This window comes from Corvus kubaryi, unplaced genomic scaffold (genome assembly GCF_017639235.1).
Source record: "Corvus kubaryi isolate FWS band 111438036 unplaced genomic scaffold, C.kubaryi_AGA036_p1.0 37397, whole genome shotgun sequence".
Classification (NCBI taxonomy): Eukaryota; Metazoa; Chordata; class Aves; order Passeriformes; family Corvidae; genus Corvus; species Corvus kubaryi.
Genome location: NW_024581136.1, coordinates 16,932,571 through 17,067,994, shown reverse-complemented (window position 1 = coordinate 17,067,994; position 135,424 = coordinate 16,932,571). Strand labels below are relative to the sequence as shown.

The 135,424-nt window shown below is 46.6% G+C and overlaps 1 protein-coding gene across 5 annotated transcripts; it reads right to left on the bottom strand.

The window, feature by feature from the left end:
• Window positions 1-14,396: 14,396 nt before the first annotated feature.
• PLD1 (phospholipase D1) lies at window positions 14,397-89,178 on the bottom strand. 5 transcript variants are annotated; one of them, XM_042041816.1, is made up of 29 exons: window positions 88,971-89,178; window positions 87,614-87,692; window positions 78,189-78,402; window positions 58,544-58,729; window positions 58,083-58,210; window positions 57,640-57,785; window positions 56,656-56,764; window positions 55,173-55,238; window positions 49,445-49,503; window positions 48,847-48,939; window positions 46,290-46,442; window positions 45,439-45,588; window positions 44,577-44,660; window positions 42,801-42,882; window positions 40,674-40,784; window positions 39,190-39,441; window positions 38,170-38,386; window positions 37,128-37,241; window positions 34,979-35,107; window positions 34,551-34,669; window positions 34,264-34,377; window positions 28,677-28,787; window positions 27,936-28,024; window positions 24,747-24,860; window positions 23,623-23,672; window positions 22,548-22,682; window positions 20,633-20,786; window positions 19,892-20,006; window positions 14,397-19,331 (listed from the first exon to the last, which is right to left on the bottom strand). In XM_042041816.1, exons 4-29 carry the CDS (start codon window positions 58,695-58,697, stop codon window positions 19,107-19,109), a joined length of 3,273 nt encoding a protein of 1,090 aa, XP_041897750.1. In that variant the 5' UTR covers window positions 58,698-58,729; window positions 78,189-78,402; window positions 87,614-87,692; window positions 88,971-89,178; the 3' UTR covers window positions 14,397-19,106. The 5 variants fall into 5 exon arrangements, with proteins under 5 accessions (XP_041897750.1, XP_041897749.1, XP_041897751.1 ...); XM_042041815.1 differs by lacking the exons at window positions 78,189-78,402; window positions 87,614-87,692; window positions 88,971-89,178 and adding an exon at window positions 76,015-76,151; XM_042041817.1 differs by lacking the exons at window positions 78,189-78,402; window positions 87,614-87,692; window positions 88,971-89,178 and adding an exon at window positions 76,015-76,151 and having other exon boundaries at window positions 39,235-39,441.
• Window positions 89,179-135,424: the final 46,246 nt, after the last annotated feature.

The following is a 135,424-nucleotide window of genomic DNA, read 5'->3' as shown; positions in this document are numbered from 1 at the left end:
CACCGCGGTGGCGGCGCCCGACCCGCCGCCAGGGGGCGGTGCCGCGCGGGGGCGGGCAGAGCCCCCTCAGGGGCGGGCGGGGGCTGCGAGGGGCGAGGGAGGGGACGGGGACACAGCCTGTGGTGGCCGCGGGACCCTCGGAGGGACCGAGCATCGGGACCCTCGGGGGTGCACGCCCAGTGCCCCACAAACGGGCTTATTCAGCACGCAGATCCCCCCGAGAGAGCGCGGGCAGGGATGTTCGGATCCAAGCTGGACCTGGGCAGAAAGGCACAGGGATCCAGGCCGCCTGGGTTCCCCCATCCCAGGACCCCAGGACAGTGGTGCCTGTCAGGTCCGGTGGGAAAAGCCGCCCAGTTTCAGGTGCTGAACCCAAATTCGGCCAGGCAGGAGTGTGGGAAGCGCCAAGGCCAGAGGAGCAGCCATCCGCCTGCTTTGTGCTCCTCGGGATGCTCAGTGAGATTTGGCTCTTCTGCAGCTGGATCCAGATGTCACACCTGGATTTGCTGACCTGTTGTCGACCTGTTCGCTCGGCACTCGGGAGCCATCCCAGCCCTACCAATTCCCATGCTGATCCGGAGTAGGAATCAGAGATTGATGCTGTGTTTGGAATTGGCCAAACCCCCTCCCAAGCCAGCAATAGCTAGGTAGAGTCAGCTTTTAGTTTTCCTTATTTCCCTTTTTCGGATGTGGTTCCTGCCAAACCAGGTGCCGTATATAAATATATATGTATAAAAAAATCTGTTGCCTTTGAGAGAACCGTATGGAAGCCGTACTTACAACATCAACTTGTGTCAGGAGCTTACAATATGCAGATCTGGGAAGCGGAAACCCTACACATGAGTCAACTGGCAGGCGGATGGGATTTTCTTACACTTTCTGATTGGAGATGTGCTCCAAAAAGTAATAATAAATGGTATTACAAACAGCCATGCAGTTGTGGGGAGGCTGCGTGCTGCTGCTGGTGCGGGAGGTGCAGCCTCACCAGGCAGGACTGCGGAACACGGACGGAGCAAAGGCCAGAAGGAGCTGCTGAAGCCTCCCCAGAACAGCAGGATTGGTGCTGCCAGTGCCTCTGCCCTCGGCTCGCTGGGCAGCCCGCAGCGGGGGAATGCATCCCTGGCTTATCACTTACTAGTCCTGATTGCAGCAGGGCTGACAGGGGCTGGGAACGGCAGCGCCGGCGTTTCAGCTTGCAGGGCTGTGAGGGCGCAGCAGAATGTGATTTTTTTGGTAATGAACTGCCCGAGTGGCAGGTAGCGGAAGTCGCGCGGGGCTGCACATCACCCGCAGTGACGGCAGCCTGCCTGGATTTAACCCTTTTTCCCAAGCTACAAATCATCACTCCTTAATATCGTGCACAGTCAATAGCCCTCACTCACATATAAAAAGGTAGATTTGATCAAAATGCTAAACTCAAGAAACTCCCGAATCTTTTGTGGTGTTTTTCTAGACCAGATGTTGTCTGTGTCTGTTCCAGCCCAGGGATTGCCATGTTGCGCTTGTAGTTGGGGAGCTGGAAGCAAAACTGCCTGGAAACTGGTAACAAACCAATGCGAGACTTCCTCGTGCTGTCATTGTTCTCAGGGAGAGAAGGGAGGAACAAACAGGATGAGAGAGGACGCTGGCTTGTTCTAATGTGCTTTCCATCCAAGAACACACAGGATTATTTGTGAAAAACATAAGGATTAATATATGCATATATATATATGTATGTCTAATCCCGCAAATAGACAGATTGCCCTGATCCTCAGCACGAGTGCCAAGTCCCAAGCTATGCTGCAATTTAATTATGATCTATCCACTGCCTATCGAGATGGGAAAAATGTAGAGAACCCTCCTGTTATCACTGAAATAAGAAATGTATAAAGTGATAGAGGGAAGTGACAGGAAAATCCCAGAGAGGGCTGCTGTTTCCAGGCTGCCTGGGGCAAAATAGGAGCCTTGGAGGGGAGATGTGCACCCAGTGACCTCCAGAGATGCCATGGCTGCTACGTGGGCTGTACTGGTGCCCAGCCAAGCTGCAGGAAAAGCTTGAGCTGAGCAGTCATTTTTTGCAGGAAGCTTTTTCCATAAAAAAATTAAGTTTCCAATATGTTACTCTTTTAGTTATTTATTTACCAATCTATCTGTGTCTCTCCATACACTGTTTTTTTCTGCCAGGAGCATCTAAACAAAACTCGCAGCTACAGTCACCGTGACTCAAAACAAAGTACTCAGTTGAACTGGTTCAAAAATATTTTGCTGTGAGTCATTTGGCATGAAATTGAGTTTCCACCTGGCAGGTCCCCTCTGGGCATGGCAGCTGGACCCTGCTGCTCCAGCCAGCACTGGCACAGCTATGGGCGAGATGCAGCATGGGCAGGGCACCACCAAGCCAAATGAAGGAATTGAGTTACCACATCCCATCTTTCATTACAGAATAACCACAGAAGAAGCACACAGCCCTTCCCACTCAGTCCCTTCATCCCTCCTCAGCTCCATTTCCGTTTCCACTGCCACAGACACTGGGATCATTCTGTGACAGGTCATTGTTTTTTCTATTTCATCTCCATTTGTAAAGTGGGGAAATGTGAAAATGCCATATTTCCTACAGGCCTTGGTGAGCAATGAGCACCTTAATGACCCAAAGCTCTGCTATGAGCAGTGGGGGACCCTGAGATCACTATTTTTGATTTACTCACTGAAGGCCATCAGCCCTCATATAAGCTATCCAGGTCACTTGACCTCTGCCTAAAACTAAATTTAATTATCTAGCAGTGCCACCACTGTTAATTATGTTGTGAGGGGGTGTATGTGGAATGAGTAAATCTAAGTGACACACAGGCCCTTGCCCAATTAGCAACAGCTTCAGGTGCTTTGGGCTCTGGATCATTCTTCAAAAGATGATCAAGAAAAGGAATGAAGCAAACAAAGAAACATGTTTGCGCCCCAACATATGATTTATTCCACAATAATTCTGTGACCATGTGGCCCCAGTTTTTCTGGTTTCCTAAGTCCAGACTGGTTTACCCCACTGTTAGCCCATGTAAGGCAGTACTTGAAGGACTCTGCCCAAACTGAACTGAGAATGTTGAAAAATTTATACTCTGTAAATTGCATAATAATTGGGGTTTAGATTAACATACAGCTGTGTTAAAAGAGACTCAGAAATGACTGGCTACATGTGTCCTAACCTGCATCTATTGATCTCAAATGCACTTTAACTGATTCATTATCACTTACTGATTGCTTGTCCTCCTGCTGATGTGGGTTCCTCTCCAGAGAGAGAAGTGTTTTTCCATTGCATCCTTGGAGCAGAGCTGGACTACGTATGTGAACCCTGCTGCCAGGATTTTTCCTATAGCTGTATACAAGAGAAAAATCCACTGTAAATAGTTCATCACTTCCTTACTTAAGCATTGTGTAAGTACAAACCTCTGTAATCACTGCAACAGGGGAGTAAATGGAAAATCAGCAAGGGCTCTTTGGAAAACCCTTCCCCTACAGATTCATACAAGGGAACAGGGTGGTGCACTCAAGCAGCAAAGTCCTGGAGGACCACGGTGAAAGAGACAGTGGATGGTTCACTTCCAGGAGGTTAACTCACCCACAGCTCCCCTCCAAGCTGCTGTTCTTCCCCAAAATATTTGACACCAAGGACCAGCACAAGGTTTACTTTATGCCTATTCTACTGCCGTTGCATGTCTTCTCTTGAGGGCTGCCACCATGGGCCAAAGCCACCAAGGACACACCAGCCTAGAAGCCACTCCCAGCGAGGTGTTAAAAGCAGTAGGAGTGCTTGCTGTGCCCTTGCCTGGTTTATGTAGCTCAGACTCACTCTCTGCCTGGCCTGAGCTAAAGGAGGCTTCTCCCGGATAGCAAGCAACCACACCCTTTGAAGCACCTCTGTGTTATTTACCAGAATGCTAAAATTTAAATGTAAAGTTGCAAGTTTTAGATAAAGCAGAGCTATATGTAATAATGGGTGTGCCTCCTCAGCAGATGCAGCAGGCTCTGATGTTTCTCCCCTCAGCCTGGCTATAGCATCAGGGGTCTAAAATGTCCTCTTGGCAATACATTTTCATGTTGATATTTGGGAACACTCCACACTAGTGATGCAGGACTCGGTTTTGTCATTTAACCTCTTTCCTTCGTGCCTCCTCTACAAAGAAAAAAAAAATTAAAGGGCAATCGTGCTCTTCAGGAGAGTGTCAGGTCTTTTATAATCATTTAAAATATGCCAACTGTGACTGGTTAGAAACCAATCAAAACCCCATTTTTGCACTGCTTGCAGAAAACCTAACATGGCCTTGCCCCCAGCAAACTACGTGCCCACAGTCCCACTAAGGAATACTAATTTCTCCTTTCTTTGCTGAGATCTCAGGGATAATATTAGTATGTGTAAGATCCAGAATGCGTCAGCTGCCAGAAAAGGGACGTTCCCCAGAACCCACCTGGCACAGCAGGGAAGTCCTTTGGGAGCCCCTGCCCATAAATACTGGATTTACAGCCTCATCCATGGGGTGGAACAGCTGCTCCGTTTGTCAAGTACCTTTTATCAAAATTATTTATCATCCCAATACATTTTTTATGTGGATCAGTCTGGAGCTGAGCTACCCTAAGCCAACCAGTATATATATTCTCTCTTTCCCTTTTCTCTCCTGGATTGCCTTGCATCCCAAAGACAGCCCCAGGTCTGGGAAACACCTGACCCGAAGCCACCCCCATCTGGCATGAAGCACAGATCAGTAGAACAAGAGAAACTGGCTTCTATCTTTTGTCAAATGCAAATTGCTGAGAGTTAATTAAGACACATTTCAGGAACAGTGAGGTTTTTTTTTTTTTAAAATTATAATCTATCCTGAGGTGTGGGTAGGGTTCAACATCTCTCCTCGGGAAAGGGGTTACAAAACTGGAACTGCAGTTGGCAAAGGTGCTGGCAACAAAGGTCCCACAGGGCTTTGGTGGCAGCCGAGCATACAGGGTGCTCCAAGACCTGTGAGACCAGAGGCAATCCAAGCCCAAAACCTCCTTGGCATTTATATTTTTCCAGATTTCCCTTTATTTTTAATGATTGGTGTCTTCACCATGGCTTCTGAAATGTGTTGTTCTGCAAAGAAGGTAGGGCCACAAAGGCACGATGCTTCTGCCTTGTTGGAAGCATGTTGAATACTTGCCATTTTCCCCTGCAAAAGGCGTAAGTCTTTTATACACACACACACACACACAAAAAAAAAAGAATAAAAGAAATGTTAAACTACAGAACAGACTTTACAAGTGTTTTCAGGCTTCCCACTCATCATCAAGGCCCAAAGCAGAAGCGAGTCAGAAAACAACTGGAGGTACTTAAAGCAACTCAAAGTAATCGTTTGAGTAGTGCTTGAAGTGTGAGGGTTTGAGTAGGAAGACAGGGATTGAGCCAACTGCTGTTGCCTTTCTGGGGAGGCTTTGCTCAGAGGTGTTTACTTCCTCATGCCTTCATGGAGATGTGGCAGTCTATGAAAGCACTCCTCCTGGAATTAGATGAAAATGGTTTAAAAAAAAAAGAAAAAAAGAAGGAGGAGGGGGATATTCTAGGTCCTGTCATAGCAAGGAAAAGCTTAAAAAAGCTTACCCAAATATTCACCAAAGGTAAGACATGCTGTACACTTAGGAAACGGATGGACAATATCAAGGCATGGGTTTTCTGACTAGCTGAAAGAGAAAATCATTACCAGAGCACCCAAAAATACCACTTCACCATCTCAGAGAGGAGGTGCTTGCGTCTGGGTTTATATATGGAAGGCCTTCTGCTGCAGGGATGTGGATGGAGGCTGGCTTCAGGCCCAGGAGGTCCTGCAGAGTTTACATACACTGATTTATACATCTTTACCCAGGGGAGGCAAACCCAGGAAGAAGGGACAAGGGTCCTCCTGGCTGTGCAACATCTCACTGGTCAGTAGAAACCTGGGAATGAAGGTGCATCCAGGATGGGAAAAGCATGGTCACACTTGGTTCAGCACAAGGATATATAGATCAAAAGAAAACGGGTACATTTAAACAAGCTGATGACTTTAGTGTTAACATGTGATTTCTGAATAACTACCAAAACACCAGGCAGGAAACTGTGTGGTTTTGCAAATATCTGATGAAGGCATTCTGCACGTTCAGTGGAGTGACTCCACCTTCAGTTAAGAAAGCAGAAAAGGGTGGGCTGATCCTCTGAGCAGGGGGAAACCCCGCCCACATCTGAGCCTGCAGTGTGGGCTCTCACGAGTAGGTTACTACAAGGGAGCTGTCAGGACACTCAGGAGAACCTTGGTAAGAAAATTATGTCAACCCCAAATGACAAAGACATGACTGAGACCCAGTTCCTCTGTGTACCAGTGCGGAGTTGGAGGGATAAGCCAGAAAACTTCCTTTGAAATTCTGTCCCCTACAGGCTCAAAGCGCCAGAGTATTAGAGAGACTTTAAAAAGTGTCATTATATATTTAATTAATTCAGAAATTTGTGTTTCTCAGTTTGTGGCTCCTAGGACAATCAGTACTGCAGCCTGCACAGAGGTTGCCAAGACCTTTGGCACCCCCAAGAGTTACAAGACCCTCAAAAGCACATGGAGATGACTGGGAAGAGACACACCACAGATGACAGCAATTGGAGACTGACTTCTTTGTCCATCGCTGCTGTCTGACGCTGTCAGAGTGGTGCTCCAGCCATGCCCAATGCAGGGCTCTGGAAACTGAAACATCTACAAATACCAAACATGATGTTTGTCCATGCGCTGTTCTGATACTGGTGCTTTTCTAACCCTGCCTCTGCTGAGGAGTCAGCTGAAAGGCTTGGGGCAGTGGCAAAGGCAGAAAGTGTTTTTGTGCCCTTGAATACTGGAAGAGCTCCAATCTGTCCTGACAGTAAGAAGCCTCCTCCCTGGTGCCTCTCAGGGGGGCTGTAAAAATGAGCCCGTGCTTCAGCCCACTTTCAAGTCCTACTTGACCAAAGCTGATTGTGGTGAGTCGTGTCCTGTTGGTCCCCTTCCACCACATGCTTGGACAGAGGTGATAAAGCCATTCTGGTACCATATCATTTCACCAAAATGCACAGAGGGAAGGTACTGACAGCCCCACGAGGGACCTCTCTGCAAAATTTCTCTGAAGTATTTAGTTGCTAAAGAAGGTTTCAGTGCTTGACGCAATCTTTTAAGAAGCAAGTTAGCCATAACCTAACAGAAAATCCACCATCCTCCACACAGGCAGGTGGTGGGCTTAGCCCTTTGTGAGCTCTCAGAAGCACCAGATGATATGCACAGCAAAGTCTGAGTCTTACACTTGGCTGTAGCTGACACATGCTGTTCACTGAAAGAGAATTAGCCTTTTCGTCTGCAAAACTGAGCATTAAGAGCTAGTCCAGCTGCTAGCAAATGGCAATTAGGCTGCTAAAAGCCCAGGTTGCTTGTGAAAAATAGGACTTGAGCTCCTGCAACACGCAGGCCCTTTTTCAGCCTGGTTTTTCATTACTTTTCAGTCTCTAACTTGATCTAGTGTTAGAGCTGAGATGCAGTTGGCTTAGGATTAGCCATTAAAATAATGAAAAAACCTGTAAGACAACTGTAAGACAACAATTTCTTCCAGGCATGCAAAGCAGTTGTGTTTTCCCTTACAGAATTGCCTGTGTTTTGTTTCAGGTCCTGGCTGTGTAGATAAAGGAATGTGAGAACATAACGAGCACATCAGCCTTACACTGAGTTCAGATAAAGCACAGCAAAACCACCAACGCAGCAGCTATTTAGTCAGAAAGAAAGAAACATATGGGGTCAAAGTGACATTATCTCACGTGGCACTGAAGGGAAACGTCCCTTCAGTTTGTCACAAGATGCTGGGCACCTGCTAAACCCCCCCTGGATGAGTGGATGTGCCATATCAGAAAACTAGAAAAAATTGTGTGCCAGTAAATCCTCTGCTAAATTCTCTTTGCAGAGGTTAATATAAACGAAAGTTACGATGAACAAAAGGGGAGTGCACAAGCCCGCTTGGCAAGGGTGGGTCTTCCAAACGACATGTCTGAAGTGTTTCTGTGGAGACATTTTCCTTGACTTTTGTCCCAACGCTCACAACATTCAGCACTTTTGCACGTCTTGGAACCACGTGTGACTGACTTCTAGCTCTTATTTTAAAAGAAGCAACTGGAAGTCATAGCCTTAGGAAAGCAATAGAGTATGATCTCTGAGAGGGTTAAAGAAACTGAAGTTAAGTTCAGGTGACCTGAGGGTGGAGGTGATGTGATTGGTGAGGTCCCAGGTCAAAGAGACCATCCATCCAGCGTGAGGAGGGCTCTCCAACCCCTCAGCTCCACTCCAGCCTTGCTGTAGCCTTGCCAGAAGTAAAATATTGGAAATGTGGGTGACAGCTTAGATTACACATTGTTAGAAACAGCCAGGATAATCTGCCGCCAGCTCCCTAAAAGGAAATCTTTAACTAACAAATATGCTCCAGTCTTTTGAGCTGGCAGATAATGATGGAACAGTGGATAAAACATAGCTGGATACCAGGGAAGTGGTGCTGTGCAGGGGGGTGTGTCACCAGGCCAGAGGAAACAGCGTGGGGCAGGAGAGCTGCTCCTGGAGCAGCTTGGCCAGGAAAGAGGAAGAGGAAGGTGGAGGGTCAGGTTTTTGGGCGATGCAATGTGCCACGCTGCAGCCCTGGCACCACGGCTGTGCCAGTGCCCTGCTCTCAGGGACAGCCAGCAAAGCTTGATGGGCTTTGTAGTCCTCATTGGGGGCTTCATCATGGCCATACGTCATCTTCATGTCCCTCCCGTGACACTACAGCACATGGTTTTGCTAGACAGATCCAAGAGTGGGTCAAAGAAAAGCATCAGCTTCCCTGTTTATAGAAAAACTCTGCATGTGACATCCCTGCCCTTCTCAAGGGCAAACAGCATCTCCATGAGTTCCAGTCAGCTCTGTCCCATATAAGACTGCGAGATTTCCAGGCCAGGGAAATGCTGAGGTTTTAGGTCCCTTGGCATCCCAGGACCCCATGGTGCTGCAATGCAAATGTATCGTTGTGCTGCTGCTGCTGCCATCACCACCAGTGACACAGGACAAGCAATACTGGGTCTGTTCTGAGGGTAGAAACCTTGTGCACATGGATTTTGTTCCAGCTGAGAAGGTCTCTGTTTGGAACAGCATGTCCCAGCTCATGGAGACTTCTCCTGCTGAGACATTTTGAATAAATTCTGCATAAACCTTTCTGGTATGGTAAAAATAATAATAATGAAGTGGCAAGACACAGAAAATGTACACACAGTGGAAACCAAATTTGGAATGATTTAGGTGATTCAGGCTTTTTTGGGGGCAATAAGCAGCTCGTGCAGCTCACCACATGCTCGCACAACCCAAGAGCTTGAAGCCAGCTTGAATGAATGATTCATGATTCCGCACACGCTCCGGCTCCTCTGCCACTCCAGCCTGTACCCAGCTGGATCTCAGGAGAAATTCCTAGAGTGTGTAATTGTGTATAATGTGATCATCCTGCAGCAGGAAATAGGTTTGTAAGCATTCTTAGCCAGTACAATCGATGTCGTACAGATATGGTCTGCAAGGAAGCAAAGTGGAGATACATATTGCAGCGAGTCTCTGGAGAGCCAACGCAGCCTTGTGGGAAGGACATGTTAGGCAGGGAATGTATTTAAGCCCAAACAGTCACGGTACACGTAGTACTTCATTTTAAAATGTCTCAGCGTGACCGTGCTCAGAGCGAGGGGGGAGATGCTGACCTGCGAGCACCCAGCAGCAAGGCCAGATGTGCGGGACACCCCTTCGAGAGAGGCAGGACCGGGCTGGAGGGGGTGGAGCAGGGAGCCTGGCGGTGTTATGTGCTGTAGCTGCAACCTCGTCCTGCGGCTCGGCTGTGGCCGCAGGGACCTGCAGGGACCCGGCGGAGCGGGGTGAGGGCTCGCAGGCTCTGCGCAAAGCGGGCACCTCCGCCCCAGGGGAGCGCAGGCTGGGCCCGCAGCACCCTCTAGAGGAACGCGGCCACTCAGCCCTCGGCTTCAAGGGAGCGTTTGTATCCGCTGGAAAGCATCTCTCCCGCAATGCTTATTTTCCTTAGGTGAATTTAATCTCATCGCTGTGCACCAGCGCAATATCGGGCCCCAGCACTGCTGAGCCTGAGCAGCACCAGGCTTCCAGGTGGTCATCTCCAGGGGATGGAGATGAGCAGTGCTGCAGGCAAGGACAGAAATGGAGAGGGCGAGGTGGATCAGAGGCTCCCCAGCAAACCGGGAAGCAGCACCCAGGGGAAATCCTCCAAGCTCCTACCTTGCAGGGCTCCAGGTGTGTCCCCAGCTGCAGTTGGCATTGTCTTGGTGGCAGGTTTAACCCAAACTGGAAGTGCAGGTGTGGAGATGAACATGTCACTCACAACTTGTGGTTCCCATAATATGCAGCTCAGTTTATCCAGGAGCCCTGAGCTGTAGGCACGGCATCCCTCAGCCATGGGCTCTGCAACCCCACACGCACCTGGGCAGAGCAGCTGTGTCAGGCCAAGAAGAGTGAGGTGGATTGTTACCTAAGAGTGACCTGTCAGTGAAAATTGTGGATTGGGTGGATTGTTACCTAGAAGTGACCTTGGGGCCCCTGTAACATGGCCCCAACACGGCTTAAATTCCTACATGTGATTAAATGCCCAGGTTACATCTGCATTACTCTTTCCAGACAGGATGTGTCGGCCAACACACAGTCCTCAAAGATATGTGGGGATCACCTGGGATTCCCTGTGCAGGAGACATGAGACACCCGTGGAAAAACATCCTATAAATGCTGTGCTAGTCTGTGGCCACAGCTGTGGCTTGTGGCTACAGCTGTCTTTGTTTCTGGAGTTTCCCAGTTCCGTACTGGTCAAAAATGGGGCTTCTCTGTATAAAGAAAAACATTATCTTAAATTACTTCCATATACAGTACCTAGTTCATATTTCTGCAGTTACAGTGCTTTTATATTTTATTTCACAAACCATGTACCAATTTCAAGAGGAAGCATGTCTGAAATGTGAAAACCTAAAATATAAAAAAAAAACCACCAAAAAACCCAAAGTCTCAAACACATCTTTCAAGTTGAAATTAAAAAATGCTAGGCAAGCAGCCTGAGTCCTCTCCTGAAGGACCCATTTTCTGTTTCTGTCTTGGATGTACAGTGTGCAGGTTCCAGCCTATGAGTCTGCTGGGCTTGGCCAGGTCCTTTAATGAGCATTTTGTCTGATAAAGAATGGAATACAGAAGATAACCCAGGGAAGAGAGCAGAAATGCTTTTCTGCCTGTTTTGTGAAAGGAACAAGGGTGAATCAGATAAATGCCAAAGCAGGACACCAGAAGCAGGACAGAGCCACAAGATGGGACAGAGGTATGGAGCACCTCTGCTATAAGGCTGAGAGAATTGGGATTGTTCAGCCTGGGGAGGAGAAGGCTCCGAGTGACCTAATTATGGCCTTTCAGTACCTGAAGGGAGCCTGCAAGAAAGTTGGAGAAAGGGACCTGGAGTGACAAGGGGGAATCACTTCTAAGCCAAAGAGAGTAGGTTTAGTCTGAATATTAGGGAAAAATTCTTCCCTATGAGGGTGGGCAGGCCCTGGCACAGGGTGTCCAGAGAAGCTGTGGCTGCCCCTGGATCCCTCAAAGTGTCCAAGGCCAGGCTGGACTGGGCTTTGAGCAACCTGGGATAGTGGAAGGTGTCCCTGCCTAGGGCGGGGGGCAGAACGAGATGAGCTTTAAGGTTCCTTCCAGTCCAAACCATTTTGTGATTCTACTATTGGTATCTCACTGGGTGACAGCCCAACCTGCCTGTCCCTTCTCTCCCAGGTGGCCTCAGCTCTCCTATTCCAGGAAGGATCTGGAGCAAGAGAGCAGCTGTCCGTCTGGAGACACTGGAGCATCCTCGTGATGTGTCTGCTTTAAGCTGTGCTTGGCCCTGGTGGATTCTCCAGCTGGAGAGGTGGGTCCAGCTCTTACCTGAACTTCCCTTGTGCCCACACCACCTTCAGTGGCCCTCAGCTTCCCAATGGGTGACCTCCAGCTCACCTGCCCCAGCAGGACTCCCAATTAAACACCCAACCCTTGGCCCAGGGCAGGTTTCCCAGTCCGGATATTCCGTACCCACAGGCCACCTGCTGGGCACTGAGCAGCACACTGGCAGCACCCTGCTGCCACTGCGCACCAGAATCTCCAGGGAATAGACACACCTGTGAAGCCTCATTAACACCATCTCCCTGTCCCCCTTTCCTTTGTCTTCAAATGGGAATTCACAGAATATTTAATTATTGAGATCAGGCTGAATATGGAGAGATTACTCATCACGGATTCTAGGGATAAACAGTTTCCTTTCAAGAGTAATTTCTTTTTAAACAACTCCCCCTCCCCTTTTCTCCAAATTAATTTCCATCCCAGCCATGAGCCTCTGTAGAAAATCTTGCCATAATCATTTTGAGCTAAATATTCTGTCTAATCAATCAAAGCAGTGGAACCAATTTTGAAGCTGTCACTTTTAATTTTTCCAATAAGAAAAAAATCAAGCATTTCACTCACAGTGCTGTTGTGATTCAAGCTCTTCAAACCTTCGCTCCACTGCATCAGCGCTTCAGAGCTGTACTTGAAAATGTGAAGAGCCGGCACAATTGCAGAGAAACTAAAATAAGCTGATTTTTTAGCCGTGAGAAGAAACCTGTTTCTTCATGTACCCTTAGACCTGGCTCACAAAACCTTTTCTTTCTTCCTTCCTTCCTTTCTTCCCTGTTTTCCTCCTCAGCACAAAAAATAACTACAGCGTATTAGGGATTTCATGCATGCAAAGGGCTGGCACTCATTAAAGTTGATGTGTTATTGAGAGCTCGGTGCATAACTGCCAACAAAGGACCAGAGAGCAGATGTACTGGGTGCTGGGGTGGATGAGAGGATTCCTCCTGCCTCTGGCACAGGATTCCTGCGGACACATCCATGATGGAGGAGCTGACCTGTGGGAGGAGGCAAGAACAGCCTCGGCACAAAAAATGGCTGGAGAAATCCATGCTGGAAAGAACAGGTTGTTAAACACACTGGCAAGGGCACTTTGTGTTCAGGGTAGGCGTGGGCTGTGTTGCTGCTCAGTGAGGAGCCATCAAATTGAGGCTTTGCAAGTCCTCCAGCGAGCAAACAGGAACATTCTGGTCGGGGGAACGTCAGGGGGAGTTTTGCCATCGCCTTCCTGCCTCCCCACGCAGTCAGTGCCAGCCATAGCCCTAAGCTGGCATTCACTTCTGCTTTTAGGGTTGGATGTGAAGGAAGTCAGGCCCTGTAAGAGCACTGTAGGAGAGGAAAAACAGCAAAAGCAGCAACAGTGCCCTCAAGGTGGGCCCCTACTTGAATCCAAAACAGAACCTGCCAGCTACTAAGAAGAAATGAATTCTATCCCCACTGAAACCAGGACAACCATGTAGAAAAGGGAAAGGATCCTTCCTACAAACTGATACCTGAATTCCCTAGGTTCAGGACCACTTCCAGTTTCACGCTAATTCCACACCAAGATAGCCTCAACTGTGATCCCACAGCTCTCCTGCTGCTCGCACAGAAACCAAGCAATGCTGGCAAGACACTGGCAGCCTCAGCTGTGGCTGCCCTGTGTGACCCCACAGCCACCCTGCTGCCATCCAGCACCCTGGGCTCATCACCATGCACCCAGCAGTGACTGTCAGGTCCCACGTCACTCCTGCTCGTCACTATCTCCTCTTCAGGAGCCCCTAAGTGGGATTCAGGAGGCACATAATCAGCAGAGATGCTGGAGTGGCAGCAGAAGCTGAGGGTGTCACTCAGCAGCTGCCTGATGTCTCTTACCAACCCCCTGCCTCACCCTCTGGCTCTGTTGTCTTGGTTTATTGTGTCTGTCGAGGACACAGATTGGGTTTGGAAGTTCTGAACACGCGGAGAGCCCTCTGGCATCTGAGGAAGGAGATGAAACCTAAGAAACGGAGAAGTTAATATGTTTTCAGTTTGCAAGAGAGCTTGGAAATGCCACTGATGCTTTATTAATCTCTTCTGCCCCTGGAGGACAACAGGCAGCTGCTTCTTCCTCTCTCTCTGCTGAATTTCCTTTACTGGAAGTTAAAGGAGACAGGGGCAAGTTAATTCTGTTTTGGGGACAGAGTGTTTTTGTCTACGCCTTTCGTAATGCTTTTGGATTATTGAAACTCCTTTAAAACACGACTTTTTAATGTATTTATGAAGTCCAATTTTCTTTCTCTGCTGTTTCACCCCAGCAATTTCTCTCTCCCAGGAAAACCCAAATGACTCAAGTCTAGCCATTTTTATTGCAGCTCCATCACGTCTCGGCTGCTGATGCTGAGCAAGGACAGAACTCAACCCAAGGCAGGATGAGGCCCCCAGAACAAGGAGAAATTACACCAAAGCCAAATATGCTGACATGATGATCGGTTGTATTTTCAGTCCATTAATACACATTCATTTACCAGATACAAATGGAGTGGAAAGGAAAGCAATTGTTAGCAGGAACAAGGATACAAAATTCAATTCCAGCAGCCTTCACAGAAGGGATATTCAGTGTCACAGCAGCACTGTTGGAAGGGAGGGACGCACGGAGACCTGCGCTCACACCCCAAGTGGAAGCTCTCCTTTTGTGGATTAGTTTAGCTAGAGACACAATTTAAAAAAAAAAAACATTCCCAAAACTGTGACTTTTTGACACTTTTTCTCATTTCCCTAGTGTCAGAACTAGGGAAAGTTGGAATTATTTACATAGAGGAGATTTTATGAAAAGATACTGGAAGGTTAAAAATAGAATAATCACAAATACTGGAAAATACAACAGGAAAGCAGGCAAGGAAAGGAAAATAGGGGAAAAAAAAGTGCCACCCCAAGAGGATCACTGCATTCAGTGGTCAATGTATGGTTATTGGGGCAGCTCCACTTTGATACACTGAGATTCACATGCTGGCCTTGATTCATTGCCATGAAGTCACACTCCAGGTTTTAGAGCAGGATGCTGCAAAGCTCCTGGTTTCAGCAGGATCTCAGCAGTGCAGTAGCGATTGCTTGTTTGAAACCATTTGCAGAATGAGTGCCACAAGCTGTGACAGTTCTCCTGGGGCACCCAAGGGGTGCCAAACTCTGCTCCTATCCTGGTCTGGAGAGCGCTAGTTTTCTTCCCCTTGGCCACCACAGCAGTGCACCGTGAAAGGCTCTGCTGCTGGTGAGCGGGGTCAGCTCAGACCAGCATGGATTTGGGGCTCCACATTCAGCAGGAGAGGGAAAAGGCATTATCCTCCAGTACTCTCATCCTTGTATGGGAGTGTCCCCACAAATGCAGCTCTGTGCCCAGATACAACCCCGGACTATCCTTGCTACAAGTGCTCAAGGCTTGTTACACTGAAATAGCAACAGCAAACCACATCTGCACTTGATTGTACAGGGATGCTCCCTCGGAAGGAATAAAGATACTGTAAATTGTTCATGGAAGAGTCCCAGCTAGGCAACACGTGCACCGAGGTTCTCCCAGGGACAGCACCAGGATTGTAAAATCATGTTGTGAAACTTGATCAAAAGAAAGGAAAATGGAGTGTTTGGGGTTTAATGCAGCAAAGCTTGCACCAAGTCAGGGGGACAAACTGAGACCAAGAGAGCAGAAACTGAGCCGAGCACTTCGCCTCTTCCATGGAGCACTGGAGTGGTTCTCCTATAAATTGTTTTTTAGTACAGTTCTTGCAGACGATGACATTTTATCCCTCATTTTTTAAATCATGCATTAACTTTACCGTGAAACATTTATCCAGTCCAACATCTATACAACAAAACACATATTTTAAAATATCAGACTATTAAAATTTAAGGAAGGAGTGTGAGTTCTCAAAGTGGCATGTGTTAAGGAATAAATTAAAGGGAAAAGAAGTGTTCTACTTGAGTTGAATTACAAAATAAAGTATGAGCCTGGGAGAAGTTCTCATTTCCTGTAATTCTAACAAATAAATGCCACAAGAAACAGTTGATGTTTCTGGGGTTGCCAGTGCTTGAATCCACATCACCTGTTCCAGCTCTGGGTGTCGTGGGTGACCCTCTCCAGTTTGAAGCCCAAGCTGGTACGACAGACTAAGCAGCAGTGATTGTTCAGATGCAGAAATCAACTCTCTCAAGGTGTTCAACCTCACAGGCTTCTTAATGTAAGAAACAAACCTGTAGCTGACAGGACCCAAGGAGCCAGCTCTAAACAGCACAAGCCATGGTGTGAATGAGTGGGGCCTTCACCAGGAGTGGCTCCAGCCTGTTGTCTGTTTGGGGTGAGCAGTGCTGCTTCCATAGGGAACTTGGTGGCCCCACAAGCCCCTGGGGATGCTGGGATCTCCTCACTGTGCCGAGGCTGCCGTGCACACCCTGCTTACATTTGAATGTTACTAAATTCCTGGTATCAGGAGTTTAGCACCAACACAGGGAAGGGATGATCAGCACGGTGCCTCTGTTCCCACAGAGGGGAACCTCCTCCCAGACAGAGAGCCAGCACCAGGCCTGTCTGCTTCCTCAATAATGAAAGACCTTCCTAATTAGCACCTTTTCATACCGAATCAGTCAATTACATCTCCCTCCATGGCTCTGCTGTGTCACCGGGGACCAGCAGCTATCACACAACAGTGAGCATTGCAGAACCTGTGTGGTTTTTCCCCAAAGCAGCCTGGCAGAGGGGGAGCTAAAACCCTAACTCCCTCCTGTTGGGGAGTTAGGAAGCCCCAACAATCAGCTACCTACCATTTTAAAAGACAATGTAAGGATAATTTAATAATTATAAAAACTTTTACTAATATGAGGATGGGGAGAATAAGAGCACTTAGAAGGTGACAGGAGTGTTTCACTTCAAGGTTCAGTGTATATAGGTGGTGGGGTTGAACACTTTCTGACTCTCAACACTGATCTGTGTGACTGACAAGGATTCTCTGGCAGGCTGTAATTGTTTAAAGTCAGCTTCAGTCAAACTAAAACAGCTAAAAGCATCAGGAGAGAAAAGCTCTGAACCTGCACTGATATGAAATCACAGGACACCTTTGATCTTTCTCGATTGTAAATGGTCAGGGCACACATGGCTTTGGCTCTGTGGGGGGTGACCCCGGGTCAATTTTTTAAGAGAAAAACATCAAGGGAACATATTTATGTGCTTACAGCATGCCAGGTAAAAGCATCAACCCCCCAGACTCAACCACATAAAATGCTGTACATGCACTTCCCAAAGGTGAACCAGACCACAGATGCACCAGCCAGAAAGGAGTGTAAAAGGCAACTGCACCTACAGAACACAAATGTAAAACTAGGAAGTGGAAGCTGTAGGAACGGGCTGAGATTTGGAAGAACATCTGGGGTTTGTTCCCTACTTGGGTGATGCAGCAGGTGCAGAATTAGCTGGTGCCTATTTACAGGTCTGAACACAGAAGGCAATCAGCAAAAATGTCAGGCCAGCTACATTTTGGGAAAGCTAGGTGACCAGTGGGATTCTTTTCCAGTTAAAAAACTGTTGGAAGAGCCAGAAAAGGGAAAAATAAACTCTTCTGTGAACTAAAATAAATACCAGTTCACTGGACCTTTTGACCAAGGAGTGTTGGGCACAGGTATAACCCAGCTAGGGAAGGGATCCCTGGGTGCAGGGGCAGCAGAAGAGCTCAGCCTCCCACTCCTCCAGATCCAACTCTCCTTAGGTGTTTTCTAATGCTGTTCTCCCAGCACCTGACACAGCACTGCAGACTGCCAGGAACACCTCAGGCTGGAGCTGGACATGAAAATTGGGAGACCTGGCTGATTGCAGGATGGAGCACGGGGTAAGACCCAGGCTGGTGCTCACCACACGAGCTCCTAGCCCAGGAACAGTAGGTGTTTTTCCCAGGATGCTGGACTGAACTGCTGCTTCTCTGTACAGAGAGATGCAAATGAGCTCTGGAAACCATCTAACAGCAATGGAAAACAGGAATGTGCATGCTGAGTTCTACCTCTGCTTGGGAAGACAGGTCCTGCAGGACTGAACTCAAGGTTGTGGCTGGTTCAGTAACAAAGTGGAGCAGAGACAGGGCTTTGTTACCTGCTCCCCTTTCCCCTTGCATTCACCCCATCTACAAACCCACGCATCAGCTCAGTCTGAGCATGGTGTCAGCTTCATGGCCTTCCCCTTCTTTTAAATAGAGGGAAAGGGATGGAAGTGAAAATCTACCCAAACCCCCAAGATAAATGCACAAGCAGAGTGCAGAGCTTGGTTCAGCTCATGCTGGTTTTTGAGTTTCTGTCCTGTTACATGCAGTGCCTTGGTTTCCTCTGGCTCTGGACACCTCAGGCTTGAGTTGGAACCTTGATCCTCCCCTGAGGAAAACAGTCACACTCAGTGGGACCAAACTGACGTGCTGTGTGTGTCTGCAAAGGCCAGCAAACTCCAGTGATCTCCAGCACCTCCAGCTCCACTGAGACTGCCCTCTGCCAAGCCTGAGGGCTGCTGATTGCTCCAGCTGCAATAGATAGAGGATTTTTTTTCCCCCAAAGGGATGAAGAGACCAAAATGCTGATTCTGATACAGGATTGCTAGTCTGTTTCCCTTTAAGAAGTGAAACACTCGGAAAGCTGCAGGACAGCCCAAGGCAGCAGCAAACAGCACTTCCCAACAGCGCAAGGGCTGCACGACGTGCTCTGACGGCGCGTGGAAGGGGTGAGATGGGGACCTCCAGCGAGCCAAGGGGCAGATACCCAAAGCCTGAGAAGCAGCACACGCAGCCCACGACTCCTGTGCAGCCACAGCACGATCACAGTACGAACGCAACCACAGGATACAGCTGGCAGTGGTGACAACATCGACTGGGAGTCAGTTCCTGTCCTAGGAAGTAGCCTGCATCCTTTAGATGCTCAGAACATGCCTGAAGAAGTAACTCCTCCAGAGGTTAAACTTCTCATCTGCCATCATTTCCAAGTCTTTCTGCTCCTCTCCTCTGCTAGTGTCGATTTGCTTCAAGTTCCTCCACCAAAATCCTTAAGAAAGGCACATTAGCTTGGTGGAGAAGCTTTTTGTCTCCTTTCACTTTCCAAAATCCCATATTTTTCATTAACGTCTCTCCTGAGAACAAGACTTTAAAAGGTAAAGCAGTCTGCATTTTCTTAAGTCCAAACCTCCATGGGTACCATGGACTCCTTTGTTCCGACGGAGGGAAGCAAATACTCTTCCTCCAGAAAACGAAAGGGGAATTGTACTAAAAACCCACGAATCTTTTTTAATTCTTCTGCTGCTTTCACAGGATCATCATTTGCTAATTTGGGCTTGTTGATGAAATCACGCAGTTGGGTTAAATTATTCACCTCGTCACTGGGAAGGCATCGAAACACCTGAACAAAACAGAAAGAAGAAATCGCCTATGAGTGCAGGGAAATGCTGCAATGCAGAGTTCCTGAGAAAGACCAAAGCATCCAGTACGAATTCCCCAGGATGGGAGTGACTGAATTAACAGCCTGGAGAACATGGAGGGAAGAGGTATGTGCCTACCCTCAATGAGGCTGGAGCAGGCAGAGGGGAAGATCCAGGGCCTTTTCAGATCACTGAAAAAGCTCATTAAAAGACAGAAGTAAAATTTGCTTCTACTCCAGTTACACCGTGGCTAATTACAAGTAGTAACTACACCATGGCCATTCACTGGAGCTGATGCAAACACAAGGAGAAATCCGATCTGCTGCCTTCATGGGTGCTATCACACCCCTGGGAATGCACCAGCTCCAGTTTCTTGTTCACAGCTCTTGCATCTGACACTATACATTCCTTCAAAACATCCCTAAAGGTCCAACCCCAGGAACTGGACCTGCTGCCTCTGCCCTTCCTGTGCTGGTTTTCCCATTGGCATCTGCTGCCTCTGCACGGGATGGAGGGAGGGGGAAGTTGCTGTGCTCCTCACCTTATCAAAGATGGTGGCATTGCGAGCTGCTGTGGCAATCCACACCTCCTTGAAGAATTTGTCACAGACAGGATCCTGGTGTTCCGGACTGAGATCGGAGCCGCCAAGGACAACCCTGAGAAGACAAAGGATGGATGCTCACAGAGCCTGAAGCACTGGGCACTCCCCCCTTGATAAATGCCTGGACACAAGAGGTTTCCTTGGGACGTGCCAAACCCTGTGTGTTCCCAGCACCCTCCCACTCCTGTCCCCTGTGATAATCTGTCAGCTCTAATGCTGCTTTTCTTCTGTGCAGTAACCGTCCAGATGGGAAATAGGGTGGGGGGAAAAAAAAGGAGAAAGAAAAAGGTCTTAAACTAAAAATGGCCGTGTTGTGGGCCAGATGGCTGCTCCCAGCAAAGAAGCTTCTTTTAAAAAGTGACAGTGCCACCCAAGATTAAGAGGGTGTGCAAATGGGATCTCGAGGAGAAATACCACTTGTTTATGAGCTCTGCTAGCGAAATCCTGGAGCAAAATCATTTGTAAAATCAAGCTATCAAGCTGTGGACAGGAGCAGTGAAACAAACAGCAGCAAAACCCTGCGCTCAGTCCAGCCCAGGCAGAGCTAAACCTGGGCAGGCAGTGGCAGCCCCATCGGTTTGAAAGGCTGTGGGGGCAGGTTAAGCCTGAGCGAGCCCTGCCTGCATCCCTGCTCAGTGCCCACATCCCTCCCTGCCGTGCTCGGCCAGCCCCACGCCCCACCTGAAGCAGCGCAGCCGCAGGGACTGGGCGAAGCGGCCGGCGCTGTACTCCTGGCCGTCCATGACGGAGGGCACGGTGTCGGTGTCCTGCACGATGACGGCCATCTCGCTGTCCCGCTTTCCCAGCATGCTGCGGTCGTTGATGTTGGCAGAGCCTGGGCAGGGCAGGACGAGGCACAGGCAATGTCCCACTGCTGCTCCCGGTGCTCCTGCACACCCTCCATCACCACCCAACACCCCCAGGGCCCTCAGCACCCCTCAGCTCCACGGCTTCGACAGGTGAAAGCCCACCCAGGGGGGTTCCTTATGGAAACACAGACCCTGAGACAATTTGGGGGAAGGGGAAAAAAACTCAACTAATTTTTGCAGGCTTCAACAGTTTGGAAGAAGATTAAATCACAGCCAAGCCCAGGCCAACATTTTCAAAATTTATTCTTTCTGCAACTTCCCAGATGCTTCTGCTGAAGGAGCCACAGCTTTCAAAGGTCCGAACCGCATTTGGTTTGGATACCCAGTTACCCGAGGCACGATGGGCTCTGTGGGTAAATCACAGAATGGTTTGGCTTGGAAAAGACTTTCAAGCTCCTGTCGTTTTAACCTCCCTGCCATTTAACCTCCTAACCATGGTCAGGTTGCTGTGCCATTCAGGGGGATCTGCTCAAGACCAGCTGAGGCTTTATCCCCCCAAACAGGTTTCTCTGTCCTGCACAGACATCAGAAAACAGGGGACGGGAGGACACCCTTTGCTTGCAGCTGTTGGCTCCAAGGGAACAGCAAGATGCAGGGAAGGATAGGCATAATGAGGTCATTAACCCACAGAAATTACCAAAACAAACAAAAAAATCTCCAGACACCATTGAGGCCATTGAGCCTTCCCAGGAACTGGATTAACTCCAGAGGAGCCAACACCTCCAGAGGAAAAACCAGCTAAATCCCTCTGTCCTTTCACCCCTTCCTCCTACACAGTAGCTCCATGAGCACCTAATTTCCATGCACTCGCTCTTATCTTCCCATCCCCTCACCAGGCAGCAGAGATGCACAGGCTATATAAAAATCTATCCTCAAGCTTAAAGGCACAGAAAATAGAAACTAAGAGCTGCCTCAGGCCCCCAGACCATCCCAGCTGGAGCAACACAGCTCCTGCTGTGATATCAAACCACCTCTGAGCCACTCTGTGCACTGGAGACGGGATCTGGCCTCTGAGAGTGTGACAGACAAGCAAACCTCACCACAGGTCATCTGAGACCACTGCTTTGAAGGGAGGGAGCATTTTGAGTCTTGTAAAATCTAGTATGAAGATATTCATTGGCAAAGTTGTCATTGCTGAGATAACAGCTCAAAAAGGGCTTCTTTAAAGAAACAGGCTGAAATTCTGCTGCAGCGTAGAGCTCTGAGCCTGAACTCCTGTCTTGGCTTCATGTTCTCATAATAAATATGGTAAGAGAAGAGGATGAAATGATATCTATTACTCCCTGTAGCATATTGTCCCATTCTTAGGAAATGGAGCTGATACATGACACATGTTGTCCAAACCTTCCAAATTTTACAGCACATTCTGTTCTTTCAGGAACAGATGACAAGTCTCACAAGTCTTCCTGCTAGAGCAGAGTTTGATACAAGACAGATGGACAATATTCCCTGCACTGGGATTCTCTTCACGGTTACACACAGATTTAAAACCATTTTAGAAAAACAAATTAAATGACAGCCCTCTGAATCCTTTCCTCCCCCTTGATGAATTTATGAGTTTGGTTTTGGGGTTTTTTTCTTTTAAACAGCAAAATATTTCTCAGGAAAGAAATGACAACACAGAAAAGCCCGTGGCACTCTGCAGCCTGCACTGTGTGTGGGGATGGGAAGGGACTGATGCAGGTACAACCCAGTGCCCCAAACCCCTCCTGAGAGCCCCCACTCACCAATTATAACCGTGTTGTCATCAGCAATGAGCAGTTTGCTGTGCACATAGATGAGCTCCGTCACCAGTTTTCCTTCCAGCTCTGCATATGTCCGAAGTCCACAGAATGATATGTAGTTTATCCACTTATCTCCAACTGAAAATTAAAAAGACAAGAAAACTGATGGGATGAGGGAGGTGGAAGAGAAAAGGAAAAGGCCTTGTTTACATGAAGACCTCCTATAAATAACAGTTCACTTTTGACTTTGAAAAAAATTATAAATAAGCAGATAATGAAAATAATCTTTTTAAAAAATAGACTTGAAAATTTGCTTGTGAGCTCACTGTGCTGCTCTGATCTGCTGCCTGCTCAGAGACTCCCACTTCAGTGAGAAATTACCCCACTCTCCTGGGCACAGCACACAAGGATCCAAACATCTTACAATAAGTGGACTATGAGACTTTTTCTGCAGATTTTGCAGAAAGGAGGCTGGAAGCAGGTGTTTTGTCCATGGTCAGTATGGCAAATGTGTCCTAATGTACTTGTGTGCAGTTCAGATTTACAGCAGGACGTAGAACAAATGAGGCATTCTGCATGGTCCTAGCGTTTGTGATATGTGGGTTTTCACGGTGCTCCGATTCCCAGCAGAGCAAATTCCAGCAGGATTCCTCACGGCAAGGAAGCAACTCAGAAACAGCCTCCTGCTTAGGCAGGTTCTTCCTCTCCACATCTGACAACTGCCAGAAACAAACCCTGGGTGGGATCCATGGGGCAGGCTGAGGGCTCATGGCTCCCAGAAGCCTGACCCCGCTCAGGACATTTTCCAAGTAACACAATCCTGAGCAGCTGCAACCGTGCCGTGCTCCTCCCTGGGGTGTTCCCCTCCTCTGGCTCAGGGCTGCAGCCAGGTGTGAAGTCTGACAAGGGGCCACGGCTCGTGTGACCCAGCAGACCTTGCCATGGCAGGATGGTCAGGGAGGAGGTCACTCACAGCCCCATGAGCCCGCAGCACGTGTTGCATTACGTGTTATAGATGCATCCATCAAACAGCAGCATCCAAAGTAAACAACACAGAGGAGAGGAATAAAGCTCTTACCCTCTGCCTTCAGCTGGCCCAGGATGGAGTTTTCCCCTCGGCACATGGTCCTGGAAAGAAGGCAGGCAGCTATCAGCACCCCCATGGCTCAAGACAGCAGCATGTGCTGGAGCAGAACTGGGCGGGGTAAATCACAAACACAGATGCCTCTCAAATTGCAGGAGAAACAGGGTGCTTCCAGAGCACACTTTTATCCCAAATGACTGCTCTTTTTGCAAAGGAGTTCGTACCAACCCACAGAGGAGCTGGGGAGCACTTTTGCCTTCTAGAGCAAACATGTGACAAGAAGGGCTGCTACCCTCTGTGCCTTGGGCCTGGATGTGAAATCACATTAACAAAAACGTCAACATATGCAGAAGGCCAGGTCAGGGAGTTTGTGTGATTATGGCTGGGCTGGAAGAGCCACAGCTGGCATTCCACTGAGAACCAACCAACCCATGGGCAATTTCTCAAGACCTATGGTTGCCCTCGCAGGAGGAAGCTCTGGCAGAAGGGTCAGGGGTACATGCTACTTTCCACCTGCTTGTGTCCCCTGCCCCACTCATCCTCCTGGATGTGCAACAGGACCCCTGCAGGCCAGCAGAAAGGGAGATTTCACTCTGAGGGTTGCAGCAGTCTCTGCACACTGACTGTGCCCTGGCCATACCATAACACAGCAGCTTTCCAGTAAAACCATCTTGGGCCATTTTGCCTTCCTCTACATTTCCCAGCACAAGGGCTACCCAGCACTGCTGCATCTCCTATGAGACCTGCTGGGCTGCAAGTGCCCCCCCAAACATCCATCCTGGAGCAGGGGAATCACACTGGGGAAGATGCCATTGCCTTCATGGGGCCAATGAAGGCAGAGCTAGGCCAAATGTCAGCCAAAAAGGCAGATTTGGAGATAAATCAGCAAGTCTGGTTTGATCAGTTCAATGGAAAACAAATCACAGAATGGTGTGGGTTGGAAGGGACCCTAAAGCTCATCTATTCTCCAGCCCCCTGCCATGGGCAGGGACACCTTCCCCAAGACCAGGTTGCCCAAAGCTGTGTCCACGCTGGTCACACTGACGGCAGGTGGGGCTTGGGGACCCCCTGCAGCAGTGGAGGTGTCCAGGGGGTCTCTGACAGCCTGCCTGGGGTACCTGTAGTTGAAGTGCATGATGGCCTGCAGCGCATTCCCCCCGCCCGTCGAGATGTCCCCTTCAAAGCCCGGCAGCAGCGGGATCACCACGTACACCCGGAAACGCTTGTTCTCCCTGAAACGAGAGTTTGGGGGAGTATCAGCCTGGGAATGCCACGTCAGCCTGGAAAAGTTACAGCTTCCCACAAGGTGAACTCCCCTCCTTTCACTTCCCCTGAGCTGACCAACTTGGTTCCCATCCAAGGCCACTACAGGAATTTCAAGGGAGCAAAGCGTGAAGTGCATTTCCAGTTTCAGGAAATCATCACCGGCCATCAGTAATTCTGTGAGTGCTCCTTCAGGAGGAGAGGGGATAATTTACTCTCAGCAGACAACAAAAGAAGCTAAAGGAAAAGAAACACATTTTTACCAAAATTCAGGGGCCAGCTAAGGATTTTTCATATTGTGTTTGCCACTGTAGAAGTTTGTTTGAGCACCCCAATAGCCCACACTGATACTGGTGCAGACTGGTGTGTATGACTGCCTGGCAGAGCACAGCAAAGCTTACAGAGCTGTGACAGGCAGAAACCCAAAATCTAAACCAACGTTCCCACTGCCTCCTGGCTTTCAGAAGTCAGAAACATCAGAAAATGTGGAAAAAGCTCAGAGCACAAGCAAAACATTGATCATTCAGGGAAGGCAAATATGTCCTTGATACATCACAGTTCCAGAGTTCTCCAAACTAATCCATACCCTAATTGTGAACACATTCAGAACAAAAGCTACAATCGTGGCACTGCTAGGGGTTTTTCTCAAAGCCCCCCTTTGTGTTTCCTCTGCTGACAAGTGCCAGGTGCATCTGCTCTGAGAACACCTTCCAGGTGCCCTGGGTGTTGGGAATTCCCTGCTCTGTGCCCCAGAGGAGAAGGAAGAGAAGGACGAGGATAATGCTCCATGGAAGGATGCTGCCACTAGATGGCAAACACAGTTTAGTCAGCACAGAACCATTTCAGAAACACTCTGAGGACGAGCCGGTCTTCAGTTTTTGTTAGAAGTACTCCTTCCTCGGGTAAGCCATGCCTGTGAATTTCGGGGTGAGGGAATTGTGAAGCACTGGGGTCCCATCTGAGCTAGGAGGGAGACCGTGAGGACCTGTGTGTCTTTCATTTCAACCAGTGCTTCCTTCCAGCTGTGCTGGGCACTGCAGACTGGCTCTGGTTTGCCAGCAGAGCTCAGAAACAGTTAATGAGGCCTTACCCAGACACAAGAGACTGTAAAACTGAGTCTGTTTGTAGCATGGGAAAGGTCTACCAACAAAAGCATTCCCCAAAAAGCAGCTTGTTTGTGTAAGGACAGTGTTTATTAAATTGCTTAGAGAGCCACCCATGAAAAAAAGAGGAAACCAAGAAAAGAACATTATTAATAACATCAGTAGAAAATATTTAGTCTAGAAGAGTGAGAAGTATACAAGCTCACTAAAGACCTTAACTTACAATTAAATGCTGTTCTCCCTGGGCAGTTTGGAAAATTAGCATTATGATACAAACCAATTAGGTCTGAATTTACTTTTAATCTTAGGTAATGCAGAATTTGAACCTTATACTTGATTAGGAATTGCCAGCATGAAGCCAGCACAAGACTGGCATACAACTGGAGTACTGCAGAAGTGAGCATCACATCTGGAAATGGGTCACTAAGAGTCTGTGTGACCCCTTCTGTGACAGACTTTTAGTATCTGGACAGAATGACACCCCTTACATAAACTTTATATAATGGGAAAACCTTAACAACCTACCTGGAGAATTTGCTGTGCCAGGGCCTCAGCACCCTCACAGTACAGAATTTCTTCCCAATATCCAATCTACTCCACCTTTTTTCACTTCAAAGCAATTTCCCCTTGTCCTATCACACATGCCCTTTTCCAAAGTCCCTCTCCAGCTCTCCTCTAGCCCCTTTAGGCACTGGAAGGTACCCTTAAGATGCTGTGTCCAGCTGCCTGTGAGCTTCGAGGCTGCAATACAAACACAGCAACAGCATTTCCAGCAGCACTGGCATGGCTCCTCATTCACCACAGTGAGAAAATCCATCCCATCTTTTCATCCTTAGCTGATTTCAATTATTTGGGCTATTCACTGCAGCTCACACAGATCACAGGCAACTCCACCCCGTTGTTAACGGCACAGCAGATAACACCCAGGCTCTCCCTGTTTCAGTAGTGCTCCTCTTTCCACAGTGCTCTGAACAAAGCCTAGCCCAGGGCAGCTCCTGTGGCCTTGCAGACACTTCCTGCACTCTGGTGGCTGTCTCAGGTTGGGTGCCTTTATCCAAGTGTGAACTTCCAAGCTCAAGTGCCAAAAAGAGCAAAATTCCTGCAACCTTGGAGAGAGGACCTCTGGAAAAGCAGGCCCTGCAGAGTTCTGGACAACTACAATATGGAAAAAATAATCCATGCAAGAAAACATCTCTGTGCATGGCAAAAAAACCCATGAGAGATGAAAGGGAAAAGTTCAGAAAGCTTTCTGTATGTCAGCCCAGCAAGAGCAGGGTACAGTTTTATACTATGAAATGTATGTCTCAAAGAGACTCCAGGGAACAACCTTAAGCAAGACTGCCCAGGATCAAAGTGAAGACCAGCCACTACCTGTGGCATTAATGTTAACACAGGGCTAGGTGTGCTGAAGGAGTGTCTAAAACATGGTTAGATTCCATCCACCCAGGAACAAACAACGGTCCCCTTGCAAAGACTGGAGGTGGTGAACACCCTGCAGATGTACCAGAAAAAGTTGTTCAAACAATAGCAGAACCCTCAAAATGTATTTGCTTCCCCTATTTGAAGCCTCTCCTCTCTAGATGATTTAAATAAACCACAAATCCCAGTTCACTCTTCCCACCCATGAGCTTGCCTGACCACCCAGCTCAAGGCAAGCTGGCAATGGAGCAAAGGTGTCACTGAACCAGAGCACAAAGGACTTGCCTTCAAACAAGCTCCATAGTTAAAAATACATTTACATTGGGGTAAGTCCAGAAAATCACTTTCTGGATGCAAAGAAACCACTCAGGAGTCTCACTGCTGCACATGCAGATGCTCGACCCCCTCGGTTCTGCGTTGGCACAGCTCCTGTCCAGCTGTGCTCACTGAGGGGTTATTTTTTGCACCACACCATGGAAATGCACCTGGAGGACTTCCACTGCCTCATTAAGAACAGGTTACCTGTGAGCTTTAAGAATCCTCTGAGCAATTGCATCACCGATCTTGTTCCAGACAACTTTGTCATCAGCACAGCTAATAAAAAACTGGTTCTGCAGGAAAAGCAAGCAAAGCTACTGTCAGACACTGCCAGCAACCAACCAAAAATGTTTGCATGCTTTATTTCAGACCAAGAGCAACTAAAGATAGCTGGGCTTGTGTGCGCCACTGGAGTGGAGGCTTTTGTAAATTATGATTAAATGATGTGTGTGTCTGTGCCTGCTTAGGGAATGAATTAGTTCTCATTAATCACACTCTTTAGAAAGTTCATGTAAAGAGCAACCTAACAGGAGGCTTAAAAAAAAAAAAAAAAAAAAGAGGAGAAAACGCATCTCCGTTCAGCAAGCACTGAGTGTCACTCTGACACAAGAGACTCCTGCAGCTGAAGGCTGTGTGGATGAAGAGCTCTCTGTGAGTGGCATGCACAGGGGACACTGCAAAGCCACAGAAGGGACAGGGAGACTATTGCACAGGCCATGAAAGCTGCTGGCAATTTTCCGAAGAGCCTTATAAAGGAGAGGTCTGCTTTTTCCACCTCATGGTCAGAATGCTGTCAGGGTACACAGCCATCAGTCTGGCCCAAAGACCACTGAAGGTAGTGGATCTGTCTAAATGCATAAAAACTTAGGACCAAACCTCAAGAAGTAATGGGCAAGCCATGCCCAGAGCATCAGGACCCTCCTGCCTTCCCTCCCCACCACTCACCTCTATGTAGATGTAGTGCTTGCTGTTCTCTATCACACTGATGTAGGCTTTGTGGATGGACTCCTCGTGGTATTTAATGCCAGCAGACCAGTCAGCAGCAGAACGGATCACCTGGAAAGCAAGAGAGGGACACTGTCAGCTCTGTCCATCCAGGACAGCACCACAGCACCTGAATTCTCCCAGAGCCAACACTCTTCCCTGGCACAGTCAGGCTTTCACTAAATAAGGTATAAGTGGAACATTTTTACTGCATTTGTAATCATGAGAAAGGACATTCAGAAACAGTAGAATTGCTTAGCAATGTTTTGATTAAAAAACATAAGAGCCCTGTCCCATTGCTGCATTATTGCCCTCTCCCACCTGAGCAGCTCCAGATGCTTGTTCTTGCTTAAGGTCTCACGATAAACTGCTTTTAAAACAACGTAAATTTCCAAGCTTTAGGGGTGCACATCCCATCAGTGATCTCCTGCCCAGCACTTTAAAGCTGGTCTCCAGCTGGGGCAGGGTGTTTTTCCCCCAGAGAGGCTGTACAGAATCATACAGTCAGTCTGATAATGCAGGCCATGCCTTTGTCCTCAGCACTCAAGGTCATTTGTTTCTTTTGCCAAATTCTTGCACAAGCCATCCCATTTGTGATGATATGACTTTTAAAATTCATAGTTCAGCTGCCCACATCTACCTCTTAGTTTTTACTGGAAATCTACTTTTAAAGTAGATTCCTGCAAGATCCCCAGGGCACGTCTTGCCCCTCCATCTTGCAGTTTTTGGGCAAGAGGGCCAAACCAACATGAGAAACAACCTTTGTTCATGTTCTGGGCCAGGCTGAGCTAGCCCCACAGCAGCCAGCATCCCGTCCCCCCAGCCAGAGATGCTGTGGCACCTCCTGCTCCTGCACTTTGAGTCAGGAGGCAGCCACACTACGCCCCAAGTGACGCTTTCCTAGATGGAAATACAGTTTTTAATTAAGTGTTGGCAGAGTACGTGCTTGGGAGAATAGTTACTCATTATTAGCCTCTGTCTTTAAACATTGTCAAGACAAAAACATTGAAACAATAGTCTTAAAATATCTCAATATAACCATTATACCAGAACTCGGGGCCAGCCCCACACAGCACAAGATCCAGGGGTGGGGGATCTGTGAAATGTGTGTGTCAGTTCCAGAAAAATCCCCATCTCTTGGGAATTATCAAATCAATCCTCTCTCCTCCAGAGCATCTCTGGAGGTGGCACTGAGGACCATTGCTGTTAAGTAGCACATGACTCCTGAGCTAATTCCTTCACCTCGACAGGAACTTTCTCCCACATCTGTTTTTCCCAGTAAAAAACAGGCCCTGCAACTCTTGTATTTGGCTGCTCTCTTGGCTGACAGGAGGGTGCACTCTGCAGTCTCCCAAACTGAGTGTTGGGGTCACAGCTGCCCTGTGCCTGCATAAGCCTCTGCAAGGCCATGCTGCTCACTCCTGAAGGTTTTTAATCACTCATTTGGTTTACAAAGCCAAGGCTGAGTGTTCCCACTCATCCCAAGCTGAGCACTGCTGAAACCACACTGAGCACACCATGGCAGACTAAGATCTTGAGCAAAATTCCACCACTGGCATTAATAAGATATTACAGGCATTAATAAGAACAGAAAAAACAGCTTTTCTGGGTAGGAAGCAGGCTGATTCTTCCATGTGCAGCCTGGACTGGAGCTCACAGCACTTCCACTCTTACCAGTGCAGCAGTCTGGAACTGCACTTCAGGAAGTGGCAGACTGTAGCTTTCTAGTGCACAAAGTCTGATATTCAACCTTGTTTTGGGTTTTTCTGCTAGTTAACACAACAGAACCATCACTTAGGACCATCCCTTTCCAGCACCATGACTTCCCAGTGCATCATCCACCTGCCCTTCCCTACATTCCTCCTCACCCCTCCACATAACTGGCACCCCAGCTCACTCCACACCCTGGGCTGCCCCACTACAGCGCCATCATCCCTCTGCCTCACCCCAGAACAATGTGTCAGGCAATTCCCAAAAGCTGGCACAGCATCACCCAAAAAGCTCCCATCAGGTACAACATCAAGTCCCCATGCAAAGGGAAGAAGAGGTGTCAGAAAATGTTGGCTGGGACAGCAGAATGGGTGTAAGGTGTTTCATCTTGGACCTCCTCAAAATAAAGTTACTTTTAACAGGTCTGCAGCCACAGGGACAGGTGAGGAGGTGGCAGGACAATGCAGCATCCCATGGAGACACAGCTGTGGCATTCACAGACACACATACTCACACCTGGAAATTTGCTACACAGCCCTTCCCTTACCACTGATGTTCCATCTCAAGCTTCTCTCTTCCCTGTCAAGGTATTTAAAGGCAGACCCAACCTATTTCCTGGGGAGAAAAGGCCACATGCTGCCCAGCAGAGCACCTCCCATCCAGAGCTGGAGTCTCCATGCTCCTGCTTCTCTCTTCCCCTCCCCCTCAAGCTTCTCAATAGCTTGTCATCCCTTTAACTGATACAAGGGTAATAAATGTGATGTTTGCTGAGGGCTAGTGCATAAATCCTGAACAATGCTGAGTTCTCACGCTGACTTCAAAGAGGTGAGGGCGTCAGCTGCTGCCAGAGCATTAAACTTTCATTGCATTTCCATCAGGAATGGGATGTTGCCTCACCACATCACATCTTTTGCAACGCTGCCTTTGGCAGATAACTGCAGACTCTGGAGTGGAAATTGAGAGATGGAAAAAAACCTGGCGCTGCCTCTGGCCGATCTCTATTTGACTCTTGCAAGAATCAATGTGCTCTTGCAAAAATTATGTTGCTATTGCGAGCAAAGCCCCAAAGCTCAAACGAAAGAGGGTGAGAGACCACGCCTGACTCCTCTTCCTCCTTCCCAGCCTGTACCTCCACAGCGTTTCCCACACACACTGCATTCATCCTCCCTGCCCAGGGGAAAGCCCTTGTCAGTGCCCTATCCTCCCAAAAACGCTTTCCTACTCCTCTCCTCTCACAGAGGAGAACAAAACCAGATGGTACAATGAGGCTGGAATCTGCTGCTGACAGGTCAATGGTCTGGGCTTGCAGCAACATTGCAATCCCCACGGATCCTTTGTGTTTTCCCTTCCTCTGATCTGCCCACAATTGAAGACAGATTTGCAAACAAGGTCAGAAACAAGCAGCCCAGCAGCCAGGCTTTCCTCAATCATCCCACAGCCAAGGACAGTCCCAGGATGCTGGATTTTACCTTGGGGCAGTAACTTCTGCCTAGAAAATCTCTACACAGTACTCAAATGGGGATAACAGGGGTTTGGCTGTTGGCCAGCCAAAGGATTCAATATCAAGAACAAGAATATTGCTCCAGTTTTTCTGGATAAAAAGTTGGTGAAAGACTTTAGGATATCTGCTTCTTTCTGTGCAGAACTGTACCACTGAGAAGAGATGTGAGCACCTGAGCCCTCTGCTACAAAATGAATAAACTGGACAGGCAAGAGGTTGATATTCCTGTCCCTGCAGGAAAGGAAAAGTCACACAGGGATGCCCTGATGCACACCCTGGGAGCTCCAGAAAAAGGCAACCAGGAGGGGAGTTCAGATCCAGGCTGCAGGTGTCCTCCCCTGACCCCACTTCCTACAGCAGCCAAACCTGAAACCTCCATCAGGAGGAGAGACTGAGTCACTCACGGATTCACAGTGGGACTTCAGGGATGCTCAGGGCACTCGTGTCACCTGGGGACCAATGCAAATCAGGCCAGTGTGGGTATTAGGGAGGAGACAGTAAAAATTTTAGTATGTGCATGCAAATCCCTGCCTTGGAGATTGAGGAGGTCACCCAGAAATCATAACCCAGCTGAAGCCTGAGGACCTGCACCCAGGCAGGGTGCCCCAGCCTGGGCAGAGGAGCCCCCCTCACTGCTTCCACCATGCTTGGTGCTGCAAATGCTCTTCCCCACCAGTTTCCCCTCAGACTAGGAAGGCTGGTACATTTCAGGACAACATATCTGCAGCCTAAAATCATCTAGTTCTATTTATCTGGCTAACATGCAGGGCTATTTTGACAGATGCATAAATAAGAAATGAGCAAGGTAGTTTCAAATGAATAATTTACAAGACAAACCTGCTCTCTTTTTGCTGTTAATGGCATCACTGAGAGCAGCCCCTCATTTCCTGGATGCATCAGTTACTTGCAATGCCTCAGCAATGTGGTGGCCAGGCTGGTTTTCCAACTGCTCACCCATCACTCAGCACCGGAGTCTGTGGATTCCACAGTCACCGTTCGAGCTTCATCCTCCTCTCCCACAGCCTGATGCCCTGAGCCAGCAGCTCTGCAGCTGGATTGAGGGCAAGCTGGATCTAGGTTGTTCTCAGTTTAATTTCTCCTTTGGGAACTGCTTCCAGTTCTGTAATCAGTAGAGCTTAACTTTTGCTACAGCAAACCCCGTGATTTAGAAGTTGTGGCTTATCTTGTGGTTAAAATGTGCTCAGGGGACACAAGCCCCATCACTTCATGAGAACAAGATTTCCCAGAAAGCTGGTATCAGACACAGACAGGGAGGCATTTACAGCCACAGGGAGCAGGATGATGCCTGAAGGGGACAATTTCCCAGCAAGCTGTGAGCATTGCTTTGGAGGCTGATGTAAAACACCCCAGACCCCTGACACAAGATCCCTGTGCTGCCCATCCCTCACACCACACAGCGAGGAGCAGACAATGCCCTGGCAACCCACAAACCCAGAAAAAAGCATCTTATTTCACTAAGCTTCCCCAAGCATTGCTGTCATCTGGACAGACCACTCCTTACAAAGAGCAAAGTCATGCATTTTTCCTGGTTTTGGTCTAACTGCTCTTACTTCATACATCTTTCATCCACAGAGACACAATGGTTTTGCTGCTTCAGCATATCTATTTTGACTTTGTACTCTTCAACAAGTTCCTATTTCTGCTGGGTAACAGCAATATTCAAGTACATGCACTTGATGGAGCTAACTGGGCTTTTACACAGAGGTATCTTGGCAATTCTGACTGTGAGGATGATTGTCACAAACCAGACTGCTGGCTGTGTGGAACTGCAGAGGACCCACAGGGGTGCAGGGCTGCATAATGAAGTGCAGAAGAAGTTCAAGGCAGAAAGCAACAGCCCCGAGTCTCCACTTAATGCTGGGCTCTCACTGACCACAACCCGTCTGAGCGCGGCGTCAGGGCCTGGCAGACTGCTCTGAGAGCTGAGATAAATGCTCAGTGGGTAATCTCAACCCATCAGGCCTTCTCAAATCATAAACCCCAAGTATTAGGCGTGAGACGAAGAGTGGCAGAAAACAAACCATAAAACCACATGGCTATGCAAAGTCAGTGTTCCCACCACTTGAGTACTGCACACACTTCAGTCCTCTAACCTCAAAGGTGGAGATATAAATTAATGCCTCTCTACTATAAGAGTTGCATTATTCTATTGCAATTGAGGATCTGACCACCTAATCTGTGAGTTGCATTAGATAAGAGTTTTGCATCTTATAAAATTCAAGTTTTGCAGAGGATCTGTCAAGCATTCAAACTTCCTGGGAGGATACAGAACAAGCCCTCTCAGGAGTATGAGAGCAGGGGACCATCAACACCCACCTGGACTGTGGCAGGAACAGCCTCGGGCACCTGATACTTCAACTCGTTAGCAGTTTGCTGAGATTTGGGCAACAGGAATGGGTAGGACAGGGACCGGTATTTGGGTTTCATAATCTGCACAGGGGGAAAGAAACAGATAAAGAAAAAATGCTTGCAACAGATAAAGAAAAAATGCTTGCAACACATCAGAACAACACAAAGAGAGAAAACAGATGCCTACAGAGGGCAGGAGGATGAGGCAAGGCTGTGCTTATCTCCATGCCCCCAGCAGTGACGCCCACACCCACCTTGGTGAAGTTCCAGCGCTGGATGAAGTGCCGGGCGACGTCGCGCGCGGCTCTGCCGTGCACCACGGAGGAGATGTCGTGCCAGGGCATCCTCGGCGTGGTGTATCTGTCAATGAAGTCTGTGGGACAGGGGAGCATGGTTGAATTTCCTCAGATAAAGGACATGAACGTGGAAAAGCACAGTGTCCCCCTCCTCAGACTGAACTTTCTGGGAGATGGCACCAAGCACCCACAAGACAGATGACCTGGACTGCAAGACCATAACAGCACAGTTGGCCCCAAAACCCCTCAAAGGGAGTTTTGCTGCTTTTTCCTAGCCAAACCAAACCAGCCTCGTTACCTCTGGCTTGGAAGCAGGAAAAATATGGTCTGCTGGGACCGAAAAGGTGCAGAAGGAAGTTTGGGGGAATGCAAAGACTCCCACTTACCAGCAAAAGGCTTGTCGAGTTGAACCCAGTCTTTGAAGACGAAGTTGCAGTAGTCTTTTCCGTGCCAGAACCTGGTCTCCCCAAGCAGCTCTCCAACACCCGTCTTCAGGCTGCGGATGGATCCTTTATCTGTCCCAGGCAAACAAAACAAAAACATGCTCCAAAGTCATGGCCATCCCCTGCACACAGCAGTGAGAGACTCACTCCATGGAACAGTTCTGGTGGGACCTGCCAGTCCCAAGCAGCTGAAGCTGGTTTCTCCCTAGTCCTCCTGTTGCTTTCAAGGGATGCATGTTAGTACTTCTTCTTCCCTATTTTAGCATTTTTTATACAATCAGAACAGGTTATGTATAGGAGTCTGTTATGGAAATGAAAAGCAGATGGCTGAATTTTATCTTGGACTACATCACCCTATAACCATTTGCCTTTCCCCAGTTCAGTAACACCTAAATACTCCCATATGGCAGTCCACATAATGTATGTCATCTACTTCATGTATTTTACATTAATAGAGAGCTAATTCCACCTTCTCTGCTAGAGAGTTTATTATTTTGCCTCTCTAGCAGGGTGTATCTCCTCTAACAGAACTAGTCTTCATTAACTAGAACAAGATGTTCATGTTCCCTCATGAAGTATTGTGGGTCCTTTTAGTTTTATTTTGGTTTTTCCAAATAGCAATGACATTTTGGATACAATTTTACATGTTGAACAAATGAATCCTGAATTCCAAATGTGTGTTGATTAAAAACAGTCTAAAATATTGTAGACAGGGTTATTCCCTTCTAACAGGATCCCTTTTCTAGAGCACATATTTTGGTGCAGTGAACTCTTTTTCCTCACTTTTAAAAAATCCAAAAATATTGGCTTAGACCATAAACAGTTAACTGGTGTTATTTCCTGATCCAGAGAGCAGCCTTCATCTGTGACACCAAATACTAATGCAGCGATTATACAACAATGCCACGAGCAGAAACCTCCTCCTAACCCAACCACACCACCAGGTAACCATAAAACCCCTTAGAAAAAGAAAAAAACTCCACAACATTCAACAGTCAACAAAACACACACTGGCAGCAGCACAAGACACAAAGCAAGCCCTGCCAGCGCTGCTGCGACCCCGCTGAGCCGAGCTGAGCCAAGCCATGCCAGAAATGCCATGCAGCAGGTCCGCACCACAGCTGCCTGGGGAAGCTCGAGCTCCTAGCCAGAGTCCAGGTGGAGCTGGGGAAGGGAATCACTGACTGGGAGTGCCCCAGTGGGAAGGGGAATGCGTGGGACACAGGCCAACACACGCTCGGTGTGCCGAGCTCCGGTGACTGCACAGTGACTCATGGACGAGCACGAATGGCCACAGGGGACACTGCACATCGCTTCCACAAAGACACGGAAACGCTTTGCTGCCTGCCACTACTTTGTAACCGATATTTTACAATCGGCAATTAACGCCTTAGAGGAAGACGTCTGCAAGAGGAAGATGCTGAAGAACTGCTCCTCACTCTGTTCCTGAACCCAAAGGCATCTTGAAAAGGTACCACACTGGGACAGCCCCTTCCAGCACCAGTCCAGAGATGGGAAGAGTTCAGTGCTCGCAACCACCCAACTCCTGCCTCAGCTGAGTGTGCTTTCCTTGGCTTTAATTAGGGACCAAAAGGGGGACCCAAGTCTTTGTCCAAACACAGGAGTGGCAGCAGCCACTCTGCTGTTTCCTCTCTCTGTTTGCACGTCTTCCTGCATCAGGCTTACTTGAAAAATATCCAATACAGAACTTCCCAGCAGCTCCTTCCTTTACAGGATGAGAGCTGCTGAAATCATCACATACCAGAATCAGAACTATTTCTGCAACTGCTCCCTGCTGTCAGTATTGCAAATTTTTTGTTTGCTCATTTGGGGTTTTTTGTTTGATTTTGGGTTTGCTGTTATTGTTTTCTTTTGGGTTTTTTATTTCTTATTTATTTATGCTGCAGTATTTGTAGTTTCTGGAGAAGCTCTTCTGCCAGGATGCCCACAGAGGAGAGAGAAAGATGCTGGGAGAATAACATGCAAGGAAGACTTATCCTGGCACCCAACCTCACTCTCACCATAGTTATAATGCAAAAACATCAGCAGCTAAAGCCTGAAGGGGTCCACAGCTCTACCTTCCTCCACTTACCCTCCCGAGGCTCAGCGAGCCCCTGTTTGGATTCACTGTGGTGATGGAACATTTTCAGATGGGGCCTTAAACTCTGGATTATATTCGGTTGGCTCCTAGTGGGGTTAGAGTAACCTGCAGAAAATCAAGATGCTCTATTCATGGCAAAAACACACGTCCACCTCTGCCACCCTGGTGCCTGCTCCTGTCTGAAGACACCTGGAACACAGGGGCTCAAACCACACAGCAATTTGCTGAAACTACGAGTGACTGACAAGCAAAAGACCAAACTCAGCACCCAGCTGGTTTTAACCCAAACAGATGTAATGAAGTACAAAGCCATGGCTGTGTCCTGAACGGAGTGCAACCAACACTCCCACAAGGAGCCAGAGGCAGGAGTAAGATCTGCAGGGAGGGATGGAAATTCCAGTAAGTTCCCACATCTCCAGGAGCTGAGGACTTTCAGGACGGATTTCATGCTGGAACAATTGCCAAGCTGATCCTTGTAATTTTAGCACTGAAGTTGTCTTTAATGTTGGTAGTTAAAAGCTGCATTTAAATATTCAACTGTTTAACAGTCTCTCCTCTCTAGTAAGTGGGTAAATTTGGAATATTTCCATTTAAGTGAACTTATTTAAAACCTAGCTTTTAACACTAGTCTATGAGAGGGGATAATCCCATTCAGGAATTATTTGCTTGGTATAATAAATCCAAGTTGAAAAATTAAAGACTCATTTCTCTCTTGCAGGAACAAACACTTTCCAACAACACAAACATTAAGAATCACATACACTGTATCACATCATCTGATGGCTCATGAAAATTGCTAATTAGCTAAATAAATAATCCACACAAAACCTTTCTTCTGTATTTTGCAGCAACACAAATTTACATGTTGACTACACATAGTTATTATTCTGATAGTTAGGTAACTTGTCAACTTTCCTTCCATACAAAGAACACATTGCCCTGGAAATCATGTGAATGTGCACATACACCCACCCACCCACCCACCCACCTCCACACATCCTTTATATACATTATTTAGTTGAACATCACTTACTTGACTCACTGTCGATGCTGCTGACGCTGTCAGCGTGGTGCATGCCGTGCTTGTGCAGGTGCTTGTAAATACTGAACCTTGAAAACTTTTTGGGTTTTCCTACTCCTTTCATTTTTGATGTGTCTGGGGCATCGTCAGCATTTCTCTCGAACAAGTGGCTCTCTGGGGCCAGAGCTTGAAGCTGCAGGGGGACACGTTCAGACGACTCTGCTGCAGACTTAAAACACAAGACATGGCTGCAGGTCAGGTATGAAGAGGTCCCCCTCTAACTACAGATTCTCATGCAGATCAGTGCTCAGAAACAACAAATCAATTTTTGCTCTGTGACAGACACACTTTGGTGGGAACTAGGCATGCTTTCTGGGGAGAGTCTGTACTGAGGAGGCACCCACTAGGAAAGCCTAGTAATATTAGCAGCATTTGATTCCATAAATTTACTCTGGATTATTACTCCCCCGAAACTCTCATCAATCTACACCTCACAAATTTTGAGAGACATGTGGTTGCATACAGACCCAGGTTAGCAGAAAGCTCAGCAAACAAGGCAGCTGTTGAGGGCATGAATAACAAAAATTTCACAGCGCTCTGCAAGTGCTTACTCTGCATTTCTAAGTTTTGTTAAGAAAAGAGAGGTTGCCCAGAGAAGCTGTGGATGCCCCATCCCTGGAAGTGTTCAAGGCCAGATTGCACAGGACATGGAGCAACCTGGTCTAGTGGAAGGTGCCCCTGACCATGATGGGGGTTGGAACAACATGATCTTTAAGATCCCTTCCAACCCAAACCATTCTAAGAATCTATGATTTTAAGAACACAGACTTCAAATTGTGGCTGCTGTTCCAAGCTCCAGGGGAAACTCAGCTCTCTCATCTCCATGCCCTAGCAAGGGCTGGTCAGCACCTGGCCCTGAAGAGTCATTTGATGGTTAGATCCTTCCTCCTCATCACTTATTTGTCATTAAAGCTCCAAAACCCAACCCTATGCTCAGAAGAGGACACAGCCCATTCCATCCCTGCCACAGACCTGCCATGGCTGACTGTGGCCACCAGCTGGACCCAGCCCACTTACTGCCAGGTTGGCCGTGGACACCGACTTGACGGCAGCGGCGCGCTTGACGCTGCCCACGTCGGTCAGGCGGTGCTCGTCGTCGTCCCAGCGCCCGTACGCCAGGTCAATGCCACCCACGAAGGCCACGGACTGGTCAACAATCACCAGCTTCTCGTGGTGGGCCCACAGGTACACAGAGGAGGACACGTGGTCTGGGTGCCTCATCACCTGTGGAGGAAACCAGCACCTGAGCTCAGCACAGCTGTCAAATTTAAATCCTTCCAGGCAGAGAGCTGTCCAGCTCTTTTCTGGCTGCTTGGGATGATGGGGAAACATTGGAGTTGTTAATGGATGCATCCACTGCTTAATTACTGAAGCTAATCAATTGCCCCATAGCTGAGGTCAGCCATATGGGAGGCAGGTGTTTCCCCAGGAGGCAGGAATCCCAATGGTTACTGATGTTGGGATAGGTCACCCTTACAACAGTTTCCTAAGAGGACCATCATCTAAGAAACTGCTTCAGTTGAGCTGTAATAGCTGAGCTTTCAAACAGAGAGCCTGCTCTGAAAGAAAACAACATATTGGTGATCTGAGTCACTTCTTTGGTTGCTACCACCACACAAGTGAAATCAGAAATCGGGTGTTTTTTTCCCCCTACTTAAAATCAAGTTGTTCGGCATTTGTTTAGGAGTTTCTTTCTGACAAGTGTTTATGGAACCCTAATTGCTATATCTAAGCTTAGAGTTTTATTTTTTGTGTTAGAGCCATTACACCTGCTTCCTGGAGAAAAAGCTACTGAATTTCATCTGGCTGCTCCCAAAACCTGTGACACAGCTTGTGCGTATTGTCCAGTTTTGCTGTGAAGATGATGAACGGATGCTTCCCTTCACTGTGGCAACTGATCAAGTGAAAATAAATCAATTATTCTAGCATAACAAGTATCTTACTGCTCATTAAGGTATATGTGTCTCTAACTTTAAGAGACTGGATCTAGCCTTATCTACTGGTTTGTCACACCTGATTTCCTGCTCAGTGCCAGAACAGCAGCGTAACAGCACAGGACAGTGCAATGCTGTTCTTCTGTGGTGGGAACGTTAACGCCCAGCGTTGACTCTCATCGTTCACATTTGAATAGAAATGCTGAAATGAGACAACGTTCTCAAATTGTAATTTTCCATTAACCCCATTAACTTGTCACATGAAATAGGCTTCTTGTGTATTAAGGTGAATAGCTGCTGTGGCAAATCTAAACTAAGCAATTTTATGTTCCACTAGAACCTAAAGAAATGAAACTGCCAGATGTGGCAGTCACTATATGAGTGTGTCTCGTCAGACTATTCCCACTGCAGTGGTGGGAAACACTCCTGAACTTGCAGAGCCCACCCAAATACACCAGGGTCAGCACCAGCCATCAAGAACAATTGAATGCAAACACCCTCCACACAGCCTTGTGCAATTACCTTAATGTTTGGATGGAGGTGCATGAGCGTCCGCTTGCTGTATTCACTGTTGATCCCCAGGGCAAGCTCCACCTCTTTGTACAGCATAACAAAAATTCTCACTCCTTGTTGCTGTCAGAAATAAAAAGGAACACATGGAAGGCAGGCATATAATGGATACTGTCTGTTTCTGAAGGGAGGAAAAGCCAAGAGGCAGTAAATGTGTTGTGTCTGCTGATGGAAATCCTGACTGAGGTTACTTGCTCTTGATTATGCTCTTCCAGATCCACCCTGGGGACCCCACAGCCTGGAAGGACCTGCCTCCTTGGGAAAGCTCTCCAGCTTCCTGAGAAGGGCTCAGTACCTGGGTTTGTGTGGGTTTTGTTGTTTTTGTCTGAACTATACCAAGTTGACCCATGTAGGTCATTCCTACAGCAGCTCCTTTTACACACCCTTTGAGGTGGATTTTGCAAGTGTGATTCACTCCTATCACGTTCATCCACTCAAGTTCAGTATTCTGCTGCTTCGTGTTGCCCTGAGGGCTGCCCACAGTTAAATGTCTCTGCAGGATGACAAGACCAGTGAGGTCACATGGACATCCCCCTCCTGAAGGGGATGTCACCAACTCAACATCAGCAAAGAGGTTCTTTCTGCTGGTAGAGCTAAACAAGCTCCTGGAATACACTGAGCAGTGCTAAAAACATAGTGCTTTTTGTGACCGGCATTGTATCCATGGGAAGGTTTCTAAGAGCTCGTGTTAAAAGCACTTTCAAATGTGCCAAGTGCCTCCCAAACCTTGGCAAATACTGGTCACACGCTGGGACACCCCCACTTCCCATAAATCAGCATGCATTAAAAGCTTGCAGTAGAGTTTTCCAGCTCAAACTTGGAACCTAAACTTTCCACAACCTTTTAAATTCCTATTCCCATAAAGCTGCTACCAAGAGCTTAGCCAATCTCCAAATCGTGGATGAGATTCTGCTCTCCACTGCAGCCAGGGGAGTCCAAGGCAGCACTGCACGCACAGTAAAGACAACCTTACCCCTACACCTTGACATCAGCTTGCTGACTGCCCTGTTGAGTCAAAGAAACTCCACAAGTGACAGAACAAGCATTTCCAGGGACTGACCTCACTCTTCTCATCACTCTCACAATGTTTTTATGGCCATAAGAAAATCCATGTCAACGTGACAAAAAGAAGCCAAATTCCTCCTTTTCTTGAGTGATGCCCTGTGGCCAGTTTATTTTTGCCAGAAAATAAGAGTAATTCCAAATTAACAACAGTCAGACACAGAGCTCTCTATTTTTTATCTAGGTATGTGGAAGACTTTGATGACAACTGGCTTGGAAAGGGAAAAAGTCAAAGACTATTTCAGCATGTCACAGAATCACAGAATGGTTTGGGTTGGAAGGGAACTTCAAGACCGTCTCGTTCCACCCCCAGCCATGAGCAGGGACTCCTTCCACTAGACCAGGTTGCTGAAAGTTCCATCCAACCTGGCCTTGAACAACTCCAGGGATGGGCTAGCCACAATTTCTCAGGCACCCTGTGCCAGGGCCTCACCACCCTCACAGAGAAGAATTTCTTCCTAACATCTAATCTAAACCTGCCCCCTTTTAGTTTAAAGTCTGTGTCCACATAGTAGAACGACTTCTGGCCTTCTAATACAACAAGAGTCCAAGAAGTTTCCCAGACACAGGAATAAACCTTGTGACTCACTTCTGATATGGCGCAAGCTCTTTTTAGCACCGGTGTTATCGCAGGGTGTGTGAATAGCTGGAGCACAGCCCACACCCATAAACACACCACAAAGTTCACAAAAGCCTTCCCTGTACCTCTAAATTACATAAACCCCATGGAGAGCACCAGACATCGGCAGGTCTTTGACCCCACCAGGAACTGAGGCAGCTGTAAAGCAAGGCAGAAGTGACCCAAACCTGGGGCAATCGGAGGATCCACCCCTCTGCCTCTGAGCTCTTCCAACCCCAAACAAGGCGAACAAATCAAAACACGTGCTTTTCCAAGGCCATCTGATGTGAGGCTTTAACTCTCATCTCTACCAAAATGAATGGTGGAAGTGCTCCAGCCCCAGCATGAGCCCCTGGCTGGGCGGTGCAGGGTGAAGGGTGCAGCTGGAGCTCACTTACCGCTTTCCTCTTGAGGATGCAGTCCAGCCGCCAGCGATTCCCTTCCACCACAGGTCGCTTCATGAAGATTTCCGGGCTCAGCCTGAGAAGATAAAGCTATATAAAAAACACAGCAGATGTAGCCTGCAAACAAAGCACTGGCCTAAATAACCAACTTGGGAAGCAAAGGAATTGAAGTTTAAATAAAGTGGATGTGAAACCTCATGTCTCAGAGTGAGGCATTCTGCAATATCTTGCTCTTTGTTCTTTAATAACTGAGCATCACAGAGGGCAGAGGACATGTCCAGCACATTAATCTTCATATTCAACAACCCACGAGACCAGGTTGAACAGTGATGTATAAATAGGGGAATCTGGACTCTATCTGTGAAAGAAAGATGCAACAAAAGAAAACCCCAAGGTAGGTTTGAAAGAAATATGCAGACCTAAAAAATAAGTAAGAGTGGGATTTCAGTTCTCCTGGCACTTGAGCCATCTGAACAGAACAGATTTGTGCTGAATTTTCTTTGCTGCCTAAAGACAAAGCAATAGGATCTCTCAACAGGATATTTTATCACTTCAAGAATTACAAGAAATAGTTAAGCAATCTCATCTAACTCCTGCACAGCAAGGTGACAGAACTTCATTCCTTTACTTTTGTACCAAGCATGGGAACTTGGGCTTGCATAAAGCATATTGCTACATCCTGTTTTTATCTCATACACCAAGTTTCTGTAAGTTTTGGAATTCCATGATACTTTAACAACTGTCTGAATAAAACACTAAGAGACAAGGGGTCTGAAATGGGATGCTCTTGAACTGCCACCTGATGTTGCATATGGGGATCCATGAGCATTAGGCTTAACTGTGGTCATGGCAGGAAACAGATTCACCCCACTAAATGCTAACATGGTATGTCGTTTTCTCATAATAATTTCCTCCTAGAAACTAATTCTCCCAGCTCCCAGAGGCAGCAGATAAGCAGCAACAGGTTCATTTTACAGACAGAGAAAGAGGAGCAGAGGCATGTCCAAGGTGCACAGGAAATCTGAATCATGTCTTGGAAGACTCCCATGCCCACGGTCCAGGCTGGCTCAGGCAGACTGATCTCCAGAAAGGCAGGATATGGGCAGCCACAACCAGCACCCAGCCAAGAAACTCTGCCCAGTCTGTGAGAGAACCCTTTTCCTGCCACAAACAGGAACCAGAGCACTGCATAAGCACATAAACTAGGTAACAAGTGGGCAAAGCCAGGCCCTTTGGCAGACACACAGCTCAGAAAGGGTGACAAAACTCCTCTCCTCCCTTATCTGGCCCATTCAAGAGTAGACCAAAAGGACACACTCACAAGATGCTCTCATCACTGGCATAAGGCTTCCCAAGGCAGTGAGGAGAGACTAAAAGGAAGATCCCATGCAGGATCCCATGGCAAGAGCACTGTTGAGCATCCCTGTTCCCTTACACAGTGAAAGACACCCATGCCCCTCAGGTTTGCAGCGATTTACACTCCCAACGAGCCCCTCAAGCCACCACATTTGCAGCTCAGGTGGTGCCTCCGTGCGATTTCGGGCATTTCCACGGAGGGAGACAACCAAGCTGTTGATCTGAAGCATGCGCTTTTGCTGCCAGCCCTCCTGAAAAGGCCTTTGAATACAACACAAGGAGAGGTTTGGGTGTGCTGCCAAACCATCTGGCTGTAGGGCTAGCTGCCATACTGTAGTGCTCCGAACAGTGCCGCATTGTTGGGAGCGTCCCCGGAGAGACAGCTGGGCAACACCCAAACATGTCAGTACGAACCACCAATCTGTGATGAAAATTTCTTCCTTAGCGGCTTCCATGGCATTGGCGACATCCTCGAAGTACCACTTGGCATTGACATACCTGCAAAAGCAGACAGGGTGCAGAGTTATGCCTCCTCCCCTTCATTAAACAAAGTACACAGCTGAAGAGCGACGGGGCTCCGTGTTAATGACATTTACATTCTCTTCTCAAAAGCAAACACAATCCTAATTTCCAGAATCAGGACAACACAGAGGGAGAATTCAATGCTGTTATCAGTAACTTGATGAAACAGCACAGTAAGGGAGTACTAAGTGCCATTTGGCACTTCTGCTAACTTCACACAATATTCCTGGGTTCTGCTTGACATGCAAGCCAGGTTTGTCTCTCAGGAAAGGATGGTGGAGTGGTGTTTCCTTTGATTTATAGAAAGTACTCAGGCAGCACTTGTTGCAAGGCAGAAGCTGCAGCGAAAGCACTGGTCTGCTTCCAGCCAGAATCCAGTTTTTGAGGCACTGCTGGGAATGGATTAGCGCAATCAGGTTACACTGGGGACAGAAGGATTCCTCAGGGACTGCTGTGTGCATACAGCTCAGTCACCCTCCGACTATATCCAGATCTCCATTTGCTGATTCCCTTTTCTTCTCTTTATCCTTACAATGACAAACACCCAACACTTTCAAACTCAAACACAACTTGAAGCTGCAAAACACGATGAGCTGTGACGTAGAGCTCCTGCCACCAGCACTGCTACTCTCCCTGCTGAAGAAAGCCCCATTTTTTTTTTTTGCAACTTCTTTAATTACCACCAGCCCCCACAGCTACCAGATCTGTCCATCAGAGCCGGGGTGCTGAGGGCAGGCAGGTAGCAGGCCCTCACCACTTGGCCAGGGTGTTCTCCTGCACGGCCGCGTAGGAGCCGAAGCGATGCTCCGTCAGAAAGTCCTTGCCGTGTTTCCGGATGAACTCGTCTATGCCCTGCCTCCACCACTGGGCATGTCTGTAGCTGTTACACTTCAGAATCAGCGACCTGTAAGAACACACGATGCACAGGGCAGGAGGCTGAAGCCATTTCCATTTAATTGGGTTGCTCCTCTCTGCCTGTCCATGTTGGCAAATGCATCTGTACCAGTCATGTTTTATTTACACAAAACGTAGGGACTTGGCTGTTTTGTTTGCAAAAGAATGCACAGCACTGAGATGCTCTGAGTGACTAACAGTATTGCACTGCCAGGCACAAAAAAACCGCCCATGTTTAAATTATTAGCACCAGCTTAACTTGGAGTTGGAGCCAGCTAATGTTGTATTTTTTAAGAGATGAATTTATACTGTGCACTAACATAAAAACATTACATATCTCTTTATCCTCCACTAGTATGTCTCTTCAGTAATACTCCACTGGGATGCAGAAGAAAACATCCCTGCTTGCAGCATAAAGAGAATAGAGTGCGTAAAAAATTACCTAAGCAACTGCTGCCAAACCAGACTGTGCAACTCAGCACGCACCATGCCCCCAGGCCCCAGCAATAACCGCAGGGATGGACAAACAGAGGCTCCAAACGCCTCATTAAGACATCGGAAATGATCAGCATGAGGGCCAAATCCCCAGCAGGTCTGAGCACACCAGCAGCAGCCACTCAGGCTTGTTAACCACTCCTGCAGAGTGGCATCGATTCCTCCATAAAAAAGCAAAAGCAAACTAAAAGGGAATAAACCGAGTTGTTTTCTTACCTGGAGAGATTGTCGATCTGCAACCCGTATTTAGTTTCTGTTTCTTTCTGGCCTATCTTGATGCTGAATTCCTTATCGACCAGCAGGACAAAGGAAATGGCCCCTGAATCAGGCTTCATGTACATCAGGAACGAGTCCTTCACCACCAGCCACCTGTATGGACACAGCAACCACGTCACCTGGATTTCACACCCATGCCAGGCCTCAAAACATGAGCCACGAAAAGAGCTAATAAAATGGAAAAGTGCTTCTTCAAAACAAGTGCAAATCATTTATCAGGGAAATCTACTAAATGGTAAATTATTCTCAGGAGCTAGACCAGGGGGTGGTTTTCTTGAGCAGAAAAGTGTCTATTTTATGAACTTGGGTAATGAGTTTAAATTCAAAACAGGACTTTTACAGTTATTTCCATAACTCCTTTTTACAGGAGTCTTTAAAAATACCAGTTCCCTTGTTTAACAAAACCCATGAGAAAATCCCTGGTCGTAAACCTCCTAGCACGAGGCAAGGCACAACAAGGATTGCTCCATCCCTGATTTTTATTCAGCTTGTATGCTATATGGGAGTTATGTGACACTTCTAACATTAATTCTGATGCTAGGATCACTTTCACTCCTATCAAAATATATGAACAAGGCATTTTGGAAAGCTTTTATTGCCAAGCAACAGGCACCCTGTTAGAAACACACGAGGAGGGATGACCGGCAGGCTTTACATAAATACTGTAGCCTGAAGGCAACTCTGGGAAAAAACACATTTTTTACTGTGAATGGCATTTCTAATTTTTTCTCCCCCTGCAGCGTAGCTGGGGTAACCAGCCCCCTCTGTCCCACACAGGTCTCCATCACCAGACCTCTGCCTCATTCTTCTGCACACTCAGAAACACACAAAGCAACACAAAACACTGCAAAAATCTGTTCATTCTTGTATCTTTAGTAACAGCCTCAGCTCCTCATCTACTTCCCATAATTTTTTATTAGATCCCATAATTTTTTTCTTGCTTTCAGAGCCCTGAAAGAGTTACCTGGCATCACCTCTCACTTGGTGCCAAAATACCTCCCCTCTCTATTTGGCCCATATTTTCACTCTTAAACATCCCACAGGGTATATTTCCAAGTATTCTCCCTTCTGTTTTTCCCTGGCAGCTCTACATGCCTGAGGAGTTCTGCCTGTGCCCATTCACAGCTTCACCCCACTATCCTCCTCCATGTCCTAAAATCCTTCCTTTAAATAACCCTCTCTGGGAAGTACTACTGTTATTTGCTTATTTATTAATGCATAAACTGTCAGTCCCAGTGGGCCAAGATGGGAATTTAGTGTCCCACTTGTGATATTCTGTACAGAATCCCACTCAAACACTTCTCCCACTCCCTTTTTAGGCTCTAAAAGAAAATGGAGATCCATCAGAGCTGGATGTGCTACTGTCCCCACTACAGCTTGGATAACACAATGAAGGGTTAACTGAGGAATATCATGAAGAAAAGGTATTTTTTTCCATAAATGGTGACAATTTAACGATTTGACCTGAAGGAAGGTCACATCTTTATCTCCTTGTGCCCTCACTATAGAGATCTTCTGCAAACTTAAATTAAGAAATGTTGGAAAGACTGTGCAGAAAGGGGACCTTTTCTTCACAAGAATGAAGAAAGGTTTTCTTGGAAAACAAAACTATTAAAGATAAAACTAATGATGGCCCATGGGTGATGCTAAAATCCAAAGGTGCATAACACCTGGGGAAGCTCCAACGACCAAGAAATTGTTGCTGTAATGCAGATACGGGCTATTTGGATTTTCAAATGGAAAGATTTGCTTAGGAAGGGCGTGCTCCAGGAAATACACCCTGCATTTTTTGGATGCTGCCTGGTAACACAGGTACTCCCCCACAGCACACATCTCCCTGTGCTGCAGCCCCAGGCAACACCGAGACCTAACACAGAAGGTAAAGGGATGGGAACATTAAATGATGTCTGTCTGCAGCAGGAAGGGACACGGGAACAGGAGAAAACACTGGGATTCAATACCTGCAGTAACAAGCAAGAGGCAATGTATTTAATGCCAGGGTTAATTGCACCAAACAGCTCCTTAGAGCTGCAGGTCACGTCTGGTTTGATCCCGCCCTGAAGCGGTCCAAAGAGTGTTTCAATTAATTGATTTTCATTCTGTAAATTGAGGAAGGGAAGCTCAGAAAAGCAGGCTGAAATCTGCCTGGGGCAGGTCGCCAGCCACATTCCCTCCTGAAGGCACAAAGCCACCCGTGCTCCCACAGCAGGGAAAGCTGGGCACAGTCTGGGAGGTCACTGCCATTTCTGTCAGCTCTAGGAAATCCCAGATTTTCTCTGGAGTAACTTGTCCCTTCTGTGAACTCCAAAGCAGAAGAAAAAACCCACCACACTGAAGGGTGAGGCAAGGAATAGGCCCCTTCAACCTGAAATTCTGTGGCTTTCAAAAAAAAAAGCAAGATTCTCTCCCTGAGAGTTTTTGGAAGAAAAAGACAAATGGGGATTTTTGTGTGCCCAGGGAGCCCGTGGCAGCCCCACCTGTGCCACCCCAGCAGTACCTTTTGGACCAGCGGTAGCACATCCTCCCTTGGCCGCAGCAGTTCAGGCCAGGAATGCGGTGGCCCCCGGAGCGCTTCATGATGAACCCTTCTCTGCAAGGACAGGAACAGGGTCAGGGTGGGGGATGCAGCTCACCTGGAGGTGCAGGGGGAATTTTGGAGGGGGTGCTTGCTGAACCCCCAGCCCTTATGCTTAGAGCTGGCTCCTGTCACCTCCAACTGTGCCCAAGTGTGCTATACCCTGAAATCTGGGTGAAGGGTAAAAATAACCCGCCCAGAAGAAAATAATGGAGTTTTAAGAAGCTCAAGGTCCTGGTTTATAGCGCAGGAAGCAGAAAATTAAATGGCTCAACAGGCTGCAGGGAGGGAAAGGCGGAAACCCCGTAAGCATTGTCTCGCAAAGCGGCCCAGTCTCAAAACCATTTCTCCAAATTGTAGCATTTCAGCCTGAACAGTAATAATTTTTCACATCTAGATGGCAAAATATTCCCCAGTCAGTTACTGCTGAAAAAGGAAAGCTATTAATTTTAACAGCATTTAGGTATAAAGCCATGCTCTTAGTGAATCATAACTCACAAAGACACAGCTCACAACTCACATGCCCTTTGGTCCCAGGTCGTGGATGAATGATAGCTGGCTTACTCCAACAAACTCCATCTGGGAAAGAGAAAGAGATTCCCCCATCCTTATAACTCTGAAATCTACAAAAGTTTTTGCTTCATCAAGGTGACTTGTCACAGAGACCTACAGAAGATCCTGAGCAGATGTTACCCAGCATCACTTAAGCATCCTCAAGAAGACCAAGGAGAGTAGTTTGGTTGAGTTTTCTGTTTGCTTATTTTAGATGTACTTTGGAGAACACATTTCAGGGCAATCAAGCTCCAATGTATCAGAGGGACTCCCTTGTATTCTCCCTCCTGGATTTTTGGCTGAAACAAGGACTCACATTTGAAACTGTTTGGGGGGTCTGTGCGATCTTGGCTGGCTGCCTGAATCCTCTCCTCCCTCCAGGGACCCTCACAGAATGACTGGAAAGGGAATGAGGACACATGCCCAGAGCTGGGCACACCCTCTGAGCCCCCTACCCCATGGAGACACCACATGAGGGTTCAGCCACACAATCCACGAGCATCCTCCAAGGCCACTGCAGCAGGTCAGTGCTGCACACACAGCACTGCCCTTCCGGTTCCAGGAACCAAAAATCCACAGGAAAGCCACAGTGGGGCAGGGAGGAGAGCAAATTCAAATCCCAAAGTCAAGGAACCTGCCTCCTTATGGTTTCTCCTGCTTCAGCAGGGGTTGCAGGGAACATAACAGCAAGCAAAGCCGGTGAGAAAGCTCAGCATGATTACATTCACCTCTAAAAATAGGACACTGGGCAATTTCGACCGAGCAGGCTTTTCTTGGCACAGCAGGACATTCCTGGCAGTCTGCTGGATATGAGCCCTGGGCCCCTTCAGCAGGGAGAAACACCCTGCCAGGGTGTCCTGTGCAGGCACAGCCCTGCGAAGGAGTCGCCTCACACAGCAGAACCTTGTCTGCACCCAGGCACTTCTAATTTATTGTCACATAAAGCTGTCCAAGTCCAGAAAGGTGCTCAGGGCAGGGAGAGGGCAGGTGTCACTGTCCCTTTGGCCAGCAAGCAAGCCAGAGGGAACCTCTAACAGCACATTTTGGCAATGAACCCTGCTGGGGCTGCAGTCCAGGGCTCAGCCCGTGCTCCTGATCGCAGCTGGGACAGGAGGCAGCCATGGTACCAGCTTCAGGATATGCCCACCCATACCCACAGCAACTCCAAGGAAAGGCTCTCTCTTCTCAAGGAAAGGGACACTGTCACCTGCTCTTTGGCAAACCAGCCTCAGGGCCCTCATCAGCAAAATCCAATTTTGCACAGGAATTACATGGGTGGACCCCTAAGTCTCAAAGACATTTTCAGACACCCAATATACCAAAAAGTACTAGTAAATTTGGGGTCAAAGTCTATCTTGCCATTATGATGAGGCTAGCACAAGCTCCCTTCCCAATACCATCATTTTTTTACAGAAAACAGCAGTAGGACCAAAGTTCCTTTCATCCTCTCATGCTCAGTTGCTCCTGGGACCTTCCCAAACTTCTCATATCACCTAAGGCCATGGAGAAGAAAAAAAGACACTATTGCTTCCCTCTGAGTATCTCAAGGACATAAAGTAACTTCTACTCAGCTGAGACAAATTTAATCTTTTGATTTTAGGATGATTTCAGCCTGTTTTCAGAAAGAGGTTAGAACCCGTCATTCCATGCTATTTTACTAACCATCTTGCTCTCTCTGTTCTCCCTACATGTTCTGGAAAAGCACCAGGTGTGTCCTACGAATGTTTCAGCTGTTTCTGCAGCAATGCTCAGAGCAGGGTGGGAAGCACCTGAAAAAATCCAGCTTACCCTACAAACCCTTATCAGAGGTCCCAAGCAAACTCTCAGGCCAGCTCTCTGCCTGGATCCCATTTTAACTTCTTCATGGCATTTCCCATCAGACAAATCAGAAACCCAGGCATCTCTCTCACAGTGGGCACACACACACACAAAGCATATAAATGTCAGAACCCTTTGAAAATGCTGGCTGGAACCAGAAAGCTGGCAGGAATTTGAGGAACACTGCATGCAGAGAAATAATTGTCCTCAAAGAAGCAAAAAGAAAAACCAAGAAGAAAAATTATTTGCAGAAACAGAACTACCACTACATAAAAGAGAAAGAAAGATTGTCTGGCAGCACAGCAACCTCTTCTTCAGCCAAGCAGTCTCTGCAACAGCAATGACAGGAGCCCATCCAACACGTTGATCAAGCATTGGTTCGTAAAAAAACCCCTTAAATAAATTCCTCCAGTTAGAAGGAAAATTCCTCAGCGTAGAGCAAAACATCTGATGGAATGATTTATTGTTGCAATTACTGCCACATTAGCTATTTTTACTGTCACAGTGCCCCTCATCCGAGGGGCTCATCATTCACAGAGAGACTGGGAGAGGCAGGCAGGGCAGCCAGGAGCTTTCATCTTCGTCACATCGGAATTCCTGCGCTGCCCAGCTGCCTCCCTGGGATCTGGCATCCCGCTCTGGTTTCACAGTGACCCGCAGCAGGATGTTTTTGGTATGAGATACGGGCCTAGAGAATGAAGCTTCAATGACATTGTTGTGGCAATGAAAAGAAAAATATAAAGGCGGACGGGAGTGATGGGCTGCAGGAGGACGGGCTATGGAAGGTGGAGAACCAGCTGCAAGGTGTTCAAACCATCCTGTCCTGCCAACAATGTGGAGCATGCATGATTTATGTAAGTAAAAATTTCAAAGAGCATCTGCATTTCAGAAAGGATTCAGCTTCTCCATGCTGTATTTTCCTATTTCTATTTTGACTCTTGTTCTTTATTTAGTGGGTTCAAAAACGCATCAGAAGCTGATTAGCACTGGTCACTAGCAATGAAGTGGAACTACACACGCTTCAGAATAATATTGTTCAGCACAATTTCTTACACAAAAAAAGCTTGCTTATACGAAATACAAATTTAAAAAAACCCTAAATGTGCTGCATTTCAACTGCAATAACTAAAAATACTGATGGGTCAGTTGGGACCTCCACAAAGGTCTGCAGATCCAAGGGCTACATCAGAGGCAAGCCAGTGGCCACTCTCACATCTCAGCTGTTCTTATATCGTGTTGCTTTCGCTCAAGATGAGGTTTTTACTCTCTCTTAAGTTCATGCAAAACATTACACGCATACATGTGCTTCAATCAAATCTTATTTTTCATTTTGCTTGGGCATCTTTCAAGTATGGGAACTCATACAGAAATAATGCAAAGGTCCAATTAATAAAATTTTTATACAGAATCCAATTAAGCCTCAGCATTTTGAGGCTGTATTTCTCCAATTTCCAGAAAAAAGTGGGAACAGTTAACACACTGAGATTCCCACAACATTCATTTTAACAGTAATTGTTTTGAAGGACTTCAGCCCAAAAGTACTATTAAAAAGGTTTTGGAAAGAAGAAGAAACAACATGGGATTTAATCACATAAATCACAGAACTAAAAAAATGAAATTATTGAATATAAAAAGCTAGCGGATGTACAGCCTCTACAATGTTATGTAGTCACTGTGGACCTGATCCTTAGCCCACCAGACACTTCAGGTCAGCAAAACCACAAGCTTCACTTGCAGGCTCGACTGTCTCAGTGCATGGCACATCTCCAGACAGTGTATAAAGCAGTTTGTTCTCACTGGCAAATAATAAATGAACCACAAATGAAAAACAAAAGAAGTAAAAAAGCAAATTCATTAAACTGTGCAGCTCAGATGTAAAAAACATCTCGGAGATGCTACTGACCCAAGCAGGTTCTTCACAATGACCAAAGGTTACACTCCAGGCAGGTCTCAGCTTGCCTTTGCAACTCCATGCCTGATTTAGCAGAGTTCCTGATTTTAAAAAAGTTCTCAGTGCATGGATTTGATGAGAGAAACACACAGGAGTCCAAATGTGCTCCAAGATTAAGACAGTTACAGCATTTGTCAGTATCCAGGCAAAAGACTTCTCACCCACAAGAAAAGCAAAGCCCTCATTTTGTTCTCAGGAGTTCCAGGGAAAGTGCCAAAAATCTTCACTTTAGTCTTGTCTGAGAATGGTGGGGGTTGTTTTGGTGTTGTATAAAGGAAGCACTTCCCTCCCTGTGCTTTCTTCCAGCACCGCCTGCAGGACCCGTGCCACCACCATGGCCAGCAAAGTCCTCCCTGAACACTTCTCTGTGGCCAAATCCAGTGAAAGCCAACAATAAACTGAGAATTTATGTGGAAAGAGACATCTGGCTCCGGGGGCTGGGGACAGAAGGGTGATTCAGCCCAGGAGGGGAGCACCCCACAGCTGCCTGGGCAAGGCAGGGCCGCCCGTCTCCTCCCCTGGCCCCCACCGTGCAGCTCGTCTCAAACCACAGCCTGGCCAAAGCATCACCCACGTTCTCATAGGAGCAGAAATGTTCCAAAATATTTGAAAAAGGCAACGCCTGCCTAAAAGTGACAAGATGGATCCACACTGTAAAATAACTCTCCCCCGCTCTGCATATGCTACTGATCAAAATTGCCAAGTTATCCCAATCTTGCTTCTAGAACAAAAGATGACTCTTTTCCGCATGCAGACTGACACAGCTCTTCACTGCACTGGAATTAAGCTCCACAGCCTGTCCCCTAAAGAAGCACTGTAAGGAATGCAGCTTCCTCAGCCTCAAACTGAAGATTTCTTGCCATCCAGAGCACAAGGGGCAAGCCCAATGGGCGCTTTGTCCCGTGGAACAAGCGGTGCTCAGCACTGAGCTCTGCAAGACAGCACACAGTTTTTATATACAACATCCAACTATGAGCTGCCCAACATCTCCACACAACTGAAATCCTGCAAAATAGAAGAATATCTAACAACAACAACAAAAGTGGAAGAGAACTGGCTGCTACAGAAACCCAGAGTTCAGTCTGTATTTTTGGCTTGTTTGAAAACCAGGTGTTCGCAGTTATCACTCTGTGCTCAGAAATGTCACTAAACTCAGCAGCTACTCAGTGCGTGCATCAGATTTTGCTGGTAATACAAAAGATGGAGTAACACAGTCATTATGCAGCCAAAAAAAGGGGAAATAAATTACCATCCCCAAGAGATGTCACAGCTGCGGCTGACAGGTGAGGGCTTCTGAAGAAACATTCGAGGAAGAATTTCAAAAGAAGTATTTTTGCTTAAAATAGGCCTGAAGCTTGATTTGACATCTGTCCTCATTTCAAAGAGCACTGAGTTGGGGAAATAAGCCAACTACCATCCCCTTTGGAACCGACAAAATACCCATTCACCTCTCGGTATCACACTCGCACAAACTCAATGTCACTGATGTCCAGTGGAACTGCACAGACTAGAAACCTGAGACAAAGAACAGAACCAGAACCCAGAACCACACACAAAGCCCAGACTGAAAGAGCAATTACAAATATGGCTTGGATTCAAATTTTTAAGTATTTAAAACTTTAACTTATCATCTTAAGCACTCTGCAGAATTAAACAGAAGTCCACTACATCATACATGTACAGCCAGCTGTCTGGACTGGACCAGCTTGAGGAGGTTATCACTGCATTATACCAGCAACCTCTAACATCGAGTCATTCCTTTGGTTTTAATCACAGTACATCTGTGTTGGAGAAATCAGCTAAGCCAATATGCTCACAAAACAGCTGTAAAATGTTTCTTGCAGAAGCTGCATGTCTTCTTCCAACAAATTCAGCATTTGTAAAGTGAATATTCTTTAGACATTTAAGCAAACTAATTTCTACTTACTGTTCCATGGTAGTTCCTGTACATCGGCATTTTCAGGATATTTGTCAAGTAGTCCTCCAGCTGTTTCTACAATTAAAATGTTGAAACTTTAGATAAGATGTGGAGGTTTTTCTTGAAAATTCCTGTAATCCAACTGTCTGGCATTAGGAAGCAATCAAGAAATCAGACCCACTTTTCAGTTTGAGTGGATAAATAAATACATTATTATGTGCTCACAGGATATCACAGCTCAGCACTATAAACAGTTTGGTCACAGGTTGTTTACTGTTCAGAGTTCTGTGTTTGTACCTTCCACCAACAGACCTGTTCTGTGGCAGAGTCACTTTGGAGGTCAACTTTCTTGACTGAGCCAAAGTTTCAGAACAATTTCAAATACCAAATCAGTCCCCATTGTTTCTGACCCACATGAATCAGCTTTGTGAGAAAACAGGCTCAGAGTCAACTGAGAGAGTCTGTTTAACCAAAACAAAAGGTTCATGGGGTGAGGAACACAGGGACCATGCTGTCCTGTCCCAAAGACACAGAGAGAGCAGTGGCTGGGCTTGTCCTCCCCAGCCAGCGTGGGAGAAGAGACTATTATGGGAGAAGTAATCTCTTCCCATCTTCATGGTAAAAGGAAAAAGAAAAAATTAAACTGTCTGGGCATGGGAAACTGGGCAGAGTCCTACCGGACACAAAGCAAACTGAAAGGAAACATGAGCTAAAAAAAAAAAAGCATCTATAAACCAGCTTTCTTCCTCTTTTAAACCCACATCTCTCTCCTGCAACTTCCCGCACATCAGAGAAGCCGTGAACAGCAAGGTTTCTGCATGGCACAGCTACAAGACACAATCCTTTAATCCTTTGGGCCTTGAAGCTCCAGTGGCACAAAGCCCAGGGAGGGAGGGAAGGAGCAGCAGAAAGAGAACAACAAGCACAGCCTGAACAAACATAGGGTTGTTAACTCGCAAACAGCAAAGCTGCAATGAAGAGGTAGGAAGACATCCACCCTCTCCATGGAAGGGCCCATCTGTTAACATCTGATGAAGTTACACAGAACACGTGTGCCTGGGCTAAAATTACCCACTGCAGCATCAATAGCCTGACTGTCATCTCCTCTTTCTGAGGGGGACAGCACTGAAATCTCTCAGATTTTGATGGCCACGGGGCTGCCTCCATCACGCAACTTGACTCTGCAAACTGCCTTGTCTATCTTTAAATCAGAGCAGGTGGGAGGAGGGGAACCACCACTCCCAGCATCATGGTGTTTCTCAGCTGCAGAGGAAAGCTTTGCCCACATGAACCCCAGGAGCAGCATCCTCATCCTGCACAGCAGAGAATTTGGCATTAAAGCTGGACTTGTCAAAGCCAAACTTTGTCAAGCAACATACTGCAACGGTAACAAACAAGGGTTTTGGTAAGTGTGTGGCTTTGCAAGCCACCTGCCTGGCTTCTCTGCACCTCAGAGCATCCCTCTGGCCCCCAGACTGAGGTGGGCACTCACCCTCCTGCTAGAGAAGTGCTCCTCCCGCACCGTGCTCTCTGCGGTGTGCGGCAGACTCGGCATCTGCCTCGGCTCCCCCCTTTTGATGGATTGTCTTCTCACCGTGTGACTGGAAGGAAAAGCACACCCCGACATCAAGTCTCAGTGCTGCAAGTGTGTGTATGCCTTGATATGTAACCCCTCTTCTGCAATGCCTTTATTTTTCCTATCCAAGATCTTAAAAACTGACAAGTGGGCAGGATAGACACAAAACCAAAAAACAAACCAGAAAAGAAGACAGTGTGGATTCATTTAAGAAGCTGGGGTGCTGCAACTAGCTCACAAACAAAAACACAGCACAGAAATATCAGTGCTTGATTTTTGAGGGCCTCAATTTTCCCTTGTAAGTAAACGGAGCCTACAACCTGTTTTTAGAGCATTATGTTCCTCCAGCCCTTAACCTCTCATAATTTTACCTTTCCTATCATATCCTAATGTTTGTCTATATCAGGAGGCTCTCACTGACCTACACCACTTCTCCTCCCACTTCTTTTCCCCTTCCTCTTACATTTCCAGCCATCCCAAGCACCAAGGCCAGCCTGGCTAGGGACCGCCCCACCTCCCACATCCTGCCCATGCTGTCAGAAAGCCACAAAACTCCAGTGATTTCCATTAGCATTATCATAACCCTTCCCCAAGTTCAAGGCAAATCCAGCTCAAAAGCTGATGGCCTGGGAGGCAAGTTTTCTGCATCAGCAGAGAGATGTTTGCATCACTTAGACTACAGCTGCTAAACACATAGATTAAATATTTTTATTATAGCTGCTAAATATTCATGGAGACTGAATTCTTCTGCCCTCTTCTCCTTACAGCAAAGTAAATGGGACCAAATAATAGTAGATTATAGTAATACAATAGTAAATGGGAAGCCAAATAGGTACAATATTAGAAGTAAAAAGATCACATCTCCCAAAGCCCACCACGGCCACAGGGACACACACTCACCTCCTGGTGGGGATAGGGATGCGTACAAAGGCTTTGTACCTCAGCAGCTCCCTGTGAAACTCCTGGAAGTGCTTGAACTTCCTTTTCACGTGCCAGACGAACTCTCCATGGGTCAGCTCGATGGTGTAAACATTGGGGCTTGGTACCTGCAGGGGAGAACATCACCACATGGGATGCAAGTTTTGAAATAAGCCATTTTCCTGCAGCTGCTCATCTAAAGAGCCTTTACTCAATTTTACTTAAGGATTATTCTGTCTCATGATTTCTTGTTCTTCTTTATTAGATTTTATAGATAGACAGATAACCTTCTCTCCTAAGCGTTTTCTGAGACACAGGCATTGCTGGTTCCTCAGCCCACAAACAAGCAAGCGCAAAATTAAGGCACAAACAGGATTTTAAATACAGTTCTACAGAAATCAAATGGAATTTCTGGAAGTTCTGACCTTCTTAGTGGAAGTAAAGCGTTCAACTTCCAACACACGCACTCGGACAGGACATCCCGTGAGGTACGTCTGCGTGCCCGGCTCCTTGAACCCATGGGTGTGGTAGATGGCAGAGAAGGGAATGCACACTGGAAGGACCACAAACCCCACAAAACTGTTAGCTCAACAGCCTTGTAACATGAGGGCATGAAAGCCAGCAGACAACAGCTATGGTTTAACACGGGAGCATTTATACAGCAGCATTAATTCCAGCAAAAGATAGCAGCTTTTATTAAAGAGAGCTCAAAGACAAGGTTACACAGAAGGGACCTGACTTGAGAAGCTCAAGTTTTAAGACCCTCCTGGTTCTAAATCAGGGTCAATGCTGGGCTTGGCAAAACCCCTGAGGCTGTACCCTACCTGCCAACAGATTGCTAAACCCGGGCAGGACATGGGATGAGAACACAAGGGTGTCAACTCACCAGAGCCTTTGGGGTCAGTGAGTATCTCCGCATCCACCTCCTCCCCCTCCACATGGAGCTCCCTGGTGTCCAGGCTCTCGATGATGTTGCTCATGTCTGCAGCGAGTTTCTTCAGCGTGGATGTGGCTCCATGGCTTTCTGCTCTCAGAGACATCTCAGGGGCCTGCGCTCAGGAGCCGTGGGGCACTGGGGAGAGATGGGGCAGGGCTGTCACCACCCTGTCTGTAAGACAGGGCTCAAGGAAACCACTGGCAATGCATGGACACATCTTTCTTCCATCCCTTTACCCACATTCATCCCAAATATCCCCATCCTACACTCCTAGTGCCAAATGTTCAGCCCTAAAGCTACAAACCATACCTTGCCTGGCTAAATCCCAGACTTAGTTCACCCAGCGCTGCGTTTCTCAGGTCAGGCTGCACAGAGGAAAAGCTCACTCAGAAAAACCTGTAGGCGTTTTTGCTATGTGTTCTTCCTTTGAGGGAACTTCTGATAGAAACTCCTGGCATTATTAAGATTTCCTCTATTTCTGTGCACCTTACACAACTGCCTGTGGTGTCTGCATGCCTCATGCTCTCCCACGGCTCCATCCTCTCAGCAGGCTCAAAAGTTACAGCTGTAAAGGTTCCTCTCCAGGGTCAGGAGCATCCTGATGCCCACAGAAAGCCTGGAAGCAACAAGGTAGACTCCACAGCTTCTGTGCTCATCCATCCAGCATCCCAGGTGGCTGCAGGAGACAAGCCCACTGTCCCTTTGCGACGGGGACACAGCCAGGGGGAAAGCTGCTGCCTGCTCGGAGCACTCAGGCAGTGGCACTTAGAGGTGTTTGGGCACTGGGGACTACAGCACTTCCCACCTTTATTCCCATCTATCCATGCCAGGAGCCTGAGTCATGAGAAAAATGGGGAAGGAAGAAGCAAAAAAAAAAAAAATAAGGAAACAAAAGTAAATCGATATATGAGGCATAGTCACTGACACTGACACAAGGCTTCCCTGCTTGTGAGTATTTGCAAACCCTCTTCCTCCTCCTCCCCTTCCTTCTCCAGGCTCTGCATCTCACCACAGGGCTGTGGAGCTGGCTGCTGGTCCTTGCACACAGCCAGGCTCCAGCTCCTGGGCATCTCCCTGGTGATGACAAAAAGTCCCTTCAGTCTTTGTCCTGCTCTGCAATAGATGTCACAGCTCGACAGCTACACTGAAAAAATAAGGACAGGACAAACTGGCAACATTTTACAGAGGCCAATACAAGGATGCCCATTTATACTTGTGGAAACCCTCACATTGTGTTAAAGAATGATTTTTCAAAAAAAGTGTGACATTTCTGATGTTAAGTTCTGCAAAGAACACTGTGCAATTATTCTTGAGTGAGCTCCACAGCAAGAGCTGGGTATGCCGTAACTTGGAAATAATTTAACATTTTAATAAATCATGTGTTTAGCTGCTTTTGAAAGGACATTCTCTATTATTGTTTCCTCTTGAAACAAGTCCATTATTTCATTACTACATAAGGCTGATACCATGTAAGCCCAAAAACATGCCAGAAGCAGCTGCCTTCAGAAAAAAAAAATCCATTTGCACACAGACTTGAATCAAGAAAAACTGGGTCAATCTCTTCTCTTATACCAAAGTAAATGCAGCACCAACAGCTTCATCTTGGGAGTGAGGGCTCCAAGGGCCATGGTGGCTCTGTCACCTTCCATCAGTGGCAGGGAATGCCACCAGAGCACAGAAGGCTTTAGGACCAGACCAGGGGATCACTGGGCCCCCAGGTCACTTCAAGAGATCTGCTTGAATAATTCAAACATAAAAACACATGTGGGTACCTCCTTTCCTAGTGATTCACTGAACTGTAGGGCAATGTCTCGGTTTCAGCTGGGACACAGTTAATTTTCTTCTTATTAGCTGGTACAGTGTTGTGTTTTGGATTAAGGACTAGAATAACACAGTAACATACTGATGTTTGAGTTGTTGCTAAGTACTGCTTCCTCTAATTCAAGGACTCCCTGGTCTCCCATGCTCTGATAGTGAGGAGGTGCACAAAAAGCTGTGGGGCAGCATGGCCAGGACAGCTGACCCAAACTGTCCAAAGGGCTATTCCACTCCACAGGACACCATACCCAGGATATCAGCTGGGGAAATTGGCTGGAAAGTGCCAACTGCTGCTGGGAGCTGGGCACTGGTCAGGGGGTGGTGAGCAATTACTGTGTGGTGCATCACTTGTTTCCATCAGTGTTACTCCCCTTTCATTACAATTATTACTATATTTTATTTTGTTTCAATTATCAAACTGTTCTCACCCCACTGATGTTACCCTATCCAGCCTGTGCAGCCTCTGTGCAGCAGGAATTTGGCACTGGCACTGCCCCACACCTCCCTCATCACCACTTAATGGAAAGCCAGTTCTCCTACTTGGAAGCTTTACACTTTTCCTATTCTAACAACATACTGCAGGGGATTTCAATTATTCAGAGACCATAAGGTACATTTTCATTTGTTTGGAGTGAAGTCATTCCACCTGGCTTTGGGTGTTTGATTTTCTCCCTGGAAAGCAGGCATACATAAAGAGCATTCCCAAGGGAGGCAATGCTACCAGGCTTTCCCAGATAACCCTGGGCATGGCAGGAAGGAGCCCAGAGCCTCACTCCGCACCAACACATAAAATAAAATCCTATTTCCCACTCAGCACTTCACACAAAGGATTTTTTTGTGCATTTCTAGCTGGAAAGAAAGCAGCATCTTGCTTTGTATTTCTGTCTGCATTCACATTTGGAAACAAAACAGATTTTTTTTTTTTTCTCTCCATCAGAAGATGCTTTTGCTTCATGGAAACTTAATGCCCTTTCCAAAAGGAGTTTTCCATGGTCAAAGAGAACACAAGCCCAAACACACTCTGGACATGCCATGCCAACAATTACACTTGAAGGAAACTAGCAGACAAATACCAGCATCAGCAGGGCTGGTGGAAGAGCAACAGAGAGGAGTCAACAGGGAGAGAGGATGCTCATCCTCCCTCCTCCTCCTCCTTTCCTCCCTGCCATGCCAGGTACAGCTGGGTTCTCTGTCAGATTAATTGACACAGTTGGTTAATGGATAAACAATTAACCAGTGTATGCAATGATTATTTGCAAGGGACCACAGCAAGGCTCCATAACTCAGGATTTTTTTTTTTAAAGCTAAAGCTGTTTTCACAGCTGGCACAGACAAATCCTGCAATAAAGAAGAATCCAAACTCAGATGGACCTGAGTCAGTCCCAGCAGCAAGATTCCCCCCATCAAGATTAGAGCCAAATTTTTGGGTGGAGAGGAGAAAACGTGACTTGCCTGTGGCCCTGCCAGCAGCCCCACGAGCCTGGGCAGTGGCCATGCTCCATCACAGCTGGCTGCTGCAGAGCCAGAGGACACAGGGCAAACCCAGCCCTGGGCAGGGAAGATGGCACTGGGGTCAGCTGGAAAGACAGGACATACCACATCCTTCTGAAAGCTTTGCCAAATTGCTTTACAGGGCTCTGCTCCATAAGAGCTACTTAACCTCTTGGCCAGAGTTTCCATGCGGACACTCTCTGCATTCCCATGGGCAAGCTGAGGAATGCCTGGGTTAATCTGCAACAGGCTGGGTGTAAACAGGCACCAAGCACGGATATCCAGGATTTAGCCACAAACCAGGCAGGCCACAGCAAGAAAGCCCTGCCTGTCCAGTGCCACTCACTGCTTGCACTGCTGATGGACCAGAGAAGGGAATTACAAACCTCTGATACTGCACTCAAGTGAACCCAGCAAATCGCAGGAGACTGCAAATAACAGGATGAAACTTATGAGAAACAAGTGCTGCATTTCAGTGTTCAGCTGTTGCCATTCAGGATAGAAAACAAGCAGCAGGTTTTTTAAAGGAAAAAACCCCAGCCAACCAAAAGAGAAAAACCAGGGTCTGAGTGAGTCAAGAACCGGCAATCCGAACAAAGGCAAAACCTGTGCCAAGATGCACAAACAGGACTATTGCCTTTGAACCAGGCAGGAAGAGATGGTGCAGAACACAGGAAGACTCAGACCTAAAGCATTTGACCTGTGAGAACAGTGTCAACACTGAGAGAAGGCAGAGAAACGTGACAGCAGACTGCAAGCCTGCAGAAGGCTGCTGTGAGCAGGGTGGACAAAGGAGAAGTGCTCTGAATTAGAATCACAGAATGGTGATTCAAGGTTGGAAGAGACCTTAAAGATCATCCAGTTCCAACCCCCTGACACAGGAAGGGACATCTTCCACTATCCCAGGTTGCTCCAAGCCCTGTCCAACCTGGCCTTGAACACTTCCAGGGATGGGGCATCCACAGCTTCTCCAGGCAACCAGTGCTTCACCACCCCCAAAGGGAAAAATTTGTTCCTAATATCTAATCTAAATCTATTCTCTTTCAGTTTAATTGCTTGTTTAAAGCAGAGACTAGGGAGAAAGCCCTATCTAATGGCAAAGGCACGGCACTGCCTGAGGAGGGGTTTGCAGACCCCCAGGGCTGGAGGAGGCAGGGGAACAGTTGCACCTTCAGCACCCACACCCCAAACCTGCTGCTGGGGCAGGAGCTGGTGTGGCAACCTGTGTTTGAACAGAGGGAAGGCGCTGCTCCAGCTTTATCCAGCTCAAAGTCTGCCTGGGCAAAAGCAGCAAGAAGGAAAACACAATGAAAAGACTCAGCAGTAAAGGAAAAACATGGTAAAGAATGAACAGACAAGGAAAAAAGGAGATGATCAAAAACGTAAAGAAGTAAAACACACACTACAAACCCCATAAAGATTGCTGACACTGCCTTTGTCCAACCCAGTTCTCGTATTAATTATTTCCTCTCCCAAGCACCACTTAAGGTCTCTGCCTCCCATTCCCAGGCTGTCCCCACAGCACATGGACCCCAAACCTCTTGAACTGGTAAAATATATACACAGGAAATAGTGACAGCATCAAGAGTCAGCCGAGATTTCAACTGCAGGGACAATGACTTAAAAATCAGAAATTAACTATATTAATCCCCAAGCCCTTGTGAATATACTGCAAACCTGCAGCTCCATCCTGCAACTTTGCAAGCCCAATATCTACTTGTTATTTGCCATTTTGGTTATGCTTTAACCCCAAGTTATTACTTCAGGGATCATATGACCATCTCAGCCTTCACTAAAGAAAATTTTTCTACTTGTTGCACAGGACAACAAAAGCACAGCTTTAAAGGCATGGAAACTGGAAGGCAGGAAATACATATTTTTGTAAATATTCATGAACAGTTCTGTGTTTTGAAGACACTCACGTCCTGATGTGAAAATGTATGCGGCTGGTAATAGCACAGATTACCTAAAACTTGGTCAGCCTGAGTTTATTCTGTATCATGGCAGATCTGAAACAAGCTCAGATAATCACAGCTCCTTAACGAGGTTTCGATGCTGACAAGCACCACACAGAGCTACGAAACCCAGAAAAACTTCATTTGGAGAAAGAGGAGAGCAGAGAAGCGAAAATACATCCAGGAAAAACAGACATTTCCTGCTAATGCCTCCCCAGGGTTTGACGCTCTGTATCAACTCCTGTCCCTACGGTGAGAAACACTAGAATCCCTGAAAATTATCTCATTCCTGTTCTCATGGCATCTCTCCCAGTACAGCGACCTTTTGGCAAGGGCTGTGACGAGTGACCTCTGTTCCCATACTTGGTTTTCTCCTGCAGACAGCAGTGCCCATGGTGGGACACACAAAAACCTCCCAGGCTGCCTGGAGCAGGACAGACAGGCTCAGGCCAAAACAGGGCAGTGAGATGGGGTTATTAAATAGAAAACAAACAAACAAACAATCAAAACAATGCCCAAAGAATCTGAGCCATGAATTCTCTCTCTCCTCCTGCTGCTGCCAGGAGCCTGGGTGCAATAGGGGCAACCAAGAGCCCAGATGAAATGCCAAGGAACTGCTATGCACGATACCCTCAACAGCTATTTGCTCTGTCTAGTGGTGATGAATCTTTTGCATGTAAATATTTCCTAATTCATCCCATTTCAAACCTAAAATTAGCTTTGGACCACTCTGTCATGGAGAAATAGCCTCAGGTGACAAGAGCCCTTTCTGAGGAGTTATTTGCCTCCCCCAGGAGGAGCTGGGCTTGTCAGCACCCCAGATTAATGCCCTGGCACACCTTCCTTCCCCCAGCCCTGAGCAGGAGTCAGCCCTCCACCTCAGCTAGGAAGTGCCCCTGTGCTCAGGATCCCTGCCAGCACCTGCAAAGAGCATCCTGCTTTTCCAGCCCAGGAAAAATCCCCACACTCACACAAAGTATAGACACACACTGATTTTATCTTTCCCCCCAATATTTAATCAAAAACCCAGGGCTCTTGTAGGTAGCATGTTACATTTCCTAACTATGAAATTAAAAGACAAAAGGGTTGAAAAATGCTCAGCAATGCCTTAACTCTGCTCTTCAGTTCAGTACATGGAAAACACTCAGCCAGAGGAGCCAGCAGCCAACAATGGCACATGCACACGCCTCCTGAAAATCTGCCCTTCTGGATGCTCATACTGCAGGGGCAGTGCAAAAGGATTAGGGTTTGTTTTTTAAAACACACAAAACAACCCTTGAGTAAGAACCAAAGCATTGCTCCCACCCTGGAAAGATCTGGAGCTGGAGAACTGAAATAAAAATTCAGATCAACAATAAACATGTTGAAACTTCATCCTGACCTAATTTACTTATCTTTAGCCAATCCTGATAAAACCAACATATTTTAAAACACTGTTTCCAAAACAATTATTCCCACAAAGTACCCACATTTAATAGCAATACCTCTAAAAGCAGAAACCAGTTAGCGCTTCCTGCACCACAGTTCCCTGGCTCTGCATTATTGATTTCCACAGTCCTTGCCACGTGAGGCTTATTGCCAAGCCACCAGCCTGCCCAGAGGAATAGCAAAGTCACAGGAATCCACATGACCTGTTTGCAACAGGGCATGAAATGCTTCAAGGCTGGCATGGCCTGGAAACAACAGGTTCATCCTTGGAAGTCCCTGCTGCACTATCCACACTGGGCAGAGCCCCTTCCGCCCCTGCAGCATCCATCCCACAGCACTCCTGCTAGAGAAAAGGGCACAGAAAAGCCACGCAGGTCAAGGGAAAGGACGAGGCAAGGCACTGGTGACTAACCACGGCTGCAGCCAGAAAACCCCTCCGTGCTGGTTTGTCCCCACACCCAGGCCCAGCCTAAGCGTCAGGCACCTCCCAAGGACTCATTTCGTTTGCTTTACAGAACAGTAAAGGGAAAACATAAACATCCTCGGATGGGCAGCGGCTGCTGATCTCATGCTGATGTACTGGTTGCTCTGGCTCCCACTCCCCCTGGAGCAGCACTCCAGGAGCACCATCCCTGCTCCCCGGGCTGCCACAGGAAGTGCAGCCTTCCCGGGAAGCCGATCATTAGGCATTTATTGGTAATTAACGCTGGCCCTACATATACTAATTCATCACCTTGCTTTGGATTCCTCAGGCATGGACAAGAGTGTTTAAGCACAGCACTCGCACCTCAGGCTGTGCATCCTCCAGAGATCACCACCAGCCCTCCACTCCCTGATGTGGTCACAGCACACATCCTCACGCCCTGCAGCCCTAAACCCAGGAGCACTGCACATAACACCCCAGGACAGGGGACGACCAGAGCCCCTGGGACCTGGTTACTCACCCCCAGAGATGCACTGTAGTAGCAGGCAGGCAAAAGGAACCAGGTGACAGCACCTTGGGGATCGGCTCCACCTCAGCATCCCCAAACCGCACAACTGAGATGCAACGGAGTGGTCACTCGAGTCCTGGGCTGATGGAAAAGAGAGGATGGGAAAACTGCCTGCTGCAAAAAGCATCAACAGCAGCAAGACCAAAGGATGCAGCACTTCTGGGTGCTGACAGAAACACAGAGCTTGGCACAAGACAGAGCCCACAAAAGCTTTACATAAAATCCCAAAAGCAAGGAGCTTACCAAAGTGATAGTGTTATACACAGGACTCTTGGAGTGACCACAAGGATCAGGGATAACAAGGACCACCACGGTGCTCACAGGATGATACGCATGGCTGCTGCTCTTATCTGTAGTTGAACACGTCATCCAAATACAGCACATATTTTTGTGACCTAAATGTACAGATATCTACAGGGCTGATGTCCTGTACATCACTCAGCACTATTCTGGTATCTCCCAGTGCCACATCTGCTCCAGCAGCTGCCACCTGCCAAGCCACATTTCCGCACAGAATTCCGGCGGCTCAGAGACGAGCGGGAATGCTGGCAGGCAGCCCAACACCTCCATCCCTCCCTCCCACAGTGGGGTTAGGTGGCAGCTAATAAATGCAAACATAGACCCTTCACATATCTCCTACCGGCCACGCTAATTCCAGGGAAAGCACTGCAGCCTGTGCTCAGGAGGGATTTGGCAACTGCAACAGGATCTCAGCCCAGCCCTGTGCCCTGCACGGGCACTGGCTCCTGGCAGCAGCTCTAGAGCACAGGTATGTGTCAGGAGGTCAATGTCCCCACTCCTGCTGCCACCCTGCTGCTGACTGAACTGTTCCCATTAAGTGGGAACATGACCTTTCTTTCCCCTCCTGCTTTTTTCCATGTGAAAGCATAGGGAGCTGCCTTTTGTTGACCCTTTATGTGACCTGCTCAAAGAAATGAGAAATTCCTGCAGGTATCACAGCAACAAGGAATAGCAGATTGAGACCATGTACTTTTACTGATAGCTTAACTAAAAGTTTAACATGTTAATAAAATGCTGTTTCCATCGTCTTGACTTTTGGGAGTTTGTTTGCCTTAATGGAACTTTTCAAATAATTTCCATTTAAAAAAAACCTAAACAGTTGGCAGGAGCAGAGGGCCATGATGGAGGAGGAAAGCAACCCTTCTGCTAAACAGTACCACTGTTAGTGTAGTCCCCACTACAGTGCAGAACTCAAATGTTCCCATGTGAGCAGTCAAGTCCAACTCCCTCCCCTGCCTGAGAAGTCCAAGGCACAGGCTCATCTCCCAGGGTGGCTTCCCCAGGACACCACCAGCTCTGAGGACAACCACCACCAGTTTTATTGATGCTTTTGTCCCTCTCAGAGGCAGCTCCAAGCACAGGGTGCGGGGCTGGGACCCACATGCAGTGCCAGGCCTACACAGGTGTTTGCACGGTGCCATCCCACGCTGATCCTTCCTGGCAGCGTGAACCAACCCTGTGATTGCTCACACTGAACATTAACTTCTGCCAAGCTTTTGCTGACTGTGCACACACTGTGCCAGGGGTGTACTTTGGTAAACCCAGAGCATGGGATGAACTCTGGTTTATGGGTGTGAGAGGAACTGCGGCACCCTGGGGTCACCAGGCTGTCCCAGCAAGTGTATGTCCCAGTTCCTCTCTCTGCTCCTCAGCCAGAATCCTGCTGCCTCTCCATCCCAAATGGGACCCTGAACCTCCCTGAGAACACTGTCACCTGCTGTCCCTGCCCGGGACAGGCTGGAGCCACAAGTGCAAAGCCCCACGATGTGGCACAGCCACTCTCATCACCCCAAAATGCTCCTGTACTCCTGCCTGTAGAACTGGATTCAGCACCTTTCCAAACTGAAGCTCCCTAATGATTTTTAATGTTTTATTTAGCAACGCTTTTAAACACGTTTGATGCATTCTGGCTGATAAGCTCCACAAGAATTTGATGTCTCTATCCTCATTTGACTTCAGTTATTTTCCAGTCTACTCCTAAAGCTGCAGCGCTCAGTGGCCGCAGCTCCCACTGTCGGCACCCAGCACAAGGCTGTTGTACAATCAGGCATCGATCCCAAAAAACCAGCAACAGCAGGTCCCAGAGGTGACAACAGGAGGGTGCATGTCTGCTCCTGATCCACATTTCCATGAACAGCTGCTTTTCCTCAGCACAGCCAGCAGCAAGCACTGACACGGGCAAACACCAGCCCTCAGCCTCCCTTTCACACCCAGAAATCTCCAACCAGTTCCCAAATATCTTCATCTGCGGATTTAGGATAACATTAAGGCCTCCCAAGAACTGCATTTTCCTTCTCCCTGGCCAGCTAAAACAAATATCTGGGAACGTCTCATTTATAAGAAGAAAACAGTTGGCTCGGGGAAGTCCCAGAGGTAATTTTAAGAGAAGCCATTAAGCCAAGCTCAGAGGGTAGAGGTGATGCTGTCCCCAAGACTTCATGGAGGGCTCCAGGTAGCTTTGCAAACCAGCCTCTCCCATGGAGACCCTCCACAGTAACATAACAGCACCTAGGACACAGGGTACTCAAGTTACTGAAAAATTAATTTTTCTATACCCTGAAGTGTTTGATGCATTATCAGAATTAAGGATGAGTAAATAATCACAGAAATTGGGTACTGATTTCTCAAATAACTCTGGAACAATGGTTGAGGTTTCAGACTGAGATCAAATCCAGGCAAATTCAATGAGAAATTGTCTGCTATGAAGCAGTAACTTGCAGAAACAGAATAGCTCCCTTATGTTTCTTTCTTAAATACAACTAAACACCTGCAAATTTATGCAAAACAGCTCATTTACACACACTGACAATACTGACAGCTTGCTTAGAGCAAAATAGATGCCGTGGACAATTTTTTTTTAACCACTTTCCTAGAGGGGAGAAACAATGCCTTGATCAAGCCTGCACAGGAGGCCGCTGATGGCACACAGGGAAAGATGACGCTCATCTCAGAGCTCAAATCGAGCCTCAGCTGCCTCCTCCCTCCTCTCCCTCACCACATCCCCAGACTTCCAGCAACTTACAAGCAACACTGGTGTCTGGGCAAGGCAGACAGCCTGCAGCTCATTCTCCTTTAGTCAAAACCCCTCTACAGTATTCTTCCCACAAATTCCTACAGGAAATCGGAGCATTAAGATTACGACTTCCAAGCTTAACGCTCCACACCTCAGCACACAATGAGGCAAAAATTAAAGACTGTTTCCCCTTCAACTGCCATGACCTTCTGGAGCAGTGCTGGCCAGACAAGTGCTTCCAGAGAGTTTTCTACATGTACAAAAAAGCTGTTTGGCAGGAAGAAATGCAACAGTTTTGGGAGAGAAGAGGCCAAACAGGATCAGACAGCAGTTCCCATCTCACCAGTTCTTTCTCCTGATGAACAAAATGGCTCACTTGCCATAACTGCGGCCAAAATTCTGCATGATCAGGTCTAACCACAGAGATTTCAAAGCCACCATGAGTCATCTACTATTCTTTCTTGGTAAGACTTAACTCTGGGTGGGACACAGCACAGAAAAAAAAAAATCAATTTGCAGGAAACCTCAGTCATGGAAAAATATACTTCAGAACATCTCACGGGGACTACATAAATAGCAAAAGAGAAATGAGAAAACAAAGTACTTCTTTCTGAAAAGACTATGATGTACTGCCTGCTCTCCAAATTGTTTCAGCAGCCCTTCAGCTGTGACAGCGAGAGGACAGCTGAACTCCCTGGAAGACCCCAGCACCCACAGGTGCTTCCCACTGCACCCAAGAGAACCACAAGCAAGGCAGATTCATGCTCTTCATGTGAAGTCAACTGCATCATGTAACTGCATCTTGCTTGAATTGAAAGGGAAAATGCAAGCACAAACCATCCAGTTGTTCCACGTCTTCTGTGCTACATTCAAAGATGGTTGGGAGTGAGAACACTTACTTTTTAAATTAAAAAAAGCCCCCAGAGAAAGGCTGACTTTAGCCAGGTAGTGGGGTGCAGTTACGAGGTCCTGCCATGGCCACAACACCTCAGGCTACTGAAAGTGCTGGAAAGGTGCAATTAATTACTCTTGCTGGTTTATTTCCCCCCACACACACACCCCCCGAGGGCTTCCTGAAGGCTTCACGCAGGAGTCAGCCCAGCTGATGGTGAGAGAAGCCTGTGCTGCGAGGTTCATCTGACCCAGGCAATGCAGAGAGCCTGTGCTCACCAACGGGTGTTTTCTGGGTGGGGCAAATACAGACAGGCAGGAAGAACAAGAAATGAGTATTTCTGATTTTAAAAATCCTGCCAGAAGTCTGGCTGGCAAAATGGGAGAAGTTTCTAGGAAGTGGCTCAGCGCTGAGCCAGTGCTGGTGGCAAGGAAGAACCCTGGGACACGGCATCGGCAGATCCTGGAGGGAAAAGAGAAGCAAGTTCTTGCACGGCCAGACAACCAGAAACTGCAACTGGCTCTGAATCAGCCACTTGCACAGGCTGGGACAGAGGCTGTCAGAGTGCTGCTCTGTGGGACATTGTCTGCCTAGCACTGCCTTTTGTCTCTGTGCTCTGGAACACTCGTCCTGGAGAAGAGAGGACCCTCTATGCCTGGACCACCTTCCCCAGCCCTGGGGAGGAAGATGTAAAGTGCCCCCAGCTCACTGGGATCTTGCTGCCAATCCTGAGAGAGCCCAGGGAAGCACCAGGTGTTTATAAGTAGGCTTATCTTATTTCTCTGAAAAAAGAGCCCTCATGTGAAGGCTGCACACACGAGGGCTCACTGCACCGGCAGAAAGAAAGATGTAAGACAGAAATCAGGCCCACTTAGCCTGACCTGAAAAATGCAATCCAGGAAATGCAGTTTCATTTTCTTCGCCAGCAGGTATAAACCACGAAAACAGACCTCAACACCATGAATAGTCTGAATATTTGCTGCTGTCAGTATGGTGTGCACAGGACTCCCCCACCCAGACAGAAAAGTCTCCTTCTGTTGAGTAAACCTGCCAATAGTGATGAGTTTTCTCATCCTCAGCCCTACAACTCCTCCCCCGGAGGCTTTCCATGAGTGGGCAGTGGAGGGGTGCTCTTCTTCTGCAAAATGTGCAGCCCATCACTATTCACCTTTTTTTATGACACCTGCCCTTTTATTACAGCCTTTCTCCCTAAATAGTCAGTTCCTCGGAGCAGAAGATCATTTATTTTACCTATTCCTCCTCTGCCATAAAAACAAGAATAGAGGAGGAAGGGACAATGTCATTACATTAAGGTAACTAGTGCAAACTGGTTAGTTTGATGTCAAATCCTACTGGAGGATAGCACCATTTTATTTGATGGAGCTCAACCTGGTCCACTCTGCATCCCCAAGGAGTAAAAGGGAAGATTTAAGGGAAAACAAATCGCAGAAATGTGACCAAAGAGCACAAAGATACAAACACCACACATGGCCAACACCGGCTTCGGTGCAGACTTGGCACAGGTGGACAGACATGTCAGAGTTCATTCCCACCCAGCCCCACTCTCAGGCACTTTTTATTGGCATCCAAGCAAGCATGGTAGCCCAAAAAGATTCTCTCAGGTAATTACCTCAATATTAAAACCCCACATACAATCCATTTTGGCAATAAGCCCTGAACAGGCTGTCACCCTGCCTACTGAGCTGACACCACACTTGCTGCTGGAGTGGCGACAGATCCTCTGGCACTTGCTCCATCCCCCTCCCTGACCCTTTTTCAGCAAGATCTCCCTGACCTGTATCTATTTAGATTCGTGCGAGCCACAACTGCTTTTAAATAGAAGGTTTTATTTTCTGAGACAAAACCGGCCTCCTTTCTGGGGTGCACGGCTTCCTCTCTGTCTGGTGCCATCCCAGCTCCTTTTGGGGTCCCAGCTCTCCAGTGTGGGAGTAGCAGCCACCAGACGGCTTCTCCCCCTCTCCCCACACCAGCAGATGGGTGCCCGGGGGCTGGAGCTGTCTGACAGACACGAGCCCCACTCCTGCTTTGTTATGTAAACCCCCAGGTTTTGGTGTTTATCTGCTTTAAGGATCCAGAAATCACTAAATGCCACCGCAGCGCGTGGGCACGAGGAGCGAGGGATGTGCGAAGCGCTCGGGACAGTGGTGATGGCACGCGATGCCCCCAGTGATACCTCCCACTCCTCTGCATACAAACAGAGAAAACTCTGAATTCCAAAGACAAATATATATATAAATATAAAATTCATGGTCTTCATATCCACATTTCATTCCTGTTTGTTCCCCCCCCCTGCATAGAAGCCAGGGGAAGTGTGCACGTCTCATTGCAAGGGCCATGACTGCCCCGTGCCACCCTGGACACCCTGTGCCAAGCAGGTGAGGGAGCAACATGGCAAATATTTTTTAAATCAAACCTGGCAAATGGAGCTTTTTCCATCAGTCCCTCTACCACCTTCTGCCTTCCAAGGCATCTGCACATGCAGAGCTGGTATGTAAATGTATCACATGATCACAAGTCCACGAAAGTGAGGGACAGGGTAGGCGCATCTGGGTAAATATCTGTTTAGAACTTATTTATATATCTAAAACAACAAAAAAAATTGAGTTGACTGTATTTATCTATCCCTATCCTGCAGCTCAGCAGAGCTGAGGTCTGGCCATGCATAGGTGGGTGCAAAGAAGCCAGGCTGCACACAAGCTGCACACACATCCCACCTCTCAGAGGGCAGAAAAAGTGTGGCAAGCAGCACCTAAATATGGACTGAAAAAACCCTTATTTTGGCAAAAAGAACCCAAAAAAAGGCTGGCCAAGGTTTTGTGAAGGGAAAGAAAAAGAACACAGTAGCAACTCCAGTAAGGCAAATGATCATGACCAAATCTCAGTCCCTGCAGGAGTTTCCACAGTACAGGGCATGTGAGAACAAGTTAAAAATGCATCATCAAATAATTGCCAGTCAGACAAAAGGAGGAAAAGGCATGAAAGGTTTGCTCTCGCCCTCCTCCTTCCTCAGCCATAGCCAAGACCAGGTGTTTACTGACATCAGACACTGCAGAAGAAAATCAAATTGCTTCTTCAGCTCTGTTATACATAGATTTAGGGCCATTGGCCACTGCTGATTCTCACTAATGCATTATTATTATTATTATTATTATTAAAATCACTTGCTGCAAAATAGCTGTACCAACATGAAATTAAGGATCCACCTGTTTGCAGCAAAGGCATCACAAAGGTGCTGCTCCTCACGGAGCACAATGGCTTCCCACAGTACTCCAGCAATTTCACACACTGAGTTTCTCCTTTGGTGAATTCACTGTGTACAGACAGAGAGCAGATAAAACTAGAAGCCTCTATGAATATTAGTAACTGATATCTTCCTTATTATGTCATTTCAAGGGAATAACACTTGTGGTAACATCAGCATTTAAGTGCGTTCCCCTGACATTTCTCTCCCTGAAGGTTTGATAACCTGCTTTAAATCCATTTTCAGAGGAGGAGCAACTGTAAAAACCCAAGTTCAGCTGACTGAACTTGCACTTAATCATGTAGGAGATTTCTCAAATCACTGCTGGAGATAAGACCCACTCCCTTAACACATCTTTCCTCCACCGCAGACATACCTGCAGTCTAAAGAGCACTTCCTAAATTACAGGAATTACAATGTCAAGATGACACAACCCTTTACACTTTGTCACTATTAAGAATAATAAAAATTTCTAGGTGAGGCACAAGACTTCAGCCCGCTTTGTGAAAGGTTAATTTCACCAGCAATGATCACCTACCTAGCACTTATAATTTCATTTATACACATGTGAAACTGCATCTTCAGCAGTTTAAAGAAGCTGCAATACTGATACCAGCACACTCTTCCTCAGCTGTGAGAACACAGAAGACACCTGTCAACAACAGCATTTTTTGTGGCAGGAGTTCTAGCCCCTCAAAATAGGAAGAGATCATGCCTCTAGGAAAAGTGAATTTATTAAGTCTTTTCCAGTAAGACCAGACCCTCAGCACTAATTTTCAATTACCCTGAAAAGGATGGTGTTATATATCAAGATAAAACTAAATGTGCAGATGAGTATTTAAGTGAAACCTTTCAAGCTTCTCTACTTAGGAAAGTTAAATCTTGGCAAAACCAAATTCAATAGCTGTACCTCTCAATAAATTTTCATTTAATCGGCTGAAGTACAGTCGACAGCTATCTCTGTAAATTCTAACAGGTCTTTTCAGAGGGATGTGACCTTGGCTCTGTCCCACAGGGAGCTCTGACCAAGCCTGGGGCTGGCTGCCTCTCCGGAGGGGAGGGCGGATCCAGGGCTCAGCACCTGCAGCCAGCAAACCCTGCACCAAGATGGGTGATGGGGACACTGTGGGAGGTCACCCCCGTGCCACACCCCCAGGCCTAGGGGAGGCCAGGCACACTTTCCAACTGCAAAAAACCCCCTGACTTTACAGGCTTGGTGCTACCTCATGGCAGAAGGACGGGATGAAGGGCCTCTTTCAGCCGCAGGCAAGGGCAGGGCAGGTGCACAACGGGGACTGGCTGCTGCCATCCCGCCCCAGCGCTCTGCACCAATCCCCGGAGTCCGGATCAGGGATCCCAGCACGGCTGGGGAGTGCTCAGCATCACACGGTAACAGTGACCCTGAGATAGGGGCTCTCTGCATAGGCACAGTAACACAGAGCAGGCTGACGACAAGCAGCAAACGAAGGGCTGCCCAAGGACTCAAACTCAGAGCTTCCCAACTTCTGGCAAAGCTGGGCAGGATTTGGCCAAGAGACCCAAGTCACAGGGCTAACACTCCTGTGAGCATCATGAGGTGGTTGGAAATTAAGTTCCCTGGTCACCTGCAAGCCTCTGGCATGAGCTCATGTTTATCAAATGGTAGAGACGGCACGGGAGGGAAAACATGAATTCTTGAGCGATTAAAGACTCGAAAGAGAGCTCCCACCCCTCGAGCTGCAAACACAGGCAGCTCGAAACACAACGCCCTATGCACACAGGGGGCTTTTGTCCCAGCAGCCTTGGGCACTTGGGCCCCGCCGTGACACCCGCACCTTCCACCAGTGTCACGCCAGCAGAGCTCCATCCATCCCGTCCATCTGCCGGTGCCCGTCCCCAAACAGCCGCACTGGAAGGGCATCGAGCGGATTTACTGAGAGGAGGGATGTGGGGGTCACGCAGACCTGGGCACACAATGGGCATTGTCCGTCTGTGTGCGGAGAGCCCGGTCAGCCCGCAGGAACGCTTCCAAAGCCAAGGGAGCTGCACTGACTTGAACCATGGTCCAGCTCGGACCGGAGGCACTTTGGGGCTGAAGATTTCTAGAGAGCATCATGCCAAATAAAGAAAAGCAGCAACAGGCAGAAAAGGCTTTCATTGCAAGAAACCCAGCCGGCAGCTCGGCAGAACGGGTTGGGTCAGCACGTCGAGTAACTCTCAGGGTTTTCCCATATCCCAGAAAAGGCGGGTGCAGAAGGGAGGTGGCAGGGTCACGCTTCACCAGCGCCGGAGACACCGAAGTTCATCGCATCGCCGAGCTTCCCAACCCAGGCGCCCGCTGAGACCGCAGGGCAGGACCGCATCGACCCGAACCCACCCGAAAAACGCGCAAACCATCCCGAGTGTGTCCGACAGGCGACAAACACCTCCCCGCGGCAAAGTCTGCCCCAGCAAAGAGCCCGGGCAGGGGATTCACTTGAAAACAGACGCTCTGCGCTGAAGTCACCGCACTGCCCCGGGCTGGGCGCCCACCCCGGGGCGCCCCGCGGCCGCACCCGCCCGCACCCACCTCCGGCCCCCGCGGCCGCGGGTGCCCCATGGTGCCGTCAGAGCCAGCCGGATCCCGTCCCTCTCGTGGGGCAGCAGCGGCCTGAGGAGCCGCCCGGAGCAGCACAAGGAACCTCCCCACAGCCAGCCCCGCCCGTCGGCTCCGGGCGCGCTGCCCAGGCCCGGCCCCCGGGCCCGCCCCGCGCCCGTCCCCGCTGAGGGCACCGCGGCCGCTGCCGGGACCGAGGCACGGCCCAGGGGAGGGACGGCACCCCGCGCCCCGCCCAGGGTGAGGGTGATGAGCCGAGGGAAGCGCAGAGTGAGCGAGAGGGGAGGAATTGGGCTGTTTAATTTCAACTTCGCAGCGCGTGGAGGGGCTTTGGGATTCCTGCGCGCTCCGAGTGCCGCTTCTACAGGGAGCGCAGCTCTCCGCTTCGTGCTCGGACACTCCAAGAGGGAGAAGCAAATGTTCCCCGCCGTCACCGAGAAACTGCGTTTGGCCAGGGAAACAAATTGAAGAAGCGTGTGCAAATTAACAATTATTAATTGCACATGCGATGGGGGTTTTTTCAGCATAAGACAACCCAATAATTACGGTCCGGTGCTGTTCGGATCCGAGCCGTCCTCCCCTGCACATGCTGCATTTACCATGTTACTTCCCATATGCCCTTTTCAATATGCAAAGAAACAGATTTTTTAGCGAGAGAGAAAATTTTTGTGCTTGCAGAAGCATTGAACTGACATGCGGATAAGCAAAATCCCCAGCAGGTTCCAGCTATAACCCAGCCGTGAGTGCTGGTGAAACGCCCAAAATCTGTCTGCAGCACTGCAGCTCTCACTGCTGCAGCTGTACGGGGAGATCTTGGTGATTTCTTCAGGGAACCCAGTGATTCCACTTCTATCTCTACAGCAAGACTTCAGCGTGGTTATTAGGATATTTTTCTTCCTTAAATGACTTTATTTTTTATTTCTTTAAATCATGAAGAACTGAACCAGAGTCCTCAAATGTAGATGAGATAAATAACCCAACTTTGATCACTGCTGATTCAGAGGCAGCCTCTATCCCCTATTCTGGCAGTGCAATATTGAAGCATCACATTCTCCACCAGAGCAGCACCTGCCTTGTTTATGGGCACACCTGTAACACACAGGCTCAGCTTGTTTACACTGGGTTTACTATGACTTGGCTTACCAACACCTTAACAAAACCAGTGTGAGTGATGTGCTTCACACCTAAAATCAAACTTAGAAATCTAAGGTGGGTTCCCAATAGCATTGCAACACGGTTTCCTTCAGCTCATGGGGTTGGGTTCAAACACTGCCCCATTCAGCATCTGTGGAGAGCTGTGAGTCAAGGTGGCTCAGCAGTGCTGGCTGCACTGAGCAAGGAAAAAGCACTGACATTTGTAGCACTCAGTGTCGGGAGAGAACAAAGCAAGAGAGGAAACTGGGGTGGAACACTGCAGGGCAATGGGAAATACTCGAAGTTACTCTGTATCATTGCCATTTCCACCCCAAAGAGGGGGCAGAGCCATGTTCCAGAAGGGCACATTACCCAGCCCTCCAGAGAGGTTTCACGCTAAACGTATGGAAGAGGAATGAGTGGAGAGGTGGCACAGGGAGCATCCCTCAGAGCACCCACCTGCCCAGGATGCCCAGTCTCTGCCATCCTCTCTGTTCACTTCACAGCTTCCTGGGCAGGAGGCCAGCAGGCTGCAGGGGACCTCTGCCACCTCCCATCTCTGCACACCTTCCCACTTTGTTGATGCAGAGCAGAGACATACCAAACACAGAGAAAAACAACTTTCTCTGCAGAAAAACCCCTGCCCTCCCACCCAGAGCTCATTTCCGTGCTCATCCTCTATGTGACTGGCTGATTTCTGGCAAATCTTTCTAAATCCATAAACCTTAGCTCACTTAATGCGTATTTAATCTCTCTGCTGTAGGTTTATGTTGGCAGTGAGCAGGGCTAGACCAGTAGCAGAAGAGAGCACCCAGTGTAGGTGAGCATTTTGGCCTCTACTTTGCAGTGTTCCCCCCTCCGCAGCACCACAGCAGAACAGGTTGTCCACACACAGTTATCTCTCCCAGCAGAAACACCACTGTCTGTGCCCATGTCCCATTAGTGGTTTTCTACACTTCCCAGAACCTTCCCTGTCCCAGAGGCAATTCATAAAGTGGATACTTGGCACATACCCTCGAAAATATCTTGAGCACTGAAGAGGCACAGTATTATCTGTCGGGAGTTTCTTTGGTTCTCTCCCACCTGCTTTTCAATCCTCAGGAACTTCCACACATCCCTCAGAGGATGCCTGGTACCGTCACAGGGGTGTGAAGTTTTCGTATTTAAGGTGAGACTCTGGAGCAAAAAGTGTTCTGAGTGACAGACAGGGCTTGACGCTGCTGCAGTCTGTAAAAAAGGTGCTGATGTTAACAACTTTTTTTTTTAATTGTTATTTAGTCATACTTCATATTTTTTTCTTCTCTCTAAAAATTTTCATGTCCATGCCCAATGAGGTGGCCAAAAGTGGGGCTACATGAGGCATGTAGAGACATCTGCAGAAGGGCTCTTGGAGAACTGAAAGCCTGTGCTGCTGCTCACCAAACCCAATCCATCAGCTGAAAGATAGTACAGGAAAAGAAACAGGCATTCTTTTTAAATAAGGACATTGTCTTCAATCTTGGTCACCACTTGACATCACAATGCAGGGCGAAGGGGGAGGAGCAGAGGGACAGCAGCTGCTGGAAACTAGAGAAATGCCAAACAAGGCAAGGCTTTAAGGGGGAAAAAAAGGGGGGAAAATAAATGCCAAACTAAGAGCAGGCAGGAGTGAACATGTGACAGCACAAAGAAGCATCACCTTCTCCAAGTCTCTCAAACCGTTTTTTCACACCCAGAGAAACACTCTCCCCTTCCTCTGTGGCAAAAGGCAGTTTTGCCAATGGGTTGGAGTGCAGGAAGGATCTCAGCAGAGCCACATCAGGGATTTGTCTGACATGTTGAACACAGGTGTTACCTAAATACAAGGTTATGCCCACAGAGATTCTTATCACCCATTTGCTTTTCCTTTGTTAAATGAGCCGAGCTACACCAGGACAAACCCCAGTGTTATTTAATAATGGCTATTCCCCAGCCCAGTGCTCCTGACACTGTTCACAGCAACCCGCACATCAAAGATGGAAAAATAAAAAAAACAACCATCAAATGCTTGAGTGGAGCATTTTGCTGCCTGTCTTTCATATCTGCAGGCATTGGAAGGGCCTTTTCCCTCCTTATATTTCCTCTTTAGCCATCCAGGGGCTCCCTGACACCAAGTGTGGGTCATGTTGTTGCCTCTGCAAAGCCACAGGGACCAGAGGGGAACTAGGGGAAAAAATAAGGAGTTGTTTTCCCCTGGTTGGGTCACATTTGGGAAGGAGCCTGCAGAGCCCCAGGGAAGGGAGGAATCAGCTTTATCATCCTTGGTGAGATGAGGGTTTACTTTGGCTCTGTGTAAAGACACCACCATGCCTCCTGCTCCCGCAGCCTGTCCCCAACCTCTGCTGAAGATGTCCTGACTATAGAGCAAAGAGTTTTCTGCCCCACAGCACAGCGACTCTGCAGCTCTTCAGGACAAAAGGGCTATTTTACCCTGTATCCCAGAGTGTCACCTCACTAGGGACTGGAGATGTGTTTTGCTGTAGCCATTTCAGAGCAGTGCAATGAGAAAGGGCCTCACATCCTCCCAGGAGGGGCACAAGGGATGGGGCAGAACAGTGCTCAGCTCCAACCCCGACTCCAGTGCCCCCCCAGCACCCAGAGCAGGCGATGGAGCCCCGTGGAGGTGTGCACCAGACATCTCAGAAAAACCCTGTGGATCCACACTGAGGCAGCCACTGGTGACACTGCCAAGGATGGAGCAACCCAAGATAACCCAGTGTTGGCCAGCTGGCATTAAGCCACATAGATGCACCAAAAAAAGAGAGTGATTTTATTGGTTTGTCCCATAAGGGCAGTATTCCAAAAGGAAAAGGCAGGGTTGTTTGTAGAAATGACATTGCCAAGTGCTTTTTTTCCTCCTCTCCCCTTCAAGGACCACTACTGTCCTCCTAACTCTGAGGGAACAGGCAGGGGAGGAAATTCTGTTGAAAGGCACTTCAGCATGAAGCGCCTGACTTGGCCACGGGGCCTCCTGGGAGTTGTAGTCTTGTCTCCTCCCAGCCAAATGGCTTTTTTTGGCAAAATTCCACAGCAGTGTAATACCTCCCATGACACAGCAGCAGCCCCCCTGCACAGTCAGGGGACAGCGGGACTCCTGGACTTTAGTTGCTACAAGACAAGCCCGGGGGCTGCTCAGGATCCAAACCTTATCAGATTTGGCCAGAATATTTCAGTTTTCTTTCACACCCTTCTCCTCTCACAGAATTCCCATGGAAACACAAACAAAGCTCTTGCTGTTTGGGTTTGGTTGGGGCTTTTTTCCTTCTCTCGGCGGGAGGTGGGAGTGTGGATGAAAGTGGTAAATGAAAAATTTTAAAAATCCCCCTCCCTCAAATAAAAAAAGAAAGAAGAAGAAAAATATATAGAATAATTCATGAGGTACCGTGTCTATCTTGATTTCCCCTGCAGCAGTGCATCTCCCCTCTGTATCACCCCTTCAGAGCCTCAGGGGACAGAAATGCGCCTCAGAGCTAAAATAATACATATTTCCTGTATCACAAACTTGCTTTTGGCCGGGAAATGCCCGAATCCAAGCTATCCCGCCCTTTTCTTCACTGGTGCATCGTTCCACAAGATACCTGGATGCCACCGTGTGGCAGCTGCCCCGAGCAGTGGTGGAGGGACAAGGATATGGACAGGGCTGCAGGGAAAGGCAAGGCTTTAAGGGGGAGGGGAAAAAAAAAAAGGGTGAAAATAAAATAAAAAGGAGGGTTGGAGTTTTTTTGCAGCAATTCACAAAACTTCAAGGAATGCCAAGCACGTCAGTACATGAAGCACAGGATCTGGAGGAAGGAGAGAGTGCAAACCCGCTCCGTATGGTGTTGAGCTCAGACACACACTGTCTTTCTATTTAAAGCCCTGTAGGAACGTGAATGCCAGGTTTGAGTGAGCTCAACAAGTCCCTCTGAAAACAATTTACATGGTCCTCTCTACCACAGGGTCTGGTTATCTGACAGCTTTTAATGCCTTACCGTTCCCACACAGCAGGATACAACCCACCTTTTCCTACTGGAGGACTGAAGTTTGGATCTGGAAAGGCATTTAATTAATGACAGAGACCAGTGGGACTTCCCTGGGATCCAAATCAGCTTTGGGATGAGGACATGGGCTGCAGAGTGTTTAGTGCTGCTGCCTGCTCACCCCTTGCTTTTCCCTCCACGTGGGAAACAATGCTGGGTGGAACCCTGAAGATGAGGATTGTGCTACCCACACTGTGTCCCCAGGCACATCCTGCAGGCCAAACCATCTTGGCAAGGCCAGAACGTCCTTCCTCCTCTACCAGCACCCTGAAACTGTCTCCTGCCAGGAGGCAGCAAGAAGAAAGCAATACACAGCCCAGGGTTGGGGTGTGGGGTATGTCTCATTCCTCCATCCTCTGCCTCTGGGGCATGCCTTATTTTCCTATTAAGTCCCTCTGGGGTATGTCTCAGTTTCCCCACATCTACCTCAACAGCACTTCTTCTCATTTATTCCAAGGTGCAGTTCATTGAATGAAGAATTACATGTTTTATCATTTGTCCATAACAGGTTGCCAAGTCACCGTGTTATTATTAGCAACGGGAAAGGAACTAAGTAAATTATTCTTAAATTATGCAATGAGCACTTGAGTAAGCGTTAAGTAATGAGTGTTTTCTTTAGCGAGGAATCCAAGCGAGACACGCTCCACCCATTTTGTTAACAGATCAAGTCTTATATAAGCTGGATGTTACATAAAACCATAAAACAGGGAGCTGGAGCACTCCTCCACCTTTGGGTGATAACTTTGCTGCAGCCCACGGATACCTGAGCTGACACTGAACCAGCTCTGAGCTAAGAGGCAGTGATGGCCAGGCCTGGAGCTGGCAGGAGCCAGTGGCAGGGACAGAGGTGTCCTGTGTGTGCAGCCACCAGCCCTGAGCACAGCTCGGGTGGCGAGTCTGGATTTGCCCTCGCACTGCGCTGGAAACAGCCCCTACAGTGACGCGCTCCAAGCAGCTTTATCATCCCTGTGATGATACAAGAACGTGTCTCTGCTCTTTTGTGGCAGGGCAGGCTAAGCACCACCCAACCCCAGGGTGTAACCCCTAGGGAATTACAGCCGGTGCTTAGGAAGGAGCATGCAAGCGGGGCATGGGTATGGGGAACCTTCTCTGCAGCTCTCCCTGTCTCCAGGGATCTGCAGGAAAGAGACTTTCCAAGAGAGAAGTTCTGTCTTTATAATCGTTTCCCAGCTCCTGGCAGCTGATTCTTTCAATAAATTGACAGGCCAGTTCTTAAGTTCTCTTGAACTTTCAACTTCCGCCACATCATGTGACAAAAGCCACCACAATTTACCATAATTTATCTGCAGAGAAAAGGGGATCCACATCTTGCAACATCAACTACTAGAGCTAAAAAAAGCAGGCTGGTAGGGGGTGCAGCCTCTTCATCACATCTTGTGTGCCTGAAAGCCTGTCTGTCTAGTGAAAAATCATCTGTCTCCATAAAGAAATACTTTTCCTCCCTAGACATCTCGCATCCCACCTTAAAATGCACAACTCCAACACTGGGCAGAATAAGCTGACAGCAGTGGTTGCTTCCTAAACACGAGGTCAAAAAAAAGTCTCAGAGAAGAGAATTTGCAATTCTCTTCATAGCCCAGACACCAAATCCTCCTTCAAATGCAAGTATCAGATGCAGTTGCATGAGAAATCAGGGACATTTATCTAGTTGGGGGAACAAAAAGGGGAAGGAAAGATCTTTAGGCACAGGATTGTTGGGCAGGCAGAGCAAAACGTGTCAGGAGTTACTCTCTGGACTACAAGGGAGCTATTCATGGCTGCAATCAGTTTGCTCTGCAGTACTTGCAGGAACATGCCAAGACTGCTCTGTGATTCTGCCCGACTGACTTAGCGTTTGTGATTTGCCTGACCTTTGCTCTAAATAAATGGGAGCCACACAGAGGGAATTTTGATGCAAGTCCCCTGCATCTATAACATCCTCCCTGGCTGCAACCCACTGGCTTCCTGGGGCTTTGTTTTAAAGGAGAGACAGACAGAAGGCAGGCAGGAGGGGAAAATGAAGAAATGAAATGCAAGCTGTCTGGCCCACACAATTAAAAAAAAAAAAAAAGAAAGAAAGAAAAAGAAATCAGAATAGCCTGGCTTTGTTTCCTGTCATGTTATTTATCTTACTTCAGAATTAAATCCAGATGACATAGATAAGACAGGGGTGACCCCTAGTGCCCTCTGCAGCTGCAGCTTCCACTGTTATTCCCTGTATTGATATTAGAGCATAAACAGAGGGAAGAAGCAGCACCTTTCAGATTTGTTCTTCATTCACAAAGCCTCTCTCTCTCTCCTCTTTCAGAAAAAAGATCTCATTTCCTCTCACTACTGAAACTCTATCACTGTGAGGCATTCACTGCAGCACCCCTTTGTCGCTGTTGTCTAGGAACAAAATTAAACACATTTACTGGTGTAAGAACTTATTATATTCCATTGACTATTTATCATAGTACATTTATATTTATCACCTTACATAATAGAAAGAAGAGCCTATTTTGCTAACTCCAGGCTTGTCAATAGCTAAGAACAGCCATTCAAACTCCTGAGAAGAGACCTTTGTCTTGTAAAAAGTGTATTTTGCAGCACCAAGGCGCTGAAAGGAGCGAGCCTTTCCTGTGACAGCCATCAGTATGCACCACTTTTTTTTTGTCTTTCAGCAATGTCAAAACTCTCTGTTCTTGTGAATCAGCCTGCACCAGACATACCCTGCTCACTGTGCTCAGTGATGCTCATCAGGGGCTTTTCCTTGTGTTATTGAGAGGGAACAGCTCCTCTTCCAGAAAAACCTTGAGACACCCCCTCACAGATTACTTTGGGATGCAGGATTTTTCTTGAGGAAATAAATGAACTTAGCACAAGCCTGGAAAATTTTTAGCTTCCTGTAATGTGAGCGCTTTGGGCACTTCCTGCCCTGCTGAAGTTGGGACTGTGCCCACCAGCATCCAGCGTGGGTGCTACCACATCTCGAAGTTTCAGATATTTAATGGGATCTCATCAGGCAAAGAAGCTACCTGCTAACAGTCCCCACGGCAACATTGCTATCCCCAAGAGAGCAGCAAACCCCCCTGTGCAGCATCACAACCTGCCACAGATTTATCTGATGCCTCTTCAGCTCTACTTCTTGCCTGTCCCTTGCAGGCTGGTGTCAGCACTGGCAGCCACCACCCCAGCACCCCTCCTGCTGCACCAGGGCTCCTCTGCAGAGCCTGGATCCTCAGAGCTGGCACCCTCACTGCTCAAGCCCCAGGAACACTTCAACGCTTCCCAAAAGCAATTCCCCAGCCCAACCTTGGGGAATCCTTGGGAGCCACAGGGATGACACGTTGTCTCATCCCCATCACCACCCAGCTGGCAACTCCTTCCCCTTTTGCCACCTGCCAGCCCATTTCTTCACCAGAAACCACTTCCAGGTCTCAGTCAGTCCTTCCTCCCCAATATCTTTTTGCTTTCACCCAGCCTCTCTGGTCATTCATCCCCAGAGTTCCCGCTTAAGCCCCCAGGATTCCTGCTGCCCCATCACATCCTCATGCATACAAACACCACCACCCCCTTCCCAAACCAGCCCTTTCCTGGTATTTATGACTCAGCCCAAGTGAGGTTGGATCAGCCACAGGTGAGGCTGGTTGATGCCCCTGTAACACTGTTTTACTCATTGCAGGGCTGGGCTGGCTGCAACTTAAGCAGCTGTGTTTTTTCCAGTTTTAGTAGAAGTTCATAATCTGCTCTGGACATAGAATCATAGAATGGTTCGGGTTGGAAGGGATCATAAAGATCATCCTGTTCCAACTCCTGCCATGGGCAGGGGCACCTTCCACTATCCCAGGTTGCTCCAAGTCCTGTCCAACCTGGCCTTGGACACTTCCACGGATCCAGGGGCAGCCCCAGCTTCTCTGGGCACCCTGTGCCAGGGCCTCCCCATCCTCACAGGGAAGAAATTTTTTTCCTAATAACCAATCTGAATACACTCTCTGCCAATTTGAATCTAATCCCCCTTGTCCTGTCACTCCACGCCCTTGTCCAAAGTCCCTCTCCAGCTCTCTTGGAGCCCCTTTAGGCACAGGAAGGGGCTCCAAGGTCTCTCTGGAGCCTTCTCTTCTCCAGGCAGAACTCCCCCAACTGCCTCTAGCCTGGTTCCAGAGCAGAGGTGCTCCAGCCCCCTGATTATCAAGGATATAATACTGCTCTACTCATGTGCCTGTTCTCTGTGTCATTTTCCCCTGATTTTATAACTCTGGGTTCCCATGTTCCCTTGTTTACATTAAAAGCAACAGTTTCTGAATTGAAGTTCCTCCTAATGTTTTATTTTTAAAGTAAGTTTCAAGGGGGGGGGTATGAATTATGCTACTCATTGCATAATTTTGGTATTATCTGGTGAAAATCTCACTTGCTTCTGAGACATGCTGTGCTTCCCAGCATGACACCAACTCTGCATTGCTCTCATGTCTCTGGATCCAGCACTGCTCCAACCTTTCCACTTTCTTTTCCCCCTCTGTTTTACTTAAAGGTATGCAAGTATCTCATCCTCAGAGCCACTGTTTGCTTCTTTCACAATGTTCCATGTTCTTTCTCCTGAGTTTATTTTTCTTGTTAGCTTTAGTAAACACCATTTTTCTTTATTGCTGTTCTGACTGTATAAGATCCCATACAGAGAAGGCACTACAAAATCTCTTTCTATAACACACTTATCTTTCTATAGCTACATTTTTCTCTATACTCTTATTTTCGCTTGGCACTAGCTCTGTGATGCTCTGCATCTAAAACAATCTGTCAGCTTACACGTGCCTATAAGTAGTGGGAGTATTTGTTCTTAATATTTTCATTTAAACTCTGGCTTTGTTCCCTCACACTGTTAAAATGCTCAGAATTAGCTCATCACTTTAATATTTGATTATCACAGGAATGAGCTTCTTTGCATTCATTTGCAATATCCCACTTTCCAGGCTCCTCACATCCTTGTTGATACTGTTGGAAAGTTACTCTTGTGAAGTGAAAATGCTTTCTTGGATGTCACCTGAATGCCAGAATCTGAACCAGGCAATGCTGAATTTGACATGAATCCAAACACTGAACCCGTCCTTCATCAGGTAAAGTAAAATCATCATCATTAAAAATGCTTTCACTAAAGACAGGCTTCTTCTTCTAAAGGCTACACTGGTTCAAGGAAACTGTAAATTCTGTGATTCGCCTGACACTGCAGGTCAGACCAGATGATCAGAAGAGATTATTCTGGTATTCATGCTGAAAAACTTACAAATATCCGGACAAACTGCAACTGCATCTAGTAGAGAGATGGTCAGAGAAGATAAGGGAGTTGCTGCTTCTGCTCTTAAATGCTCCAAATTCACCTACAGTCCTTCTGAGACAGCCACTTCTCCCCCAGAGATCAGTAATGCAGCTGCTTTCATGTGTTTTCTTTTTTATCTGAGCTATAAGTTTCAAAACTTTGCTGTTCAAAACTTGGTTAGAAAACTGTACTCGATCCTGCTGGTGATGGAGAGCCAGTGTTTCACCAATGATTACTGTTGCTTTAGTGTCCCCCCAGCTTCTGACTCCTGTAAATCAGAAGTTGACTCCCTCAGAGGAGTTTGGAGAGCCAGAGGCAGCTCCCAGACCTTGCTCCTTCATGTGCTCAGCAGCGAGTGCTTCTGCTGAAGTCCCTGTGCTGGGGCCATGGGTTTTAGCAGCCAGGATGGCTCTGTCCCCTCTGGCCACCACCCTGACTCCCCCAAGGCTGCACACACTGTCTTGCTGGGAGCCCAGGGGCAGGGAGGTCACAGGAAGGAGGATTTTTAAGTGGTGGCGCATTGGATGGATTGCAATAGGAAAAAAATGGGGTTGAATGAGTCATGAGACTTTTAACATACCATGAGCTGGAAAAACCCACTGGACACACCATGGCACCACACAAAACAGGGAAGGAGAACATGGGATGGAGCAGATCCTAACCCCTAATGCAAGGCCCATGAAGAAAGGTTTCATTTTTCCTGCCGAAAATCCATCAGGAAGCAGAGAAAGCTGGTCTCAAAAAAGTAATTTTACTATTTGCCAAGCACACATACAAAAAAAGCAATCAGAAATGCTGGATGCTGCCTTTCCAGAGTTTAGACCAAACTCAAAGCTGCCATCAGTCCCAGTTCCCCACACTCTGCTCCCAGTTTGCTCAGGCCCTCCACTAAAACCAGTAGCATAATTCTCCATTCCTCTTTTTCTTCCCCCAACTTCCAGTTGTTTTGCACACTTCAAGTAGAACATGTAAAACCAGGCTTTGCCATAGGGTGAAAACTGAGAAAGGAAGGACAAGCGAAAAATAAAATCCACAAAACAATTAAAGAAAGACAGAACCTGACATATGAAGCCCAGGCAGAGTCCAGTTAATCATTTCTGTTTGTACTCACCAGCACAGGAGCTGCACGGCCCTCAGAAGAGCACGGCTGGGGGGTATATTCTCACCTTCCTTTAATTCCATCCATAAATCTGGGAAGAGCAGAGCATTACAAATCTCAGCATGCTGGGCAGATAAAAACACCCAAGTGTACAGCACGTGATGAGTTGCCTTCACGTGGAAGCCTTTCTGAAGGCAGTAACTGGTCCCAAGTGGGGCTGGGATCAGCGTGTGCAGCAGGAGGGTCTGTACCGATGTGAATGAAACACCCATTTGCCCAGCTAGCCCATCAGGTCCTCTTTAAGCAGAGGGAAAAGTTAAAGGAAAGACATTGACAAGTTTTGCATTTCACCCAGTTTTTGCACCCCCTTAGCTGCCAATCAGTGTTTCACTGTAGATTTGACAGTTATTAGCAAATACATGAAGAACAGTGACAAACTGGCAAGCCAGTGGCACGCAGCCTCAGAGGTGTCAGTCTTTATTAAACCTACAAATGAAAGTGGCCCTAAGTGCCAGATTCCCATCTCACCCTCTGTCACACTTACTGAGGGAACATAAACCTGACCCAGAACCAGTTCTTCAGCAATTTAATTGTAAGTATCACGTACAGCAGCTGGTAATGCACACCCATAAATGGGCCGCTTGGCTTTTACTTTATTCTTTAACTGTCTTTGCTTTTTAGCTTTCTGGCAGTCCCTAATGCATACCTGAATACTCAGTTCTTTCAGAGAAGCCAGAGGAAGTCACTGCTGGAATTTTCTGGCTCTCCTGCATGTAGGTGGATGACATGAATTTGAGGGGTTTGGTTGGCATCTGCTCCACAGCCCTCAGTTTCCAGCTGAGGACACCAGAGGTTTCTGTGCTCGTAAAGGGGCTGGCATTTATTTGGGGGTCACATCACCATTCCTGGTAGGTCCAGGCAGGTCCTTATGCAAATCACCAGCATTTACTTGGAATTTGCATTAATGTGTAACTGAAAAGCTGCTTCCAAGGATACCTGTTTCCAAATCTTTGGGTTCTCCCCATAAGCAAACATCTCCAGGCTGGTTTAGGGGAGCGGAGGCTGCTGCAGGGTGTGATTCAGAGCTGCACTTCAGTGTTCGGTATTGACTTAATAAACTAAGGGCTGCTGTGAGCAAACTGCCCATCCCAGATCCAAACACCCTTATCTCCTGGCAGCGCTGTTCCTCCCGCATTTAAAGCAAAACTACGCTTTGGAGCCAGGAATGAAATCAAGCCAACGAGGCAGAGGACAACTTCACATCACTTTCTCCTGCTGTCTGTGGATTTCCCAAAATTAGCCATGCCATCATTAAGTACCCCACTGAGCCAGCTCCAGCAAACTCCTGCTCCAGCCAGCCAGCACTTACCTGGATCGGCACTGAATTCCTTCCAAAGCCCCCAGGAACGATGTGAATGCTGCGCTTGGGCATTAATCCATGGGAGACTGTGAGATCCCAGCACTGCGCCGTGGACACGGCTGTCTCTGAAGCCCTTCAGAGAGGACCTGTGAGGCAGCACCGCTGCTCTGGGGCACAGATGCCCCACGAGTGGGTGAAGTGCAGAGATAAGCGGGTGAGGACACGCCAGCGGCAGCGCGGGATCGCCCGGCGCAGCTCCAGCTCCGAGGTGCTTCCTCTTTCCAACGTCACTGGTGTTACACGGAAGGACCAAACAGCAAGTGGTTCATGGCCTTTTTCTTCTTCTTTTATAGTAACTAGTGCAATTCTTACTGTTTTAAATGTAGGAAGAAGAGACTTTTTATCTCGGGGGGGAAAAAATGTGTAATATTCCTGCATCTAACCTTATTAAATGGAAAGGAAAAATCTCCTGCAGTTTTCAGAAAACCAGGCAAAGCTAGGACCCCGGCCAGCCATTCTTCATCACTGTTGGTAGATGTGTGCTGTGAGGGCACTCACACTACTTTAAAAGTGGGTGAATAGAGGCAGGCAAGTGAGGGACTGCACAGTGAATGCTGAGGAAAAGGTGCTTCAGGATTGCAAGTGCTGGTGCAGAACACCCAGCCCGGGTACAGCATGCTCCTCTGGTATGAAACCACTGGGGTGTTTCAAAGTTGCTAAAATATCTTGACAGTGTGGCTCGGCTTTTCTTCTGCTGCCTCTGGTGCTGTCTGGTCCCAGGGGAGCCAGGTGCTCACAGCATCTGCTTCCACGGGACACAGCCAGTGCCAGGAGTCTTCCTAGGAACAAACTGGGGAGGGAGAAGACTCCACAATCACTGAGCAAGGCAGCTGTGGAATATTTAGGTGTCCAAATACCGATTTTTGTGCAAACAGGTGGCAAGTGGGGATATTTCTTATGAACTCTTCAGAAGTGCTTCAATCTAGGTGCTGGGAAGGTTGTCTTATCTTTATTCTGAATGGCTTTTCTTTTCCATTTCCTTTTTCTCTTGATGGGCTGAACCCACAGAGCAAAGCTCTCCTTAAGCTTCAGTAAGGATGAAGAGGGATGCTGAGATCCCCTGGGAGAGATCTGAGTGAAAAACTGCCTGAAAACAGAGTAGTGGAGAAAAAAAAAAGGCAAGGGTTAGGTTTATTGTATTCAGGTTGGAATTTATATTAGTGATAGCCCTGTTTGAAGGTCAGTATTTGTTTCAGCAAACTTGCTATCATGAGCAGCTGAGTCATCCTGCCTTTTGCACACGGGAAGAAGCACCCTCCTTGTGAAACACCAGGACTGACTTTTTCATGTTTTAACCCCCAATCCCACTGTGTTTTTAAAGCACTGGACACACGATGCTGCTCATTACCCAACTCCTCTGGCTTGCTGAAAACCCAGCCTGGCCTTTCTGCACTGCAAACATCAGCCTGGGACCTTTTAACCTGCCAGTGACACACTCCGCTGATTTTTGGGAGGCTTCTTGTGACTCCAGACAAAGTCATGAGCTTTCAATCTTTTGAAAAGCAGACTTTGGAAGGATGTTGTAAAAGGAACACCTTTGTCTAATTGCAAAAAACAGGGATTCCTTCAGGAGATCACAGCCCCCCCATTCAGGTAGGGTTGTGTAGGGTGGTACCGCTATTAATGACTGCTGATGGAGACAGCACTCGCACAGTGATCGTCTGGGCAAAGGCTGGTTTTAATTAGGAACACTAAGAGTCGTTAAGTGATCAAGTACGGTACTGAGTCCCATGGAGCAGTGCAGAGATTGCTTCGGTCCATGGAGTTCAGTCCTTCCTTTAAAAATCTTTCCTAAGACTGTTCCCCTGGGAGGAGGAAGCCAGTGGGACATTTGGCATCACCGTTCCAGCAGGAACCACAAACGTGTCTGATCAGAGGCTACAGAGGAGGATTTTGTGGTCTCTTAAGAACAGACATGCTGAAATATTACTTCAGTGGAGACACGCAGCTGAGGAGGGCATTTCTAACATTCTCACGCAGTCCCAAAAACACTTAATTTAACACCAGCCAGCCCTTTAAACACCACTTTTGCTTGGGACGTTGTCGTTCTATGAAAGTGGAAGCGGTGCCCTCAGGCACTGACCTCAGATGCTCTCCCCTGACTATGCACAGAGCTGCGATGGGGCAGGACCTGGGCCGAGGAGGATGCCTTGCCTCCCACCACATTGCCCTCCTGCTCCCAGTTTGCTGCAGGAGAGCAAATGGGAGGAGGAAGACTTTCAGAAGATGCAAGAGACCCTGCGAGCATTGGTTCCCGGTTTGGGGGAAGACAATTTGTTTTCTGGGAATTGTAGTCCCAGGAAACACGAATTTGCAGCCTTCCTGGAAAGGTGAGCCAGGAAAGCTGGCAGCCTGCAGCTGTTTCCATAGCTCCAGTGCAAGGGAAAATGTGTTGAAATTGAGGGAAATTTTTATAAGCAACTCTGCTTGGAAATTAGCAAGCTCCAGTAGGAAAACTTGAACATGTTTAGGAGAATCGGACACCAAGAAAGAAACTCTTTCTACCACGATGAGAATTGGAAAAGGGTGGTGTTTCTTGGAGTCTCTAGTCACAGGGAAACTAGCCCTGGGGCTCCGTGGGAAGTTTGAAGGCTGCTTGAGGAGACAGCATTGGCTGGCCAGAGAGCCATGCACAGCTGAGTCCTCATGGCTTAACGGGCATGAAAATATTCTGCCAGAGTTGAAGAAAGTATGTCTGCAAAATGGAAATGGAAATTTTGGACCTCAATCTGCACCAGTTTGGCAGAGGAGAAGAGCTACTCCTCCTGCTGCTTTTGCCTGGGGATGAGGTGCCAGGCAGAGCAGTACAGAGAAATACAGATACAGCTGGAAGAAGAACCCCTTGGTGCGAACGAAGAATTACTGACAGAAAGTGCACAGCGGTTGTTTGTGGTTTCCAGAAGCCACCGCAGCGTTTGCAGGCTGAAGGAGGCAGAGGAAGTGTTTCTATGGACGACTGAAGAACTGAGCCCAGCACAGGCGTCAGGCTGGTAAATCAGGGAGCGAACACAGCCCTTGCCCACAGCTTCAAATGCTGTTATAGGGAAATTAATTTATATTCCTATTCTGGAAAATACTATTATGTCCTTGTTTGTGAGAAGAAATGCTGTCCTCTGGCTACACAAAATTCTGCACAGCATGTTCTGTGGAAAGCCTAAATGCATTATCCAAAAGTCCTGGAGCCCACTGGGAGAGCCACCACCTTCCATCACCCTGCTCAAGCCCACTTGCACAGCCACCAGCCCTGCACACTGTCACTCCTGGGGCAGTGCCTGGCCTTGGCTCGGTGCTCTACATGTCCCAGGGGCCCAGGCTGTTGCTAGAAAGTCATATTTACGTACAAGCAACTCAGCTGGGGAGGGTTTGGTTTCAGTACTGACGTTGGCTCACGTGTGGCTGCTGCAGCGCGTCCTCTGCAGCCTCTCTGAGCTGGGTTAGAGGGCTTGGTTGAAAAACTGCCATTACTTACCCTGCTCTGGTGGTTTGGGGTGCAGCATCAATGGGAGTAACTGCACTCACCAACTAAACACTAAATAACTGGAAATAATAATCAGTGAGGACATTTATGAGCTGAGTGAGGCCCTAGGACAATAAAAGAAGCTTGATGGTAGCTCATTCATTACCATCTGCACTTATTGGCAGTAAAGCTGACACCAGCAGTCAGAACCACAGGCCTACAAAGACCTCTCAACATTATTTTCCACTTTTACAAATTTAATTAGCTCTTTCCCCCTCAAGCAGCAAAATACAAAAATTTTTTTCCCCCAGGTAATATAGCCATTTTCTAGGTAAAGTGGAGAGAACACTAAAGCAGAAAAGCCTGCATTAGAACTGTTATTCACATTTTCTACACGGACATTTTGGCAACAGCTTCTTCTCTGAAAGGAACGGTCTTTTTGTTCAGTGCCATAACTCATGGGCTTCTAAACCAGAATGCTGATGGATGGAGTCTCAAAAGATGGAATTTAATCTGATTTCCCACATCTTTCTCCAGATCTACTGGGCTGCTATAAGTTTAGAGAGGAACAGTCAATTTCTGTTTCAAGAATAAGCTGTGTTGATCTCTGGTTCTCCTTCCCCACAGCTGGCAGTTTCACAGAGCTCTTGCAGTTTTGGGAGGGGACATTTTGTGTTGCAGGAGAGCACTGAGCAGAACTGTAAGAAAAGGGTCAGAACAAGATAACACCTCACAGCCCAGCAGCACCTCCTGACAGAACACGGGGTGTTCATTCTCCAGAAATCAGCACTGGCATGAGCAGCCTGGTCCAGCTGCCTTTGACACGATGGCTTTGGGACAGCTGTAGCCAACCCCAGGGTGTTCCCAGATAACAGACAGATAGCAGTGTGCTGCTGGAGCCCTCATTCAAGGTCTGGGGTAAGCCAGCAGTTCACGTTGGTATGTGTTGATTCCTGCAGGAAGACAATCTTTGTGCCACTAAGGCAGAGTCTGCTTTCCAGAGCAGCCTAGGAATGGAACTATTCTTTTTGTTAATTATGCTGTAGAAACAGAACCTTGTGGACCTGATTTTCTGCTATTAGAAAGAGAAAGATAATCATGCCAGCATACAAATGACAAGATTGAGTAAAGACTCACCTATTATACCAGCAGTTCAGCCTGTCTTTCCCAGAAGGAAAATGATTCACGTATCCCATGACACCATCCCACCATGCAGTTTTCCTGGGATCCTGGATTTCCTAATATTGTGACATCTGATCCCAGTTTGTGGTGAATGAAGTGATGTCAACTGACCAGTTATTCAGTATATCATCTCAGGGGGAGCATTAATACTGTCCCTGTTCAGTAGCGCAGTATCTTATGCACAAAATGTACCTTAGGCTCAGTAAGCCTTACCAACCTCACTTGTGAGCACTGCAGAATCCTTACTAGGATTTGGGAAAACCAGTGAGAAGAGAGGGTTCCAACCTTTCATCTGTAATAAGCTTTCAAAGATGAATATTCCCATTACAGCATTTCCTGGGGGAATTTGTTATGACTTCCCCAGCAATACAGAACACATTTCTGCCATCAGTTATCTTTTTGATACATAGGGACCTGGAAACCCTGCTCATCCCTGCTGTCCCCTCACCAGGCTGCATTTGGGAACGAGCCATTGCTGTATTTAAACTGAAAGCATGGCAATGTCCTGTCAGATCCCTGAGTGCCAGTTGGGACAAGGCAGAACAGTTTTAAACCAAAAGAGGAGAGATTTAGATTATATGGTAGAAAAAGGTCCTTTGTGAGGGCGGTGAGGCCATGGCACAGGGTGCCCAGACAAGCTGCCCCATCCCTGGAAGTGTCCAAGGCCAGGTTGGATGGAGCTTGGAGCAGCCTGGTCGAGTGGAACGTGTCCCTGCCTGTGATTGGAAGGAGATGATCTTTAGGATCCCTTTCAACCCAAACCATTCCATGATATCCAGAGTGAGCAGGACCAAGCAGTTGGACACCCACCAGCACCTCATCCCACACTGCATCCCCTCCATCTTGGGGACACCCCGGGTTTGCCCTCCAGCAGCACGGGATGGAGAGCACAAGGGTCTTTTGCCTTACACAATAAAAGAACCACCAAAAGGCTCCAGCTCTGCCTTTGACAGACAGACAGCCAGAGAACTGCCCTCTCCCACGAGCCTGGTGCTCAGCCTATGAGATAATACAGGCTGGCCTTTTCTTTGCAGCTGTATTGTTTTAGTGCTTGGAAAATAGCAGCAGGCTGAGCAATGAGTCATCTGTCACTAGATGGGGTTAAAGTAATTTCCGTTTTCTGTTGCCATGGGGAAATCAACGTCCTAAGATTTGTCCTTTCTCCCACTCAAACATGTGGGAGTAGGAAGCCTGAAAGCCAGCAGGACTAAACATTTTCTAAAATTTTTTTTTATATTTTTTGTCCCCTTACAAACAAACTTCCCTCCATGGCCTTGCAGCTGTCAGTCTGTTCCTGGAATCATCCGGTTACCAATGTCATTCCCCTTGGATTGCAAAAAATCCAGAAGCAGAGTTTAAGTAAATATTTGACATTCATATAAGAGTTGCTTCATGTTATCACTTGAAGAGTCTCTTTTTCTTGTAAAGTTTTACATGTATGTTCGAGGGGGAATCATAAACTTGATGTTAAACAAACGAAGTTGAAAGTTTGAAGGAAAAGTAAATTAAAGTAGCAGCTTCCCCAGTGTCATATAGTGTCAGGATATAGTGACTAACAGAAACAGGAAAGAGGAAATTGCAGTAAATACCATTTAAAAACCTTGCTAATGTATAGTTTATATGAGTAGCAGCACAGCAACATCTAGTGTTGATCAGGAATATAGCTGGAAGTTACCGCATGCCTTGTTAATGGTGTTTTGATGAAATTGTTTCCTGGACTATGGCACCACTGCCCAGCCTCATCTCCTTTTCCCCTGTGTTCCCTACTGTGTCAGCTCCATGTCACTGCCTGCAAATGTCTGCACAAGTGCAGTAGCCTGGGCATGCTCCCACAGTCTGCCTGGGCCAGCAGGAGAATCACTGGGCTTCTATTTAAGCATCAACTCAATAAAGGCTACAGATTTAAATGCAATTCAGTGCAACAGTGGCCAAAACTTTTAGCATCTGGACTGAAATTAAGAAAGCAGTTCCTAGCTGGGAGCCGATCCCTTTACCAGTAAACACTGCTGTCAAACTGGCAGAGCACTCAGAGTTACTCCTTTCCCTAGAAATGAGTGTGCAAGTGTAAAGTTGCCACTCTAAGTGGTGTGTCAGAGTAGGCCCTGCTTTCACCCTCCTGTATTTCCCCACAAATGCAGGGGTTATTGTATTATGCACAGTTAAAGATAATCTATTAAAAAAATTGATTGAGGTACATATGGAATCTCTCACCATATCTCATGCAGACACCTCTTTTTATTTAAAAGACACCTGAGGCACACAGTTAAGTTCTTGCTACTTAGCTCTTCTGTAGGTATATGGTATGGATTAGCATTCCTTTCATTATGATTACTTAAATTTAACTAAAATAACCAAGTTTAACTTAACATTTAGTTTCATTTTTTAGTTTAACTTTTAATGACTTCATTAAACTCTCACAGGTTTGGGGTTTTTTTTCATATAAGCAAACCTTTATATCAGGGCTCACTGTGGACTATTTAAACGAAATAATTTGTCTCCTTAGATTACATCTCCCACTACATGAAGTTTGCTTCATCTTCAGTAAGTTAATGTCCTTTAGGTTTTCTCAAACAAAACAAAATTAATGACTGGCCGCTTTCCCAGTCCAGCTGTCTTGCAACCCCCTGTGAACAGATTTTTTACCACATTTAAGTTTATTACATGATCTAATTAGCATGACTGTGTAGGTGCGTGGAATGCACTGGAGGAGAAGAAAAAATACAAGTGTACAAAATTTTGTTATATAATTTGCTATGGGAACGTGATTATTACAGAGACCTGGATCGCTCTCTGGATTCTTTTCAGCAGGATTTTGGGAGCGAGCAGTATGGCAAGGAAAAAGAAAGGACATTCAAGTCTATCACAGAGAATGGGGCCAAGAGCAGGAAAGTCTGATTGCCACCTGATTTTTGTGGCTTAGAAATACAATCACAATTTTAAAAGGTATTAATTCTATACTCACATTTGCTGCTTTTGCCTCAAGAAAAAAAACAATTCAGCAGAATTCAATACCTGACTGGAAGTGACGACTTCAAGCTTGTCAGCTATGCTGCAAGGCTTGTTCAAAATCAGAATGAAATACAGCTTCTAATTAATAGCAAGAAAATACAGATTGTTACCCACTCTGGCCCTGAGAAAGGCATCAGGGCATCTATTGGAAACACACAGCCAGACCACAGATCAGAGCTCTGCTTCATGTTATTAAGACATTCACACCACCCTAACGAAATTAAACAGGCAGCTCAGTAACATGAAGAGATCAGAGTCTCTTTTTTCCTCCTGCATGCATGAAATGACATTTTAAAGTGATGTGTGATCTTTCAGAGCCTCTAAAGGGGTCAGGCACCAGGCGCATCTGGCACGCTGATCCTCTCATTCAGGGGCATGAAGTCATCCTCCAAGCTGCATTGCTGAGTCAAGAATGTGCAATTTTCCACACATCACTTTACTGACTTGCACACTGAACAGACATTAGTATTAATTTCATTGAAGATCAGGCTTATCTAAGAAAATTGCAAGCCCTGCTAATTGTGCTTTAATTTAACTAGAACTAAAACAGTGCTTGGTAAAGGGGGCTGATGTTATTTGAACAAGCACGCTCTGCACTATGCCATAAATCAGCTCAGCACTGGATTCCTCCAACGGGGTCAATTTAGTGTTAGAGGATCTTCAGAGATGTGAGTTTAATTACAAAATTCCTACTAAATTTGCCACCCTGCCTTCCCCAGCAATGCAGAGGGGGCCTTGTCCTCTCAGCAGCCTAAGGTGCCACCACTGTGCACACAGGCTTGCCCTGAAGCACAATCATCCCATTCCAGTCTGCTTTAGGAGAAACAAGATATGCCCTGGGGCCCATGGTTGTGCCCAGTGTCACCCTGGCTGATGGCAGCATCCAGCTGCAGCTGATGGGTCTGAAATGAGTTTGAGGATAGGATTGCAGATGATAAAGTACACAATTGCTTTGGCTCCTGCAATCAAAATATTTGCTGTGGCAGGTAGGGAGAAACAGTGCTCCAGCAGTGGGAGGTGTCCTTCTCTAATCCCTCTAAAACCAAAGGCCTTTCCTCACTGTGCCCAGGAACAGATCCTCAGAGTGACTTCCCACCTTCAAAGCATCTCTCGAAAGTCTCAGAGCCCTTACCTTTCATATTTGGGTCAATCAAAGGCACCAACACCATTAAGTGTGTGATTCACTTGATTTAAAACTACCAGCTAGAGCCTATTTCCTCTAAACCAACTTGTTACACGCACGTTACACCAACAATAACTGTCCCTGGGGAAGGTGGTCCCATGCAGGAGGACACATCCCTGTCCTGCAGAGGGTTCATGCTGGCTGTGATGGGCAGATCAGTGCTGGAAACAACCACCTCAGCTGCTGTCAGCAAGTCCTGTCTGTGCACTGGGACACAATCTGTCCTCTTGGGGAGGCGGGTGAAGGAGCAATTCAGAAATCACAGGAGGGGCTTTCTGCAGCTGAAAGGGAAGAGCAGCACACTTGAGGGAAAAAAAAAAAAACCAACCAAAAATATTCCTGGGGGTGAAGGAGCCTTATTTACCAGAGTGTAAAACCTTCTGTTTCTGTAGGAACATCTGAAGACAAACAGAATAGTGCACGTGGTGCCAGGTAAACAGCTCCCGCATGCCATGGCTACAGTCTCTAAGGAGCTGCTGTTTATTATGAGCCATCCCTGCCTCGGCCTTAGTGACAAACCCTCCCTGCAAATCCAGCAGGGAGAGGCTAACAAGGATGGGAAGAGCCTGTATGGAGTTGCCAGAGGGATACTTACTACACTTGGGATTATAAGCTTTTTTTCATCTCCTGGAATTTTGCCTTTTTCCCTGTGTTTTTACTTATGGGCTCTGGTTTTTTGGATGGAGTCTCACCAGACCCATTTAGAATGGACCTGTGGTAGGCAGAACAAAAGTGTTATCAAAGGAAGGATGTTAGTGATCCTACAGAGGCATTAAAAAGTCAACTATGCCTGAATTATTTATTTCCTAGTTTCTGTGAACTATATTTAAACAGAGAAATGTTCAGAATTACATGAAACTAAAGCAAGAGGCTCCCTGGAGGCTCTTGATAAGATTTAAATTTGCAGTAAATATTGGCATATTGATTTTTATCATGACCTGCTGATTTTTAATTTCCCTTCTCAGAGAATCCCCAGATTTTCTCTTTCTTACCCTGATTTGGATTGTTAAAAGGGTATAAATGTAAATTAGGATCCCCCAGGTTGTGCTGGCTGTAATTGTGATAATTGTTCTGTGCTTTTCTTCGATCCTTTGCCCAAGTTTTTTGCATTTCCAAAGGCATGCTTTAAGTGATGCAGTGAGACAAGCACAACAAGCTTTAAGGAGTAAAACTCAGATAGGCACATGGCCAGAAAATCCTCATCCTCCTCACAGAGTGCAATACACACCTGGTCCCTCCTCCTGGAAACCAGCTGCTTGCCCAGCATAGAAGCTGGTGAGGTTTTTGGGATGAGGCCCCACAGCTGCAGGAGTTCAGAGGGGCTGGTGGCCTTGTGGTAGCCAGGGAAGTCCTGAGGAAGCAGAGTCAACGTGGGGCTTGAAGGAAGGGTGCATCTTCTCTTCACCCCAACAGAAAGAGCTCCAGGGGAACCCTAGTCTTGGTTTTCCAGGGGACTTGATGTTATTCTTGTGATTTCAGTGCAGTGATGTAGCCATGGGGTTTTATACTCATGTATTCCCACCACACCACTGGTAAGCCTTGATACAGTTCATTCTTTTCTTTTTAATCCAAAAGGACAAAGAAAAGGTTTTTTCATGGCACTGTCATTTCTGCTGTCCTCATACCAAGGAGTTGGTTGCAGTACTTTATGGCTTCCCTACCCTTCCATCAACCTTGGGATGTTTATTTTTCTTCAAACATAGCTGTTTGCAGCATGCTAACAAGAACTGGAGATCTTTTAACACTGCTATTTGTTTACTGAAGACATCAAAGCCTTTTTTTTTTTTCCCATGAGCCTCCTTTGAGCCGGTACAATCCGCAAACAGCCGTGCAACACCGAGGCGTGCTTTGTGCCACCACGGTGCACTGTGAAGTTACAGGTATTTTCTTAGCTTAGGTTCTAAACTTAGCTCTGCTTCATCCTTCATTCCTCAGCTCCTCAAACTGTCTGTCCCCACCCCAGAGCCCTGCAGTTCCAGCAGACCCTCCTGTGCCTGTTGGGTGAAGGGACACAGCTGCCAACGTGGACTGTGGCAGGGATAGCAGCTAATCTAAAACAAATATTTTGCAACATCTCTGAGCAGAAGCATTTCCCTGTTTCACTTTGATGGCCAAGATGCTAACGGGAAGCAGGACTCCATATTTAGTGTTAGGTCCTGTCAGCTTTCAGTTCAGACACAGCCTGTGGGTGCTGGGAAATACACAGTGCAGGAAATGACAGATGTTGGCAGCAAAATAAATAACAAGAGCTGCTGAAAATAAAGTCCTAAGAAATGCTGGTGTATCCTTTTTATGGATTTCCTAGATACATTGAGGCTATTTTAAGGCAGATTGAACTCCCACTCCTTACAGTGTAAACAGGATTATTCCCTCTGTGGAACATATGGCAGCCTAAACATCATCATTTGTGCATCACTGGCATTCCCAGTCATGTTTCAAGCATTGCCTCACCCCAAATGTGTATCCCACCATTCAGAGCCTACCAGCAGCCTTCAGGGAGCCTTAAGCACTGACAGTACATCCCAGGAAATGTCTCCATGGAGGACAACCTAAAGCCTGAAGGAGAAGGACCTACTGGAGTGGAATCAAGAGGTCAGCTCCCTCAGGTCAGCTGCGATATGGACAACAGGAAGAAAAGGGCGGCAAAGGAGGAGGATGGGACAAGGACTGACCAATGGGGGTTTTATCCCACAATGACATAACTCACCCTGAGATGCATTGGTTGAAGACAGAGCAGGCAAAGATCCAAGGCTTTCCAGGAATCAGGAAGGGTGATGTGCAAGGTCAGTGAGATTAAGGCAGATCTGCATGGGCAAAATCCAGGTCATGAGAAGCCCTGGCTGTAGTGGTTGGGAAGGGTTTGTGTTCTATGGGCATTTTCAGCAACATGCAACTCACTTTTTATTCATCTGCCATGGGTGTCATTCACATCATCACAGGAAAACATCCTGCAAGGCCTGGTGCTCATGGCAGCTTTGGAGACCTGTTGTAAGGAGGAGACCTACAGAGGAGGGGCTGGAAGATGATGTGCTGTTCAGCAGTTTTTAATCTTGAAAACCTGAAAAGGAGGTGTAAGGGGAAAGCAGCACAACCTTTTCTCCTTCCACTAGCTTTAACCCAGGCGAGCAGTGCTGGGACAACAGGGTGCAGCCAAAGAGACTGCAAGTGTGTGGGACTCAACCATTTTGGCCACTTCCCTTGACTCTGGGTGCTGTGAAACTCAGGGACAGCATGGGGCTCAGCAAGGCAGGGCTCAGCCTCCCAGAGCTGTGGGAGAAGAGGAGAAACTCTTCCCCCACAGGGTCCGCGTGGAGTTGGGAACAGGGACAAGGCCCCCTCGGTGACACAACTGGGCTGCCCCTCCAGCCCCAGCACTCAGGTGCATCCTGCAGAGCACTTCCAGAGTCTTGCCTTCAGAAATAAAAAAAAAAAAAAAAAAAAAAGGCAGACCTTTAAAACAAAAACACAAGAGTTTTAAGCACATCCAACTTTGGGATAAAGTGTAAAATTCTTGCCAGAAAAACTTAAAACAAACTGGAAACTGATCATCTACTCATTTGAATGATGGGCCTGGAGCTAAACCAGCAAGACTGAATAATGTCTCCACTGCTTTCATCTTCCTTCAGCTTTTCCTTTGTTCCATCAGCCACATGTGTGTTAAGTGTAAATTGAAGGGTTCTGTGCTGGAAAAGCAGATTGTGAAAAGGGCTTGGCCCTCATCTTATAATTCAGCATCAGTATTACAATTACTCTCAATAGCACTTTTGTTTTGTTGTATTATTTATCCTGGCTACAACCCTCTAGGATCCCCTGAAGGGTTTTTTTTTCTGGTGGATTTAGCCAACATCCACTCATGAATCCAGATGTTTCTGCTTTGATCCAAGGGAATTTAATGGTAGGGACATGCCAAGATCATAACTTCAGGCTCAGCTTCAAGAAAAGTATTTTTCAAATTCCCTAAATCAAAAATGGAAAGTGCCACAAAACCCCCCCTGGGCCTTCCTGCATTTTAGCATGCCAGAATGGAAAAGAACCACAGGACAATGCTGCTCAATGTTCTGTGTTGGTGCAGTCTCCTACGTTGAACCAGAAATCACAGCCCAGACTGCGCTGCTCTGTGATCTCGGACACAGACTTTGCCTTTAGCACAAATTCAGCTCCTCTTCCCCTTCACCAGCCTGAAGTCTGGAGCACAGACACACCTGAGTCCAGGAAGCTTACACTGGGAAAAAGAATCCACCCCACCAAGCAGAGCCAGTGCTGCTGTGTTTAAATGAACATGTGCCTGTGTCACAGATACTCTCCCCAGAAAAAAATGGTTCCAAAACAAGGACAGGGATGAAACTTACCCTGCCCTGACAGGGACGAAACTTACCCTGCCCTGACAGGGACCTGGTGAATAACACAGCATCTGCTGGGCCTTTGGCAGCACTCAGGAAAAATAACCTACCCCAAACTCACTCCTTGTCCAGAGTGATAAAAGCAGCATAAAGCAGAAATCAAAATAACCTTAATAACCTTCCTTCTGCACTGCCTGGGGTTTCCTTCAGGCACTCCCATTTGTGGCCTCCTGAATTTCTTCCCTGCTCCCCATTTGTCAGCATGAGAATTAAAGTTGGTCAGTGGTGGTGGTCAGTGCCAGCGTGGTGGTGTGGAAGGTGTCCTGTTAAGGATGGCCATGTCTTTCCAAGTGCCCTGAGGTTCCTCAATGTCAGGACACTCAGGAGCATGGAATAGCAAAGGCAGGAGATGCACAGAACAATTTTCAGTGGCCTTTTGGCAGCCAACACTAAACACCCCCTGTGACTGTGCGGTGCACAGCAAGGACACAATGTCATGGCTGAGGCCACAAAAGGTGAATTTTAACCTTTCCTCCAAGGCCCTCCCAGCTGGCCTTGAGTGCCCACCAGCAGAACTATGGTCCTGCCTTTACTGTGCACAATCCAGTCCCTTTTAAAACTCTTCCTGTGCACTGGACAGGGGAGGAACACGGAGCAGTCATTCCAGCCTGGTAGGGAAGGGCCCCTTCTTCTCCCTGAGAGGCTCCAGCACAGCAGCCAGTTATTTCCTGCTCTAACAGCATTAGTTTTCTACCTGCAGAGCTGCTGGATCAAAGAAAATTTAAATTATTCCTAAAAGCTCTTCTAAGGCTTCCCCCAGCATAGAAAAGCCTGTCAGCTGGCACAAAGGCTGGAACTGGCTCCATAGCAAACCCCTCCAGGCAGGGATGTGCTGGGACAAGGAGGAGGCACAAGAGCCAGGGAAGTTGAGCACCCAGCAAAGCTTTTCACCCACCTACCCCAGAGCTGAGCTGAGCCACGTCAAAATCCTGCTGAGGGCAGGGGTAGGTGGTGCCATCAGGCACGGGAACAAGTCCAGAAATTGATAGGGTGTCACATACAGGAGGCAGGAAGGGAACAGCAGAGTCAACCTGGATGATGCACTTGAAAAGAAAACCACTTTTCTCGTTTATATTGTGGGTCAAATGTGCTGTGCAGGGCTCATCAAGGGTGCACATTAAATGTCCCACCAACACAGTCATTCTCCCACTTCCTAACACATCTTCTGTTTTATAACAAGGAATTTTTTAGTATTCAACTATGCAATTTAAAGGCCACCTGTTGTCCTTATATGCTATATGACAAACTATATACCTCTTCCAACTTATTCTTCTGGTATTCTTAGTAAAATATGGTTTCAATGACTTGGTCTTCCCTGTTAAAAAAAAATCTCCATTTTTCTTTAATAAGTTCATGACATTCAAACTACTAATTTTCCTTACCATCACATCCTTTTTTTGGACATAGAATAAAGGAGATTACATATATTTTTTAGAAGAGGGTTTATCCAAGTTGGAAGTGAAGAAATACAAAAACACTCTTTAAAGTTTTGGTTTTTTAAAAATAAATAATCACTCAGCAGGTCATAAAAGTGATAAAATGCTTTTGTCTCCATTTCAGTGGGAAGCCAGTTTTGCCTTTAACATCCTGAGCATCATGGGAGCCTCAGTGCAATTTGCTCCTGCTGTTACTTCCCTGCTCCTTGGCCCATCCTGCTACTGCTCCCTGGTTGGGATCAGCCACCTGGGTTACAATTCTGCTCCCCTTTCCCTGCACTGACTCCCCAAACCTCTGCAAACACCCATCATGTTATGAGTGGTACCCCCTCACCCTGCAGACACAAGCCATGTGTTTGAGTCTGGCTGTGTTCTGTGCAGCTTGGGGTTCATAAAAGTACTTGTGAGGACTTTTATGAAGCAGCTCCAGTTTGGACATTTAAAGATAAGAATCAGTCATGGTTGGGAAGGTGGATTGCCAGGAGGGTAGCATGACTGGGCAAGGACAGGCAGGTCCTGAATGGACCTACACTGGGATATATAATTGGGATCAGAAGCACCCCTGAAGCCATGTGGTTCATTCCATTGGATCATCTCATGAACCTTTAATTTGGCCCTTCAGACCTATTACACCTTTTGCATGCATAGCCCAGGCCTCTGAATTTAAAGACTTGGCAAAATTTTATGGAAATTACACAGTTAGCTTTGACATTACAGAAAGCAGAACCTGAAGATTTGCCGTTCTGCTCTTCCTTGTGGCTGTCAACATTGCTCTGCCAGGAACACAGAGAGCCATCAAAACCTGCACAGACCTAGCACTGAGATAAACACAGATCTGATCTCAACATAGACATCAACAGCAGGAGAGGTGTGAAAAATAACCACCATTCAGCATGTGTACCTCTGCTCCAGCTAGAGCCTTAGGCAGGAGCACCTTGAGAGTGCAGGAGGATGAGAGGTGAGGGCAGGAGGAGCAATGGATCTCTGAGTGACCCAGAGCCCAGCACCACACCCCTGAGCAGCTCTTGCATGAGGCATAGCATTGATTTCCAGCCCTGACATTCCTCCAGCCCGTGCACCTTGGGGGACTTGCTGTTGCTTCAGACATTCACAAATTTTGCTGTGCTGAGGGAAATCTCACCTTCTGCGCATGCCACCCCTTGGGGGTTTTCTTCCCTTTAACCTTTGTTTGGAGCCAGTCTGGAAACCCCAAAAATAGCGGTGTTTCCATGACAACAGCCCAGCCGTGGACTCCTCTGGGACACCTGAAGGATCAAAACACCGCCAGTGCTTTCTCCTGCTCCAGCATCACACCCCATGGTACCACAGCCACACCCGCTCCCCTCTCCCTCCTCTCGTGCTGCAGTGGGCTGCAAAGTGCTTTGGGCAGAGCCCTGCCTGCTGTGGCATCACTGTCACAGTGATGATGCTGATAAAGTCACACTGCCCAAGGGCTGCAGGGGCACGTGTTGGACCACAGCACCAGCTTGTAGGGGAGAAAGGCCAGAAGGGTCTGCAGCCTAAAGGACAGAACAGCAGTTCCATTTCATAATCCCCTAAGCTTATTAATCAGATTCATAATTTTCATGCCCTCTTTGGTATTTTACAGGAGAAATGAAGTGATCCTTTGTTATTCAGTCCCTGCTTTGCTCTCAACACACAGCATTTCTCCTGCCTACATTCAGCAAAGCTCTGGAACCACTGGACCCAATGGTCCTGTCCCAGCAGAGCATCCCCAGGACCTCACCAAGACCCACAGTATCCTCAGCTGCCCCCTCTCCCTGAGCAGGGCAGGGGACCAGCCCTTTGCAGAATCAGGCCCTGCTTGCCCAAGTGTTTTCTCCCAGTACCTTTCCCAGAGACTGACTCCAGCCGAGTGCCCCATTGATCCACCACTCTTGAGGCAGTTCCAAACCCCCATCCCCTCCCTGCAGCACTCTGTCTGCCCTCAGACCAAGATTTATGAGGCCAGTCCACGGATGTGGCTGCAAGAAGAGTCCAAAAGCTTTTGTTGCAATGCCACAAGCAGCACAAAACCAGCAAAGTGCTCTTTGCATACCTGATCCTCACTGAAGAGATTCAAGCAGGACCCTTGCCCGGACAGCAGGCTCTGGAGTGGGACCCAAGGAGGCAGCGTGGATGTGTGCCAGCCTGACAATGGGGTTTCATCTAATGAGAACAGCTTTAAGTGTGGAAATCAAATATGAAACAGTCATAGCCAGCATTGTCTGCATTCTTGGAGGGGCACTGAATGAGCAGAAAGAAAGGAACCGAGACACTGGCCCAGACATGCTCCAGCTGTCTGTGACTACCTCTTCCCTCCTCCACCAAATGTAACTATTCAGCTTGTTTTCATTTCATTATTGGATGTTATTTTTGCAACCTGGGGAAAGAATAGAAAAATGGAAGGGGGGAAAAAACATCCTTCAAATGCTTTTGGGTTTATTTTTAAGAACTAGACCATTTCTTTCCTATCAGAGATAAGTACAGGCTTTTCAAAGTGCACAGGGCCTGGGGTATTATTAGTTAAGCATTTGTTTCTCAAATAAGGTCCTTTATCTCAGAGGCAACAGCACTTGTGCTGCTGTGGTTGTGTAAGTCTCACTCATTTAGTACTGAGCAACACGCAATTAAATAGCCATATAAACACCCTCAGGCTGAGCAACAGCTGCCTACAGGTAACCTTCAGCTTCATGCACTCACTTGCCAAACGTTTCAGCTCTAACCCTGAAAATCCTCATCCACATGTGGGAGCAGGGCAGGCCCTTTCCTCCATCACTGTGGGCACAGCAAAAATCAAGCTTTTAATGAGTTGTTTTGAAGCCTGATGCTGCAGATCCCTGTAACACAAGTGCTGCTCAACTCCCCACCTTGCCTTCCCCCCAAAAACACAGGTTATCCATCTTTAAAGTTCAAAGTAATTCCCACACAAGATCTGATGATGATTTGTTTTCCCGCTTTTTTTTTTTTCCCTTCAATTTTGCTTGTGAGGGACATGCCTGCACACACTGCCCATGCCTCAGCTGGGGACACTCCACCCTGTGAAACCAAACAGTCACCAAGAGAAGGGCCAGGGTTACAGTTTCCCATCAAGGGCAGTGGGAATTCTCAGTTCGTGCTAGACTTCTCTGGAAAGGTCTTTCCTCTGTTTTGATGCTGACACTTCAGCACAGCAGTGATGCTTCAAGGGAGAAGCAGGATTCAGAGTGTTTCTTACCATTTATCTTCCTCTTCAGGAGGTCCACTAGCCCAGGACTCTTTCCATCTCAGCTTTTACACAGTCCTGCAGCATTCTTAGCAGGATAAGGTCAGGTATGCTTCAGAGTGAGATATTGTCTCTCCATACATTGTTTTGCAACATCCAAAGCAGGTCTGTAATTTTAAACATGGGGATTTTAAGCTCCAGCAAAGGTGTTTGGAAGTGCACATGCAATAACTTCTCACTGCACACACATCATCCCTCCCTGATGAATGGCATTGCTCCAAGGATCTGCATGGAGAAGCTTTAACCTTTTACCTTATTCCATCTAGTTCAGCATGGGGAGAGTTTTACATTTTGTTAATGAAAATTAATTCTCATACTAGAAACTAATTTCCACTCATTAAGGGTAAAAGATGATGATTTTAAGCAAGGAGTTTCACCTAACCCAGAAACTGTAAACATCTGCTCAACACCAAGCCCAGAAGCAACTTCATTTACCTTAATGTGCGTGCTTATCTCTAAGCAGGTGCTTAAGTGGTTTGTTGGCAAGAGTTGGAGTGCTTATGCCTTTCCAGGTGACCCTATTTAATAATTACTAGTATTAAACTGCTCAATAACTATAAACACAAGGAAAAAACACCCAACATGGAATCAGCTCTACGCAGAGCTTTTCCAAACATGATTTCTGCATTAGTCAGGGGGGTCAAACTGTTCCATACTCAACGGCTGACCCCAAAAACCACAGGAATCAGTGGAAGGGTGTTGACCAGTTACACCAGTTTGGGGATGGGATCCCCTGTGAGCAGAAACACCTTTCTGTTTTGGCACTGTGACTAACAGGGACAACAAAGGCTCTGCACTGACATTAAGAAAATGTGTTCTATGAATTGACATCCTGTTAACCTCCAGCTCCCTCAGAGGAAGCTGTTAATTTAATGGTTGTGTCAGGAAGATACAGCAACGAAGGAAACCTCACAGCCTAATGTCAGCATTGACACCTGCACAGGGCAGCACTGACTGCAGGGAGCTCTGTGAAGAGCAGAAATTGAAATATCCTGCCCTTGACAAGGAGAAAATTTTCACATCTAGGTGATTGTTGCTGATACAGAGTCTAGAGATACAGCATGCCCTGCACAGCAAAGGCCCCTCTAGATCCTACAGGTTTCTTCCAGTTGAATTCAAGGCAAAAATTGATGGATTAATCCACTCCCACCACTTGGAGGTAAGAGGCTGCACACAGAGTCTTATCTCACCCTGATATAAAGAGTTCTCAGCAGAAAAGCTTATTTTGCTATTTGATTTCACTGCAGTTAAATTTGACTATAGGTGGCATCCATTTTACTGAGTATCAAACTTATATTGTGCAGATATGCAAAGGTAAAAGTGTAAAGTAAGGGTAAGACACTTAAATATACCTAAGTGGTAAAACACCTAAAATGAGATGCTTGGCCTAAAAGTAAAGGTATAAAGACCCTGACTCCACAAAACACTTCAGCACAGACCTACAGCAGGCAGGGGTGATGCTGCTGAGCTCAGCCTGACAAGCATTGTAACTAATACAGTGATAATCAGGATTCATTGCAAGTTGGATGCAGTCTAAAATGCAACTGTGCTGCAAAACTGTGGGTTTAGTGTGGGAATGCCAGTACATCACCTGAAGCAAAGAAGTTACAGTCCTTCCATTGCCTGCTCAGACACAGACCTGTATTTATACACCAGAAAACACCTTAATTTACATCAGCAAAATAGAAAGATCTGGGTTGTTGCATTACTTTCAGGAGGAAAACCTTTATCTCTGTGGGTAAGGCTGGCACCTAAGTCCCAGCTCACTGCCTCACATTTCGATGCTTCTACAGATTTAAGCACCACCTTCCAGGCATGAGATCACAGACTCGTGTCCCTGACTCCTGCAGCTCCAAACATCATTCCTGATTGTGGGTCTCACCCAGCTCTGACTCATTTTCCATGAAACAGCCCATCACCTTCATTCATTCAGTATCCCACACAAACATCACTGTCCTTTCCCCAAATCTGCACTCCCTGACTCTTCAGTCTGTGGCTCAGGGTCAGCATCATCCTCCAATCCTTTATCCCACTGCTTATATTTTCCATCCACCAGCTCCTAACGAGAAATGCAAAGGAAAGTTCCTTGCAGCTTCAGCCAACCTCACCTCCCAAGGTCTTTTTGCCCAGAGGGACAATAACTACAGTTCAAGCCAAGATACTATCTCGTCCAGACAAGGGAAGTCTGGAAGCCCTGATAGCTGATGACCTACGTAAGCCTGTGTTACAATTCCACTTTCCATAATTCAACTGCAGCTTCTAAACTGTGTGGAAATACTGTGTGGTGTTTATGGAAACATTAATGTTACTTCGATTCTGGAAACAGCAACGCTGTTCTCAGTGGTCTTAGTTAACCACAGTCTTGAGCTATCAAAGTCACTGGATAAATCTTAGATGTATTGAGAGACATTTCCACCAAAACAGAAAGGCAGAATTTGTGAGGCATTTCAGGAAACAAAAATCATCCCTGAGTGTGGGTCCTCCTCTGGCAGCAGCCAGTGCAGGTGTCCATCTGCACACAGAGCAGATGGCAGAGTTAAAGCCTAAACCTATAATCATCAGTCAGGCAAAATTGCAGCAGGTGATGGTGTGTGCAGCTGAGTCAAGGGCTTCATGGCAGGTATTCAGCACACTCCTGCCCCATAAGCTCTGCAGTCTCTGGGGTTTGGAGTCAGCAGTTCTGCTCCTGTGGGCAGCAAGCTTACAGAAGCCATTTTCTCTGCAAGTGTTATAGTTTCTATCTCAGTTCAGCATGCTTCCTTATCAAGTGCCATTGCCCACAAATGTGTTTTCTGGGTAATTAATACCACCAGGCCTCTAATGAAGATGCCACATAAGACTCTGCTACAGCAGTTCCAGGTGACATGACCAGTTTGTCACTCTTTTCCTGCTCTTTAAATACATGATGCCTCCTTAGCAGGACAAATCAGGATCTAAATAGTGCTACAGCACTGAGACACAGGTAATTTTGCTTGTTTAAAAAATACCTTCAGCTCTAAATATGTCTAATTCTAAACAAAATCCTGTTTATCACATCAGGAGGAAATCATTGGCAGCAGCACCCCAGCTTTCCACAGGATGCTTGGGTGTCACTGGGTGGTGTTTGCTTTAGAATGTTTTCATGGCCACTTCACCACCATGGTCACCTGTGCAGCTCCACTGCTGGTAGCAGGACAGTAAAAATGAAGGGCTGGCAACTCCTGCTCTGGTCAGAACAAGAGAAATGGAAGAGGCTTCTGAAATATCCCAGCCACTGTATGAATGTAAATGGCAGAGCAGGAAGGGTGACAAGTGTGAAGGTTTGTGAAGGGTAGGGCTGGATCCAGTTGCCATGACATGTCCAGTGCAGAGGCCTGACCTGAAACTACTTGCTCCTCACACAGACAGAGAGGTTTAATTCTGATAATACAGCATGCAAATAAACAGAGCCAAATAATCCTTACACAGGAAAAGCACTAAAAACGGTCATCAGCAAACAAGATATTTTACTGAAGACTTGGAAATATTGGACGTATTTTCAAGTACATGAAGTGCAAGTGTGTTTCCTCATGTGCAGGGAGGTTATAGGAGTTCACATTCCCCACCCCTGGCTATGGCTGTGCCAGGGGGATGTGTGGGTGTTCCACCACCAACCCCCACCTGGCTGCTGAGCACACCCTGATGCTTCCATCCAGCTGCAAGCTTTTACACTTGACTCACCCTGGAAAACATCACATCAGACATTAATCCTACTGTGCAGGTACTAATAAGGAGACAAAACACCACTGAAGCCCCTGTCAACCTTTTCCTCCTCGGGACACCTGATTTATTATTGACAAAGTGCTTCCTGCTTTGTGCTAACATCCGACTTGACTGCAAATGCCCGTCAGAACTCAGGAGCAGTTCATCTCCTCATCTCTTACCTTCAGGGCAGTGTAGGTTAAAGTCAAACCACATGAAAGCAAACAGTGTGTGGCGGATTTTACAGCTCTAAAAAAAAAAAATTGCCTCTTTATAATATTGGATGGAAATTCTTATAACTGGCTGTGATAATTAATTGGAAACCAATCGAAGAACAAATAAGTGTGCATGCCACAAACTGTACATAGGAGAAAGACTGCATGAGAAATTCAAGAAAAAAATTCTGGCAAAGATCAAAGAAAAGTAAAGGCATTAATTAATGACCATATTATCTTAAAAAAAAAGAAGCCCTTTCTTTGAAGGCAGTAGCTGTTGAGCAAGAATCTGATGAGCCAATTCTTACAAAGTTCCTTTGAAACAAGGTACATGTATACACTCAAAGAAAATAATTTCAAAACACTGGTATTATTATATACATCTTCTAAAAACTGTTACAGTAACTTCCCTGTTGTGTCAGTAGCCTTTGAGAAGAACACACACCTACTCTGCAAACAATCTGATGGCAAAGCTGGCTTAATTTCTATTTCCTGCAAGTTACTAGTTAGGAGATTTAGCTCAATCCTACTGAAGTCTTCTACTTGCCTTCAGCTGAGCTGGTGATTGGCCCATTTATGGAAGCTCAGACCTATCAGAAAACCAAGATGCCAACGTAAGTGATGCCTGGCTAATAAGTGCCTGCTTCCCAGGGAGAATTCCCATCCACACCAGTAACGCCAAGTTTCTGGAGTCTCCACATGCAGCAGAAATCATTTACTCCATAGAAAGCCCCAAATGCTGAGCCAGGCCACAGGGGCAGAAGGATTGTCCTGGTTTCAGCCACAGTAGAGTTATTTTCTTCTCAGTAGCTGAGACCCCCACAGTCTCTTGGTCTGAATCAGAAACTGCATTTTTGGTGTCTGAGCCTTTCCCCTCAGCTCTCACCCCGGCACTTGTCTCTAAGTGTGTCATGGTATACCTGAGTCACCTTAACAGCTCAGTGTCACCCACAGAGGTTTTGTTGGTCCCAGTCAACTATTCCTACTGCTTTCCTTTCACCTTGCCTGTCTGACCCCTGGGCAAGATGATTCAGCTCACTAAACTGTTCAAGCTATTCAGCTCTGTGCTTCCAGAGGGCTCCTGCCCATGCTCTGAGCCACAGGGCAGAGGTGTGTGACACGTGCACAGCCAGTGGGCCAGCTCCAAAACAAACACAGCTTGGCTAGGACATGAAATATAACAACCTAGACAAATAGTACAGACCTCCAACACATTTTCCTACCTTTATAGGATTAAAGTCCCTCCCTGTGTCTAGTCCTCTGCTCTGAAGCATGTTCCTCTGTGTACATAGGAGATCCCTGTAAAAAAATGAATGCTCTATTATGAGGGAATTCCTGTCCCTTCCTCCCTCACCTACCTGCTTCTCTTGGAAAGATTTTCACCTTTTCTTGACTTTCCTAAAAATACTTCATAGAAAAGCCCTTTCTATCTTAAAAATCAGCTTCTCAACCCTTTCACATGAGGGGTGATGAAGAGCATAAGGCAAACCTGGCACCCCTTAGCTAAACCTCAGGCAGCTTCCAACACTTTGGTTACCCCACCCAGACAAATCCCCAAAGTTTAGTGATGTTTTTGTTACCCTGTGCTAGGTGCAGACACTTCTCTTCACACTTCTAGGGAGGGCACAGAGAAAAGCAAGCCCCAGAATCCAAAAGGAGTTTGAACTTGACATGCCTGCACACACCCCTGTTCCTGAGCACTGCCAAGTGAGGCTTCCCAGATTATCACAAGAGGCTCATATTAGGAAACCTATCCCAGACTTGTTTTTATTAGGAATCATCATCCTTCTTCCAAAGTAGAAGTTTGCACTTGGTAGGAATGTGCTAAGTCTCACACATATTGTTGTTATTGTGTGGCTCTCTCTTCCTCTCACAGCTGCTAAGCCTTACATTCAGGTAATAAATATTGTGGAATGATTGCAGTCAGCTACAGCAGAGTATTAGAAAAGCCTCAGATAAACCTCCAGTGTCAGACATTTGTACTCACTGAAGGCCATTGAGAAAGACAGGCTTGGAAAAAGTGAGCAGAAAAGATGAATATGCTGGATTTTATTAGTCTACACATACCAAGAAAGCACCAAAACACTGATATCATGAGACTATCTAAAAACAGACATGCAGAAAGAGCTCTGTGCTGAAGGATTCCCACAGATAGCTAGACAAATACCTTATAAAAATACCAGCAATAAAATACAAGTGAAATGTCTCTGTTGATACACAGAGCTCACATCATTAAGTAAGAGCGGTATGAGGTTAGTAGTAAAGTGATTCTCTCATTTAAATCTAACCTGGAAGATGTCTTTCCAATTTTAAAAAGCCTGAAGGACTCTTGGGGAGACTCTGATACCAAGAGCTCACCAGAAATGTCACCGCTAATTCTTTGCTGTGCTCAAGGCTCCGACAATATTGTTAAAGGGTCAAAGATGATATTTATCCAGGTCACTTTTGTGCTTAACTCATGGGTTTAGCAGTCAATATTCAGATTTCAGGCGATTTCTGACAAATTTGAAAGTTTTGGATTTTGAGGTAATATTCATGTTAGGGCTGGGAACAACTAAAACATGAATTGTAACTTCAAAGCCCATTCCCCTTCTCCCTTTCCATTCCTGTACTGTTGAGGTTACAGCTACACTATGACTTAAGAAAAAATTCATAAGGAGAATGCTTTCTTCATCTCCCCTCTCGAAACATCAAAGAACAGGGCTGACTTTGTGCTCCACAGTGTTTAACCACCAAACCTTCCCTGGGTGATTCAGCACGATGACAGATGGGTGACAGGGCATCTGGGACAGCTCTGGGGACACCAGGAGCATCATTTCTGCAGCTGAGCAGCAGCACAGTCACCACATCAGAGGGCAATATCTCACCTGGGGTGCCCACAAAACCACACCAGGCTGTGCCTCACACCTCAAACCAAGGTGTCTGTGCTGCATGCTCCCAATTCAGCTCCCAGTCATTCAGTTCCACTTTTTCTAAGTGTGCTGAAGTTAAAGAAGTTAATGGAACCAGCGGTGCTGAAAGAAATTCAGCTTCCCAGCTGAATAGTGACAGATACATAAATTCCTGTGGCAACTCAAAAAGTGAATCTCATAACACAGCAAGCACCAGGAGCTTCCATTAATGTGCTGAGCTTCTCTCTTCTTCATTCCCATTTGCGCAGATTGGAGCTGAAGGACTGAGGGACAGCATCCTCCAGAGTCTTGGAAATTGTACTAGTGTTCACAAGACCAAAGACTCATCCCATCTCACAGTAATCAATATTATTGCAGTGGAATGTTCACAAAGCTGCAGAGACACAGTTATTCAGAATTTCACATCCTCTGTAGGGCTGTTGTATCCCACCTGATGGGTTTGCTGAAGCCCTGGCAGCCCTGCTGCACACTGCTCTCTGCAGAGCTCCTGAGGTGAAAGCTCCTATATCAACACTGGCTACCAACATTTGGAAACCCATCATGCTGCCACAAGCACTGCACTGCCCACAGCACTGACTGAGGGGGATCCCTGCTCCCAGCTGGAGCACAAGAGCTCTGGCTCACATGCTGAGGGGTCTGGCTAGCGGGCTCATCACGTGGCACAGTGAAGCCCCACAGCAGCACTTGCTTGCACAGTAGTCTCTGAGCACAGCTAAAATGTGAGCTGTGTTTTGCTGGGGATTACTGTGTTGTTACTGCTTCCCCTGATAGCATCAACTCCAAAGCGCAGATACGGCCACGGGGAATGCTTAAAGAATCCAGATGCAGTCCTCAGCCTTAATGCGTTTTCCTTTCCCCGAAATACTACTACACTTTTCCTACAGTGACAGCCATGACTCAGATACCTCAGCAGGAAAGGGGAAGAGGCATTTGTTTGGTGTGTGCTTGTATTGTTCAACTGAACCCCAAAACCATGAGGGGAACACTTAGCCCTCAGTACATGCTTTAATGGGAATTATTTTAATGTACTGCATGGTACGCAGCAGCCTCTTGCCATCAAGGCAGCTTTTCTTAATAGTCAGGCTACTAAGGAATATTAAGTGGAACAATATACATCTTGCCCTTCTGAAGAGCTTTATAGAACACCATGATAAAAGTTTTCTAGAAGATGTGACTGGACTAGTTCAGACAATCTTACATCTCTCCTTTAAGACCCAAAATGAGCTTCTACATGGACATGGGGGTGTCATAGGAAGAACAAATAGACTAGGAGGCATTTATATGAAAAACACTTAAATAATCTAATCTGTGTAGCTAATTTAAGAACTCCTAGGGAAAGAGAAGGTAGAGATAAGGAATCTTAATGAGGCCAGGCCAAAAATCAACACATGAGCAGTAATCAAACTCTTGCTGACTGCTGTCTGTTCATTACATGTGATGAGTTTGACAGTTTCTCAAGAGGAGAGACCATTACAAAAATAGTAAAGACATTCCACTAAAAAACCCACTGAGCCACTATTAAAGACTTAGTCAACAGTAAAAGCCTGGTAAAGCATTGTTAGTCACTGCTAAAGTATTGCTAAGCAACCCTTTATCCTCCTTTGGACTGGATTACTTTCATCACAGCAATAACCAACGGCCTCCATCCTCACTCACAGCCCCCAGTTTGAAGTGTCACGCAATTTTCTCTGAAACTCAAGTGAGAGTTGCCACTCCAGCTCCTGTTGAGGAGTCAGAGGGTTACACACCAGCAGCAGAGCCTGTCTGCAGCTCCAGTGGCTTCAGGAGCCAGGCTGCAGGACACCAGCTATTTCATTTTAAGAAATGAGCAATATTTATTCACTCTCACACTTTAGTTCTTTGCTGATTGCAGTAGCAGCTGATATCCTTCTCAGTACTGATTTAAAAAACCCAGCCTTGACCAAAGCCAGACCAGCTGCTGTCAGGATTTCCACTAAAACTCTATTTAGCTGTAGTAAAACAACTGAAGCCAGGAAGCTCCCAGGTAACAGCTCTCTGCTAGGCATGGCTTCTATCTTCATCTCTATTTTGTACACCATTTGCATCTTCTCAGCAGCACCTCCAAGAGGTTCCTTCCAGGGATATTAGTAATAATTCAATTAGCAGAGCAAATTCAACTTGGTATTAGCTCACCTAGTCCAGCCTCTCAGCAGTTTCCAAAGAAAGATGAGAGTGATAAATAAGGGATGTGATCTGCCTCAACATGATCCAAAACCCAACGCAGTGAGGGGTCAGCTAGACACAGAACCAATAAACTGAAACTTCAGAAAAGCCAAGGAGCCCCAGAAAAACAAATCAGATGAGTCTTGTCTAGTGCTGCCCCCCTGGAAAAACAGCATCCAGTAACCCATCCACTTTCCCAGACTACAGCCAGGAAGAGGGAGGAGTTCCCCAACACCTTCCCAGCCTTTCTGTGTCTCCCATCCCACTCTCAGGTTGGCATAGGTACACTAACAAAGCTCTCCTCATCCTGCATGGTACTGTAGCAGATGTACGGCCACTTCTTCAGCCTAACAGATGTGGTTTGCCACCAGCCAGACCCACAGCTGAGAGTCACTCATAGAGATATGTGCTTCAGTTGGGAAGATGATGACTTTCCCACAAACTAGCATTATTTGGTCACTGCAGAATTTAAAATACATGTCTAAAAAGTGTTATTTGCCAGCAGTAATTTTTATAACAGAAAAAACACCCCAGTTAGATGGTTAGAAATGCTACTTCCCAGTGAAAACAGAGTGCCAGTCACAGAAATGTATTCAGAGACCATTCCTATGCCAGAATGACCCTCTCAGAGCAGACATAAAGTACCATATAATCCAGAACTTGTTATCTATTATTTTTGGCTCAAGAATAGCCAAAAAAAAAAAAAAAAAAAAGGGAAGGGGGGGAAAAAAAAAAAAAAAAGGGAAAAAAAATGCACCATTTCTCAGAATTACTTACAGCAAAAGCTCAAAATTCACAGCCAACACCCAAACTGCAGCACAGCTCAAGCACAGGAAAGAGCCCTGGGCTGAGCTTAAATAGGGCCCAGGGCCCATGGGCCAGGTGTGGCTGAGGTCCCAGGTGAGGCTGCTCAGGGCATCATGTTCACATGAGGCCCTGACAAGCAAACCTGACGATGATGTTGATTTTAAACACATGCATGAAGCCAAACCAGTTTATTCCTTTGTGACACCAAAGGCAGACAACAGCCACATAGCAGGACCTCTCCCCAAATGATCTTGTGATAAAGTCCCATGGCTCTGCTGTGCCACTGGGCTCCGGTGGCAACTCCCTCCCAGATTACCTGGGATTATCAACCATCTGTTGATGGAAATGCTCAGCTGGCAACAGGCAGTAGTAGTGTGGTCAAACTTAGTGATTTTTTTAACAAGTTCCCAAATTTTCCCGGTTAATTTCATCTAGAAAAAACACATCACTCCTTTTAAAGCCCGAGCCTGCTTCAGTTGGTTTGATTTCCTCACATACCAGTTCCCCTGGGGCAGAGCTCAGAGGAACAGAAATGCCTGGCTTTAGGCAGTCAGATTTTAATAAGTACACGATAAATTTATTTTTCTTAAAATCCAGCATGTATAGGCAGTGTAGCCCACCCTTCCTTCCACATCTTCCCTGTCTGGGGCTGAGTCTTCTTCCTTATCTTCAGCCAGCAGCTCTGACATTCTCCAGATAGGCTCATGAGGTCAGACAGAGATTTTTTGGCTAAGTACCCTCCTTATCCACAATGTTTGCACGTAAAGGAGGTTGGGGACATCTTCCCATATTTGAACCAAAGGGAGAGTTTTATCTCTGTGGGAGCCCCAAAGACACAATACAAGTGTTTGCCTTGTGCTGCTCCGCTCCTTAACAAGGCCCTTACGGCTTTCAAGGGAACAGATTGCAGGGCTGTGCCAAAACTGGCAGCTTCCTGCAGAATTTGCAGGAGACAGCTTAAAACAGGTTGAAAGTGAAGAAGACACCCAGGAAACCATGAGTTGCAGTGAAGTGCAATGCTAAAACAGAGGACTGGGAAAAACTGTGTGCTAAAGGGATGGTTTTCAAATAACGCTGATTGCTAATTAAACTGCTCCAACTCTTTGTCTTTTCTTTTTACAAACTTGCTTCTCTCTGGTATAGAGACAATAAAGAACAAAGCAAAAAGCCGATGTGCCAAATTGTGATCTCAGTGAAACTGGTGGAAAAGCACATAAAACATTCCTTTAGGGGACTGGGAATTGTGGGGTTCGGAAAAGAGCCCCGGTCACACAAATGGAGTTTCATTATTTGGTATGTGAGTTCATTATAAGTGGGCTCAATTATATTTCATCAGTGAAGAGAAAATAGCCTTTTCATCCAATGTATCGAGTTGAGTTGAGTTGAGTTGAATGCTAAGCACATCTGACGCAGCTTTTGGGAAAAAACAAAACAAGAACAGTAGCCATGTGAAAAAACAAACAAAATGACCAAGGCATCTCGGCGCCTCAGCGAGCCCTGTTTCTCACGGAGCCATGGCATAAAGAAGTGAATGAAGTACAGTAGCTTAACATGCACCACATGAGTGTGTGCGGTACCACATTTGCTGATTTACTAACTCGTTTTGTTTGAGGGGCACTTGAAAGGCTTTGACATTTACAGCTCTGTAGGCAAATGTGAAAGGAAAGAATAGATGCTGTATCTCCGAGCTCCCAGCTGCTGGTAAATGTCTACTCAAAGTGCCAGCAATCCACATGAAATCAGGAGCACTCTGTGCCCCTGAGCTTCCCAGGTTTGTCTGTGAACGCTATTAGAGCAAATACACCAACAGTCAGGGGGGTTAAAAATGTAAATGGACCTCTCAGCGAGATGGGAAGTCTCTCAATGGAAAGTTGTGATGCTTTTCCCAAGTTTTCTATTCCAGCACTGAGCGAGCTGGACGCAGAGAACAGCCCAGCCTGCGCTCAGCAGGCGTGGATCAGTTATTGAGCGTACACCGGGTGTCCTGAGATACTTCAGTCAAAGGGATTTAGGATGCTTTCCTGGGCTTTAATTGCAAGAACGGCTTTGTTTCTATGTGAGTCACTCGCTATACAAATGTTTATTCTGCCCTGTGTCTCCTGCTTCACACGGGCCTCGCTGTTTTCAAGGAGGTAACACACACACAGAGCACCAGGAGCAGGGCAAGCAAAGCCTCGGGAAATTCCAAACACTGCACTCAGCCTTGTCACTTCTCACGGATGTCACTTTGCAATTTTATTTGTCAAGCCTGAAAGCTTTTTGCCTTTCTGAATCATTCAGTGGGACCCCTTTTGACAGTGTGGGTGTTTCGAAGCTCTTCAGTTCAGCCTTGGCAGCCTTGGGTGGGATTCATGGGTACAGCATAATTTCCTGCTCTGCCATGCGATGCAGCCCCTGTTTCCCTGCCACTTGCTGACAGGCAGCACTGTGACAGTCTGAAGCTGTCTGTACATCCAGTTACCCTCTGCCACTTCCTCCTGCCTGTTTAGCAGCACCCTGCCTACTCCATTAGGATTTTTCACCCATGTGAGGAGCGAAGACTGAGGGAAGTGAGGGAAGCCAGGGAAGGAGCAGGGTGGAGCAGGAGGTGAAATGAGATGGGGAAAAGGAAAAAGCAGAGATAACAATGGAGCAGGAAAGCAGTGGAAAGATCCAAGGAGAGAAAGCAATGATTAGGACCAGCAGGGAGTGACAGAGAGATGATGACATCTGTTTTCATGAGCGGGACGGGATGGTGCTGATTCTGGTAATGCGCAGACTGTGTGTGAAATACTATTTACAGATTTCTTGTGGGGTCTTGTTCAGCTGGAAACCTGCATGGGGAGTACTTGCCTGCCTTTCCTTTCTGTGGAGATCTGAACACAGAGGAAGGGAGTAGAAAGCTGCATGCTTGGATGTAACCCACAATTGGAAGGCACTGCTGGCCCTCTAGTTTAGGCATGGTCTGTCTTAAATCCGCTCACATGGACAAGGAATGGAAGGCAGCCCTATCTTCTGCCAAGCTAATTTGGAAAATTAATCTGAAAGCTGTTTTAAAGATGCTTCCAGAGGTCACTAATAATATCCATTCTTCCAGTTACACTTTGTCCTCTCCATCATCTCAGAGGCTCATGTGGAAGACAAACCCCTAATGAAAGCATAGGTCAATTTGCACTTCTGTTCCTCCAGGAAAAGCTCAGCTAAAACCACTCAACTACAAAACTCATTCAGCCTCCCCTGGACAAGACATTATTAAGATTCATTACTTTCTACACCCAGAGTCACAATCACTACAAAATCAGGGTCAGAGGGATGCCACAGGGCATATGGGCATGTGTCCATTGTGCTTGGATTTTTCCCCTGATTTTTCTTTTTCAGCCTCACAATTTGGTTCCTGGTCCCTGCCCTTCCTGTGTGCAGTGGTCCCACAGAAAAAATTCCCCTTAACTGTTAACTTTTGGGGAGGAGACGTCAAGGGGAAATTAATTCCCTTCCTCAACACAGCTAAAACAATCCCCCATTTCTCACTCTACTGCAGATGAGGACAGTGTAAGTCCATGGCTCTTGTAGTGCCAGGTGCAGCATGGTCAGTTGTCACAAGGATTCCATTTCAATCTCTATCGAGATAGTAATTTTTTAAAAAATAAGGACAAATTCATCAGAACTGTTTGCTGAATCACAAATCACATTTAGCTTGGATGATTATTAAAATACTCACTTTATTTCTCTCCTTAGAGGTTCATATTTATCACAGCTCACTCTCAAAATATTTTTAATTAAGGAACAATGCTGTCACCGTGTCCTTTTGCAGACTGACACGACACAGTGCAAGGAAGGCTGCCTTTCCCTTGCAGATAAATGGCTAATGCTGAGGATGCCTTTTGAAGCACACAGCTGACCACTGCCACCCACCATGCACAGATCAGTTCTGATTCCCTCCATGCATGGATCAATCCTTAGGCTTTATGTTTCCTGGAAATCTGTGTGACATCTTTAGATTGCAGAGAAGGTCACCAGTGCATTTCTTGCCTCAGATGATGAGTTTCTAGGCTTGATTCATGTTGACTTCTATCAAAAGCGAATATAAAATAGAATTGTAACTGGCCTGATTGAAAGAAAAATAAATTAAGTAAAACAAATCATTCTTTTCTTCTGCTCCGATGCTGGCAATAAACATGACTGTAGCTGTGAAATGCAAATGAGTCAGGGCTTTCACTCCCTGACAGCAGACATCACATCACCAGAGAGATGGCCTTGAGATCCCTGCCAGTCGCAGGCACAAGGCATCCCTATGGCAACTAAAGCAGAGTAACACTGGGAAAAGGCTTGTTTAATATGCTCCAGCAGCTGAAAATCAGAGAAAAGTCAGCACCACAGGAGCAGCCTGGATTCTGCAGATCGCATCGAGGGCTTTGTCCCCCACAGGCAAGAAGGGTTGCTACCAGGTGATGATTCAGCTGAGCTGTGGGGATATACCTCTGGGTGTCCCGTGGTCTTGGATCTTGATTATCCTGCCCCAGAATCTGATTACAGCACACGGTGACCTTAACCTGGCCCAGATATACAAATTTCCTTCCCGTGGAAAGGAAAATACAGAGAAAAGCCTGGAATTTGGGCACTGAGCTGATAACCCACCCAGGCTGAGGAGCTGTCTGAATGCTGTGAATCACTAATTCCTCCTTCCAGACATAAAACTGCTCCCAACATGTCCTTTTACAGTCTACTCTCCACTCCAGCATACAGCCCTTTGTAGAACAATGGAAAAAAGCTGAAATGCTTCAGAATCTCCGAATTTATTCCTGAGCTGGAAAAGGGCATGTATGGGGTCAAGCAGAGCAGCCAAAATCTGTGCTGGACTTTGTTGGACAGAGGTTGCTGTCTAGAGAACTGGAAGGGTGGTCCCACCATGTGATGCCAAACCCCTTGAGAGAATAAAGGTTTGACTTTTTTCCTCATGCTCCCAAGATCTTACAGCCAGTAATTGCCCTATGGATTGCTTTTTGCATACCTCCTCTTGAATACAGAGCAACGGGTACCTGCAAGGAGCCACTGTTTCTTCAACACTGTCCCCTAATTTTCTTATTGTTCATTAGCAATGGTCGTGGGGAACGTGAACTTCATGAAAAATAGGAGTGAGATAGCAAAGCTGATGTGTAAGAAGCAAAAAATGATGGACAAGAATTAATTAAACTCCCATAGGAAAACTGATATTTGCTCTCAATATTCTAAGTGGAGGCCTCAATAAGGCAAGGGCTTAAATTTGCCATTGTGTTTCAGTGTTAATAGTTATATAAATTACAGTTATTATAACAATAAATAATTATAATAGATATAACAATATAATGAATATAGGTTTAATTACTATGCTTTTATTATAATCTATAACAATATAGTAAGTATTAGCAGGGAATTAGCTGTATAGAAGACAAGTTTAATTAGGAGAAAAAGCTCCTAAAGAAGAAAAAAAGTAAGAAAACGGAAAAAAAAAGAAGAATAATTCCAGCCAGGATGAAGAATTTGTAGCAGTTTAAAATCAAGCAGTGAGGTGTGAAGTGATTACCAGTGTAGTCCTGGAGCTGCCCCCCTGTTCCCAGCTCAGCTCCACTCTCTGAAAGCAGCAAGAAATCCCAGGGAAATTGTGACTGGCCAATGACAAGAGTGGTGGAAAAGAAAGAAGTGAGTTAGGTAAGGAGTCCAGACACATTCCAAAAGGAAGTGGAGAACCAGCGTAAGGAATCTGCAGTGAATCACCAGCCAGAGCCACCGGAAAAAGAGTTCATTATCTGATAGCTACAAGTGTTGGGGAGGGACTGGATCACCAGAGGACATCTGCACAGTGTTTTCATCAGCCTCATTGTGCCAACATTAACATCAGCCAACAGGAACTGAGCTCAGCGCATTAAATAAACTTGCCAGTATTAACCTGCTAAAACTCTGAGTGCTCACTGGAGCCAAGTCCTCCCTCAGCCCACCTGGAGCAGCATGTGGCACCAGCAACCGGATTAATCCTCCTAATCCATACATTGTGGCAACTGCTAATGACATACAGAGTTTTCCACTGTTTCTCATTCACCCCTTGTCAGAAATAGTTTTCAGTCCTTGCTGCCTCATGGAAAGCTTTCCTGAAGTTATTCCAGTGACTGTTGTGAGTTCATTTCCTCGCAGACTGGTGATTACCAGTGGCAGTGCTGGCGCAGTGTCTGAGGCTGAGTGTCCCCAGAAGTGACAGTGGCTCTCCAGCCTGTGGGCTCCAGGTCAGCTCACCAACACGGAGCACCAGCAGATGAAACTCCAGAGATGTTCCCCAGCACTGGGTCCCTGCAGGCTCTCATTTCTCATGGGAGAGACTTGCACCTCCTTGGCCTTTTCACATGCATCTAAAGGTGCATCTTTGCCACGCTCTACCAACCCTCCCCTTGTTTCAGTGAGCAGAGAGGACGTGCTCACAGAGAACAGAGAATGGAATTAGCCTTTCCTGGAAGCGTGGTTTTCCCTTTTTATGTCTAACTGTTTGTCTATAATCAAGACAAAAGGGGTCTTTCTTCCAATGGCAGACCACAGAGCTCTGCTGTAAAGGTAAGTCAAAGAAGAAAATGGAGCTTCTTTGGAGTAATTATTCTCCCATGCCATGTATTCCTGTTACAATTCAGTTCAGTGAGCCACACACCATTCAGAGAGGAGCTTGGTCTGTGGACCAGGTGGACAAAACTTGCTGTCTGAGACCAACTTCATTGTCATGGACGTTAAGTAGAGAAGGAAGATGACAAAGAGAAGAAATAAATATATGAATCTGACTTCACTTCACTTCCCAGAGAAACAGCCTTCTCCTCTGTGGCCAGGACTGGGACAGTCAACTTCCTCCCTCAGTCTTGGTTTTCTTGGCAAAAGCTGTTTATTTTATTGTGTAATTTCTCTCAGCGGGCCCAATCCCCGACTTGTTTCAAAAGTATTTGGCAATCTCTTCCTCCTCACTGTTTTGGTTGCCTCTGTGTTCTGTGGCTGCTCGTGGGGTGATGCATTGCTGCTGGGTGACATTTGCAGACACGTTACTGTCAGGAACAGGGAACCACAATGATTTCCTGAGGTAAAACTCCCTGCTAATCTCTGTGTGTGTCTGTGTTTGTGGATGTGTTGTCTCTTTATTTTTCTTTGGCTTTCATGTTATGTCCGAGCTGTCCCAAATTACATCACCATCACCCTGATATAAATTCCAGTTATTCACACTCCAGACAGCCCTGCTGCTCATATCTCAGGGCTGGGGCTGTGGAGTGTCTAATAGTCTTGCCCCAGATTTGAGTACCATTTGAGCCCATCATCTCTTAAAATCAAGGGTTATCTCTAAAGATAATTTTGCCAAACAGTAAGAGCGCAGAAGCAGCAGCATCTGGGCTGTATCTGCAGGTGACAAATTTCACAGTTTATTTAATCTCTTTAAATGAGTCTTCAAGATACAATTCTCATTTTCCTTGCGAAAACATTCCTGTAAAGGATAGCTTTTATTCCTGTCTTGACCAGGGCTGTGGTGAAACAGGGCTGGTGCTGTGGGAGACTGAAATCACATAACAATGGGCAAAGGCAAAGATTTTTTACATTGTGTGGTGCTCAGCAAAACGCAGAGAAAGTCAAATACAAGTGATGGATGCACCATGTGAGCAGTGCTGCTGAGCTGACGAGCAATCCTGGAGACTTCTGCCTTCCAGAGCAGCTAACCTATAAAAAGACTTTAAATTGGATGAACGACTCAGTTCCCAGCAGGAAAATAAGAGGCAACTTTCAGGGCTTGATTCACTGGATGTGTCTATATTTAAATGATAAATCGAGATGATGGTATTTTGTGTTTATGTATACCATATATTATATGAGTAATTTATACAAAACCTAATATGTGGAAAATTGGTAAAAACAATGAAATTTTATTTCTTGATGTTTGCAATTTACCAAACTGATAAAGCCCAGTATCCAATGCTCTGCCACTTTGCCCCAGATCTCTTCCCATTTGACCCCCTTAGTCCCCACAAAACCGTACATTAATCCCCATGAAACCCCTTTTCTCAGGTACAAACCTGAGGAGCCCCTGAGGCTCATTCCAAGACCCAGATTAAATCACACAGATATCAGAAGTCACCTCCTTGATGAATTACCTAGCTGAGAGATTCAGGCAATTAAGACAAGGTATATTAATACGGGCAGAAAAGGGTCAGTTTTGAAAAGCCACAATGGAGATGCTCTTGGTTTATGTTGTTTGACCACAGTATTTTGAATGTCTATGAAGCTTCTGAGTCTTAAAGAAAACACTGAGCTGGTGGCTGGAAGTGGTGGAGGAAAAATGGAAAAGAAGTGGTACCACTTCTTTTTACCACAAGTGTGTAAAACTATTGCCAGAAAACATATTGGCTGAACTGAAGAATACTGAACTATTGGTGGACAGAAAGAGTGAGATTGGACATGATGTAAGGTACAACGTGGTGGGTATGGGAATTATCTTCATAAGCTTGCTTTTTCTCATGTGCAGACAGCTTGGTCCAGAATTAGGAAAGTAAGTTGAGATGTTCTAGAATTAGGAAAGTAAGTTGAGATGTTCTAGATGATATTTAAGGTCCCTTCCAACCCAAGCTGTTCTGTGACACTATGTTCAAGTCTGTCAGGGTGAGCTGGTAGTAACGTGATGAGGGCTAAAAACTGCCTTGGATAAAAATATAAACTGCATTTCAGTATATCTTTCCAGGAGCCAAGGCAGGCTGGGGGGGAAGCTGCAATACTCGAGTGCAAGCTAACAAGAAGCTGTTGAATGAGAGCTGATCCATGACCATGCTCATTAATAATGATAGTTTCATAGGTTTTACTTTCTGTAGAGGTACAATGACTTTTCTATGGGAAGAACACATCAGCCTGGAACTGAGAGCCCAGAGAACACTGAGGTGACAGCACAGACTGTTCTGAGTACAAACTACATTTTCCCTTGATTGCAGATCAAATTGCGAGTAGTAGTTCAGGTCATTTCTCTTTATGTCAGGATGAATCTTCCATCCCTAGCCAGATGTTGGCCTTGCCATTTCCATGAAGAGTTGCTAAGACATCAATGTCTCCTGTAGCATATTTCAGGCTTGCTGTCACTGCTGCCTCTGCAGTGTGTCACTTGCAGTCCATCGCTCCCATTTTTTCCTTCCCCGTTCTGAGAGACTTTTCCTAACGGAGATGAAGTGCTGGATTCGATGAGCCAAATCCATTTTTTTATAGACACCAATGTCACAGCTGTCATCCATTTCTGCTGAGTTTCATAGAAATCCAAGCAATGCTTTGAATGCTCAGACCTTCCTATGCACTTTGTTTACCCCACTTAATAACACAACAAAAGTCTCAACACCCTCGACTGCCATTATGGCAATGTCACTTTTAATTAAGAGGAGAGTGCACTGCTGCACCAGTAGGAAAAAAACCAAGAAAAATACTTGTTTTCTTAATTGTATATGTGTGGGGGATTTTGTCATGAATTTAGGCCAATGAACTCTCATTTTTGTGCAAGCAGAACTTGCAACACTTGCCGTCTATGATTCTTCTAAATGGAAATATCATACAGGTAATATTCAAAACAAAGATGTTGCCAAAAAAGCGTGAAGCAAGTATAGATTTTTGTTAATGCTCTTAATTAGAGCCATAAAATTTCAGAGTAGAAAATTTCCATTTGAATGACTCATGTTATTAAGTACAGGACTGTATGTTCCCATGGCTCAGCAACCTTAGTAAATATATCATTAGTGGTCCACAGAGAGAGAATGGATAGGTTGGTGCTGGTGTTCTTGTTTTCAGTAACTTAGCACTCTAGTGATACAGCTGCCATTATTTTTCCATCAATGTTGCTGTTGTCCCTGCCAGGCAAATGTTGTGTGATCAGAGATGCAAAGGGAAGGGATTCACCTGATTGTCCATGATTTCCATTAAGACTGACTTTCCACAGTCTGTTAAAATCCAGGCCACATCATGGAAGGCTGAAAACAATTCTTACAACACATGTAAACCTTTAGCATCCACAGTGTCCTGTAGCAAATTCAATATATAATGTGAAGCAAAACCTCATATCTGCTTGCTTTGTGTGACACCCATTGCTTCTTAAAGTGATATAATGTGAACAATTGGGTTTTATTTTCCTCCCGCGTGTGCCTTAACACTGTAAACCTCTACTGTACTCCTTAGTCATCTCTCTTGAGGCCAAAGAGCCACAGTTTACTTAATTATTCCATATTTACATCAGAAATGGATGCAGGCACGAGCATATGTGCACACACTCTTCTGCTTATTAGTATTGTAATTAATTGGGAGTTGAGGGATGCCTGAGAACTTGTCCCTCCATGGCTGTGGTGATTTGGTATCCATAAGCATGTGTTCATTGGTGTGGGTTTAAACTCCTGCAAGATCTGTTATGCAAAGCAGACTGAGAAAAGTGCAGCAGCATCCCTTATTTACATCTTGGCAGCCCTAAGAGCAGCGTTAGGGGAAGCATAAGCTTCTCCCCAGTCAGCAGGGGCTGCTCTCTTGTGGGATGTGTGTTCCCTCCCGCTGTTACTATGCAAGTGAAAATTTGGAGGAGGAATAATGCAAGGTTTTTAAACTTTAATAATTAATGTGTAAGATGTAGAGTCATTATTTTTGTTAGTAATTGGTTTCTGGACTCTATAAAGTCTTCTAGGTGAGGAACACACTTAGAAGGGTATGAAATTAAATCTAGAAAGGGCATAGACTGTATCTGACAAATTAAGCTCAAGTACAGCTCTTCTATTGTGTTTCCATATATATATAATTTTTCTATGTGTACATATATATGTGCATATAAAGATCAGGTTTTGGCGAATGCAGTAGGGACCAGACTTTGATGTTGGATACTGAATTGGTTGGAAAAAAATACTGTATTTGGAACTGCTGTATGCTCAGTTCTAAAGGATTAATGGAGACAGTGCAATCCGTGCTGCCCAAACTGTTCCCTTGAACACACACACCTTGGGAAGGAGATGATGGGTGATGGATCAGCATCAGCACTGTGTACCTGGTGGGGACAAGCACCACTGCTCTGCTGGCACAGGACTAGGAAAAGCAGTGCAGAGCTCTGTCAGCCTGTGCAGCCTGTGTGCCATAGTAAATATCCACTAATATTCCCATTCCAATGGAAAAATAAAACCTGCCTGACTTAGGAAAGAACTTGTTGGCAGCTGTAAATTTGGTTTCGTGACTGAGCTGTGTCAGAGCAGCTCAACAGATCTTGCAGCCTGCGGCTGATCAAAGACCCTTTCTCCTAGTTACCTTACAACTGTGTAAGTTAAAATAACTGCTTCCTATTCCTGTCAGGGATGACCCAAGGCTCCTAAAACGAGGGGGACCTCTTGCTCTGCTCCACTCTTGACTGTGTCTGCTGTTGCCAGGCTCAGACTATTAGTTTGTCTTTTCTAATGAGACACTTCAGAGGAAGGAGAAGAACACAAAGCAGCTGCTAGCATGAAATAACTTTGCAATAGCTGCTTCCTGACCCTGGTGAGCATAGCTGGGTTTGAGGTATTCGGCAGAAAATCTTGTGGATCTGGAAGAACTATTGCTTCTGCAGCATCTGATCTACATCCATCTGTTAGCAAAAGTAAAATTCTCTGTGTTGTGCCCCACTACAGCTACTGGCAGTACATGGAGGTCAGAGCCATGGTGCAATGCTGGAGGAGAACTCTTGTGTCATGGTATTTAATAGTAGCTAATAATGAGGGAAAAAACAATACCATAAACAAACCAGCATCCATGGCAACACAGACATTCACTCTTGAACTTTTCAAAACAGGAATAATTAATTTAACCTTTTTCTTTGTGGTTTTGTTTTAGTTTTTTTTCTTTTTTGTATTATAAAAGCTTACACAGGCAGATGTGGGTGTGTTCTGGCAATTACTAACCAGCTGAGTCAGAATTCAAGGGAGCTTCTAATGAAGCACCAGGAAGGATCTAGCTCTTTTACATTTAAGTTCTTGTACCCAGAGTGCCATCTGAACTGCTCAGCACAGCAGCTTTGGCTTTAGGGGGCTGTATCAAACAGATCCATGCAATTGTTTCTAAGGAAATGCTTTTCCTGTTGCCTTGGACAGATAAAAATGAGGCAGTGGAGTGTTCATTTGCTGGAGTACCTGAGTGTGGGAGTCATTCAAGTCTGATCTGGTGACACTTTTCCCCAGGGAGGGTGTTACCTCTCTGTTGATATGGTCCCCTACAACTAGACCTGCTCAATGCATTTATTCTGTTTTTGAGTAACAAATGAGCACAAAGATCAACCAGTTCATGATGGGAATAGGAAGTGAATATGTACTGATGGGTCATAGCCTAATTCTGGGAACTGCATCCTCCTTTCCAAGTTCTTAGGTGGGATCCTTGGCTGCAAACCAGACAGAAACATGAAAGGGATTTTGTTGTAAATGCTCCACTTCTGTGGCATTATATCAGGAAAATAAGGGTACAAAGCTCTTCAAATGAGGGTTTTATTCCAAGAGACCCGTATTTGAGGTTCATGATGTGGATTCACACTTCCCAATGCAATAATATTACAATAGCTGAAAGTGCTAGCAAAGCTGATGACAATAATGCAGGTGTCTGAGACCAATTTGAGGATTCCAGTTTATTGTTTTGGGGGTAAAAGATCTCCATCCTTGGGTAGCTGAGGGAAATACATGGATTAAATCTGGGCTCAATATTTGAATCTTGCTCTGCACTTAACTGACCTGAATAAGGTAAAGACAGTGTGATCAAGTTCATCACTTGGCTCAAAGAGCTTGCACAGTTCCTTACAGCCTTTATCATCCAGGCCTCCTTATCTTGCTCCATCTGCTCCATCCCAGAGATATTTTTAGCATGCATTCACTGTACAGTTTTTCCAGTCCGGCTGCCTGACCCTTTCGTTTCTGAACAATGCAACTGCAGTGGAAGTGGTGCATGAGCAAAGGCTGCCACTGAAGTGGGATGTTTTCCAGCACCCAGAATAACTCCCAAATTTGACCAATCCTCTCACCTTGGGGCTGTTTTTAACGAGTCAAGTTGGGAGGTTTTTTTCTGTAAGGTTCTGTTAACCTAGAAATGGCTGCAGCTCAGCTTTGAAGTTAACACTTCATTAAGATTAATTGGGGAAGTTCACACCTCTGCTGGGAGTTTGTCTAGCAGACTGTGAGACAGGAGAGGGCTGATTTACACGCCGATGCCTGGCTTTGTAGCTGTAAAAGGGAGGGCAGCGACTGGCTCCAAGAACAGTGCAAGAACTGAAAAATGACCCTGCTTCCACAGCTGGGCTCCTCCTGCTCCTGAACTTACCACAGGGAATGGATGCTGAGCACAGCTGCCTTGAACTTGCACTACAGTTTCAGGTGCCAGCCTCGGGACACAAATGACAGGGGATATATGATTAAACCTTACATTACTGGTGGTGGATAAACAAAGAGGTAAATTTTTCCGTTTGTCTACTGCTGCCTGGTGTGAGCTGGGGATTATTCACCAGAAGGAGGAGAAGGGAAATGGGGCTGGCTCCTGCTGACACACGGGCCGTGTCCAGTGCTCTGTGTCCATGGAGAGGTCTCCAGGAGGATGTGGGGGTAGGGGAGCTCTGTGAATCTGCCCCCTTCCTTTGTGTCAGGCCATATGATGGGAAGAATGAACCCTGCAACATGTCAGATCCATCAGCTGACGTCCTTTTAGCTTCTTGGATTTGGCTGTGTTAGGTTTAGAGGTGGACTCGATGATTTCAGACTGGTTTAGGCTGGAAAAGGCCTTTATGAGTCTGTGGCAGTGCAGGCAGATGAGCTGCCAGCTCTGCTAGGAAGGCAGTAGCCTCAGCAACAAGGTGGCACACGTTCTTTTGTTTCCTAGGCTCTGTCTTCTTTCTCCTTCTGATGATTCACTTGGGCAATCATCACAATGTAAATCACCAATGGTTGTTTGAAGTCACATGGGCTTGATGATTTCTAGGAGACAATTAGAGTTGGGCTGTCCCAAGTAAAATAGCGTCAAACAAATGGTTGCTTCATCTATGTGTTATCTCATATGCAGGGAGTTCACAGTATCACAGAATATGCTGTTAGAAGGGACCCACAAGGATCATCAAGTCCAGCTCCTGGCCCTGCACAGCACCACCCCTAAGAGTCACACCATGTGTCCAAGATCATTGTCCAAACACTTCTTGAACAGCCAGCTGTGACCAGTAATCTTAAATCAGTGTTTCCTTCAGATCCCTCTGGTAGAACAGCACAGGGTTAATGATGTTGGGAAAACTTGTGTGATGGAACCTTTCTGCCTTGCAAAGCGTGGATGAACGGTACATCAGAGCTACAGCAGTGTGACTTAGGGCACAGTAAATGAGTCAGATTGTGCAGTATGCCAAGGTCCATATTCAGAGTAGCTTGTGCCCATAATCATTTTCATTCTGAGGATCAGATGAGCTGTGGTGTCCTGTGCAACGCAGCTGAAGTGGTTGGAGTGAGCTCTCCCATTCAGCAGGGTTTACCTTCCGCAGTTCCGATGCTCCAGAAGATCCGGTCAGCATTTTGAGGGGACTATGATTAGCTGTGATGTGACAAAATAAACAATGGTGTGTAGTGTTTGCACAACGGCTCTCGTATGTACTGCTTTGAGCAAGATAATCCTGTGGCCTGAAGCCTGGAGAAACCTCCCTTGTAGCTCAGTCAGCTTCTTTGATAGAGCTTTTATCTTACCCTTTACTGTGTTTATTGCTGGAAGAAAAAAAAGAGTAAATGTATAGATAAACTTCAGGGTCTTATCATCTTGGCTAGAAGGGTAATCCTGGCTCCATTCATGTAAACAGCTAAATTCCTTCTGATTTCATTTGTACCAGGGTTTCATCTCTTTGAGTACTTTTTTCTCCCTCTATTTGCAGTCCTTGAAGCAATCACAGACTGCCGTCTACCACCTGCATTCCACCAGGCACGGGGATTGCAGCTGGAGGCTCAGCACAAGGGAAAAAACCCTCCTTGGAAACTTTCAGATCCTTAGACGTTTCTGGGACAGGGAGAGAGCTGGGAATTCATGGGCCAGGGGCTGAAAACCCATCAGGTACTGGAGGGGACAGCTGGGGGAAAGGGGCAAGGCTGGATGCAAGCTCCTACTCTGATGCAGCTGCTAAAATAGGCACCATTCCCTGCATTACCAGTGGAGCACAAAGGCTAAAATCCAATATTAGAGAGACAGCAATGAGCTTTACATCTTGGGGTTTTAGTGCTTTAATGTTGTTTCTATGGTACCAGTACCTGGAATCTTCAGAAAAATAAAACAAAATTTAATTATAACAACCAGGGAGCCACTGCCCTACTTCTATATATAGAAGCCCTCTGTTTTATTATCATGATTTCATATCTGATAAGGGTGTTTCCAGTTCCATGAGATGACTTTTGTTGTCTATGGCTCATACAGGTGGAAAAACAACACGCACATTATAATTTATTTTTTAATATATATATATATATATATTCTACTTTTCTGGATAAATACTTATACGTTCAGATATTGGCTGTCCTAGAACTTCAAATCTGTTTGTTACAGGTCAGATATAGATCTGAGATTTACAGCACAAACCACCCTAGCACTGACCTGAGCAACCAGCCATGATCCAATCCAATGGAATCTGGGCTAATACAAGTCACTGTAAGTTGTCCTTAGGACTCCAGAAGCACTGGAGACCACACAGTTTTATCTGTATCTCCATCACTTGGAAATTGAAATGCAGCATATTTTAGAAACAAGTTACCCAAGTGCTGCTGCAGGACCTTGGTTAAGAAACAAAAAGTAATGTCCTATGAGAAACATCATTGGAAATGGAGGTTTATCTGCCCAGGTTTGAGTCCATGAAAGACATCTGGCTCTCAAATAACTTCAGTCATAACTGCTTGAAGGTGAACCTGTGAGATTCACTAGCCCAGACTGGGCTAATCTAACGGAAAGGTCTTTCCTGACCTGGAGGAGACAACTTTGTGATTAAGGAAGAAGTGTCCTGTGCTACACATTCTATCAGAAAGACAGCCCTTGCCCAAACATAATACCCCTGGTAGCACAACAGGAGAACATCCTGGGTTTAGACTGTGGTGAAAAGAGTCTCCAGGGTTACTTACACATGTTCCTCTCAGGGCAACAACAGATGCATTTCTCCTTAACTTACTTGAAAAGTCTCTTTCTGTGCCTTCTGACCAATGGGCAGCAACACGTTTCACTCCAAAAAATTCTTTCCATTTATGAGGCTACAGCAGAACTCAGAAATACTGCAGACAAGTTGTTTAACTGCTCTTGAAGATCAGACAGGAGGGAAAAGCATTCCCTAACTGACATGATAGGTTGTCCCAACAGAGTCTTTATTCTAAAATAGTTTCATATTTCCAAATGTAAAAATCTAAAACAGTGGTGAAGGAGGCTAGGGTTTCTTTTTTGGCTCAGCCAGCTAACCTGGAAAGGTATATCTGTGCAGTCAGTCAGAAAAGTAGCAAAATTCCTGGTTGTAGCTCTTGGAAATCATTGCAGAAGCAAAGCCAGGTTATTTTGATAGAGGTTGTGTTATCATCAGAAACAGTCTGGAAAGAGCATGTTAAGATGTGGGTTTGATTTATTCTAGGACCTAGGGTTCAAGTTCAAATCCAAACCAGGATTAAAAAAGACTAGAGTATTCAGCAGGAGATTTTGGCTTCAAATGATAGAAACAGTGAGGGATCTTGCTGGCTTTTGTGATAGGTCAGGTTTTTAAATCACCTTGATTTTTGCACACCTCCTCTTACAGATAATTGAAACCATATTGTGTTACATATATGCAGCATGAATTTCCATTGGTAACATGTCTTTATCTTGAGAAATTACTTTTTTTCTTCTCCTGTAACTGAGACAAAGAAGCGCCTTTTCTCGATCCCTGTCATCTTCCAGCTCCTGTCGAACAATCTGGGCCTAATTTGAATTCCAGCTATGAGGAATAACCTGATATTTTGCTTACCTTCATGAATGAAAGGTTAATTCTGTACATCCAAGATTTATACTGCATGCTAGTTTAAGGGCATTTTACCACACAGCTGGTGAGGGATTTTCACAAATACAAGAGAGGACTGTATTTTATTTAACTTTTCCTTTCAACTCTTTTTTTTCCACTAAGTTCCCAGCTGACTGCACACTCTTGAATGCAGCAATCTGTTTAATCTAGTTTTAGCCTTCCTTTTCCTGTTTTGCTGTTTACTTTTCTTCCCATGCCAGTAGCGATTGAGGCAATACTGTGGGTCCATTATTTGTTTCAGGCATCTTGGAATATGTGTGTTGGCTTTGCTCTGTGTGTGCATGCATGAGAGAAAGGGAATAAACATACATGTGGCCAATTAGTTAGTACACTTTAAATTAATGAAGAGCAGTCTACGAATCTCCTTTTTCTGAGAATCTGGAAATGCTGGGAACGTTTGCCATGTAGCTTTCAAAAACTTCAAAAGCAGCTATAAGGTCACAGTCTAATACTCCCTTCTGTATACTCATGTCTTTTCTAAAAATATTTCCAAACTTAATCTTCAGTGTGTGGAACAGGAGGGCAGAGGGGGAATGGCAGTGTTTACGACCAAAGTGCAAAGATGAGGAAGAAAATTAAATCCACAAAAAAGCGAATCTTTTGATCTCTGCTTCATTTTCCTCATTACCAACTTCACAGTACCAGCAGTTATGCTTTAACTAAACACTGAGTTTATGGACCCATGTCTCTGTCTACAGATAAGGGAAGGTCAAGAGGAACTAAGCTAATGCTGTCTTTGCTTTTGCACATTTTCCTTGAATTGGGACACCCAAACAAGTCAGTGGGAGTCTGAACACCACCAGTGATTTGGGTGTGTTGCTTCTTGTAGTAGGTAAAATACAATCAAAGACATCTGAGCTGGATAGACACAATCCTGAGAAGAAAGAGTCTCAGTAATATCACAGGTGAAGAGGCCTCTAGTGTCCATAAAACTTGAAAGAAAATACCACAATAAACTGAACGGCAGCAAAATTAACCCAGCTAGAAGAGTTTGGAAGGAAGTGTTAAAAACCTAGGCTTTATGTCCCCTTTTTTTTTTCTTTCTCTTTGGTTCTTGAGCTGTGAGAAACCCTCAGGGGTCAGAAAAGCTGCAAATGGGCAGAGGAGGGAGGTGTATGGAGGATGTCTCTGTTCTGTAGGAAATGTCTGTCAGACCACCCTTCGGAGCAGTGAGAAAAACTCCAGTTTCCAGCAATGTTTCTGCCTCTCATTCCACAAAATAAAACCAAAGGAGACACTCAGTTTCACCCCATCTCTTTACCTTCAAACTAACCTTACCAACTCTTGCCCACCAAAGGAGTTCCTTGTCTGGTTGATAAACACATCCATTGTTTGAGAGCTCTACAAAGTGATCCCATCCTCTTCATCCCAGTGTCGCTGTCCTGGCTTCACTACTGGTTTGTCTACTGCAAATCCCAGTAGAGGTGGTGAGCACAGTGTGTCCTGGCAGCCCCAAGGGATGCCTTGAATTGTCCTTTCAGAATATTACCTATCACAATTCATCCTCCAGGTGGGATGACTGATGTCCTCAGAAAACCCATGTGCACCAGAGAGGAGTTTAGGTGTGCAATGAGGAAGTCAAAGAAAATCCACAGGTCTCAAAGAAGAAATAA

Excerpts from the sequence above, each read along its gene's own strand:
- PLD1 (XM_042041816.1), bottom strand. The coding sequence starts at position 58,697 with ATGTCTCTGAGAGCAGAAAGCCATGGAGCCACATCCACGCTGAAGAAA. Across the intron at positions 34,670-34,978 it reads ACTCGACAAGCCTTTTGCTG|ACTTCATTGACAGATACACC; the intron begins GTAAGTGGGAGT and ends CCTGTCCCACAG. Across the intron at positions 28,788-34,263 it reads CTGTTCCTGCCACAGTCCAG|GTGATCCGTTCTGCTGCTGA; the intron begins GTGGGTGTTGAT and ends CTTGCTTTCCAG.